At 36.1% G+C, this 144,179-nt stretch overlaps 1 protein-coding gene across 1 annotated transcript; it reads right to left on the bottom strand.

Annotated features, from left to right (window-relative positions):
* Positions 1 to 23,493: 23,493 nt before the first annotated feature.
* BRINP3 (BMP/retinoic acid inducible neural specific 3) lies at positions 23,494 to 127,192 on the bottom strand. Its single transcript, XM_073796180.1, has 3 exons — positions 127,123 to 127,192; positions 113,699 to 113,921; positions 23,494 to 24,928 (listed from the first exon to the last, which is right to left on the bottom strand). Exons 1-3 carry the CDS (start codon positions 127,190 to 127,192, stop codon positions 23,812 to 23,814), a joined length of 1,410 nt encoding a protein of 469 aa, XP_073652281.1. The 3' UTR covers positions 23,494 to 23,811.
* Between the last annotated feature and the right edge of the window lie 16,987 nt (positions 127,193 to 144,179).

The following is a 144,179-nucleotide window of genomic DNA, read 5'->3' as shown; positions in this document are numbered from 1 at the left end:
ATATTTCTTTGATTGAGACAAATTCTTTGAAAAAATGACATAAATTTAAACAAAAAATAAACAAACTTGTTGCAGACATATCAAATAGTGTCTGTTACTATAATATGTTGACTTTGGAATCCATATTTTCTTGACTCTTTATGTCTCGAGTTCTGTTAGATGCATTTAGGGGTATTTTGGGTAGCAAAACTATTTTACTAGTAGTGACTATTCTACTCAAGTGAAAACTATAACTTTCTTATCACTTATTTCTTTCAATTATAAATATACCTCCACATTAAATTATAATATGAATGAGCAAAAATTACTATCTCTACATCCTCTATAAATTATTTTAAAGAACATAATATTTTGAAATTTATTTTAAGACACCAAACCAAAAAAAAAAAAATTAAAGACATTAAAATTGTCTGTCCACAACTTGGAATTTAATTCTACTTCATTGTTTCATTATTTCAACCAGTATCAATTGCCACTTAATTTACCCTAACTCTGTTTTCCTCTTATTCCTATTAGAATTTCCTTTGAAGCATCCTGGCCATTGAAATGCAGCCCCAGGTTTTGGCCTCTATGTAGCCAGTAGTGTTTCAGATGTCAATACAACAGGCTGTGAAACAGAGTTTCATTAGCCTGAAAAAGGTGATTTATTAGCTTGCCTTCTAGCAAGTTTGAACATTCAATAGCTGCTAAAAATCTGCAAATAAAATAATACCGCTCTCTACACTGAATCTTTAAATATTTTTGTAACTCAATATGTTCAAAAAGTAGCTTCCTCATACAATGTTTCAAGCTTTTATATTAATTATTGACTATTAGAAGATGATAAATAGACAACAAGAGGAATTCTTTTATATTTGTAGTTAGAATTATGAATACATTTTGGTCTTATTGGTTTATTTAAAAATCAATTCAAAATTGTCAATAGATGTCCATTCACTTGATGGTATAACATTTTGCTAGGCTTAAGAAATAATAAGCAATATATATCAAATGAAAATGGGCAATCTACTTTCCGTGGTTCCCTTTTACAGTCGAGTTATTTAATAGGAATTTAGAAGAGTGAACTTAGGAAACACAGAAAATTCCTAAGCAAGTAACATAAAATGTTTTTCATTTCCACATCTAATTTAAATATGACATACAATCCTAGTTGAGAATTTCAGGTTTTCACTAGATTTTGTGAAGACAGAGGCACTATATCTATCTATCTATCTATATGATCTGAAAACAAATTCAAGCTTTTTGGATCAATTCTTTTGAAAATATCCTGTCATGAAAGTTTTATTCATTTAGAAATTCTTGCCCATACTGATATTGCACCAAATTATTGATGTGTACTCTATAAAATTTCGCCTAGGGAGAAATATGATTCAAACCCTTTTAAAATTCTTTTTGTTTCCTTGTAACTTTTCTCTCTTACAATGTTTGTTCATGTCAATGAGAAAGAATGGCCTGAAGCTTTTTACATTCATAGCTAAGTCAAGAATCACCTAAAATACACTTTAATAATAATATGATTCTCCCAAATCCAACCTGCCTTTTTAAAAATTAATTTTTATAGGAGTATAGTTGATTTACAATGTTGTGTTAGTTTCTGCTGTACAGCAAAGTGAATCAGTTATACATATACATATACTCACTTTTTTTAGATTCTACGCCCTATAGGTCATTACAGAGTACTGAGTAGAGCTCTCTGTGCTATACAGTAGGTTTTTATTAGTTATCTATTTTATATATAGTAGTCGATATATGTCAATCCCAATCTCCCAATGCATTGGGGCCAACCCTGCCTTTTAATAACATTGATTCTGGATCAACACTTCCATCCTCCTCAGGATCACTCATGTACCCATATGTGCCCACTTATATTGTAGTGATTCCCTTGAGACTCCTATTTTTACTATTTTTCATTTCAAAAGCTTGTTACTGTATGTAGTTAAACCAACAATGTTTGTGTTTACCGTCTCATCACCACAATTCTCTTGATTTCCTTTCCTTCATGTACCTTCATTCTTTCAACTAGTTCCTTATCTTGGTATATGCATGTGACTGTGTGCTTTCCAGTCTAAAGTACAACTTTACAATAGCAATTTTACCATGAATCCTCTTCTACATATGGGATCCATTCCACTGCTTCCTAAGGAGCTCTTAGGAGCTAAACTTTCCTCTTTGTACTCTACTCTCAGTGTTTTCCCAAAAGGCTGAGAGGCGGGGGGATGTACCAAGGAAGCCAAAAACCAGGAAAGGCATTATAACATTGGTACAAAGTGGAGGTAGCAGTAATAGGAGTTGACTTATGTTGGAAGGTGTGCAGATACTCATATATGTTTTATTCCATGTCTTGCTCCAGTTCTGCATTTCTCAGGAATGTATTTCAAAATATCTGCAGATGTTATTGAATACCTCTGACAAAATATGTAAAGATATTAGAAGGCCAATATAGACTGACCCTTAGCCCAGATAACATAACCAAACTTTTAAAAAAGATATTATGCTTTCTGACCTTTACTTTCTCATCATCCATCCTCTCCTTCAATAATGAAGAGTTTCATCAAATGATTTCGTTGACTTTCTATAGCTAAGATGATTAAGAATGACAATCTTTGTCCTAGCTGCTACCCACAGTCTGTGACTCTACTGAGCGTCCTCTCCTTTTACCTATTGGCTTGTAGGAAGAAACCAGGTTTTTCTATTTTTTTAAATTATTTGTTACCACTTCTTTGTTTCCTCTGTCGACTTATCTTCTTATATTTATTTGTTCAGAGTTCCATCTGTGATACATTTCTGATGATTCATACTTGTTCTATAATATTTTGTCCATGCCTCTGGCTCTATACTACTGATATATGTGTGACATCTAATATATATTTCCAACTCAGGTTGAGCTAAAAATGTATACATCAAGATACCCCTTAGATAATTTCACCTGAAAGTTTCCTCAAAGTTTAACTTCAATATGCCTAAAATTAAACTCCTTATCCTTTTTGCCAAATTTGCTTTTACTGCCATATTGCCCATCCTGTTGATGATGTCCACAAAGTGGATGATATCCACTTTGACCAGATATCCATGGGCATTATGCTAAGTGAGATAAGCCAGTTACAAAAGGACAAATACAGTATAATTCCACTCATATGAAGAAGGTAATGTAGTCAAATCATAGAAACAGAAAGGGCTGGTGTTAGGGGGAGGGGGGAATTAATGTTTAATTAGTATAGTTTTAGTTTTGCAAGGTGAAAAACTTCCAGAGATGTGTTGCATAACAATGTGGATATACTTAACAATATTGAACTATACACTTGAAAATAGTTGAGTGTAAATTTAATGTTATATGTATTTTACCACAATAAAAAATTAATAAATGAATAACTGGATAATTTAGAACTAAATGCTTAAAAATAGAAGACACTCATATTTACACATATATTTTATCTGTCTAGACATATAGAAGTCAGCCTAGAAGCCATAATCCTGACCTTATTTGAACACTTTAATTTGGAATAAGTGTAAGAGATGCTTAGGCACCAGGCCTATGTTCATAAATCCCCTTTTCACTTTATAAGAAAACCATGGATTAATTTTCTAACAACTTTCCCTTCGTTATTATAGTAAGCTAAGTAATAGCTTACAAAAATGTCAAGTCCTAATTCCTTTAAATGTTACCCTACTTTGAAAATGGGATTTCGAAGATGTGATTACATTAAGAATTTTGAGATGATGAGATTATCCTAGTTTAGCCTGGTGAACCTTAAATGGAATCATGAGTGTCCGTCTCAGAAAAGGTTCAGAAGGAGATCTGACAGCACGCACAGAGAAGACAATATGAAGTCAGAAAAGAGTGATGTCCCCAGGAGCTAAAAATGCCGGCAGCAACCAAAAGCTCAAAGAGACAAGGAATGGATCCTCCCCACGAGCTTCTGTAGGGAGTGTGGCCCTACTGGCATTTTGATTTTAGCCCAGTAACACTGATTTCTTACTTCTGGCCTCCAGAAATGTGAGAAAATAAATTTTAAATGTTTTAAGCTTACCCAGTCTGTGGTAATTTGTTTCAGAAGCTACAGGAAAATAATACAGCTGCTAACTTCATAGGTATATGAGTCGTGCTTTGAATGCAAACAAACAAGTAAAACCCATAAAATAAATGATACAGACTGAGTCAAAAAGAGCTAAGAAAGAAAGAAATTAAGAACTAAGAACCCAAGGGATATGGTTAGTATCTGAGAAAGTAATTTGGTTATAGTATTAAGTATGCAGTAATTTGCATTTGGCTAAAGGAAAATTAATTTCCAGGGTTTTCATATTATCATGCGTAAATGCTCAATTATCATTTTAAAAAACATAAGAGCAACAAGTGAAGTAATTGAAGTGAATGGATAATTATTAATACAGTTTAAAAAGTTGCTAAAATTATTTCTATGAATCTAACAGCATGAGTCACTTACAGTCTCCAAGGTTTTCTTAAAATAGAAACCATGAATGAAGTTGCTAAAAAGGATATACATATAAGCACATACCATATATCATATTGTAATTTTTAAAAGAGATAAAAAGTATAGTCCTTAAGAGCAGAGAGTCTGGTACTAAAATTCCTCTGTCTAAATCCCAGTTCTATTATTTACCAGCTGTGTGAACTTGGGTAAATTACTTCACCTTTCTGTGCCTTGGTTTATTCAATCTGTAAACTAGTGATAAAAATAGACTTCACTGGGTTCTCTGTGAATTAAGTAGGTTGATATTTGTATAATACTTAGAACTATGCCAGGCATTTAGTTCTGTAAAAATGCCTGTTAATAAATAAACAAGAGAGACTAAAGTACTCCATTACCACTCAGGGCACAACCTAAATTTATGATTTTTAGGACACACTGGTGATTTTAAGAAGTTTTACCAATTTTATAAAAGTCTTAGTCTGTTCTCTTATAACAAAAATATCACAGACTGCATGGCTTAAATAACAAACATTTATTTCTCACAGATCTGGAGGCTGGGAAGTCCAAGATCAAAGCACAGGCAATTTCAGTCTGATGAGAGTCTGCATACTTGTGCACAGAAGACTGCTTTCTCCCTGTTTCATCACATGGTAGAAGGTGTGAGGGAGCCCTTTGGGACCCCTTTTATCAGGGCACTAATCCCATTCATGAGGTCTCCACCCTCAAGACCTAATCACCTCCCAAAGGGCACACCTCCAAATACCATCACTTTGTGGATTGGGTTTCAACAAAAGAATTTGGTGGAACACAAGCATTCAATCAATAGCAATAAAAAGCTGCTAGTTTTGGAAAACTAAAAGAAAAATAAAATAATACTCCCATATTAATGCTATGCATTAGGAGTAACTTGTTTCAGAAATGTTAACATAGAAAACAAATATTGAAAACAGGAAATAGCCTGATCAGGGCATGCATGCCTCAGGATGGTATTGGAGAACTATAGATGAATCATGACCTTGGACTCTTCTTTCTTTAGAATCCATGTAGGCAACTTTACTTTTGTTGAGATATTCTTCCTTTGTAAATGGCAATTCGATTGAAAATGTCATAGCCATCTTTTACACTGATTTATTTTCAAAGTTTTTTTAATTAACATTTCTGAATAGACAGGTAAATCTCTTATGTGCTGATTTTAACAATTCATCTTTTGGAAAGGTAGCATGTCTCTAAATTTTAGGTATACTTTTCTGTAACCTCTTGAATCAACATGACTAACATAAATTTTCAGGAACTTAATTTACTGTAGAAAGTGAGTTAACCTAATAAATCATTCATTGTATATTCTTTCTATTCAATCTCACCCTTCAGTCATCATGGGACAATAGACATTATGATTTTAGCAACTGCTGTATTGGAAAACTTAATTGTGGCTTTGTTATAGCAAGTGCCAAATATATCTGATTGTGTATAGGAACTTTTGCCAGGGGAAAGTGGCATTAATTTTTAAATCTCTCTGAACAATGAGTATATCATTGTCTTCAGCAATGTTTAAAGTATTTTTTACTCTTCTAAAATCAAAGTGTTTGGATCAAGGGTGAAAATTAAACTTTCAAGCAATGATAAACACATATATTTCTTGTTACCAGCACATGCATTTTCATTCCTAAATTATACATCATTTGCTTTATCTGGAATGTCCTCTCAAACTCTCTTAATTTATTAAGATCCTACTCTTATTTCAAGGCTCAGCTAGAAGCCAACATCACCATCAATATTTTCCAACAGCTTTCACCCAAATAGAGCTTTATTATTTGAATCATTTTGCACATGAGGTCATAAAAATTTTAAAGTTGAAAAAGAACTTAAAGCACAAGTAGACGTAACTTTATATGGGAGAAATCCAGGTCCCAGAGGAGTTAAGTGGCTTCCCCACTGCAACAAAATGCTTAGCATACACACACACAAAATTAGAGTTCCCGGCTGCTATTTATTATTAAAATAGTAGTTTTTATATTGTATATTTGTGTTTTTAGGGGTCCATGAAAATCAGTCAGGTGCTGCTGAAGAGGTCAATGGTGTTGTTGAATGACCAAGGCTTAGTTTCCCACATGATACTTCAAACTAGAGTGCAAGGATCATTTTAATTTGTACTGTTTACATGAGCTTTAGTTAGAAGAAATGGTCTTATTGTTAAAAAATAAACTGCTACATTGAAATTTTGCTCATTTCCATGTACTTTTTCCTTTGTGTTGCTGTCTAGCTATCATTTATATATCCGTTCATCCATCCATCTATCTGTATGAGTAGATAAGAAACAATGTATATTTCCTGTCACATGATTTTAATGTTACTGTCTTCAAAGGGAATGACAATGCCTTATATCATCTCCCACCTACCCAGTTGATTCACAACTGCCTAGAATAAACTATGTATTCAGTATAATTTCTGATATTGATGATAATGAGAGTAATGAAATCAGTTGAAGTTGAAACAGTATGTAAATTTTATATGTATCAACATTTGACATAACTGACATCAACATTAATTAATGAAATTAATGATTCATTAAATGAAATCAAATATCAGAGAAACATGTCTTATAAAGCAGAGTACAATATGCATATGCTCAACTATATTAAAGGCAGTTTAAGATCACCTTAATAAATAACATTCTATCTATCTATTCAGCTTTAAATTATAACTCTAGAAATTAAACATAATGATAATGAAAAATTAACTCTGTGGGTATTGAAATGACAGAGTCAAATTTATAAGATGGCCTTTTGAAAATGTTTGCATGTAACTTTGTCATCTGTCTATAATGAAGGGACTAAAACTTATAATAGCTGATATAAAATTTCTATTTCTATCTCACATAATATTGAAGGAATACATAGTTAGCCCAGCAATAATGGGTAGCTGTTTCATTTCTCATTACGTGGTTTTTATCTTTGGATCCATGGCTCTTCCAGGTCCTGACATAATTTTTGTATCTCAGCAAGTAAGGAAGGGATAAATGTACAAAAAACTGTTCAACCATGTTTCTTTTAAGAAAATGCAGGGTCAGCTTCAGGGATGTGCCACCAAGTGAGATTCCAAGGACCCCAGACTTAGAAGAGCCTCATGCTTGAGTTAATGCTCTATTGTCATGATCTTGAAATTATTAATTTTTTAAAAGGCCCCCGCATTTTCACTTTTGCATTGAACCCTGAAAATTTGTAGCTGTCCATGTTAGATTGACCCAGACACATTACTTCTTTTCATCTCTTATTTGCCAGAATTTGGTCACATGACCACAACTAGTCCCAAGAAATGCTAAGGAACGTACTATCTTGCCTGCTAAATCTCAGGAGTTCTAATATTAAAAGAAGCAAAGAATATTGCTGCAAATGGCATTATTTCATTCTTTTTTATGATTGTGTAATATTCCATTGTATATATATTTACCACATCATCTTTATCCTTTCATCTGTTGATGGACACTTAGGTTGCTTCCATGTCTTGGCTATTGTAAATAGTGCTGCAGTGAACATCCGGGTCCACATGTCTTTTTGAATTAGAGCTTTTGTCTTTTCTGGCTAGATTATCATACTAAGTGAAGTAAGTCAGACAGAGAAAAGGCAAATATTATATGATATCACTTATATGTGGAATCTAAAAAATAGTACAAATGAACTTATTTACCAAGCAGATACAGACTCACAGACATAGAAAACAAACTATGGTTACCAAAGGGGAAGGAGGGGAGAGGTAAATTGGGAGTATGGAATTAACAGGTTCACACTACCATATATAAAATAGATAAACCACAGCATTTACTGTCTAGCACAGGGAACTATATTCAATATCTTGTAATAAACTATAGTGGAAAAGAAGCAAAAAAGAATATAAACATATGCATATATATGTATAACCGAATCACTGCTGTACACCTGAAACTAATACAATATTGTAAATCAACTATAATTTAAAAAGGAAAGGATGAATATTACTTATATCTGGTGAATTCAACCACACTGTCTGCATTTTCCTTTTTCATTCCCAGAACATAGCAATAGGACAGGCATACGGTTGGTGCTTGGCATTTTGTTGTTGTTGAATAAATGAACATGTGGATCAATAACTGAATCGACAGAACAGAAACAAACTTAAACCTTTCAATTTTAGGTAAATGCATGCATGCCATCAAGGCCATTAAGAAAATGAGACTGGTCCAATCTAATAATATTAATATATCAGGTAAACATTTCCAAAGATTAGAAAATACTTCCAAAATTTTGGCTCATGATAAGCAAAAGTAGATAAGTAGTAGTCCTGTGGAGTTCTAGTTTTATAAGTATAAATCATATTTGCTCAAACCATATGTTACAGAGGTTTAAAACTTCATGTTCTCTAATCACTCAGTATGTTCTATCACTCCTGGAAAAAGAAGTCTTAATTCAGACACATTTGGATGTCCTAACTTCCTCTTTATAACCACCTTAACTAAGAGAAATATGTTTTTTAAAAGGAGGGTTAACATGACCTAGTGGCTGCTGTTTTGGACAGTATAGCATTTCGCTGGCAAGTAGGAGATAGGAGAAAAATACCTTTATATTTTACATGTGAAGCCCCATTAGAGGATTAATAAAGCACAGACATGGTTTTATGTAAAGAAGAGAATTTTTAAAAAATTTCAAATAAACTTGCTCTTGACAAAATAAAAAGTAAATATAAATAAATAAATAAAAAGGAAGGATAGAACAATTGCTACGTGATGCTAGGTACCCAAATGTAGGGTGATGCTCATAAAAATCACTTAAACACAAAAATTATAGCAATATAAGGTCAGTATAGAGCAAAAGAATTTTATGTGCCAAAATAATCGCTATGTTTTATATGCTATTACAATAGCATAAGGTAGCTAACGGTCATTTTGATTACTTAGCGTACTTGTACGTGAAATTTAGAAAAAGTTTCCTCAAAGAATTATAGCAAAATTGCAGCAAAATTACAGTGAGGAAATAAGCGGAGTGTAAAGTTTGCGTTTCATATAAAAAAAACTAGTTCCTGCTCAGTTACTGAATAAAATGATTCTCATTTTATTGTAACTTAATTACTTCTTTAAAGTTCCTGTCTCCAAATACAGTCACTTTCTGAGGTACTGGTGGTTTGGGGGTACACAATTCAGCCCATAACAACAGTTCTTGGATATTCTGTTGTGCTATTGTTTTCATTCTTTTCCTCTTTGATTTCTAGTTAGGGAAATTTTTATTGACCTAACTTTAAGCACATAGATTCTTTGATTTTTTTTTTTCAACTGGTACAATCTACTAATAAATTTATCGATGGCATTTCTCATTTCTGTCAGGGTGTTTTTGTTTTCAACCATTTCCCCTTGATACTTTATTAGAATGTTTTTCTCTCTGCTTATATTACTAATATGTTTTTGCAGGCTGTCTACATTTTCCATTAGAAGCTTTAACGTATTAATTATCGTTATTTTAAATTCCCAGTCAGAAAATTCTAATATCTCTTTTTTTTCTCTCTTTGGCCCGCCTTGTAATTTTTTGTTGAAATGTAGACATGTTGTATTGGGTAATAGACACTGAGGTGAATATGCCTTAGTGAAAACTGGCAACGTCAACCTGCCGGTTGGGCTGTTTAATGTTTGCTGGAGCTGTAGACGCCAGAGGCTTCAAATTCCTCTATTTCCCTTGTTTTCGTCTCCCCTTTTCACTTTGTTCCCTTAGTATTTCCTCTCAGAAAGAGTCTGCAACTTGCAGCTATTTCAGCTTGACCCACTGTTATTATATTGGAGCCCTGTTGGTGTGATGGTAAGTATGGGAGAAAGAGCAGAAGTATTCTATAATTTTTTTTTTTTTGGCTGTGTTGGGTCTTCGTTGCGGTGCGCAGGCTTCTCATTGCCGTGGCTTCTCTTGTTGCAGAGCACAGGCCCTAGGCGCGCGGGCTTCAGTAGCTGGGGCAGTCGGCCTTTGTTGCTCCGCAGCATGTGGGATCTTCACAGACCAGGGCTCGAACTCATGTCCCCTGCAGTGGCAGGTGGATTCTTAACACCTCGCAACCAGGAAGTCTCCTATAATCTTTTGATTAAACGCTAGTCTTTTAGTGGATCTCTGGATCTGGTTGTGAACAAGTGTTTTTCTTTAGTGGTATAGCTTTCTTGCCACCACTTACACAAGAAAAGAAGTCTACTGGGGACTAGAATAAGCAGAATCCCCTTCCATCAGATGGGATAAGCTCTGGTAAAAGCTTTTCACCTGGAGAAAGCTCTGGGCATATTTCACGATGACTTCTCTTCCCCATTCTCTGTCAGACGTGGGTGGTTATCCTTTTTGATCTTCACTATGAGGACCAGCTGGGGTTCCCAAAGGTAAAATTTACAAAAATGGAAGGCAAGCTAAGAATGCCCCCAGGAGATTCTTAACATTGTGCTGGACTAAACTCAGCTTCCAGTAATTCATCAAAATTACTATTTAGATCTTCCCACCAGTTTGATTCCAGCAGCTTCTGTTCCAGAAAAAGAATATCTTGGTTTTTATTCTCTAGATGCACTTGTTTCTCTAGATATGAGGGTTGAGGTTTGTTCTGCAAACACAGTTCTCTAAGAGTCAATGAAAGTCACTTATTTTAAGTTAGATCCATTTTTTTCTTACTCTGTGGAGAGAAGTGATGACTTCCAAGCTCTTTATATGTTAACATTGAATCTGGAAGTCAAATTATGAGGTTTTATTTTGTATACTTAATGCATTATTATTTTACTGCATAGTATTTTCCTATGAATTTAACATATAAAATTTAATTATGATCATATTTGATTGAGAGGATATTTCATGATTTAATTTTTAAGAGTTTAGAAGACTCCATCAGCTTTCTGTATGAAATTAGATGGTTAGTACAGCCAATGTTAAATTATATAAAGTAAACAGGATGGAAGCAAAGCATAGAAAATAAAATTTATGAATTATGGTCAAATTTTATTTGTATAATTCCACTAACCCTCTCATTACAGATACAAAAGTAAGAGTAAAGGCCCCTTCTACCCAACCCTTTCTGTTCTGTTTTTTTTTACCATACTGAGACACTAAAGAGCAGTGATAAGATTAAAAATTCTTTGTATGCTCAACACCTAACACAGTCTCTGACATATATTAGCAAATATTTATATGATAAATCAATAAGTGATTTAATAAATACTGATAACATATGAAGTGAATCAAATGCAAAAAAATAGTAAGCAGTAAACTGGAAAGTGAATGATCAAGGCCTTGACACTCTATATTTACCTAAATTAATTTTAAGTAATTCAATTAAATTTTGAATAAAAAGTACATGTTAGAATTTCTAAGTTAACAGCAAGTGAGTATTTTATCATTTTAGACTAAATATAGACTATTAAAATTTGTAAAAGTCTTTCTAGGAAAATACATCACAGATGGTAATGTGGTAAGCTGGATAGTAGAAACATGTGTGTTTTTTCCCCCTTATTTCTCTTTTTCTTTAACCAGTCCAATATTGATTAATAACAACAAAAATAACAAAACAATATTTGAATTCCTTTAGTGGGGCAGCACTCTACAATTCCCTCCTTGCTATTATTTTGCCTTATATGTTTTAATTTCCTGGTGAAACTGAATGTATTTGTGATTAGTATATCTGATTTAGATTTTTGCTATTTCAAAAGAAAATAGCAGTTACATATAATGTAAATTGATGAGAATATTTTTGTTAGAAAGAGGTATTTATTAAACCGTGAATTTAGTATAGGAGATAAGAGCCTACCTGGTAAAGTTGTTTTGTGGAGACAGAGAACATAAAAATGATGTATTTTATTAATTATCTTATTACTTATTAGAATTTTTCTGGCCAAATTAAACAAGACAATCTAACACACTAGAGTGTAGCGTTCCTTAACTCAAGAAGATCATAGCGGAATTTTCATAAATATTATTGAAACAACATATTTAACACACTCAATACTTCCTTATACCTAATAAGTAAAACTCCTTTTAAGTATTTTACCTCACGCATTTTACAACTATAATCTGCATTTAAAAGATTTACTATAATATTTTTTCATTAGTTTTAATGTTTAGAAGTTTTCTTTTAAAGAAAGATATGCTTTTATATTTATTGAAGCTGTGTATAATTATTATATAAACATTATAGAGCCTGAAAAGCCAGAAAATTATTTGGCATGGCTAAATTTTATTTTAAAAAGTACATAAGTGTCATTATGTTTTTTTAAAATATTGATGCTGCCAGCCTTTTACCTTAGTAGCCTCAAAGTGGAGGAGGGCTGTCCACTACAGGAAATAGCATATAGCAACCACTTACTTTAAAAGATTTATAAAGTAGTGCTTAATAATAACACAGTGGTTCATGGGCTTCCCTGGTGGTGGTGCAGTGGTTAAGAATCTGCCTGCCAATGCAGGGAACATGGGTTCAAGCCCTGGGCTGGGAAGATCCCACAAGTTGTGAAGCTATGAAGCCTGTGCGCCACAACTACTGAGCCTGAGCTCTAAAACCCATGAGCCACAACTACTGAAGTCCACGTGCCACAGCTACTGAAGCCCATGCACCTAGAGCCTATGCTCCACAACAAGAAAAGCCACTGTAATGAGAAGCCCGTGCACCACAACGAAGAGTAGCCCCCACTCACTGCAACTAGAGAAAGCCCACATGCAGCAACGAAGACCCAATGCAGCCAAAAATAAATAAATAAATAATTTTTAAAAATAACACAACGGTTCCAGTAACTGTGGTTTTCCACCAAAAATACTTTATTTAAAAAATTAAATACATTAGCTTTCTTGTATGAAATGCAAGGGAATAAATTTCTTGGGAAAGTTATTTCATTTCCCACCTTCTTCCCTTTTAGGTTGGGTAGTATGGGTGGCTCTTTAAGAGAAGGACATATAAGTTTATATTTAAAATGAATGTTTAAATTATCAATTTTTATTAAATATTAAAAGATGAAGTGTCTCAGATGAATGATACTGAGATGTAGCAGTGGAAACAGCCATATGTTGCTGATATAATGACCAGTGAATACTATTGAAAGGATTGAATGATGATGTTCAAATTTAGAAGAAAAATGAGGGCTGTCACTCATATAGTGTTAACTTTTAGCTGTGATGATTTCAAATTTACTATAATTTAAACAATGCAGAAACCAAAACAATCTTGAGAAAGAAAAACAAAGCTGGAGGTATCACACTCCCTGATTTTAAACTATACTACAAAGCTAAAGTAATCAAAACAGTATGATATTCCCACAAAATCAGACTCATAGATCAATGAAACAGAATAGAGAGCTCAGAAATGATTAAAGACTTAAATATAAGGCCTGAAACCATAAAAATTCTAGAAGAAGACATAGGCAATACAGTCTTTGACATCAGTCTTAGCAATATTTTTTTTGGATATGTCTCTTCTGCCAAGGGAAAAAAAATGTGACTACATCAAACTAAAAAGCTTTTACAGAGTGAAGGAAACTATAAACAAGACAGAAAGGCAACCTAATGAATGGGAGAAAATATCTGCAAATGATATACCATTGACCCTTGAAAAACATGAGTTTAAACTCTATGGGTCCACATGGATTTTTTTCACTAAATTTGTACTACAGTACTACACAATCGGGCATTGGTTGAACCAGAGGATGTGGAACCAGGGATACAGAGGGCCAACTGTAAAGTTATACACAGATACTTTACTTCACAGACGGTCAGTGTCTGTAAACCTTGTGTCATTTGAGGGTTAACTATATTCTAAAAGGGTTTAATATCCAAAATATACAAATAATTTAAAAAAGAAAACAAAAAAGAAAACCAACAAACTGCCAAAAGTATACAAAGGAAACATACAACTCAACATAAAAAAAAAAAAAAAAAACAAAACTCAATTTAAGAAATGGGCACAGTGGATTTCCTAGTATTAACAGCTACCTGCATGTGCCCAGGACAGCAGACTGGGTCCTGGCACCCACTCGTGGATTTCCAAGTAGGGGGAATTCAGATAAACCCACACATCTATGGCCACCTCAACTATGACAAAGGAGGCAAGAATATACAGTGGAGAGAACAAAGTGTCTTCAATAAGTGATGCTGGGAAAACTGGACAACTAAATGTAAAAGAATGAAATTGGAACACTCCCTAATACCATACACAAAAATAAGCTCAAAATGGATTAAAGACCTAAATGTAAGGCTGAACCTAAGTGTTCATGGATAGATGAATGAATATAGAAGAGAAGATGTGATATATGTGTGTGTGTGTGCATATATATATATATATATATAAATTTATATATATAAAGAGGGTATTATGTTAAGTGAAATAATTCAGACAGAGAAAGACAAATACCATATGATCTCACTTATATGTGGAATCTAAAAAACCAACCAACAAAACAAAATTAAAAGACTCATAGATACAGAGAAAAAATGGGTAGTTGCTGGAAGGAAGGAGGGTAGGGAAGGTGTAATAGCTAAAGCAGTTTAAGAGGTACAAACGTCTAGTTATAAAATAAATAAGCCATGGGGATGTAATATACAGCATAAGAAAAATGGTCAATAATATTGCAATAACATTGTATGGGGACTTCCCTGTTGTCCACTGGTAAAGAATCTGCCTTCCAATGCATGGGAAGTGGGTTCGATCCCCAGTCAGGGAATTAAGATCCCATATGCTGCGGAGCAACTATGTCCACGTACCACAACTACTGAGCCAGTGCACCTCAACTAGAGAGCCTGCATGCTACAAACTACAGAGCCCATGCGTCCTGGAGTTCACGCCACAACTAGAGAGAAGCCCGTGTGCCGCAACGAAGAGACCATGCGCCGCAACAGAAAGATCCCACATGCCACGATGAAGGTCCCTCATGCCACAACAAAAGACCTGATGCAGCCAAACCAAACCAAACAAAACAAAACTTTGTATGGGAGGTTATGGAAGTAATCATTTCATTATATATGCAAATGTCCAATCACTATGCAGTACACCTGAAACTAACCTAATGTTATATGTCAACTATATATTCTTTCTCAGTTGATATAATTTATTGCAGGTAACACACAGTTTAAAAATACACCAACACGGGCTTCCCTGGTGGCACAGTGGTTGAGAGTCCGCCTGCTGATGCGGGGGACACGGGTTCGTGCCCCGGTCCAGGAAGATCCCACATGCCGCGGAGTGGCTGGGACCGTGAGCCATGGCCACTGGCGTCCGGAGCCTGTGCTCCGCAACGCGAGGGGCCACAGCAGTGAGAGGCCCGCGTACCGCAAAAAAAAAAAAAAAAAAAAAAAAAACACCAACACAACAACAGTACAAAATTAACAGCACTGAAAGTTATTCCCCCCTCAGGAAATACTAACCAAAAAGGACTGCATGAGGTTCAAATAATTACAAATAGGAGCTTTTTATTTTAAAGAATCTTTAAATTTAGAACCACCTTTCACATTATTCATTCACTGAACCAATCAGTTATTGGGCTTATACAATGTGTTATGTACTGGAAACTTTGATTTCAGGCTTGTCACTAACTGCACATATTAAAGGTTTATAAAAAAGAATATGAATATGTATGTATTCTGCCTTCTGGAATGTACAATCCATTAGATATATAAAAAATTAAGTTCAGTAAAATATCAAAAATGTTTTTTAGCATTTTTACCTTGTTGCAGTTGGGGTATAAAAGGTAATGGTTCCTTTTGCTAATGGGAAGATGAAGAATAAATTCAAATATGAGAATTTTTCATCTGACTCATGAATGAGAATTACTGTTATTACTTTTTAGAAGGCAATCAAGGGCTAGAGGATGGAAGAATGTCACAGGCTGAATGGAGAGTGCTGCATAAGAAAAAGTCTGTAGTCCTGAAAAAGCATGTCACCTTTGCACTGAAAGCACGCTTATACAGGTAGCTTATAGTTCCGTGTGAAATAAATGCTTTTGAAGAGGAAGACAAAGAAATAGTCAAGGACTGGATTAAGAACGGAATTACATGCCAAATAAAGGGTAATTATAACCCTATTCTGTAGAGAGATGTCTAACATTTTCATTTTAAAAAGTTTATAATTTAAGAGTTCACTCTGGTGACTGGGTGGAAGTCTGAAAAAGTATGGAGACCAATAGTGAAGAACATGTACTGTGGGCTTCCATGAATACAGCACACTCAGCAATATGAGAAAAAAAAGCTCCCTGGTAAACACTTAAAACTGACAAATTAAATAACTATTCAACTATCCTTTTAAGCAGAGCTAGCAAGAAAGCAAGAGAAATTGTCAGAGCCCCCAAGTTAAGCAGAAGTGGAAAAGCAGAGGCTGCTGTCAACCTTGGGATAACGGAGGAAGCGTGGGGAGGTTGGTGATGGCAGAGGGGGAGCAATTGGAGTCTTGCTAAGCAATTAGTTCAGATTTTAACCAGTGTACGAACATCAGGACAGACCTTGAAAACGTATAAAGAAAAACTTTCAACGTGCAGGTAACAAGGTTGAATCAAGATGGCAGGATAGTCTCTCACCTAGAAAACATCACTTTAGAGGTGAAGCTCTCAGGCAAAATAAGAAGTAGGAAAGTGTCACACCTTGGGGCTGCACTGTCAAAAGGGTATCCATTGGCAACGTGTGATTTTGACCCCTAGAAATGTGGCTGGTCCAAACTGAGATGGGTGTAAATGTAAAATATATACCCGATTTCCAAAACTTGGTACCAAAAAGTAATATAAAATATTCCTTTATTAACAATGTTTCTTACTGATTACATTTGAAATGATAATATTTTCAATACACTGGTTTAATTAAAATATGTTCAAATTTATTTCTCCTTTTTAAAAAATATGGCTATAGGAAAATTTTAAATTACATACATGCTTGCATGTGTGGCTTGAATTATCTTTCTATTGAACTGCTCTGTCCTGGGGAATAATTTTTTAACACAAGGGATCTCTCTGGCTAGTCACTGTATTATTTTTTGGTGATAGTGTTAACTCCCTAAGCGACTAGAATTTAATTTCTTCTTTGCTTTTGCTTTAAGATATAAATTTAATTATTGAATATCCTTTTCCAAATAGAAAATCAAATGATCCAGCCTGTATGAACCATCTTCCCCTTAATCATTTAAAATGAGAATTTTGTTATAAATGCCATTTTCACAACTATTACACTATGTTTCTGGATATTTTATTTTTTCCACCATTTATACATTTTAATGTCTGTTGATGAAAGTTCCCACTAACTAGTCTCATTTTCAAATTGATTGGTTTGTTCACAGCCATTTGTTTCCCCAAACATATTTTTAATTATTATGTTATGTTTATAATAATGAGATTCTGTTAAGATCTTATTTAATTGGAAGTAAACTTAAAAATTACTTTGAGATAAGAGTTTACATCTTTTACACTATTGATCTAATTTCTGAAAGCATATATGCATTTTCCAAACCGTCAGTTTAGTTTGGTATTTTTTCTTTGCAATAATTTTATTTTTTATATTTCTCTAGTTAAGCCCCTGTCTTTTACATTACAGTTTCTTCATTAAAGACTTTGTCAACTTATGGTGAGAGAAATATCCAACTACATTAGAAATAAGAGTTTAATGGCTTATTCTTTGCTATAAAAACTGAGGCATTTTTTGTTCCCGTTACAAACTCATCATTGGTGGTTTATCTAGAAGCATTTAAAACATTTATTATTGTTATTTTTATAATAGTTTTTATGTTAATTATGCTGGATCTCTTAAATACTAAGTATATAACCTACATAAGTGTAGAGTATAATCACTCTACAGAGAAATTTTTACTTATTTTTTCTCTCATTGTAATGATTGGAATGGATATATTTTAAAGGACCTGCCCACGTTACTGTAAAAGAGCAAAAAAAGCTACATTTCAAAATCAACAAGGTGGGAGATACCTCTTTAAATAGTTCTGTGTAAAATGATTAAATTGATTTCAGTTTTTTTGTAGTATATAGTTAATTTTAAAGTGTATTACTGCTGGCACTTAGAGTGTCGTAGCCTGTTTTTTTGCTACAAATCCTTTTTATGGGCTCATTTTTTCCTATTTATTTATTCTTGCACTTTTGAAAACCCTTTCAGGACTGCTTAATGCCCATAATAATGGTGACTGGAGGCACAGACAAGTTAGACACTCGTGGTTATGTCACTATGTTACCTCGAAATCCTTGAATTCACTACACCCTCTGAACAGTGCTTTACTTATTGTACATACTGCGGAGACATTTAATTAATCAAGTGTTATGCAGTATGGTTATTACGTGATAGTTGTACTGTAGAATCATAGAACAAAACAGTACTTCAGTCATTAAATGGTTAGTCTGATTGCCAGCACATGAGATTAATTTCAAGTGTGGAATTTTTGCTTTGAATTTCATTTATATGTACTAATTTACCACACTTGGCTGCATGACCTCAATATCAAATGATCTGACGTGGATAGTCTCATTCATCAGCCATTGATAGTTCATTAAAACGGCTAATGTTGCCTTCATGTAAAAGAAATGGAGATGCCTGTAAAAATGTTCAGCTAAGGCATATTTTCCAAATATTAGAATATTATGGAGGTGATTGAATTATAATTTGTCTTTCTATCTCTGGGAAAGCCTGGAGATAGAACTATAACTCTGAGGACATAGATGGAGAGGGGAGGAAAGTAGAACATCGATCGTTGTAGAAAAGTAGTCCGGTGAACGGGCATGGCAACATGTAAAGTCTCAGGTTTTAAAATTTCAGATGATTGCACTATTATTGCCAAAGAATACCACATGCTTAACATCCGTGACTCTGAGTTTTCAAATTATAAATACCTTATTTATGGCCAGAGGGAAGATGCATTTTTCCTAAAGGTTTATCACTCCAGTTAAATGATCTGGGCACCAAAGCAGAATGAGGTTGTTATGTTAGTTTCTCTAAGGTTGACTTATTTGGTATGTTCTTTTCAATTGTCACATTGATTTGGGAGACCTATATGTAGCTTCTTAAAAATCTTAGGCCCAGTTAGTTATTTAAAAGTTGTATTTTCTACTAGGGTTCCAAAACTTTCAACTTTTCTTCCAGTTGAATTCCTATATCCTGTAACTCCCACTTCACAAATATATATAGTGTTATTTTGTTCTCAAATTGTTTCAAATTATTTATTTTCTAGGTCTGTTCAACCTGAAGATATCTTAAATATCCTCCATAACAAAAGGAGGAGACTCATTTACAAAAAGGGGACATATCTGATTAGAGGGCGGGGCATGGTCCTGGTTCCTTCCAAAATAGTTCTTCATGTTAGAGGAAGAGGGTCTGGAGACACCCCCTCGCGTGGGCCTCGGTTCTTGGTAAGGACGCAAAGAAGAATCTGAGGTCTTACCCGTTGCAAGAGAGTTTGCTGAAGATAAGGAGAGAACACCTCAAGAGAGAGGTGGGCCAGGCCAAGGAAGGCAATGGCCCCGAAAGGCTGGGGTGTAGAGTTTTTAAGCAAGGTTTTTGCATAATCTAGGAGGTCGTTTATTGACAGTCTTAATTGACAGCTGCCGGTTATATAAGAGGCTCTGCTGCGCATGTACTTCCCAGAATTCAGTCTGCCTGTTATAATTAGATGTAGGTATTCATAGAATATTTATGAACATTTAATGAGCCCAGTGGCTGCCAAAGGTTATCTAAGGACATGATGGCGTGAGGTGTGCGCATGTGCCAGAGTGGGGAAAGTCCCTCAGTCGGCCAGTGGGGGATTTTTCCAGTGCCCTATTTTGGAGTACTGATGGGGGCATGTTTGGGGCGGGGTTAGCATATAACTTGGCGGGATTAGGCGGCTATTGGACGTTCAGCCCACGGGGCACCTTTCGTTGCTCATGGCTAACTTCCTGCCTAACATTCATATCGTGATAAGAGTCACAAAAAAAAGGGAGGCGGGAGGGAAATTACTTTTCTTCATTATTTAAATCAGAGAAGACCACCAGCTATTTCAGCATTTTGGTTTTTTTTTTTTTGAGCTGACAATGATCATTTGAATACTGATTTAACTTGCTAAAAATCAACTTGAGGTTCCTGGGACAGGAAGGCAAATCAAACTTATGATAATCATCAAAATAGCTAGAGGAATAAGAGATGTTCCTGGAAAATCATATACTCAATAAATTGTGAATTTTCAGAATTTCAAGTTTCATTGAATTTATTAAGTTCAATTAATCCCTAATTTAGAGACCTACATTAGAAATATCAAAAAAGAAATCAAATACCCTGTCTTTTAAAATATGATTTTACATATATATATTTCAACTTTTGCTCGAAATAACATTTTGAGTAAAGTTATTTTTATTAAAAATCTTCAAATTCCTAAAGCAATAATGAGCAAAAATGTTTGCATATAGGCAAATTCAGGAAAAATGAAATGTTCACAGACTGCATTTTTTCCCATAAGTTGGCAAACAAATGCTGAATTAAACTAGATTATATTGTCTATTGCTTGTTGGACACTACTGGTTAACATATGAGAAATAAAAATACAAAAAGATGTTGATCCCTTACCCTTTAAATCTGTACGGGACTTTAGAATTTGGTTAGTAGGTTTATTTATATTGTATTCATGTTATCTTACACCCGGCATTCAGAGAAAGACATTCTTATTACTTTCCACTTTTAGGGGAAAAGCAGACTCAGAGATACAAAGGACTCACTGACTGACACTGTTACCAAGACAGTTAGAATGAAGATAATTTGATCCTATCCAGCTGGACTTTTGTGCCAACACACGCCAGGCACAAGAAGGCTCAGGATAGACCCGTAGTCATGTACTTCCTTACCTGTGGCTGTAGGAGCTTCTCTCTCATAAGTCAGTCAGGGCAGAGCAAGCTGAGCAATAGAAGAAGTAGCATTGCTGACATTTTCCTTAAGTTCCAGGGAATGATTGCTGTTCAGAGGCCACTGGTGACCACACATGTTGCTCAGGTGGTTTCCGGGATCAGTGGTTCTGGACATCTGGGCCTCCAAGATGCTTCTGGAAAAAGTTTTAGTGGCAATTTTGACTTTTACAGCAAATGTCTTTTTAAATGTATGATCTATATTTCATAAGCTTGGTCATTTTGTGGGTGATTGATTTTGGATGATACATTCTGGTTTATTTAATTACTCCAGTGTACTGTGAACGTATGTGTTTTATAATGATTTAGACCTCAATTTCATAAGAGATTCTTGTTTCGCCATAAACCTTTGCATGTAATGAGATTAAATACAGAAACAGGATGGTTCATTTAAAACTCAGTGGCACAGTGAAAAGAAGACAGATTCGTTGCAGAAAAGTTTGTGTTGGAATCCTGGTCTTTTAACTTGCTTTGTGATCTTGGGGAATTTGACAAACCACTCTGACCTCTGTTTCTTTGTTTTTTTTCCACCAAGAACATGGGAATAATAATCTATAGCCTAGTACTGTCAGAATTAAATGAAAAGAATATTTATTATGATATCAGAAAGATGGTGTTAAATAATTGTGTATATTTTCAACTGGATTACCTATAATAGCAAAAGTAAAAAAAAAAAAAAAAAAATCAGGTGAATAAAGAAAGAAAAGCAGCTATCCAGATACTGGGTGTAAGAACTATGCTGTACATATGGTAGATTGAATAAATATTTGTTGTCTGAACTAACTTCTCTTAAAATGCTTTGGAATCCAAAACAAACAGCTTAAGGGACTTCCCTAGTGGCACAGTGGTTAAGAATCTGCCTGCCAGTGCAGGGGACGCGGGTTCGAGCCTGATCTGGGAAGCTCCCACATGCCTCGGAGCAGTTAAACCCGTGCGCCACAACTACTGAAGCCCGTGAGCCACAACTACTGAGCCTGTGCTCTAGAGCCCGTGAGCCACAACTACTGAGCTAGCACGCCTGGAGCCCATGCTCTGCAACAAGAGAAGCCACCGCAATGAGAAGCCCGCGCACCGCAACAAAGAGTAGCCCCCGCTCACTGCAGCTAGAGAAAGCCCGCACGAAGCAACGAAGACCCAAAGCAGCCAAAAATAAACAAATAAATAAATAAATTTTAAAATAAAATAAAACAAACAGCTTAAGAATACAGAATGTGGGTGTGATGTTTTCATCATCAGTCTTACTCTTTTCATTCATGTCATAGGTTCCCTACTCTGTGCCTTGAGGAATGACTTCATGACCACAACAGGAAAGCTGGGCTGGACAGTGCATTTGTTTACATTACAAGAAATGTTTATGAAATATTTAAACAAGAGCTGAGTAATAAATATCATAACCACACTTCACAGATACATCCATATATCTAAACAAAAATGCAATTTAAATTCACAGATAAAAAAGTATGAATTATATTATCTGATATTACACTGGGTAATATGGGAATTTCAAACCAAAAATTTGGACTAAAACTGGTTTGTATTGAAAGAGTTTGCTATTCAAAATATACTTTAGTAATACTAGTTTCTCTGAGAGGAAAGAAAATGTCTATTTACACTTGAATTAGTTACTTGATCATTTATTTTACACCAACACATTACAATTTGTGAATTCTAGAAATGTTATCTTATTGACATTGGTACAGTGTTGGAATAACTAGGTTTTCAGCACTTGAAATGAAAATGATTGTGCAGAGTATGCTGAGTGTTGGTTGTTAGAATGTAGAAAGAGAATGACAAAGCAAGTTGCTAAGGAAATTAAGGGTTTACTTTCTCCACGATGTGCTTATAATCACACTGACTTTTCTGTATGTTTGCCAAAATGTTCTGATATTTAGCTGCGAAATAAGTTTATCTGTTTATTTTAATAATGATGGTGTCTCTAGGAATGGTTTACAAGTATAGATAATAAAGCACTGCCATTATGCTGTTAACCATAAAAATACAACTGAACGCTAAGCATTCTACCTAGTTGAGTTTCCCCTACAGTCTGTTGAAAGGGACCTTCAAGTGTTTCAATTAAAATATCTTGGGGAATTTTCCCCAGGTTCTAACAAGCTATATCAAAATAGAACTCATTTCATGGAAAAAAGGAATCCCACAGCACTTCTTTTTAATAACTGTTCAGCTACAAAATTTTATTGGTATCTTTTTATGTTCCCTCTAGAGGATGTAATGCACAAAAGCATTGCCACGGAACATATAAAATTACAAATGAAATTTATTGTAAAAAGTAGAATGTCTTCTAGACTGGCGTCAGTATTTATTTCATTCAGAAACCAAAACTGCAGTATAATATATTCATTGTCAGCAAGTTCATGTGTGTAAATTGCCATCCAATGTTATTGACTGATATAAGACAGATATTGAAAAGACAATTTAAATTTACTCTTCCAAACATAAACCGTTCCACAAAAGCACTGTAAAAACTCCTTCAAGATTTTGGGTTGTGCTTGACATTTATGGTTAACTACATAATTTGGTCGTGTCATAATCCACTGTGTTTGGCAATTTGGCATTAAACGCCTGCAGAGCAGATTGGATCCTCACCACCTCACTAGTAGACAGCTTGAGTCTATGACGAAGCAAGCAAGAGAAGAGATCTAGACGACGCTGACCGGGTGGGGAGAGTTTATTTACACGGTCTCTTATCTCTAGAAGTTGCAAAAGTGCTGAGTCCTGGGATCCCTGAGTATAGGGGTAGTCCAGCTGCAGAATCAGGTCCCGAATTGCTTCCGGGTCAAAATGCATGCTGTAGCCAAACACTTGAATGTTATTGATTTTCATATAACCCAGGTTCCGGGAAGGGTCGATGAACTCCAGAGGTTCGTAGTAAATGCTCTCGTTGCCGTTGGGGCCATTTGACTTGATGCGACTCCTCAGGTAGATGTGCACTGTCTCAAAAAATGTCTTCCACTTGTTCCCCAGAGTCAGCGACCAGTTGTAACACTGCAGGGGGAGGTCCAGCTTAGTCCGCTCCCAGTCGGGGAAGCTGTTTTCATCCACAGGCATAAACCAGCTCTCAGAGTGGCTGCCTCCGAAGGGATTGACGTAAACGGCCAACACCGGCTCCAGGGTGCTGTTTTTAGTTAAGCAAATCTGTAAAGAAAGACCCAGGATCATGTGGACCAGGCTCGACTTGTACTTGTTGCTCTTCAAAGTGAGGAGCATCCGCTTCCGCCAGGAGGGGTCGAACCAGCTGTTGAGGCGCATGTCGTTGCTGATGAAGATGGCATGGACCTCTAGTCGCCTGTCCGTTTTCTGCAACAGGTACTTCATCTCGAGATCTTGCAGGTCGGTCTCGAAGCCGATGTAATGATCGGTGGACTCGGCGACCTCGGGCTTGCAGAGCCCCTGGCTGAGCATGTAGCCCGTGTTACAGGCGCCGCAGCGGGTGCGGTTGTCAGGGGCACAGGTGAGGCACGCGGACGCGTCGCCCACCGTGCAGGGCAGGAAGGCCGTGCAGACCACCTGGTCGTTGGGACACGTGCACGAGTGCGTCTCTTCTGAAAAGCTGCCCAGGAGCCCATTCTCATTGCAGTAGAGAAAAGACTGGATGCGAGTGAGCCAGTAGGTTGAGGTTCTAAGAATAGAAAACAAAAGGAATCTGTATAAATGCAAAGGCGTTTGTGTTTGTGTGTCCTGCCATCAAGTTACCTTAGGTTTGAAAACTTCACTATCACGTTCTTAGGTCCTTCCCAGTTATTTAACTGTGATATTAAAAAAAACCACCATAATTGAAAAGATATATACACATATAATATTCATATATTTAAGTATTATGTATATTTAAATTATGTATATATGTTTTCATTCATCATTGTACAACATTAACGATGGATACACTTGATTTGAACTGGAAAACTACATGAAATACCTTCTGAAGACATTGCATGGCATCTCACTAGTGTACTTGGAAGCTGACTGTGACTATAATTGGGTTGGTTACAGTGTTTTTTTTTTTTTTTTTTTTTTGCGGAACGTGGGCCTCTCACTGTTGTGGCCTCTCCCGTTGCGGAGCACAGGCTCCGGACGCACAGGCTCAGCGGCCATGGCTCACGGGCCCAGCCGCTCCGCGGCATGTGGGATCTTCCCGGACCGGGGCACGAACCCGTGTCCTCTGCATCGGCAGGTGAACCCTCAACCACTGCGCCACCAGGGAAGCCCTTGGTTATAGTTTTGAAATGATATCCAACAACGGGAAGTAAAAATGGTTTTATCATCAAATATCTAGAGTAGAATTAGAGTGTATGAATGACGATTGTTCATTCATTCACTCTTAGTTTCACAGAGCACTAATGCTGCAGGAAACCTAAATAGAAAGTGAAATAAAAATGAGAGAAAAACAAGAAATTTTAAATTGTCAATCAATGGATTTAAATCCTAGGGTTTCATCAACATTGAAAGAACAAGTACCCACTGAGAGGGAAAATATTATTAAAACATGTTTGATTTTTATCCTTATGGTCTGCTCAAGAAAATTGTTGAAAATATCTCATTAAAACTAACTACAAGTTCTCTTAATAAGGGTTAAGTGTGTTAGTTGAATGTGTTTGATTTGGATCATTAACATTATTTATATCCAGAAATCAGGCTAATCATGATGCAAATTTAACATCTTACTTTTCCTGTTTTCCCACATTATTCAAACTCTTTTAGTGTGTTTAAAATCTCAGTAAAATAATGAAGGAAAAGCGTGTGGCCGTGTAATCAGATAATTCTTTGTTTTTATCTTGCTGCTTTCTCATACTAGCTGTATGATCATGGAAAAGTTGAATGGCCTAAGTTAGTGATATCTTCCATATTGAGTTCTTGTGAGAAATAGGCTCAGACTGGATGCATGTCTTTAGACAATTGTATAGAGCATGTGTCACAGTAGACACTAAAAATTGCACCTCTTTTTGGTATTCTTATGCCTTTCCAGTGTTCATTATTCAGTACCTATGAGGTTTTCTACAAATTGTATATATTGTACTCAATCCTTTAGACTTATTACACTGCTGCCATTTTAAAGAATTTGTATATGCTGGTAAAATACAGGTATTAATCTGTGTAAATAATCAATAAAAACAATTTTTTATCACATTCAGAACAACATATGGGCTAGATATTCATTTTTGTACATTCATTTTTGGTCTCTGCTCCTTCCCCTTTGCAATATAACATTTTTTTTTTAAGTAAGCTCCTCCCTGTTTTTCCAAATAAATTAAATAACTCCTTAATTCCCTCTCATAACATTTACTTATTTTTATTCATAGTGCCTTTTTCCACTTAAAATGTTATATTGTGTACTTACTTGTTTATACTCCATTTATCCCATTAAATATAATATTCAGCTTGCCTTTTTCCACTTAAAATGTTATATTGTGTACTTAGTTGTTTATACTCCATTTATCCCATTAAATATAGTATTCAGCTTGCCAGAATCATATATGCTTTGCTTATAGCTTTATATCCCATGCCTAGCAGAATGCCTCTCATACTTAATGAATATTAGATCAAAGGCATAGATGAATTAAAGGAACATTTTCTCAATAAGCATATTTTTAAGTGAAATTTAAAGCCCTAAACTGCATATTTAATACACTTTTAAAGACCTAACTCCCAAGTTGTGGTTTCACAACATACACTTTGACATTTGCACACAATTAAATCTATAAAAAAATCTTAGTAAACATATATTTTAAAAAACGTTTTTTTTCCAGATTCCCTAAATGGAACTGTTTTCTGTAGACCCAGAATAAAAGGTAAAACCAAATCAAACCCAACCAAAACATGAAACATTTTCCTCTTAATTATTTCTTACACTGAAAAATACTGACTGGGAAACTACATCTACAAAATTCATTTCTAACTTTCTCAAGATACTTTAAAAATAAGTTCTCAGGAAAACTCTCCCAGGAGGATGCCCGGGGTTGTGAAATAGGAATGATTGGCACTTTGTGAGCCATACATCTCTATATGAGTATCTCTCCTCCTCTCCTCTGGTTCCTTGTTTTCTTGCTGCAGAATAAATGTGCAAAAAGTTTCCTTTTTCTGGTTGAGGAAAGAGCCTGATTCATTATTTCTGTATTCAGTCTCAGAATATAGAAATTATTGCTGACTTGTTCTTTCTGCAGTTACTGATATATTTATTTCATCAATATGCTCTCAATGAATTAATCTCTCTCCCTCTTGCCCTCTTTCTCTTTCTCTCCTTCTCTTTCTCCTTCTCCTTCCTTCCTCCCTCATTTCTTTCCATTTTTCTTTTTCTTCCTTCCTTTTCTTCCTTCCTTCCTTTCTTGCTTGCTTGCCTCCTTGCTTTTTCTTTCTTTCTTTCTCTTCTCTCTCCCTTTCTCTCCTCTTTCTCTCTTTCTGTAGTTCTATTTACATCTATCTACTATAAGGCATATAAAATATATATGCTATCGGATTGAAAATTGTATTTTCTTCCTTGGAACCAAAGCATAAATTCCCTGAGTCAATTCATCTCTCACTGTAAGCTCTCATCATGTTTCCAAATCGTAAGGACAAACAAAAAACGAAATAATAGACCTAAGACTGAAGGCAGAGCTCACAAAACTAGGGCACCACAGAAAGACTCATTTGGACACTTTAGAAAGGCAATGGCTTTTCTAGCTTTCAGTCTTTTCCAATCCTTTTCACGTCCCCACAGATGCATTACTGAAGGAATGTGTCCCAGCTTCATGGGTTTCAGTTTGTCATGTATGACTATTGATAACTTGGTGTGCTGTCAAAGCTCCTGTTCCCTGAGACAGAAGAGCTAACACGTGGATTTTCTTCCTTGCTGCTTCTTGTCCTTCCCCCATTACCTACCTTTTGACTGTTTTAGTGCATTTCACAAGTAGGGAATAGATTTTTAAAGGAACAAATTTCGATAATTAGTCTTTACTCTTTGTAAAGTCTTGGTGAAGGCAGTGGTCAAAAATAGAAAACAGAGCAAATTTCAGGACTGTACATGCATTATTCACTTACCCAAAAGATCACTTTTTTTCCCCCTGACAAAGTAAAATTTAACTGTTTTTCTTTTTAAATCTAAACATTTTTTTTTGAAATGTCTTCAACATTAAAATTAGGTGGTAGCAAGTATTTTTTTAAACTCTTTCTTTTTATACCTAAGTATTAAAACAAAGTAATGCTACAGTTTCTATTCTCGTATATAACTTTTATTCACATAAACTATTTAGGATCTACTAGGGCTAGGACAGAGGATGCAGTGTTGAAAGATGAGCTCCTGGCAGGCAGGTAGGTTTGTTTCTTTTTATCAAACATGTGGTCTTGTCCCTGACATCTACTTAATAACACTTCAATTAATATTTACTAAACAAAGGAAATAGGAAAAGAAGGAAAAAGGACGGAGAGAAGGAGTAAGGAGGGAGGGAGAGAGAAAGAAATTAAAGTGAAGGAACTACACAGATTATAGAAGAACAGAAGAAAGAAACTAGGGGAAGACAGTATTAAAGCCATTGACTTGAGAATGACAATGATATGGAACAATTCAAGGGATATAGGAACTCCTTTTCCATCAGGAAGTAAGTGTGCACGTGAAAATAATTTCTAAAAAGCTTTAAGATGATAGTGTTACAGAAAGAAAAATACCTTCCAGAGTTAAGTTAAACTTTTGGAAAAAATATAATTAGCTAAAAAGCCGATAGCCTGTTTTTATTTGAAAAATCAGGTAGCAAACTAAGTTGAGAAGATTAGACGTACATTAAGTTCAGTTGTCTCTGTTTAATCTGTAATATTCTCTATGTAGTTAAAATCTGCTCTTCTCTACAGGACACATGTTATGTGAGTGTCAAAAGAGCACTAGACTGGGAGAATGAACACTGGATTTCTAGGTCAGACTTCACCTGGTGACCTGGGACAAGTCACTTAGCCTCTTTAACTATGAGTGAAAGTTTTAGAATTCCAAGAAACATTGGTTCAGATTTTGATTCTGCATGACCCTGGGGAATGTGTACAGCTTTCTGAACCTCAATGGCTCACCCTGAGTTCACCTGTTGATCTGTTGTCAGGATGAGGTGATGTAACAAATCCCATCCCACATGGCACTTGCCATCTGGTTCTACCAGGATTAAGTCACTAGCCACTGCAGCTGCTGTCCTTCAACACCCTCCGAAAGGAGTTCAAGGTGGAGATCGGGAATGAGGCACTCTGTGCTCTGGGAAAAACTGGCAGAAAAGGCGTTCAGATAGTTAGGTACTGTCAGGAGAAGAATTTATGAGCCCAATTCTTGTATCTCCTCATATCCAGAAAAGCGCTAAAATCCTTCATGGTGATGTCTGCTCCTCGTGACTAGCAAACAGCGTCTGCCACAATGTGTGCTTGACTGTGTGTACCCCCCCTTCACTAAAATCATATAGAACACTGACCTTCCCCCCTATCTCTTCAGAGCCATTTCTCAGAGCCATCTGATATGCTGTCTCCCAGGCTATAGTCCTCATTTTGCCCCCAATAAAACTTAATTCACAGCTCTCAGATTGTGCATTTTTTTCAGTCGACAATGTTAAATGGGATTGGCAAAACAGATTCCTGGACCCCACCCCAGACATACTATAAGAACTCCTAGGAGTAGGGCTCAGGAAGCTCTTTTTAAAATATGCAGTCCTACAGAAAAAACCAGTGTTGGCAAAGCAAAGAGCATTGCACTAAGAGAACTATATTTGCAAAGGACTTGAGGTTAGGAAAGGTTTTGTTTTAAGGAACTAAGTGAGAGCCAGTACAGCTGGAGTGAAGAGAATATCAGTGCAATATTAGACTGTGCAGTAAGTAGTGGCCAGATCAGGCAGAGTATTGTTTAGGTTTTAAATTTATTCTATGTGCAGTAAAGAGTGGTAAAGAGATTTAGCCAGAAGTCGATTGTATTAAATTTAACAACCATCTTTCTCCTTGTATTATACCAATAGTATTTTAAATATCACGTAAAGCTGATGTACTTTTAATAAAATGTTTTTTTTTTCAGGGCTATAATAAAATAAAATAAGCAGTCCTGGAGAAATGTTTTGTACACAGAAGCTGTAAGTTTCCTATGTATGAAAATTAACAACCAAAACAACATTAGGGGCTCTTTAAATACCAATTAGCTCTCAAGCTGTAAGAATATGTCCAGAAGAAGGTAGGGAAAAGTTAAAATTTCTGTAGAGAAGAGGGCAGCAGCAGATGGCTTTGAATTAACATGCATTTGGGGCCTTGTGGCCACCGTGTATGCTAAATTTGCAAACCCTGCAATAGAAATTTTTGGCATGCACATACACAGAAGAATAAACCAAACACTAAAGCCTACTTTAATAAATTCTACTGTGTTACAGTAATAATAATTAGCTCTTTAGTGAATTTCTCTCATATCAGGGCCACCCACTCTATACTTGTTATTTTTAATTCTTCACAGTAACTTGTAAAACTTAAACCCATTTTAAAATTTGAAAAATACTGAGGCTCAGAGTTTCAATGACTTTCTCAGTTATGTATCTATTAAGTATTACAGTGAAGACAGACTCAGAGAAGCAAGTCTATTGTTTTTATAATGTGTGTTGAATAGTGCGGAAAAATGCTTAACAAATGACTTTAGGAAAAAAATATTTCCATGCTGGACAGCATCAAAGGTAAAATAACTTTTAATTATTAAATAAAATTAGGCACTTGAGTGACAGCCCACTATATTGGCTTCAACCCACTTTTGGGAGCTAAACTATCAACTTTGAATATTGTTTCTTAACTCATATGGAAAATGGGAATAAAATATAGGTTGTTGTAAGAATTAAAGCACAATTGCTGGAAAAGCCCTTAAAGAGTGCCTGTGCACAGAATAAATGGTAAATAAATGGAAATGCTTATTCTTATAATCACTGTTATTACTATTGTTATCTTTTAAAGAAATAGCATCATATGTACTTTCTTTATTACAAATGCTATTTTCTTCCAGGAAATGGAAATTTTCATTTTATCTTCAACCATTTGTGTACTACATGCATAATCTTACTCTTTATCTCTGCAATTCACTTTTATCAAATAGACCTAGTTATTGATAACACCACCAAGACTGTATCACATCCCAAGAAAAAGAATATCATTGTCAAAGGTCCCTTGGTTATGAGTCTCCCAAGGAAGCATATGTATATATATGTATCACATGTGTATACAGATACACATCTATAAACCTATAGATGCATATATACATACACATTTTATTTTTATAAACTTGAGTTCAAGTATCTACTAAAACTTTTGGCTTGCAGGAAGACAATGGAAAAGTGAGTGAAGCAGTTGAAGATGTAGGTCGTATTTTAAAGATAATATTAGCCAAGGTAACATTCATTAAGGTTTTCTCATGTGCACAGTCTTTCTACAGGCATTATTTCATTTAATTCTCCCAATTCTCACTCCTTGAAGTAAGGACCCTTGTTATCCCAATCGATATTTAAAGGACATGAGTTGTAAAAAGCTTAGATAATTAGAACTTATAGAAGGTCAAATAGCTGGTAAGTGGTAGAACTGAAAGTGTATCCTGGTCTTTATTACTCCCAACAATTTGGGGGGTATGACACCAAAAGCACAAAAGATAAGAGCAAAAAATTAGTAAGTGGAACTATATCAAAGCAAAAAGCTTCGGTCCAACTAATCTGTAATTCATTTGGTTGAATGGTGTACACAGAAAAATCTGCTTACTTCTTAGAGAGCTACTGAAACATTTTGTCCACATCTGTGCTGCATTTAATGCTATAGTTCAAGAAAAATCAATAGATATGTCTTCCTTCTACTTATAACATAAAATATGAAAAGAAAAAGTCAACATTCAGGGTATGAAATGTGAGGCACACGAAGAACACAATTACTTTACTGGACATAAAGGGAATATATCATCAAAAAAAAAATAGAGTCCACGTCTAATTTTCCTCCAAAGATTACCAAAAATCAAAATATTTTGCCCACTAAATCACATTAGATGTTAAGTTAAAAAGACTTGAAAAGTATTTATTATGTGCAAGTTCAGTCTATTATGTATTGTAATTGAGGAATACTGACACAAATGCAATTACTCTGCAAATATGAGTAACTCAGGTCTCTCCTATGTGCTTTTATAACATCCTGATTTTCACCCACCATAATATTCATTATACCAAGTCATTATTACCCAATCATCTGTATCCCTCATTACATTATACATGCTGTGAGGGAAAAGATATATTTGTTTACTTCATCATTTTATTATCATAACATACCTAAATCAGTTTACAGTGTTTATGCTTAAGTTTTCCTATTACAACCTTTTGAACCTATTAGTCTTAAAATATGTTATGATGAATCCAAATATGAAAATCTAAACAATATAAATAGAATACGTTAAAATAAAATTTATGAAAAGACCATTTTATTTTATCTTTCACAGATCTGTTCATCTCTGACCCTAATATTTCAAGCTAAATATAAATTTGACATGAATGAATAAATTAATGAACAAAAAAGAGAAACTAAAGAAGCAACTTCAAGGCTAAATTGTTAATTCCTTGGTTGTATTTATTATTTTTAGTATTTCATATGATTTTCTTGATATCCAGTGAGTGATAAACATTTTCAAAAACTGTCTTATTTACATAATTTCTGTTTTTCTTTAAAGTACATTTCATGACCAACTTCTCATCAATTTAGAAAAAAACAATAAAATGTTCTTGTTGGGCACTGAAAACTTGAAAACAAATTAAACTATCATTTAAGTAATTTAATCAAATTTTAATATGTTTCTAAAAGTGATCCTATTTATATCTAAAGTATATATTTCAATTAAATAAAGAAAACATAATTTGTCCAAATTCAATGTCCCTCTAGTCATATAACCATGAACACAATTATGGTATGAACTGTCTATGTTATGCCTGCATTTGTGTGATAAGCATCTCTCCAAATTGAATGTCTCTGAACTCATTTTCTTCTCTCCTAATACAACCATGATTGTTATCTACAATGATGGATATTAACTCATCCCTTCCTGTCTCAACTAAAGTAAAACTTAGTTTCTGGAGGTCCTGTACCTTCTCTTTTTGTCATTTTATTACATTTGTGTACCTCCAAGCTAATCTTTCTAAAACTGATTTATTTCTTATTGCATGGCACCCAATATCCTTCATATAAAATATATATTTTGCCCAACTTTTAAAACCCTTTACAATCAGACAACACTTAGCTTTCAGTACTCTATAAAGTATGTTTTCCATTTAGGCTCTCCCTGTTCCCCTCCCTAAATACGCCAGATCAATTTCAACCACAATGAATTTTCTTGTTACAGAGTTTAATGTCCTTTCTCTTCCGCTTCAATGCAAATTGAATCATTTCTACTGTAAATAGTTTTTCTTAATAATCCTACTTACAACAACTTAATTCTTTGAATGAGTATATTATTTATCTATATTACTGTATTTGTAATTAAGCCACGTACAGCCATATATTACTGTTTAATAGATTCTTATTTCATTATTTCAACTAAAGTATACCATTCATTATAATAACTATAATTTTTACATGTTAGTTTTCATAGTTGGAATATAGGCTCCTCAGAAAGAAGAAAATGAATGTCGTTTCATTGGAATCCCTAGAGACTAGCAAAATTTCTTCCCATGCAACCCTGCTAAACCAAATTGCTAAAGCAAAATTGAATTCTAGATTTATGTTTATGGAAAAATGTCAGAGGAAATACTTTTAAAAACTCCTCAACACAAAATGCCAAATAATTCTGGCAAAAAATTTTTAAATGCATTTATGATGCAGAAAAAAATATGGAGTAAATTTCAGCTGCTGAAACTGAACTAAAAGAATATATATGTAGGAAGATGTGGGTGTACCTGATCTAGAGGTTTTGGTGGCTGTGTTGGGTATAGGAAACAAAGTCCAGAACAACTGAAGGGCAAGAAGTTGAATTGGAGACCTGCTCTAAGAAGCTGGGAAGACTGAGACTATGCACTTAAAGAAAGAGTCAGCTTAAAAACAAAACAAACAAACAAGTAAACAAACAAAAAGGCCTAGAAAAGGAAGAGAGCAAAATGAGTGCCTGCCCTGACCTCACTGTTAGTAGAAAATACATAATCTACAAATTCAAAGTTTTTTGCAGAAAGTACATAATCTAAAAATTCAAAAACACCAGTGAAAATCATAACTTATTTTAAAGTGCTCCAAATTGTTTTATTGTGGCAAAATGAAATATATACTTTCTAAAAGAATGCACATCCTTAACATTTTATGAAGGACTTGAAGAATCAATACAGATGAAATTATTTTGACCATGAACTCACAGTAGGAAAAAAAAAAAAGAAAGAGGAATCAGGGTCCCAAGATTAAAAATGTGCAAAAGGCATAATCTTAACACCACAGACTACAGAAATTGAATTATGTGATATTAAAGTCAATTATCAGAAACATATTTAAATAATTTCAAGGTAAAGTAAAATATGAGAGAGGCACCAGGGGTTACCAAAACAAATCTGAAAAAACAAAGGAACTAACATGATGATAATGATGATGATTTTAATTTAAACCTTATTAAAATGTAAAACAGCAGATTAGCTAAACTGAGCACAAAACTGGTGAATTAAAGATAAATGAAATAATAATACTGAGAATATACACCACAGAGAGGAAGAGAGATTGAAAATCTAAAACATATCTAGAGCATTATGTTACAAAAACTGACAAATACCTAATCAGAATTCCAGCAGCAGCAAACAGAGAAAATAGGGGAGATTCTATATAAAATTATAGTAAGTGAGAATTCTTCAAAATCAATGAAATACGTAAATCTTGAGATTCATGAAGCACAAAAAATTCCAAGAAAGTTAAATAAATAGAAATACATACCTATTCATACCATACTTAACATGTAGTTCTTGTTATATGCAACAAACTTTTGTTATAAATAACAAAAATTAGAGGTAACAAAACATAAAAGTATTAAAAAAAATTTAAAAGACATTGAAGCATAAGTAAATCAATGCAGTTGCATTCACAATATTCACAAATAGAAAGCCTCGTTAGGAAAGATATCAATTCTCCACAAATGTATTTCTATATCTAGTGCAACTCCAATAAAAATTCCTTCAGCTTTTTTTTAGTTGAAAATCAGTTAATACTAGAGTAGTTTGTCTTCAATTAACCCTCCCAATAATAATTTACAAAATTTGAGCAAAATAGAAAGAACCACTAGTTAAAGGAGTTATAGAAAGTCCAAAACAGTCAAAAGCTAAATGAGTTTTTAACCTAAAGGAAGGGAGCAGCATGAATGGAGAAACTGAGAGTTGCAGTCCTCTAGTTTTGCCCTAAGGACACTCCCCAATCTGGGCAACACGGGGAGGATGAAACTCAGTCAGAAACGACATTCTTAAAGGCTTGATGTGTGCAGAATGGAAATGGGGAGTTGCCAGAGAAGATGTAACTTGAGGAAAATAATTCTGAAAGAAGCAAAGGAGAGAGAAAACCCTGAACAAATTCCCCTCAAATCCATGACTGACTCCTGAACTCTACAATTGTGAGACAAACTTTGAGGAGCCAATCAGAAAGCAAAAGCTGAAAGATCTGCAGTGCTTAATAAAGGCTGTATTTCTTGCCTATCACAGATGAGACAGTGTTCGCAGTTTGGATATCTCCAAAGTAGAGTGGTTTGGTAAACACATTCAAATGCCAGAAAAGCCATGTCTTTGTAGTTAAGAGCGTCACAAGACTAAAGATTAGCCCTAAACTAAGTGTTGAACTAGGACAGACTCACTGTAATAAAATGTTAAACCAAATATCTGCAAAGACAATGTAGTCAACAAATAATAAAACTGCCTGCCAAGTTAAAAATCAACATTATTCCAATAAAATAACATACTTCAGAGTCAATATATACTATCATCTACAATACCCAATAAAAATATGTAGTTATGAGAATTGTGAACAAGCAAGCAAATGTCATTCATAGCAAGGAGACAAAGCTATTGATGGAAACAGATCCTGAGACAGTCTACATCATTGGTATTTACAGACAAATGTTGACCTGAAACAAAGAAACTGCCAGATACTTCTCCAGCAAAGATGGGTTTATTCAAATTGCAATTTTACCTATTAAAATAAAACCTAAACCTCTAATTATTCAAGACAAAAAACCGGATAAGGCATTCTGTGCTTTGGAAAAACAGGTCCCTTAGATAATTAGAGTTCTCTCAGAAAAGTAAAAATGAACGCAGATTCCTGCATCTTTCCATTCACAGAAAAACACTAAAATTATTAATGGAGATATCTAATCTTCATGACAAGCAGTAACCTTTTATTGAGATGTGTTTGACTGCCTGTTTTCCCTAGCCCAAATCACATATATCTGGCCACTTCTTCTTATCTCTTTGGAGCAGTTCCTCGGGGCTATCTGAGAGTCAGTCTACTGGGTTATATTCCTCAGTAAGACGCTAAATAAAACTCAACTCATAGGTCTTATTGTGTGTGTGGTTTTTTTTTTTTTTTTTTCAGTCAACAGTTTTGACAACCATGAAGGACACAGAGCAGACTGCTCTCCTTCACGTGAACTCTACAAAGATCTGGATCCTTGGTACCAACAAGGGCCCCTTATGCCCATCTACCTCCTTGGTGAATCCAGATGAATTGGGTGAGTCTCTCCTGGTCTCGGATCTCCCATCTTGGCTGACAATCCTGGGCTTTATTCAGTGGTTGCTAAACTCCTTGATATAAGGCCAAGGTTTCCCTTGGACTTAAGTTCAAGAAGAGGTATCTGGATTTCCCAGTTGAAAGACACTGACAAGATTTTGCTCAGTTGAAAGACAATGAGGAGGTTTGGACTGGGTTATTAGGTAGGAGGCTGATCTGATGCCTTTGTTAGAACTGGCTATTTTAAACAGGGTTAGTTGGAATAAATTGAAGATACCATATGAGAGCTTTCAGCTCCAAAGATAAGGGCCACAGCTCTTCCCAGTCGGTACAGCTTTCTCAAGCAACTGAGAAATTTATGGGAGTGGTGGAGGCAAGTCCTCATACCATGCAGCACTCTTATAGGGAAAGCCACTCATTAATTTAAAAAAACTCTCTTGTCTAGGGATGCACACATAAGGATTTGCCATCCATTGTTCCGAGCACCCATGATGGTTTTAGACTGCCAGAGGGAGAAACCAGAAACTGAGACATAAAATTGCTGAAATAACTCAATTCGAGGGTAATACGTACAGGAGTTAAGCTCACAAACAGCACAACTGCCTACCACACAGTTTTCAATACTAATTTTATCCTGACAAACCAACTTTAAAATGAGGAATAAAGACTTCTGAACAAGACAGAGGGAAGTCAGATAGCCAATCACAAACTAACACAATACGTATGGAGCTTATTCTTGCAAGTGCTCAGTTTATTGGGAACTAAGAATATTTTGCCTTGAAATGGCCAAGATGGAGCTCTTTTAGCATTCCAAAACTGGCTTTTGTGTATGCAGTTAAAGAAAGCCAGCTTGATAAAACATCTTTTCAAAATTCTGACCCTAAGGGAACAAAAGTCCTTCTAGGAGGCTTGCATTTCCCTCACTGTGCCTTTGAGATGTAAATGTTGTACAGGTCATTGAACTCTGACCTAGACCATCTCCAATTCCTGAGATTAAGTTAAAACAAAAAAGGGAAAAGAGGTGTTTTAAACTTCAACAAGTAAATTTAACTTATTCTAATTGTTACTCATAAACTAGTGAGTTTTATATTGTAATACCTGATTCATAACTAAGTTTTAAAAATGGAAACTATGAGATCTCTCTTTGTGTCTATCTGGATGTATGTATGTCTGTGTAATCAACAGATTATAAATATATGTTTCTACCTTTGGGTGGTATTGCCAAAATTAATTGTAAATGAGTTCTATTTAATAATTTAAGAGAAAATAAGTGCTTATATAAATTCTCAGAAACTAACCCAAATGAATTTCAGGTTCATGTGATCTGGGAATTATTCAGTATTAAATTAATATTCGGTATTAAAGTTAGTTTAAGTTTGTTGGTTTAATTCATATAGACATGTCTTTAGAGTCATCAACAGTAAGTATAGTACTTTTATTGTACGTAGGTTTACTAAAACTCAAATAAGTTCACATTATCTCTATTACAAAATTTGTTAGCAAAAATTGGGGGATGGTGGCTGGCTTGGTCCAATGTCTCATGAAGTTTTCATGGGTAATCTAAGTATAATTGTTGGGAACAAGTGAATTAAATAGACATAAACGGAGTAAGAGCTTTTAGGTGAACTCTTGAAGAATAATTACGTTTTATGGTGCGTCTACTTAAAAATAGTTTCTCCAGACTTTTGGTAACCTGAAACTAGAGTTTTTCTAAATTAAGTTAAATGATGGAAGTTTATTGAATATCTAGATTCCCAAATAAAATAAGATACTGAAACATTAATTACTGAGCATAGGCTCTTACAAAGAAACTAAAGTTATTTATGACTATTAATAAATAGGTTTGGTACCACACTGAGACATTTTCTATAAGAAAGTACATGTTTTTGAAATTATGAATAGTATTTATAAGTTTGTCATTCTACAGAATGCTAATGTAAAAGACAGTTTATAATTGCTTACTTCTTAGTTTTCACTAGAGCTTAATATTTCTAATATTTCTAAAAGCTTAATATTAAGCTTTTAGAGCTTAATATTTCTAATTAAAACCACTAAAAATTAAAAAGTAAAACATCTTTGTATGCAAGGAATAAAGTAGGTATAAGGAATGGAAATGCATTTTGTAAAGTGAAAAGAAAGAAATTTTGTCCTAAAAAGAGGCTAAGATGACAAAAAGAGACAATCTGAAGGTGAAAAAGGAAGTTATAGAAGGTTTGTGGAAAGGAGACGATGGGAAAAGAGTTTAATGTGTAGTCAGGACTGGCTAATTTAGAATAAATTTGAGTAAATAAATTTTAATATTAAAGGTAAGGTGGTGCAAAAGTAGAATTTGGTTTTCTCTCTGTTAAGAGGACAAGACTTCTTTATCTGCTTTTGAAAACAGATTGTAAATTTCTTTACTGTTTAGGTAATCTGTTATAACTTCCTGTATTTGCCTTTGAAATATTTTATTGTCATTTTGATTAAGTGAATAACTAAGTATTGTTTCACAGTGATCTATTTGACCAAGTGTTTTAAAACCTTTTGATATCTTTGACTAACTTCCCAAATCAAATTCTAAATAAAGTTCTTCTGACCTCTATCTAACTCTGGGATGTTTCAGGGCCCCTGAAACATCTCAAAGAGAGAGATTAAATTAAGTAGCCTCATTTGGCATGTTAAATTCGATGGAAAGCATTGTCAAATGAGTGGTAATAAACCTTCTTAGGTTATATTATATGGATAAATGTTAATATGAATGTTCTAGAAACTATTTGAAATTTCTAAAATTTGGATATGCCCTGGTATAATGTTATCAGTCATAATTCTAGTTATTATTTTAAGAGGTTATATGTCACAGAAATAACCAAATTTCTTTGACAATTGCATTGTAATCAGATATTCAACCATGCCATGTTAAGTCTTGTCACTTACAGATAGTTATTGTTTTACCCTGATGCTTTTGCAAAAATGCTTCATCTTCTAGAAGATCCACAGAAACCACTTTTTTTTTTTTTTTTTTTGCGGTACGCGGGCCTCTCACTGTTGTGGTCTCTCCCGTTGTGGAGCACAGGCTCCGGACGCGCAGGCTCAGCGGCCATGGCTCACGGGACCAGCCGCTCCGCGGCATGTGGGATCTTCCCGGACCGGGGCACGAACCCGTGTCCCCTGCATCGGCAGGCAGACTCTCAACCACTGCGCCACCACTGCGCCACCAGAGAAGCCCCAGAAACCACTTTTTGACAAGTATAAGTTTCTGATAACTTTCAGGCCCTAAGAATGAACTGGATAATAAATCAAAGAATTCTAATGGAAAATCTGATGGTTTCATGAAACTGTTAACAGAAGATATAGGTCAACAATAATTAGTTACATATGGCTGAATAATAATTTTTATTGCTTTTTGTCTGAAATATTACTGGCTTTAATCTTTTTTTTTCCCAGATATAAGGAAACGTTTCCCTTTAAGCTAATTATGACTTACAGCAACTTGATAAATTATACCTTTGTAAACAGAATTGAAACATTTACCTTTTCTCTCTACCTGATCCCTCCAGAATTTGGAAACACTGATTATATTAGCATGAGTTTGACTACAACGTCATATTTGAGAATATGTATAGAATCAAATATGACCAGACAGCTTTAAAGAACTAAGATGGACTTTGTGGAGCCACAAAGCCCCTTGGAAAATCAACCTGGTGCTTTGCTCACAGGGTTCCCAGAAGCCTTATCAGCTAAATAAGGAAAGACACTTCCTGGCAGGTGCAGGAACCCCAACATATTTTGCAGACCTCGAGAAGAGAGGAATCCATCCAAATCTGTAGGTATTGCAGGCAGAATCCAATGGCAATTCCTTGGCATGGCTTTTCTGTCCTTGAGAAGTCTTTTAAAAGTTCAACCTGAGATTCCTTATGAAAAGTTCCAGTAAAGGCAATTTAAAATAACATATGTGATCAACTACTTATGTAAATAATCAGGCCATATTTACTGAAACAAGATTCATTTTGCAAGCAAATTAAGCTATATTTTGGTAGAAAATTTGGCTATATTTTGTAGAAATGAGGGTAACTTTAGAAATAAAAAATATGTTTAAGTGGATATTAAGTTCTAGTATCGTTAATATTATTTGGGATTCTGTATTTACTGCATAAGACTCACTTCCAAGATGGCTCCCTGTTACTATGTTGCATTATTGTAAGGTTTAATTGAATCATTAAAAGGATACTCTACGCTCGTTTCTGAAGCTTATCACAATAATCTGTCTTTGGACAAAGATCAGATACTCCATGACCTGTAACCAGGAGGTTATGCATACTGGAAATACATCATTTAAAGGACATTTTCCTACCTAGATGGAAGGATCCTTATCAGGTCCTCTTAACCAGTTCATATATAGCAAAACTGAAGGGAATTGATTTTTGGATTCATATTTCCCACTTAAAAAAGGCCCCTGCATCAGCCTGGTCTACAGAGAGGACAACCTCAAACTCACTTAAAAACAATGCTCAAACAGAGGAAAAATCACATCAGGACAAGAAGAAGATGACATCAGAAGTAGACAGCTATCCCAAGATGCTGAACCTGACCCATATGATTATAGTATTTTCTTGATTTCTTAGACCTTTTGCATATAAATCAAATGTTTTTCTATTATGTGCACAATCCTATGCAGAGTTTAAAAATCAATCAAATTCTTGGGTTTATGGTCAATTACCTATGTCTAGTACTTCTGGTTACCTTGGTGAATTTCTCCTCTCCTAGGTTCTGATTGGATGACCCTTAGGAAATTTATTCTAAAAATAAGAAGTTATACTTCTGTCTGAGCCATTACTGATACTACTAGGTGGGTCCCCTCACTTGGCCAATAATCATACTTGCTCTGATTATGGCCATAAGGGTGAATTTTCTTTAAAAGTTAGTTAAGCTCAATCAGAGCAATTGGCTAAATTTCAGTCAAAACCCATAACTGCCTCATTTATTAGGAGGGACCCTTCCTCAGTTACAGGATAGATTTATATGGGTAATAGCAGGCTTCAGTCACTTAAGTTTAAAACTCCCCTTATACTGGGAACAACTGAATCATGCTAAGAGTAATCAGCATAATGACACTAGGAAATTGGGCTGAGTGCCTTATGAAAAATGCCAATATATCATGGCCCTTAAAGGTAGCAACTGGTATGAAAGAGACTGGGTCAGATGACTGGGGATATACTGGGCTGTACCTAATGGAAGTTCTTGGCTTAATTTCTTACTTATGGCTTTACTAATGCCACTAGCTATATTACTTAAATTCTGCCTATTCTATAAGATTGTTCTTTCTTTTATTACCCAGTATATAACTGAGCCTCTGACAAAAATAATGATGACTAAGGAACTGGAAATCATTGACTAAATACACAGTTTTATACAAGATTAAAATGATTGTAATAGTGTAACTCCACATTTGGGAAGAAGCCACAGAGAGAATCATTTCCTAGAGCATAACAGACTAGGAAGACAGGTGGTCCAGAGACTTTTATGGCTAACAATAACAGGACAGACCAATAACAGCACACTGAGTGGCCTATTAATGAAAACTTTTCCTGAACTAGGAAAAAGCCTTCCTACCACTGTGGAACAAATTTGTCATGAAATGCTTCTCAAAGCTTGGTTGAATTAATGACCAAAAGTGGGGGGACTGTAAAACAAAGACTGTTGCCCACCACCTAGTTCTACAAGGATCAAGTCATTAGCCACTGCAGTCACTGACTGACAGTACACCCTGAAAGAAACTCAGGACAAAAACAGAATAAGGTACTCTGTGCTTTAGAAAAACAGGCCCCTTAGATAGTTGGAGATATTTCAGGGAAAAAAAATCAACAAACTTAGATTCTTGCATCTTCCCATACATAGAAAAGCATTAAAATCATTAACTGAGCTATCTGATCCTTGCAACTAGCAGTAGCCTTTTATTGAGATATATGCTTGACTGCATGTATTCCCTAGCCAAAATCCTCCTACCTCTTTGGAGCAGTTCCTCAAGATACATCTGCGAGACTGTCTCCCAAACTAGAGTCCTCAGTAAGACAACAAATAAAATTCAACTCATAGCTCTTACATTGTGCTTTTTTTTTTTTTTTCAGTTAACACATAGTACCCTGTATTTACTCTAAGCTCTGTATATAACATAATTTATTATGATTATCTGTTTACCTTGTGCCCTCCTTTAGGAGAATGAAGTCCTTCAAGATAAGATTTGTGCCTAGTACAGCACTTGGCACAGGTTAGATATTAACAAAAAATTATCTTGATAGTAAATGACAAGAAACTGGTAAAATCATGCTTTTATGTGCCACACAAGGAAATCTAAAAATGTGCAAATTATAATTTATAAAGCATCAGTATGATGTAGAATATTTTGTCATTCAAATTACTGAACTATGGGTAGTATAGAAATGATGTTTATTCTATAATAAGAATACCAGTGCTCTACACTAACCAGAAAATTGCAATAATTTTATTGACCTTGTGAATTATGAGTGTGATAGTACACAGGAGCACTCAGAGTGCTGATTTAATCATTAATCTTTATAGACAAGACATATGTGATGTCATTCTGAAAAAAAAACAAAACGAAGTACCTGCCAATTCAGAAACTGGAACAAAAGAATATAATGTCAGACTAGTCAACGGTATTAACAAGTATTTAAAACTATCTAAATAAAGGGAATGGTAACATGAGAACAAAGAAAAGTGGGGATTCAGTGAAGTGATATTTGGCAATGTTTATCTAGCATCATCCAGGGATGAAGTTGTACTTACTAAATGATGAGTGGGCTCAGACCTCTTGGCAAGTGATATGTGTGTCCGTGAATGTATCCAGATATCCAAACGTAATGTTATTAGGAATGTGCAGGGGAGCAAAATTTGACACACCAAAATGTCTCTTTGGAATGTCGATTATTTTCAGCTGAGAACAATCAAGGCCCAAAAGACTCAGGAAGTTTTTCTTTTTAGTTCTTAGCTGCCTAAAGAACTTAAAGTGCCTGTTCCCAGAATAGAGCTTTCACCAGAGAGATCAGGGTCAACTCTGTGTAAAATTGTTTCTGCATGGCCCAGCAAATATCTGTTTACAAAATATTTAGTTTTCTATCTCCATGAGAACTGTCTTGCTCCCCTTTGAAGCCCCAAACCACTACCCCCAACATCCTCTTTTGTCTTTAGCTGAAGATGGTATTTTAGGTGAGGTTTTTGGCCATTTTGGCCAGTTAGTTTTTCTTCGTCTCTCCCATATATATGTATATATTATTCAACTTCTGTTTGACTGTCTCCTGTTAATCTGTCTCATGTCAGTTTAATTCCTATATCAGCCGGAAGAACTTAGAAGGGCAGAGAAAAATTTCTTCTTCCCTAACAAATGAAAGCCAATTAAAATTCTCTTATTCTATGATATGTAAAGTTTATGATAATAATTTGGTTTCCCATGTAAGTTTCCTATAAGAATAAATCTGACCAAATTATATAAGTATTATAAGTCACGTGACAACTATGTCACCAAATAACAATATGAACTATATATTCTTCTTCAGGAACTTGACTGCCTGGGCTATGATCCTTAAATTGGTCATCCTTAAGGACCTAATGTGGATGGAGATCCTAGACCTTTATAGTTTCAGAAACTGGACCATTGAAAAAAACACCAGGGAAACATCATCTTCCAGGGGTCCTGCTTAGGTAACGTTCATCAAAATACCTCAAAAGTCATACCCTCAATGCAATGGCTCTATATGAACACTGCTTGTGCTGGCTACAAGGACCTGTGCTCTGAATTATAAATGTGGTTAATGGTTACACCATGGTATCACCAAAAAATGAATGGGTGTCCATGGTCTTTACACATGTCACCTTTTATGGAAATAAGCAAGTACTGTGGTTGTGTATGTGTTAAATGTTGCAAAATTTATACAAAGTTTTAAGGAATGACAATTTACATCTCTAAAAGTTGGCTTGCTTAGCGTGCTAACACCTTTGACCCTATTTCACATGATATTGTTCATCAGGATGAAAAAAAATATAGGTATTGCAATAGACGGAATGTTTGTATTCACTCAAAATTCGTATGTTAAAATCCTAATCTCCAATGTATACTATCGTACTGGGAGTTAAGGTCTTTGGGAGGTAATTAGATAATGCGGGTGAAGCTCTCATGAATGGGATTAGTGTCCTTATAAAAGTTTCTAGAGAGCTATCTCTATCTTTCTACCATGCAAAGACTTAGTGAAAAGATGGCTATCTAGGACCCAGAAAGAGATTTCTTACCAGACACAAAGACTTAGTGAAAAGATGGCTATCTACGACCCAGAAAGAGATTTCTTACCAGACACTGAGTCTTCCAGTGCCTTGATCTCAGTCTTCCAGCCTCCAGAACTGTGAGAAATAGATGTGTGTGATTTGAGCCACTCAATCTATGGTATTTATGGTATAGCATCCCATACTGACTAAGACAAGTATTATCTTCTAATTTTTTTCTTTTTTTAGCAAACGGAAGCAATCCAGCATGTCTAGTCTTTGGCCTCATTATTTTCTAGATGAGACTACAGAAAATGATGAATTAGTTTAAATGACAGTCTCACATCTATTCAGAAAACAAATAGTAGAGGAAGCACTTTAATCTGTGGGTTCTCAGGCAGACATGAAATGTAGAACATCCCTTTTTTTCAGTGCACAAGATGTTCCATTAACCATAATGTATCTGATTGAGAAAAAAAATGAGTCACTCCAGATGATATCAGCAGTGACACAAATCAAATGGGTATTCGAAATGTACTGTTCTCTTTTATTTGCAGGGTGAACCACGACAATACAAATGGGAGCCTCTTATCAAGTGGAAGAAAGACAGAAACTTGTGTCACTTTAAGAACTTAATCTGTTCTGTTGGCAGGGGAAAAATCCCTAAATTCATTCCTTAGTGTTGCCAGTTTAGCCTTAATTTAATTTTGGACAGTAAATCCACTTTCAAATCATTTGAAAGTGAGACATTATTAACTTTTTAGTTACAAATTTATTTTAAATTAACTCTGTTTTTCTATTAATTTATTACCTTTGTCATTTATCACCTTTTGATAATAAAATGATTCCTTGGGGGAATAAAAGGAAAAAGACACATTAAAAAAACAAAAAAAACTGCTGAGACCATGGTGTAAAAAGATTATATAATTTCTTTCATGTGTTTACATATGATACATAAAGTAAGTACCTATTCTAATAAAAATGGTTTGACTTAATAAAATCATATGCCATTTGCAAGTCAAGGATTAACAAAGGCCATTCCAGACATAGTTCATCAGATCCATTAGAATGTAGGTACTAGAGGTCAAAACCACATTCTCTCCAGTCCTCAGGTGTGCCATTGTGTAATAATCACAAATACATAAAGAGCACTTACTATGTGCCAGGGACTATTTAAACATTTTACATATATTAACAGTCCTTGTAACAACTCTGTGAGGTGAGTACTATCATTATTCACATTTCTAGGTGAGGAAGGAACTAAGGTACACAGGGTGCCCCTTAAGTGACAGCACAGACTCTAAAATGAGCCAAAGCCCATGCTCTTTACCACCCTTCTGTATGATCTATGGTACTACTGGCCCAAGAAATACATACAAAGTAAATAAATGTTGAGAAAGGACATTTTTCTAGATAACTATAATTTCAGTCTACCTTCTAAGGTGACAGTTGTCTAAAATGTTTTGGCAGCCCAGATTAGCTTTGGAAAAAAATGTGAAGTACTATCCTGTTTCTGGGTTAACCAACACAAAGTGAGATGAGAATGTGACTCACGCTGGCATCTTACTATCATCATGGTATTTAATAATCTTTCTACTCTTTAGCCAAGGGCACTCTAATAAAACCCATATTTGATACATCATGTTAGAGTCAGGAGACAGTGAGAATCATGCAGTATAAATGAAATTCTGAAGCGACTTGGGTCAGAGTGTCCCAGAATCATTTTATCCACATAAGCAAAGAAGGAGTGAACCCACTTCCTCTTCTGTTTGCAACTATAATGAAGACATTTTTAGGTCACGTGGATCTTCCATGTAAGAGAAACAATAACAAAAACTAAGTGGTTACAGGGCTAAAACCAACTTGCCTTTGATTCTGGAAGTTATTATTATGTAAACATGAAACTGAGCAGGACTTTGTGGAGTCCTCCACAAAAGCCTTTCTGTGCCCCTCCTTTCTTGTTTGTAGGAAAAAGGCTTTTAGCCTCCTAAACCTTACCTGAGTTCCAAAGGGCAGATTCAAACAGTTACTAATTAGAGAAAGGAGAGAATGCAGAAACAGGAAAGGCAGTCAAGAAACAATAGTGCAGTGATGGGGCAAGGTCCTGGTTCCTCATCCGGGGACATGCATAGCAATCGGATACATATCTCTGAGGTCTTCTGCAGGAACTAAGGCTCTCACCCAAGTTGAGCATGGTAACTTTAGGCTAAGCACAAGCATGTGGACCCCAGACTGGCTGGAACCAGAAGGCTGAATTTTTTTTTTTTGCCTTGCAACATGGCATGTGGGATCCCAGTTCCCACACTAGGAATCGAACCTGTGCCCCCTCCAGTGGAAGTGTGGAGTCTTAATAACTGGACCACAAGGGAAGTCCTGAGAAGGCTGAATTTTGAGATTCCTGGAACACCACTCTGTTACCTCACCGCCAACCAGTCAGAGGAAGATCACACACCCAGCAGACCTCCCCACAAATTTTGCCTATTAAAAGCTCTTCCCCCAAAACCATCAGGGAGTTTGGGTCTTTTGAGCTGAGCTGTCCATTCTCCTTGCTTGACCCTCGCAATAAACCTTTCTGTGCTCCAAACTCTAATGTTTCATTTTATTTGGCCTCACTGTGCATCAGGCACATGAACGTGGGTTGGACAAGCACTTTTAATCATGTTTCCTGATTCTTCTAGAATAGGACAAATCTGTCTGAAAATAATCATGAATTGGAATAAACTGTTTCATTAAATGTTTAACCTAGGAAAGGGAATTAGCTTGGACATTATGATAATCACATACTTCTCTAAATGCAGTAGTTTATTCAAGACTTCTTCCCATTCTCTTTTTACTTATGAGGTCATCTTAACATACATCAGAGTGTTACAGTATCTGGTTGTGTGAGGGCCAAGGGAAGCTGAGGAGGTAAATGAGAAACAACAATATGATTTGTCAGTTAAAAATGGGTGTCTCTGGTGCCCAGTGCCCTCATGATGCAGTACAGCAGAGACCTGAAGCGCCACTTGGCTTCTCTGTTTCTGAACGAAAACATCAACCTGGGTAAGAAGTATGTCTTCGATATTAAAAGAATCTCCAAGGACGAGTATGACCATGCTAGGAGGGCTCTGTACAATGCGGGTGTGGTGGATCTTGTGCTGAGTAGCGACCCCAGCCCCCCGAACTCTCCCCTGAAGTCCTCGGAGAGCAGCATGAGCTGCGGCAGCTGCCAGCAGCCCCGGGCCCTCCAGGAGAAGCTGCGCAAGCTCAAGGAGGCCATGCTGTGCGTTCTATGCTGCGAGGGTGAGATCAACTCAACCTTCCACCCCTGAGGCCACACTGTGTGCTGCAACGGCTGTGCCGCCCAGCTCCAGTCGTGTCCTGTCTGAAGGTCGCGGGTGGACCACGTCCAGCAAGCCTACCTGCCAACCCACACCAGTCTTCTCAACCTGACTGTGATCTGATCCACTGTGCACTTACTGGACATGCCACGTCTCCATGAACTGCACTAGTGTAAACTATAAACATGATAGATTGTGGACAGAATAAATCCTCCAATGCCCATCTGCCATGCAACGTTTAGGGAAGGAAAGAAAAAAACAAAAAAGGAAGAATAGAAAGACTACTACTCCTCACCGCGAAAACGTACCATGCGTAGATCAGCACCTCCCAGGTGGCGACCAGGAAGAGCTCTGAGACCCAGACACATTCCTTGGACTTTTCTACTTTTTATGATCAAGTAAAGAAATCAGGAAGATCTTTGACGTCAGTTAAGTGGCAGCATAGCCCCAAAGTGGGTACCTTTTAGAAACTGATGTTTAAGTCTCCTTTACGTATCCCAAGGTAAGTTTCCTACTTGCAGGCAATTTTGTAAGAATTCGTTTTAAGGATTTACTTGGTTCTTTTTGTACGGGTCACGGAGCACCGGACATTTTTAATAGGAAAATTTTTCTTAAAGACATAGTCGTCATTTTAATGTCATTTCTGTTTTTCTAACTTGTTCAAGAAAGATTGGGAGGCAAACATATTTAAAAATCTATTCTGGGACTTTTTTAGAGAAGACACAAAGCTGTCAGATTTAAACCAGTCTGACCAGTGGAAAACAGATCACTCCACGTGGATAGTTTCCTATTCTTTCTCCCTCCCCCTCTCCTTACCCCGTCCCAAAGCCTTTCAATTATAAAATGCTACCAGTTTGGTTAGACGATTTCTGTGGAGTAGTCGGCACTTCTTGGGCCTCTTGAGTTGGTGGAATATTTTAAGATTGAAAAGGGAGCACATGTTCCTTGGAAGGAAGAGCATTGCTCGCTGAGATGAGGCTTCGTGGTGTGCAAAGCTGGGGTAGTTCGTGAGTCCTCCGATGCTCCAGCTTCACCTGGTGGGGTTGCTTTTGCTTGAGCCATCATGCCTTTTACAGACTTATCATAGATATCCTAGATATTTAAGCTTTTTTCTTTTTTTTTTTTTTGGGTAGTAAATGCTTAAGTATTAACTTTTTGTTGCCCCTCTATATATTTTAGAGGGGTTTCGGTTTTTTTTTTTCTATATTCTTAATCATGTTTTCCACTCCTACTTGGGCATTTTGGACGCTGGTCAGCTTGTGGGTTTTCTAGGATGTCTTGGACCTAGATGACTTTACTGGGTACAATACTAGCTAAGTTAAAGCTAGAAACCTACATTGTCACTTTACTGAGATTTCTGAGTATACTTTTCATATTGCCTTAATGCAGCAGTAATGTATTTATGCATTTATTTCTTTGCACAGACATTTTCTCAGATATTAAAGCTCTACTTTTTATGGCACATATTAGCATATAATCCTTTATTCCAAGAGGTATTTATTTTTTCACTTGTAAAAAAATGTTTTACATAAAGAACTCTGTTATATCTTAAAAGGACTTCTGTCTTTTATATTCAGGATAATAAAGATGTTAAAGAAAAAAAAAATGGGTGTCTCATTTGCTGTTAATTGCCTCTCCAATATCCACAGGTCCCTTATTCCTACTAACAGAACCTTGGTTTTGTTCAACGCAAGGTGCCCAAATTAAACTACTTTCTCAGTTTCCATTGAAGTTACAGGTGGCTACATGGCACAGTTCTATTGTGGCAGAGTCTATGATAGCTTTTTTCTCCTGAAAGAAGTCAAAGGCCGTGGCTTGCTGCACCTCTTCTTGCTACTTATGTAATAGAGAAGAACAAATCTGACTCCATATTAGAGCTGTTCCTTTTACTTTACCCTTTGTGCTCTGTTGCCTGGGCTGAGGCATGCTGGCTCTGCACCTTTTGTAAAAGAATGTTGCTTATAGCCTGAAATATACAGGATAGCCTATTCTCAGGGCTCTGACCTTTAAGAGTCCCTTCGTGTAGAGACAAAAAGTTGCAGAAACATTTGTTTTGTTGGAGACTTAAAGGAACATCTGAGCTGACCTACAGGGACAGCTGCAAGAACAAAGGATTCTGTCACCGAGAAGTTTGTAACAACCAGCCTCACCCCCTCCCTCACCTTGCTTTAAAAGTGCTTTGCTGAAACCCTTCGGAGAGTTTGGGGTTTTTGGGGGCATGAGCCACCCGTCTCCTTGCTTGGCCTGCAATAAACCTTTCTCTGCTCCAAACTCCAACTTGCGGTTTGTTTGGCCTCACTGTGCTTTGGGCACAAGGACTTGCATTCAGCAACACACTGAAAATGGTTGTGGTGTCTTGAAGCTACAGGAGCCATCTTGTGATTTCAAGAGGAAAAACCCCCCAAAAAGCATGTAAGGTATGTTGAGGGAAAGGCAAAAACAAAAAAACCAAAAAATAGAGATAACAGGTCCTGAAATCATCAAGTTGCAGAACCATTGCCAAGTTACTTTCCACGGAATTTTTTTTCTTTGAAAAAGAAAAATCCTTATGTTTTTAGGCTTCAATTAATCAAGTTTTCACTTACCTGTAGTAGAATATTGATTACTAGGAACCATTTAAAGTTTCTGATAAGTGTTCGAAATTTGAAAACAGATAAATAGTCCCTTGATCTTGCTCCTGAGACATCAAGAAACCTGCTGTGCTTGGATACTGAGAGATAGATATCTCAGGTGGAGCAACTTGAAATAATCTGCATCCTAGCTGTGAAAGCTTTTCGAAGGAAATACCCCATACTTGTTTTCAGGAACTCTAAAAAGAAAGCCAAGCAGGCCAAATCCTTGGAACAATTGCAGAATTAAAATGTGTAAAGACTGACAACCTGAAACAGAAAATTGAGTCTACTGGTTCCACCTACAGGTGATTTTATGTCACTGAACAGAGCCTGAAAACACCTAACACAACAATCAACAAAGGTATTAACAACTTGGGAAAGAGTGTGGCGTCTTCAAGCATTATTGGATAGACCTGAAAGCTTTTTAATTCTTGTTTAAAATAAAAGCCTTTTTAAAAATTAAGTGTTTTTAGCCTCAGTTAGCTGTAACCCTATAATGCATTTGTTTCTAAACAAAGTCAAATTAATGTTGAAATGATATGCTGTTTTCTTGGTTCATGAGGGTTTATTCAAATTTCAAATAATAATACATCATTAACTTAGCTGATATCGAAATCACTGAGTATTTCAATGTATTAGCATATCATGAATTACTTGAATATGGCGCCACAGAATCCAAGTAGAATACTGTATCTAAATACTTCACAATGCTGTTTTGGTTTTGCACTGCAAACTTTAGAGAATCCATTCACAGTTTTAGAATGTGCAACAAAGTCAGTAGGCCAATGAATACATACTGAATTTTTTAAACCAATGTATGCTTTTCCTCCTCCAGTGAACCAAAAGTCTTTTTAGTGTCTTCCTAACAAGTATTTGGGATCTTATAAGAAATGTTTTATTTTTCACTTCAGTTTATTCCCACATATATCACTCCTGTAAAGGATCTGAAGTACAACCTCTTCCTATTCCTCTAAATTGAAAGAAACATGTCACCATATATCAACGCCTTAAATTGTTTTAGTGAGAATTGTACTGAAGCATTACATTTCCCAGGAAAGAACCTAGGAGTAAATCAAACCTACAACTTTCATTTCAGTATTCAAAGCATAGTTTTTCAATGTAAAATGAAAATAACAGAGTATGTTTTATTCATAAAAGTATTAAAAAAACTGTGTCAAATCCTTCTACTCTCCCATTCCTGCTCTTCCTTTTATTCCCCCCTCACTTCTTCTTTTTCTTAAAACATCTTTAAACACTTATGCAAATGCCTTGGATTATCTTATTTTTATCTGGAGAGGATATAGGTTGAGGTGGCACAAGCTGTGCTCATGAACATCAATTTCCAAATCAACGGATCAATTCCATTCCCAAAAAGTCAGCCCATTTAAAATATATGTGGAAAACAAAGGAAATAAATCAAATCTGTCTCACAGAATTGTGCTAATTAAGTCAACCAAATATTTTACTTTTAAGGAAACACATTTAGTAAGTTTTTATACATTAATTCATTTTCAGACATCTGGAATTCCAGAAAAATAAAGCTGGGTAAGAATCAATCAGAATCAAGTAGAACCAGTTTCTCATTTATAAAGAGTGTATATATACATACACACACACACATATATATATATATATATATATATATATATATATATATATTATTGTGTGCATTTCTCTATCATATTGCTAATATAACAGAACAACAATGGCTGGATTTGAAATCTGGAATGGGACCTGTCCAAGCCCTGGTTTGGGGACTTAAAAGCTATGTGACTTGAGGATATCATTAACCTCTCTGTGAATCTTTTTTTTTTGGTTTACAACACAAACTAGGTTGTACTAGACTATTTTTAAGTTTCGCTCCAGCTTGAACATTGTACTTTCTATCTAAAGACTCAATAATTCTGTTTTTTCACTAACAATACTTATACAGTACTCTAAAAAATGTAGTACCTATACATAAAGCTGTAGTACCTATAAAAAGTCTGTTAATAAGAGCTGAGTAGTACTATCCAAAGGAAGGCAACCATCTTCTGTTCTCTACAAGTATTTTAGAAATAAGTTTGCCACATTGTGTTTGTATGTATTTATACTCACATTGGTCTCCTCTGAACTCACTGTGATTCCATTAACAGTTAAGTAGGGTCGTATTGCTTCTCAGATCAAAACCTCCTAGTTATCTCATTTAAAATAAAGGTGGAAATCCTTAGAGGGACCTCTAAGACCCTAATCATACCCCCACTACTCTCTACCCTCCCCAGGACCTCTTTCCCACTCTCTCATTCCAGACACACTTTGCTTCCGCCTCTGGGTATTTACATTTGCTGATTCCTATTCCTAGAACTCCCTTGATAATACGTCTGTATGGTTTCCTGCTTCATCTCCTTCAGATCTGTAAACTCATTATTTTCTTCATTGAGTCTTTTCATAGATATCCTATTTAAAGTTGCTGGCCACCTCAGCCTTCCCTAGACCCTTCTCTGCTTTACTTTCTTATAGCTCTAATATTTCATATGGTTTTAAACGTTTCTCTTCACCAGAACGTTAACTTTAGTGAAAGGTAGGAATTTTTATCTCACTTCCTTATGGTTGTATTTCCCAGAAACACGATCTGGCTCATGGTATGCATTCAATAAATTATGCTGAAGAACGAATGAATTCATTTTCAACAATTTATAAAGGGAGAGGCATATTTAGTAGACACAAGTAAGTAAAGTCTGTTCAATTTGCCTATGTTAAATTTACAGAAGGTTCTCTTACGTATAGTATGCTTCTCAGCAAATTAGAAATACATTTACTTGAAAATTATTAACCATTACTTCTCCCTTTAGCTCCCAACCCTAGGGTTTGTACTTCAACCATCAAAGCTCCACTCCATTTCATTTTCTTTTATCAAGCACTGGGATATTTGGAATAAAAATTTTTAGTTAGGGGAAATTTTTAGAATACAGCAAATGTGAAGAGCAAAGAGAAGGACCAATCCTTGAAGATCTTTGTCCCTTATACATTGACAAATATTTCTAGATCCCAGCTTCTCATAACATGCTCTGGATAGCATCCAGCTGCCTTTCCCCTGAAAAGTAAATGAATGTCACTCCCATCCAATATTGAAAGACCTCTTGCTCTATCATCAGTATTGGAGTTCATTATTTTCCACAGTTTCTTAAAAACAAGACCATGGGAAAGGAACTTCTATGCTTTTACATGATTTTAACAATAGAAATCAAGGTCAAACAATTAAAACAATAAAACTTAGGAATCCCCAGCCCTCATGCTCAGTGCTTTTTGGACAGAGAGATGGGGACAATCTCTGAGACTAAGAGAGAAGCCCTGAATGGTCATAGTCAGTGACAACTGTGGAAAAGCAAAGGTGACAGATAAGTTCTTCTTGTAGCTTTAACATTTAACTTAAGACTACTTTAATGGCTCTGATTACACATAAAACATGGTGGATGAAATTGATTTTCTGAACATGCTCTACATAGCTTTCTATTTGGTTTTCCTACATATTAATAGGAAAATTAGATTTCAAGTAAATATATATATTTCTCTGAGGAATCCTCTGAGAAAGAAAGCAACTTTATGAGAAAGAAAGGTCATTATGGAGTTCTGTGGTCCATCTTAACCTTGCTAATCTATTCACTCTATTCCTCTTCTTTTCGTTCTATACCATAAAGGGTAATCATCATTCATTGTCTCCTACAGAGTATAAAATCAGAGGAAAAACTGAAGTTGTTCTCTAAAGCTACATACAGAATTGCTTTTACTGGTAATTTTTATCTACATGATGCTATGTTACAATAGATCCTGGCAGCCTTAAATTTCTCCTCAGAGTAAATGTCATGTTGCTCCTGAAAAATACTAATTGAATGTCTCTGCCTTTCACAAATATAGTTAAAAGCTACCATTAATAGCTGAATATTGATTGAAGCAGACAACAACTGCTTTTAGAATCAAAGACTTCAACAAGTAATGTGTTATTCTGGAAAGTGGGAATACACACCTTTCAGATATGCTCTGGCATATCCTCCACACAAGAAAATTAGCTTTCAAAGTGGTATGTCAACATTAATTTTCATAGTTTTGTAATATCTCTAATCATAACCAGTGGGGTTAGACAAAAGCACCTGCTGTCCTTTCTGTTATTTGTTTGACAAATTAAATTCAGAGTAGCATGACTACAATATAACTGGATACCCACCCCAGGGTAAGTGTCCTCAAGTGTTCTTGCAAGGTCACTGGTTCGTGTTAACATTCTAAAGGGACTAAACAATTTCAAATAGACACATTTCCATTCCCCTTCTGAATAGATTTTCTGATTCAAAAATTGAGTGAGATAAATATATATATTTGTTTATGGAGTAGTTACCTGAAGAGAAATTGAAGGGATGATTTGAAGCTATAACATTATTTGGTTATTTGCATATGAAACACTTTTGATTCTATCATGTTCTCCTACTGCCCAATGAATTTGAGTGTTTTGTGTTTCTTGACATTCCTATACACAGCTTCCTGTTTTTCTACATGACTGTAAAAAACAATGTTTTGGGTATAGGACACCATAATCCTCACAGTTATTCTCCAACTTGAAAAGATTATTACTTCTTTAAATCAAGTTATGGTTGATGAAAGGGAGCAATTGCCACTATTTGGTATTTAAACTGCTACTCTGCACAAAATATACTTGACCTTCTCAACATAATGCCTTTGCAGAATACGGAACTAAAAGGACTAAATTCTTTTGCAATCCAATTGTTCCATGTTAGAGGTAACTGTCTCAGTATCATTCAGGATAAATTAATCTAAGAAGAAACATCTTGTTAAAGGTTTTATAGTTGTAGTATCAATCTTTAAACAGTTTTGCTTAACAAATTTCTACAAAAGACTCCTGTTAGTATAAACTAAAATGTGCACATAACAATACATACAATTTAATACATATTTAAGTTCTTGCTCTACAAATAACTGTTTAAAACCCTAAAAGACATAAGAGCTAATACTAAGCTTCCATTCAATATCTATTAATTTTTAACAGCTTGTTTAGTATGCAATTTTCAAACACACAAAAACAGTAGCGATTTTCCCTGAGGTTTCAAGTACTCATTAGCCGGCCTCAACAACTACCAACATTTTGTTTTACACGTTTTATCTACTCCCTCTCCACTTTTTGGTGGGGTTGGAGTGGTCTGGAAGGTTTCAGAGCAAATCTTCCACCTCATGTGTGTGTGATTCTATCAATATATGCATCTCAAAAACTAAAATGTTATAAGGATATTAACTTACATAATCACAACCATTGTTAACCACAAAATTAACCATAATTCATTGACAGTGACTAATATCCAAGCCATATTCCAATTTGCCTGAAAGCCTAAAAATAATTCTTTTTAATTCTTACAAATCAAGATCCAAAAGGGTTCTACGATTTCATTAGGGAGTTATGTCCCCTAAATCTTTTTCAATATTTTCTTCTTTGTTTCTCCCCATGCCATTGGCGTTTTGGAAATAAGACTAAGTTTTATAAAATATCCCACTCTATGGATTTGAGTGATTAATTCCTCCTGGGGCTATTTGACTTGCTCCCTTATCCCTAACTAATTACCTGTAGACAAAAGTTGGCGGCCAAAATGTTATTAGATCCAAGTGCATTGTGTTTTGGGGCAGAGGGTACAAAAGAATTTCTTAAGTGTTGCTGGTATTTTACTATTTTTATATTTAAATTAATTTTCTGCCCTCCAATCATAAACACACACACACGCATACACACACACACATTCATACACAAACACACACAGTATAAACAGCTTAGCTTTCAAGCTGTGTGACTAAGAAAATTTCATAAAAAACGGCCTATATAGTGTAATTAAGCCAAAAAACAGGTCATTCCATCTAACCCTAGACTTCTATTTCCTCCTGTGCAAATAAAACTGAAACACTGCATAGTAAAAAATACAACAGAAACTAGGTTAAGAAATGTGTTTACAACTTATCTAGTATTTGTTTTTTTCTATTTTTAAAAAAGCAAAATCTAATTTTTTTTAAAACTCCACTGAGGGATTATATGGGGTATAAAATTGGCTTTATTACCATTAAAGCTGCTGAATAAACTCATTAGCCTAATGTTTTTCTCAAATCATTGGAAAGTCTAAGTTGGATAATCCTTAAAGAATCTGCTTACTAAATAAATACATTGTTTGGCATTTAAAAAACAAACAACCCCCCCCCCCCAAACAACAACAACAACAAAAGCAATGGGTTTATAACAGACCCAGCCCTTCACCAGAGGGCCTTCACAAGGTCTCTAAGTAAGAAGATAAAGGGATGGAACATTTATTAAGCAGCTGTTTCAGGCACTTTACCTAACACATTCATATAATTCTCACTACTCTAAGGTAAATGTTATTGATACTATTTTCTTACAGGGCAGATTACTGAGACTCAGGCTGAGTAACTTTTCTAAGGTCATATAGGTAATGAGTAAGCAGCAACTGAGGGATTAAGCAAAGGCCTTTCTACTCCCTAGCACAACCTCAGAAGTATACACTGATGGCTACAATTATAGGAGAAACCCCTGTCCAAAATGGACTCTTCCACAGCTTATAATCTTTTATTATAAAACAGATTCCCTTGCATCCACAAAAAAAGCTTATACTTCAAAGGAGGTAATTATGAAAATATGGCACCAAGACTACACATTATAATAGAAAGTACTTGGTTATAGACCCAGCTTAGCTACAGACTAATGCTAAGTTTTCCTTTCAATTTTAGCCTTAAAATAATTACTTTGTGCATAAACAAGGTTATTGATTATTATTATGAACTAGTGTTTATAATTTTGTAATAGTTAAGTGTTTTTGTGAGGACTTAATTTTGCCATAGTGTTAATATTGACTGCCTTCCATGTTCCAGATACTTTTCTGAACATCTTACCTTTATTAACTTATTTAAGACTCACGTGAACCTGAGATGGGTACTAATGTCTCCATTTTGCAGATGAGGAAAGTGAATTACAGTAAAGAGTGAAGTAATTTTGAACATGAACACTGAAATGGCTGAGCTGGGATTCAAACAGGCAATATGGTACTCCTATGCACTACTTAATCCTACATTTCCATAAAACTAGCTTCTTTATAAAGGCACAGTAAAAGGGAATGGCACTTTCTTCAGGTAATTAAAACATCAATCAATTCTACAATAAAAGACCTATCTATACATGAAAGAGGTAAGCAAGTGTAGAAGAAGGAATAGAGAGGAAACTTTTTTTAACATCTTTACTGGAGTATAATTGCTTTACAATGGTGTGTTAGTTTCTGCTGTATAACAAAGTGAATCAGCTATACGTATACATATATCCCCATAACCCCTCCCTCTTACGTCTCCCTCCCACCCTCCCTATCCCACCCCTCTAGGTGGTCACAAAGCACCGAGCTGATCTCCCTGTGCTATGCGGCTGCTTCCCACTACCTATTTATTTTACATTTGGTAATGTATATATGTCCATGCCACTCTCTCACTTCATCCCAGCTTACCCTTCCCCCTCCCCGTGTCCTCAAGTCCATTCTCTACATCTGCATCTTTATTCCTGTCCTGCCCCTAGGTTCTTCAGAACCATTTTTTTTTGTAGATTCCATATATATGTGTTAGCATACAGTATTTGTTTTTCTCTTTCTGACTTACTTCATTCTGTATGACAGACTCTAGGTCCATTCACCTCACTACAAATAACTCAATTTCATTTCTTTTTATGGCTGAGTAATATTCCATTGTATATATGTGCCCCATCTTCTTTATCCATTCACCTGTTGATGGACACTTAGGTTGCTTCCATGTCCTGGCTATTGTAAATAGTGCTGCAATGAACATTGTGGTACATGACTCTTTTTGAATTAGGGTTTTCTCCAGGTATATGCCCAGTAGTGGGATTGCTGGGTTGTATGGTAGTTCTATTTTTAGTTTTTTAAGGAACCTCCATACTGTTGGAGAGGAAATTTTTTAGGAAGTAGAGAAAACCTAAATTATTTACTCATTTGTTCATTCAAGAAACACTTATTGAGCTGAGATTTTTTAATTTCTGGCATATTCATCAATTCGAAGCTTCTTCTAACAGCCCATCTCATGTTCTTTCTGGTTTGCTTACCTGTGTTTCTACATTAATAATAACAGTTAAAATCTGGACTTTTAGAATCTGTTGAAATCATGTTTGACATAAGAAGAGAAACAAAGGATAATTGCTATTTATATTTCTCTGATTTTCTGGTTTGTAGCTAAACAGAAAATATAAAATTCAGTTAGACTCATTTCTGTGCTACCATTATGAAAATTAATATAAACGTTTACATCTTTTACATGTCAGTATGTCTTGATGGTTTGTAAATTTTCAGGTGTTACATTAGACTAAACATTTTTTATCTTCTCTATTTTTTTAACCATTTATTATCCAAAAAGTTCACTTACACTGAATGCAGATGTCTATATTTCAGATAACTAGCTTGTGCTTTATTAAGGCATTTTACTGTGTAAAATTATGTGAGGGACAGGGAGAGCAGCAATGAGGAGATTTAACTACTTTATTGATTGATTAACGCCTTACATACATCTTTTTGTGTAATAAAATTTTCTAGATGGAAGCCCCAGCATCTGATATTAGTAGCATTCAAGGCGGAGAACAGTTGTGCTGCTTGTGGACTACTCAAGTGGGGGCTGCCTGCAGGCCACTCCTCAGTACTGGGGTGGGCAGGACCAGTGTCATCATTCTCAGGGTCTACTGATCCTCAGAGTGTGCTGTCTGCCTTCTCATTTTGTGATAAACTAACGAGTCAATTTGTGACTCCAGTGTAGTAGAGCACAATTTGGTAACCAAAGTATTTCTTTGGCGTGCAGATTATTTTGAGCTGAAAATAATCAAGGCCCCAAAGATGCAAAAAGAAACATTGGTTTTTCAACCTAACTGCTTAAAAGAATTTACATAGTGGGCCTGTTCCCAGAATAGAGCTATTACCAGAGGTATCTGCAAAGAATATTGACTAGGTATGGTGGGGAAACTTGGACAAGACCTGAGATCCGTCCAATCTGTGTTCCATTGTCTCTTTATGGCCTAGCAAACATTTATTTACCAAACATTTGCTTTTTTATCTTTGGGTCAATTGCCCTCCTCCCCTTTGAGGTCCCAAACCACTCTCCCCAACATTCTCTTTTGTCTTTAGCTGAAGCTGGTATTTAAGGTGAGGTTCTCAGTCATTCTTGCAAGTTATCAGTTTTCCTGGGTCTCTCCTGTGTATACATGTTATTAAATTTTGTTTGCTTTTCTCCTATTAATTCTCAGACCAGCCGGAAGAACTTAGAAGGGTAGAGGAAAATTTCTTCCGTAAACATCTCATTGCTGCATTTCCTTATCACTTTCCTTCAAATTGCTAGATCAGAGATATTTTTATTTTTTAGTTTATTTTATCTTTTAGGGAAAGGAGGTTAACTGCTTTCTCTGGTCATTACAAAAGTCATGTTTAAAAAAACGCAGAGGCGAGTGATAAGAAGCTAGTGGTTCTGAATTCTAACAATACAGGATTCTGAAAAGCCCAGTTCTTCCTTTTCTCCCTTTAGGATGATCTTTTCTTTGCTGTACCTTATTGCATTGCAGTCAATACACGATGAAGTATTTGATAATACAATTTAATTTGACCACTGCATGAAAAGGGACTAGAAAATATTTTGTTATATGGGATATCTGTATTAGAAAATACAACATATAAAAAAAGAAAACACCTGGTAGATTTATCAACTAGGACACATAAATATTGTCATTATAACTAATGTTTCCTTATAATGGCAAGCATATAAATAAAATTTTACAAATCTAGGTTTTATTAAGTGCAGAATTTGCCTCAAACTGGCTGTACAACAAAAGAAAATACCCTTTTTTTTTTTTTTTTTTTTTGCGGTACGCGGGCCTGTCACTGTTGTGGCCTCTCTCGTTGCGGAGCACAGGCTCTCCGGACGCGCAGACTCAGCGGCCATGGCTCACGGGCCCAGCCGCTCCAAGGCACGTGGGATCTTCCCGGACCAGGGAACGAACCCGTGTCCCCTGCATCGGCAGGCAGACTCTCAACCACTGCGCCACCAGGGAAGCCCTGAAAATACCTTTTTAAAATAACATTTGAATTATGTACCTACACTACTCATAGATAATGCATTTCTAGGTCTGTAGACCAAAAAAAAAAACAAAAAAAAAACAAAATTAAACTATGAGATAACATATGGAATTGAAATTAAACTAGGGAAAATGCAAACAAGAGGCCATTTAGTATAACACAACATGTTGTCAACCAAGATGAAAATGCCACGAAATAAAACTACTGAATGATGAATAGATCAGACAAATTTGCAAATCTAAAAAAAAAGTCTTGAAAGACAACTTCCTACTGAATCTGGCACACAATGTCCTGGGCTGGAACTGTAGTTTGTTTTGTTAGAGGAAGACTGTGACTAGTATAATCTCCAACAATATGACAAAATGTGTTTCATTACTTGCGGATATGAAGAGAATGAAAATGGTATATTAATATTAGAGATAAAAACTGAAATAAAACAAAAGTGAACTACAGCACTGTAGAACCAAAGGCACAGAACAAGGAAAGTTGTACAATTAAAAGGGTAAAGCACACATTAAGGGAACATGAAAGCAAAGAGAATATGGAGTGTCAAAAAGCAGAGCTGGGTGAATACCCAATGCTGCTTAAAACCAATTTGTACAGATAATGCTATTGAAACGTGTCTTTGTATACATTTATTTACAAAAGGGAATAATATTTCTATAAGCCAATGCTAAAATTTTAATTACCTTATTACCCTTCTTTGAAATAGGCTAAAATGCAGATGAAAATCTGAATTAGTTTACTTATGGAAAACTTGCATAAGCATAAATGTGAAAGTATAGCCAGTAAGTACTTAAGTTCTAATTATGTGTCTAGCATCATTTTAGATTATATTATATGAGGAAAGTGGGAAGGGGAGGATTAAAAATTAAATAGATTTTCTTTGTGAATTCCAAATGCCTATTACACTAGAAATGCATAAACATATGTAATAAATATATAATGTAAACACGAAAGCAAATTATGGGTTATGCTAATAAGTGTGGTAGACGTTATAAAAATACAAACCATGGGGACAGAAAAAGACAAAAAGGAGGTATCATGTCAACCAAGGATTACAGAATGAATATAATATGGGTAAGTGGAGGGAGACGCTAGAGCGATATTATTGTGGAGAACAATACGTTACATAGCATAGTAAGCAATGGAGTGTCAACACCCAACTTTTTTCCAACTGCCTCTGGGTTTTTTTCACCTTTAGTCTCATATCAACTTAAATTCAGCATGTCTAATATTGAATTCTTCCATTTTTTAATACTATTTTTCTGCCTTTGGATCCATTGTTCATTCATATAGTCAAGACATTACATGGTCTTGAATTCATTCATTTATTTATTTGTTAATTCACATACTGATTCATTCACATAATCCCTGGCTAGATATAGATATAGAGGTTATACTGGGCTACATAATTCCCCCCCCCCCCGCAATTCATGTCTACTCAAAACCTCACAATGTGACCTTATGTGGAAATAAGGTCTTGGTAGACGTAATTAGTTAAGCTTACATGAGTTCAAGTTGGATTAGGGTAGCCTCTGTATCCAAATACTAGTGTCCTTATAAAAAGAGGAAGTGGCACAGAGACACAGACTCAAAGAGGGAAGAAGGGCATGTGATCATGGAGGGATGCAGCTACAAGCCAAGGAACACCAAGAATTGCTGGCAATCACCAGAAGCTAGTGAGGTGCAAGGAAGGATTCTTCCCCAGAGTTTTCAGACGGAGGTCAGCTCTGTCAGTACCTTCATTTTGCATTTCTAGCCTCCTGAATGTTATAAGAATAAATGCCTGTTTGTTTGTTTTTAAGCCACCCAGTGGTCATTTGTTACAGCAGCTCTAGGGAACTAATACTGATATAGGTAGAGATATTGGTAAATAGGGCTTCACTGTGCCAGCCACTGAGATTTTGAAGATGAGTTAAATTTGATCCCATGCTCTTCAGAAGCTAAGAGTCTAGTGCAGAAAATATGGGAATCAATTCTGAATTCTCCTTTTGCTGGAACAGAGTCACCATGAGCCCTGAGCTTCGCAGCACATTCTTGCCGAGTGTGCCAGATGGCAAGCCTTATCTGTCCCGATACTGGGCAGTTTCTGTAGCTCATCACACAGGTAGCTAAGTAGGTCAAGGCAACCTCAGCCTGATGGTGAGTTCGGTGTAACTATGCACCTCCCAGGGGTGGGGGACTAGCTTGTTTACTGATTACTATAATACTAGTTTTTTGCTCAAAAGGTGTTGGGCCCTTGGTGCTGGGTTTCTCAGCTGTGATGAAATCCCACCATATATAAAGCATCTACCTGGCCCCATCACTTCATCCCCGTGTGCACTGGAGGTAAAGGGAACTGATACAAAATATGCAGTTTTGTTCACTGCTTTGCTATGTGGTGACCAATAAGGTCCTTTGTCTCTGAATCAGGAGTCTTGTGTCTTTTGTCAACATCCATGAAAGGTAACACGCTCACAGATTAGCTTGCAAGTAGGGTAAATTCTCAGAATCATGAACATTTCTTGACACTTCCTTACTATCCAGTTATTTATTAAATTTTATTGTTTCATCATTTTCAGTGTCTCTTAGCCCTACTCATAATGTCACCAAATCTATTAGATTATTAAAAACATTTTTTAAACAATTTTCTAAATGAACATGCATATCACTCAGCAGGAGAGAAAAACAATTGAGTCCCCATTGCAAAGCTCCCAATGCAGCATTGTGGGCTCTTGCATCTGTTCACATGCAGTGCCTGAAATTTGTATTTTACTATCCATCGCTGAGCCTTTCCTTCAAATTATTAGCTAAATAGGCTTACTTCCACACCTTTGTTTAAATTATTTCCGTTGTTTAGATGACTGCATCAAACTTGGCTTAAGCCCTGCTCTTATATTAATGGACAAACCCAGTAGATATTCTCTAAACTGTCTTCAGTTCCTGTCCCCTTGGTGATTCTGAAGTCATTTAAAGAATTTCTATACTTACATACCATCTGTGCCCTAACTGAGCCCCTAAATGGTGCTCAGCTTTTGGGGCTAATCACAATATCTTATGTTTTTGTTCTTGGAGTCCAGCAAAATGTACAACCTATAGAAGCTTCTCAGGAAATAATTATTTATAATGAAAATAACAACATGGTACATGAAAAGGATACATGGTGGGATTTAAAGAAACCATTCTAAATTAAACAGTTTAAAACTTAGTTTAGAAGTCTCATTTGTTTATGCTATCTATGTATTTAAGAAATAGTTTTGAACATGAAGAACTGCATGCAACACTGTTGGTATAAAAATGAACTTGACCCCATGTCATAGCTTATCAGAGGAGACAGAGATGTGCAAAATTAATGTAAGAAGAAGAACAAAGAGGGGAGAGAAGAGTTGTCCCATGCAATTAGTGTGCATTACCATAAATTCAACTCTGTGCCTTTCAGGAAAGCCAAAATTAGTGTTTATATTTAACTGAAATCTTTACGGATATACAAATCAACCTCTTGAACATCATGAGCAAATATATTTCACTGAATGTCGTGAAGGTGACTAAGAAAATGAATTAGATCAGCATTCACAGTGTACCATGAGTCAGAGAATCATGGAAATTAGAGCAGAATAGCACCTTGGAGATCACCTTGTCCAACACCTTCATTTGGCAGATGAGGAAATTGAAACTATATTGGTAAGGATAATTTCCCAAGGTTGCACAGATAATTAGTAGCAGAACAAGACCTTGAACATAAGTATTCAAACTCCTAACTAGGGTCCCTTCAACTGAATAAAGGTCATGCTGTTCCAAAGCATTTAAAAATAGAATAAAGAGCTCCACAATCAAGCACATTCTAAAAGATTAAAAGTGAATATATATACATAATATAAAATGTTATAGAAAGATATGTAGATATGCACATATGTCTCTGTCCCCTTTTTTTTTTTTTTTTTTTTTTTTTTTTTGCGGTACGTGGGCCTCTCACTGTTGTGGCCTCTCCCGTTGCAGAGCACAGCCTCCAGACGTGCAGGCTCAGCAGCCATGGCTCACAGGCCCAGCCGCTCTGTGGCATGTGGGATCTTCCCAGACCGGGGCACAAACCCGTGTCCCCTGCATTGGCAGGCGGACTCTCAACCACTGCGCCACCAGGGAAGACCCTCTGTCCTCTTTTCAAAAAACTTAAGTATATACTTGTTCTTCTTAAAGTATATGTTGCACATTTCATCTTAATTATTCACATGAGGTCTTTGTTGATAATGATGAAGGCGTAAGCAGTGTGAACGAGATAGCTATGCTAGAAACGTAATTGCTTTTCTGCACAGTTCATTTGATTATATCTTAAGAATCTGCTACATTTCCAGAAATGAATCTAACACTTGAAAATTAAAATCACAATGGGATGGTATGGCAGAGACTACAACTTGTTTCTTAATATTCATCCTTCCTTTCTTTGCATAACAATCAACTTTTTAGCTGAGCTGAGCCAAAGGCCACCTTTCCTAACCTTTCTTGAAGCTTAAGTGATCTAAGAATAAGTTCTGGTCTCTGGGTTGCAATTAAGATGATACATTCAACTTTTGGGTCATGCCTTCAAAGGAAAGAAGTGTGGTCTCTTTTCCATTTCTCCCTCACAGTCACTGGAATGGAGTCACTATGGTGACAGATGAAGCAGTCATCTGTACCCTAAGATCAGAGCTGAGTGTCGAAGATGGCAAAGCAACAGTTGGAAGGAACCCAGGTCAATAACACTGTGACGCCGTGATACCAGCCCTAAAAGTCCTATGCAGTTGCTTACATAAGAGGGAAAGACACTTCAAGCCCATGTAAACTATCATTCGAGTCTTCCTTTCACAGCAGCTTATCCTACATCTGACCTCATACAAACAGGATTGATTTGGCTGGGGAATTTAAAAGTTTACATTAACAATTTTATGTGCAGAATATTAGACAAAATTAGATTTTAAAAATGGGCCTTTGCCTGATATCACACTGACAGCATTCTTTCATCCTAAGAAGAATTTGAAAATATAATCAACCATTTAATGATTCATTGAACAGAAACACTGATTTAAAAAAAAAAAAGAATAATTTTATTAAATTGCATTTCTGCACATTCCATAAGCTCGCCCTGAATTTAGAGGAATAGCTGCTGTAATAAAAGGAAGTCAATTCCACATTCCCCCTTCTACCACAGTCTGCTTTGACTGCCTCTCCTCTGTGCTTTTCTGGATAACCCAGAGGTAGATCCCATAAACATACCTCTACCGTAGGACTTACCACCTGGTATTATAATTGTTTATTTATTTATCTTTATTCTCCATTGAAGGCAGGATACCTCATTATAGATCTTTCAACTCCCAGTTTACAGATTCAGTGTCTTTGCATTTGTTATTTCCTTTTCCCAGATTTATCTGGCCAAACTCTTTCTCATCCTCATACCTTCGCTCAAATCTTACTTCTTCAGAGGCTCTTCTATGCAAAATGGCTCTCTCCTTCACAGTCAACCATATCAATCCATCTGTTTATTTCCTCCATAGATTTTAATCTTATCTGAAATTATCTTATGTATTTATTTGCCAGTTATTTATTACCTGTCTGCCACCTTGCAGTCTTCTAGATGCACCTTACTTAAGAGGAATGCTGGGATTCAGCAAACGCGAACATAGACACATTTCCTACCTTCACTGGATTTACAGGACAGTCAAGAAAACAAACACTGAACAAATAATGACTACGGTGATCATGAAGAAGGTGATGTGGCTCATATGAAAACAAAGTATTGAATTTAATCAGAAACAGAACCCATTTAACTCTTAAAAGTACGAATCAAAACTCACTGAATCTCAGCATTGTACACAATATTGAACAAAACTGCAAATGTGCATAAATCAGTAAACTGCAGTATGATGAGTCTTTTCAAATAAACTGGAATCTAAATTGATACATTTTTTACCTTTTACATGAGTTTATTTTTCTTTTCTCACCTAAAGGGGTAACAATATATCTGAATAGCTATTCCAAATTTTGTTTTTGAAACTGGATAACATTAATTCATTTTATGTTTATCTGCCTAAATAATACCCAGTAAAAATACATGTGGTCAATAATTTAATCTGAAGTATTAAAATATTTTAAAATATCTTTAGTTTTTCATTCATATAAAATGCAAAAGATTGGGTTATATAAAACATTTTGTAAAATATAAGATCAGTTTTTTTCTAAGTTATGTAATCAAATGTTCTACTAACACACATTTGGTTTTCATCCTGTCTTCTTTCTTTTTTTTATAAAACTCTGAAAAGAGTCTCTCAAAACTATACAATCTTGTTTTTGTTTCTCCCAAAATTGTTTGATTGAATAACTAGGTACTACAGCATAGCCAAGCTGACACATAAAAGTAACCATCACAGTGGCCTAGATCAGATGACATATGTAAAAGATAATCACATGGTAGTCCCCAGAAAGTAGCTACTTGCTTTCCTAGACTTTAAAATGGCTTTTAACTGTATTATTTTGTAATTTAGTAACAATTTGTTTATTCTGCAAATAGTTATCAAGGGACTAGTATGTGTTACATAACTGACAATTCAATTCTATCTGCCACAGACTATTTTTTGAAGCTTCTAACTGATAAATCAATTTACCTACATCAAATGGACAAGGCTTCGTTAATGGATAAAGGTTATCATTATCTACTCATTTCATAGAACTTAAATACCAACTTGGTCCAGAATTAAATTGTTTTTTTTCTCTTGGCCCTGCCACACAGCTTGTGGTAGGACCTTAGTTCCCCGATCAGGGATCGAACCTGGGGCCCGGTAGTGAAAGTGCTGAATCCTAACCACTGGACCACCTGGGAATTCCCCAAAATTAAATTTCTTAAAAGAGAATTCTGCCTGAGATCTGCCAAAGCAGGATACAATGCCACACTTAACACACATTATTTGTTAATAAGATAGGTTCTCAGGGGCTTCCTTGGTGGTGCAGTGGTTGAGAGTCTGCCTGCCGATGCAGGGGACACAGGTTCGTGCCCCGGTCCGGGAAGATCCCACATGCCGCGGAGCGGCTGGGCCCGTGAGCCATGGCCGCTGGGCCTGCGCGTCCGGAGGCTGTGCTCCGAAATGGAAGAGGCCACAACAGTGAGAGGCCCGCGTACTGCAAAAAAAAAAAAAAAAAGATAGGTTCCCAGCATTAACTCTCATTTGCCATTTGCCATGGCTTACCAGTTTAACAAATGAATATTGGAATGGCTTTACCTATGCCCCAAGTAGTGGATAATCAGGACAAAGAATAAACTATGCAAACCAATTTTCTGATATACTTGGGGCAGACGGATAGTGAATAAAACATTTACATACAGCCTGTGTTTAGCAAGTCCTTGCTGAATTCATTTATTTATCAAGGCTTGACTTGCACTAGATCAAAGAAGGCCTTTATGTCAATACCAATTAGACAATAAAAAGTATAAGAAAGCAAAATACTTTTAAAATCTTTTAAATGTGTCTGATTACTATTTCATAAGAACAAACACTTCAAAGTTCTGATTTGATTGGGTAAGTCTACCATGTTTATACAGGACTGTCAAATATAATTTTTACTAGGCTTTCATTTATACATATTTCAATTTCTGTCAAAACAAAAATAAATCAGATTCAATTTTATTTGATACTCTCCTCTGCACAAAACCACTCTATTACTGTCTGTTAGGTAAGGATCAAGATAAGGGACAGAATTGTGAGAAGGTTAATAACAAACAAACGCTACTCCTTCATTCTTTTTATTCTTACTGATCGTCTCCTCTATAGAAACCAATTCTAAAATTTATCCAGCTCAGCCAATAATTAAAAACAGAAGTATCTTTTGGAAGTGAAATGATAGTAATTTTTTTTTTTTGGTCTCCTAGATGTAGTGTGCTCAGCGACATATTTTTGGTCATCTACATGCAAATAAGCATTGAACTGTAATTATAGTTTGTCGTGCTATATTATTTATCAGTTCTGGGGATACTTGTAATTTGTGCAGTAGATAATTAGGGCATTATGTTCTTTTAAATACCATTAAAAAAGAACAGGTGCAGTTTCTGAACAGTAAGGACAATAAGCCAATCTGTGTTTAGAGCAGCATGCCTAATGTGAAGAATGAGAATGCAATTGACATGATGAAGACTTTTAAACTGTACATAATGTTAGCAAATAAAAGGTTGTTTTTAGCTGCCTAGTTAGCAGTCTCATTCTTCTAGCATTTTGTCCCAAAAGTCACAGAAGATTTATAGCGAAGTGGTTACATTAACTCCATATGCTGTAATGAATAGCATAGAGAACACTACTTGCACATTACACTTCTCAAATCAGTAAGGAATAAGAGGTAAATGATGATAGTAAGAATGTGAATCAGTCAGTCCTCTTAGCTTTTTTTTTTTTTTCCGGTACGTGGGCCTCTCACTGTTGTGGCCTCTCCCGTTTCGGAGCACAGCCTCCGGACGCGCAGGCTCAGCGGCCATAGCTCACGCGCCCAGCCGCTCCGCGGCACGCGGGATCCTCCCAGACGGGGGCACGAACCCGTGTCCCCTGCATCGGCAGACGGACTCTCAACCACTGCACCACCAGGGAAGCCCCTCTTAGCTTTTTAATTGTTTCTTTCTAGTGGTCTTTGTAAGAGTATAGAAGCATTCCTTCTTTGATAATGTTAAATTTGTAATTATTGGGTGACATATTAAACCTTTTTCAAGATTTTTCTCTCAAAGTGTTGAAAAGCTATTAGCCAGGATCATAGTGGAAACATAACCATATTCCTTTAAGAAACTGAAGTGCGTGTATAGAGTTAAGATGCTGTTGTACATTTATGATCTAATAAAAGTCTTCTAAAAGAAAAAAATAAAATGGTGCACAAAATTCCTTTTAGAGAAAAATCCTTTACAAATAATTACATATCTATTTTGGAGACATGGATTTATCTTCTGAATTTCTGAGTAAAAATCTCAATGTGATTGTGCTCACCAATAGGAGTTGTCAAGCAAGGGAAATAGTGCAGTAGCAAAGCATATCTTCAGCAAAGAATTCTGAAAGCTTGTCCAGATATCAATTCGACTGCTGCCATCAAGCTTTCTATCTGATTTTAGACACAATACTTTATCTTCCTAGTTTATAGGTTTGTCTGAGCAAATGAAAGAGTTGACTAAGATCTTTGAGCTGTTTGACCGTATGTGTGACTTTTTCTTTAAAAACAAACAAAAGTCCTTCTGCAATCTTTCCCAGCCTTGTTACCCCATCTTCACACTACCATTTGAGCAATCAGGAGTCTAAACCAGCCAGACTCTTTGCTCTCTTTTTGGTTTGTTAGTTTGTTTTACTTAATCTACATCTTTCATCAAAACACTTTTGACTCCTTCTTGTAAAGTAATTAATTAATTAACTAGTGGTCTCAAACCTTGTTAGCTGCTTTCATTTATCCTAAGCATTACTGTAATCATCTCAAGAGAGGAAAAAGGTGCTGTGAAGGTTCTGAGCAAAGCAGGAAGAGGAGAATTGCTGCCCACAAACTTCCCCTCAACCTCGTATTTGTTGAGCACCTACTACATTTGAGATCCTGTTTGAAGAGAGCCACATGTATTACCTTAATTTCCTCAACAACTCTAAAGTTAGCCTGGCATTTTTCAGGTGTCACCAGGAAGGGGCTGCGCAGCCTGGGATTATATTTCCCAGTCAGGTTTGCATCCAGCTATGCTGTGACCATGTGACAGGTTCTTGATATGAAGTAGGAATGGAAGATTTAAGTACTGATCTAGGACCTTAAGAAGCAAATGGTGCTTCTCCACACACTGCAGTCCCTTTTACCGGCTGGATGTTGATGTCCCAGGTAAACTTGGAAGCCACTCATAGAAAATGCAAAGCCTCCATAAATCAGGATCCCTGAAGAACTTTGTGGAGTGAAGTCACACTTTCCGACACCAGTATAACCCTGCATTCCATCCCCTACCAACCCAGAACCATCTTGGGTTCTTTCAACGAGGGACAACAAATCTCTATTGTGTTTGATTATACATTTGTGTCTATTTGGTCTATTAGTCAGCTTGCCCTAACTAATAAAGATGGATATTACTAGTCCCACTTTATAGGTGATAAAAATGAGACCAAAAGATATTAGATTACTTGCCAAAGTTTACAAAGTAAACAGGTGGGAGGTGTCTAAATCCAAAATTTTGCTACCAAAAGCTGTGCAAAATGCCTTCACTCACAGTGAAATGGATATGAATTGTGTTGACTGTAACCTATACTGGGGATTTATGAGATCAGATTTTGAGATTAGCTAGAAATAATCTAATGATTGAAAATGAGTATAATCTTCTCACTGAAAACCCCTGAAATAATAATAATAAAACAGAAGACACCATCCATTTCAACTACTGTAACTATTCTAAGTCAGTAAATCATGTATCTTTAACCCAGATACCAAGCTAGAAGCTCACATCTTCCTAATTGCTTCCAATTCCCACATCCCCACAACAACTGTTCTATCACCAAGGTCTGTCTATTCTATTACTTAAATGTGTCTCCTATTTATTCCCTTATTCTGTGAAAATCTTTGTCGCTTTTGGTCTGGATATCCCCTGACTCTAATGTCAATCTCTTTTATCTATCTTTCATACTACTACCAAAGTGAACTATTTAATAAGTAAATCTGCTAGCCCCATCGCCCTGCTCAAATAATCAATGGCTCCACATTGTGGGCTTAAAAAGCTGTCTATGATCTTGCCCCATCTACAAGTTCATTTTCATTTACCCTCTTTCTTCCCTTTGAATTGTATGAGTTGGCAACTCTAAACTACAGTATATCTCGGCATTATTGGATTGAGTATTCTGTATTGGTCATTTACAATTGCCTTTGGAGATGTTAGTTATTTTTAATAGATGTAATGGTACCTACACATAGAGTTGTTGAGACGACTAAAAAAGTATGCAAAATGCTCAACAAAGGTTTGAACTGCTCATAACAACTAATGTGTTAAAGCAAATTACCTGCCTAAAAAGAATGCCTGTCAACTGTCCATGTTAATTGGCAGCATTCTCTAATGTGAACTTCAAGAAGTACTCAGGATCTACATATTAAATATGCCAATGGCTAATACTCACAGATTTCTGAACACACTTGCAGTGTCCACACTTCTGTACATTGCATATGATGCTCTTTCTGACTAGAACCACCTAAAGATGGGTGATTTATCTGGCAGCTGCCTAATCAATCACTCTTTACATCTTAACTCAAATTATAACTTCACTGTGAAAATTTTATTAGGTTAATTTCACCTATGTTAACAGTACCCTTCTGTTACACAAAGAATTGTATCATATGGTGTCATATAGCACTGTGTGGCCTCAGATATTTGAATTATATCATATTGGGTTGTAGTGGAATGTGTTTCGATGCAATCCACCTGCATTGGATTGTATTTTAAGTCATTTGTATCATATTTTCTTTTATCCAATTGTAGCACAAACCCTGACTTAATAAATCTTACCCTTCCCATTTCTTAACAAATGTTTAGCACCAACTAGATATTTACAGAATCAAAGCCAGAACATAATAAAAATATATTTACTCAGAGTTTACAAGATATAGGGCTCCATTATGACCTACTGGTGTTGTGGTGTTTTTGAGATATATCTACAAGTTCTTTGACACTCCTTTTTTCAGCAAGTGGTGCTGAATTCTTTTCTCCTTGACTGTGGGCTAGATTTGAATATAACAGATAGAAAATGAAGAAAGTGATTTTAGCTTCTGAGAATAAGTTATAAAAAGCTTTGTGTTTCCTTCTTGCTCTCTTGGATCATGAACTCTGGGGGAAGCAAGCCAGCATATCGGGAGGACATACAGTGATATGTTACTTTGACAGCACCACCTGTCAGGGAACTAGGAACTCCTTCCAACAGGCATGTCTGTGAGCCATCTTGAATGTACCTCCACTGGCTGCAGTCAAGTCTTCGGATGACTACAGCTTCCCCTTCAATTTCAAGAGAGACTGAGAAAAAAACATCCAACTAAGATACTCCCAAAATTATGACTCACTGAAACTATGATATAAGCATCTACTATTTAACCTGCTAAATCTTAGAGTGATTTGTTATGCAGTCATAGATAATTAATATTTTCTAGTTTATAGTAAGACAATAAACGTATTCTGCAAGAACTTGTGATAGTTTATTTATGTGGGGGGCTTATATATATTCACATGACAAAAATATAACGTATTGATAAGACATTTTACTACACAGGGCTAAAATAAGTAAGTCTACAAGGGTTTACTAAAAAAAAAAATTACCGTGTCTTATTGAAAAAAAGAATATACGGCTCAGCAATCCCACTCCTGGGTATATATCACAGAGGAATTCTCCACAGATCAGAGGCAGAACATGAAGCTGCATGTTCCCTGTGGCATAGTATATGGTGGCAGGGGTTAGGAATTGCTTGGGTGCAAGTCACTCAGGAATGTATGGAAAGTATGGTGGATGCCAATTATGAAATACTGTGCAACAATTTGAAGTCACAAAATATAGGTAAAGGAAGATGCATGGATCTTAAAAATGTTTTATGAAAAAAAGTAAGGAACAAAATGCATAATGCAATTCATGAAAATTAAATATGCATACTTGAATATATCTCTACATATTTTACAATGACATTCCACATTTAAAGACATATATCAAGCCCAATGGAAGGGGCAACCATCAGGATGGAAGTGGAGATTAAAGAATAAACATACAATCCATGTATAAGTAAAGTGAGACAAGGTCCTAGCAGAGAACAAAAATTATAACTATGACCTGCAGGTATGATTAACTCAAATCTCTGTACCTAAGTTCCATAAAAAACAAACTAAACCGATAAAACAAAAACCACCTACACCATTTCTTGTATTTTGGGCTTAAGAATACAATAGTGAAAAAGAGACATTATCTCATTGTGGATTTAATTCTCAATAAATAAGTGAAACAATAAACAAAAGCAGGAAATATTAAATAAGCATAAGCTCTATGAAAAGGTTAACCATCTGTTAAAGGCACAAGGGCTACTGCGGGAAGAGAGCCCTGCAAAAGCCTCTCTGTGGAGGTGATATTTGAACGGAGAGCTGAAGAGCTGAATGTTTAGAATTTGCTATCTTTGCAAAGCTGAGCAAAGGATATGTATTCCAGGCAGAGTGCAGATGCTTTGGCTTGGCATGAAAGGGATAACAAAGATCATTGTGGCTGCCACCTAATGAGTTAGCAGAGAGTGATAAAACAGGGCCCAGAACAAGTAGGATTACGTTAATCTTAGGAGGCAGATTTGGATTACAGCCTTAGGGTGGAATAGAAAGGAAGCAAGGGAAAAAAAATGTTTTACAATGAAAAGCAACCTGACTGCTATGTGGAGAGTGAATTTAAAGAAAGATGAAAGCAGAAGTGTGATGAGGCAGACCGGTTATGATACCACAGCTGTCGCTGTAATTCAGGAAGATGTGATGGTCGCTTAGGCATTGGTGAGAGAAGTAAGGCTAGAAAGACCTAGATAAATGGATTATAAATGTTTAGAAGAAAGCTAACAAGACTTATTGCTGGATGGTGTCTGTAGTATGAAAGAGAGAAAGCAAGGATGACTCCTATGTTGTTGTTGTTGTTTTTCTCCCCCGGTACGCGGGCCTCTCACTGTTGTGACCTCTCCCGTTGCAGAGCACAGGCTCCAGACGCGCAGGCTCAGCGGCCATGGCTCACGGGCCCAGCCGCTCCGCAGCATGTGGGATCTTCCTGGAGCGCGGCACGAACCCGCGTCCCCTGCATTGGCAGGCGGACTCTCAACCACTGCGCCACCAGGGAAGCCCGACTCCTATGTTTTTTATTTGAGCGACTAAGTGGATGGGGACACTGCAGTACAGATTGGTAATATGTCTTATGTAAATAATGGGTTTAAACTAACCTTTTGACTATTGAGTCACTTATCTTAAATCAGACACTGAAGCATGAACATAATTGAGAATTAACTGTAAAAAGAAAAGGTATAAAATGAACATGGCTTAAAGTTTCCTCTGTTTACCTGAATAGAGTTCTCAATACATTTATAATAGTTAGACATCCCTCCAACTCCCTCCCAGAGTTACAATATGTAGGATTTGAGATTATAAACTTGAATATTACAAATCCTGGGTTATCATCATCTCTGCCTCTTATTAGATCTTGTATGTGAGATAAGACAATTACCTCTCTTTGACTCTATTTCCTCACCTGTCAATGGGGATAATAATAGTACACTACCCGTGAGGATTACACAAGCTGAGGCATGAAAAGAACTTTACACAGTGCTTGGTACACAGAAATCCCTCAATAATGTGCCTCTCAGAAAGAACGCATAAAAACTAAATAGGTTATTTTCCCTTTCCTGAAATATCTATTTTCCTAGGTGAAATTGGGATAATGTTCATTTTCTCTGTTCCAGAAAGCATGCTAAACTTTGAGGACAAATATTGAGTCAAATAATGAACGGTTCTCACCATTTGGACACTATTATCTAACAAGAAAGAAAGATGTTAATCAAATAATCACATAACTCAATATGACACGGCCTTTGCGAAAGGTGCAAAAAGTACAGGTAGATTGTGTTATGTGGGCAGAGGAGGGGAAGGGGCATGAATGGGCCTAAGGAACAGCGTGTGCAAAGGCTCAGGGTAGGGCAGGAGCCTCCCAGGAAGGCGGGGCTGCTGTGGGGCTGGAGCAGTGTGGTGAGGAGGAGGCTCCAGACACAGGCAGGGATTATACAAACCAAGCTGGCCAGATTGGAGACCTCCCTGTCATCCCAGAGCAAATGGGTGGGAATGGAATCACATGATCTGATTTATACAATTATAACATATATCTTAGCCCCTGCTTTTTGGGAGGGTTATTTAATTTGCATAATGCTCACAAATTACATAAATGAGAAACGATGAAGTGCCAGCCTTTAGGATAACTGGTCCTGGAGAGCTGGAGCATGAGCCTTTAGGGCAGGACAACAATCCTCTGGAGGAAGCTATGAAAAAGCCAGACGTGGGCTATGTCCCAGGTCCTCTTTACTACAGGTTTAGTGACATGGATCACCTGCTTTAATCCACGTGGAATTCAGGGAAGATGTGACATCTGAATATACTTTAATTAGCATGAAAAGTGGTTGCCAAGGCCTAGTCTGGCCTTGTTTAAATTTAAATCTTTCTAAGAGACTGACATGGCCTTTCTGGAATTGATCTCCATAAGGCATTATAGCATTTGTCATTAGAAATGCATCTGGGAATTAATCCTTAAGAACTGCTATGAAAAATTCTCAATCTAAATTGAGAATCAGTAATGTTGCCATTATAAAATATTTAAATAAAATGTCTTTAATGGTATATATTTTGTTTAAGGCTCTCCATAAAATACATTTATGGAAATGCTTCTGGGAATGTTCCCTGTTTCAATCATGCTTTGATGCTTTTTTCATTTGTTGGTAGAATTTGGAGTTCTTTAGTTTTAATACAGTGGGGATGACACTTTCAAAGTTTTTGGAAATATGTTATTTTCAATGTGGTGCTTGTACTTTATTGTGGTGTACACGTATTGATACATGCATGGGCAACAGAACCCACTTTGGGGAATTAAGGTAATATTGTAGGAGTAACCAGAAATCGTAAGTATATATGCTTCATATTCCGTGGAGGTAGCAATTGCCATGCCAATTACAAATATGTTTGCATTTAATATAATGACCGGTGACATTTGCATCTAACACTTTGATTTTAGATTATGGCCCCAGGATAAACAAGAGCATCAATGCATTCACCTCAAATCATGATTTTAGAAAGGAACAGGTTATAAAGTATGAATAAATGAATAACTGTTTCTGCCTTAGTTTATATTCTTTATTTCATTTGAATATCGTAGAATCTTTACAATATATTGTAAGTGGAAAAGGTAAGATAAAAAGCAGTATATGCCATTGCAGCCTATTTTGTTAAAATGTCTGTATATTTCTCTAATTCTTTTATCTCTATACCAATTTATAAATGTATAAAATAATACCTACACTACTATAATAGCTAACTTCTTGCAGAACAAAATTACCATGGAATGTACTAAAAATTAAGTCTGGAAATAATAAGACAAGACACACATGCACACACATGCATGTGTGCCTGTGTGAACATCTTCTATTCACTCAATTACAATAAGAGGCATGTGCCTTAGGTTCCTGTCTTTTTAATGGTAAAAAAATATATATATATATTCTAAGACAGAGACCCTAGTATAGTGTAATCTTATTAAAATCATATTATTATCTGAAATCTCCAGAATATTATATTATGATCTTTTTCATTTCCTCTAGCTTTTGTTTAAATTAAAAAATGCAATTCAATTTATCTGACTCAAGAGGAGTTTTGAAAAAGTTGACTTAGTTAGCAATGTACTCAAAGGTCTAACATACATAGTTTAACAAAAATCACCATTTTTGAAAATATATTCAGCCACCATAACTTGTCAGCTCAGTTCATGTCAGATGGAGTCCTTTTTTTCTCTTTCCCATTGGCAATGCGCTAGGTACAGTCTTTATCTAACATGTTATTGGGATACGCTTCTAATACTTCTTCCTGCCTTCCCTCTTTGAACAATCTCATTCATCAAAATGTTTAACTCCATGAAATAATGCTTCAATCATTACTGTCATCACTGAAACTTTAATCAACATGAGCTTACAATTTCAGTATATTTACTAATTTTGCTCTGTTCCATCATCCAATTCATTTTTATATACAAATTCATTTTTCATATAATCTACATGAGTCCTGTAATTTGAGAGGAATAATTATTCCTATCTCAACTTTTACTGATAAATAAATTTTAAAAGACTAGTCCAAAACACTAGTAGGAAGCAAATTTAAGACTAGAAGAACAGTGAAAGAAGTGTGTATGGGATAATCATGGTCATCGATTACTGAGCACTTACTATACATCAGGCATTTATTAAACACTTTCATTTAAAAATCATTGACTCCAAATAAATTAAATATATATTTATATAAAAATGCTTACAAGTGACTGAGATAAAATACATACTCAATAAAATTGAGCTATTCTAAACCCTCACAATATCTAGATGAGCAGGTATTACTCTTCTCCAATTAGCATTTTGAGATCCCTCTCCCAATGAAGGCAGCTAACCATACTAATAAGGCAAAGAAGAAGTTACTGCAGAAATTAAGAAGCAAAACATCAAATTCTTGAATTTTCAGTTCAAACGTTGAACATGAATTATCAGGGTGTATGTGTGAGTCAGAAAATGATTTGGTAGCCCATCCCAGAGAAGAAAATTGGAGGGAAACCCAGAGGTTAGATATTGGTCACTTTCTGTGCTCTGTCCGCTGTGTTGAGCCTGAGAAGGGGCGGCATTGGTGGGGGGCCTGTAATGGGACCCTTGTTAAGCTTAGGGATCAGTGCAAAGGGAGCCAGCAGTCCACCTGCATATTTGCACAACTCCAGCTATGTGCAGCCTTGCAGAAACAGCAGCAACAGAGAGAAAGATGGGCGGAACACCCAATTCCTTCCTCGGGTCCAGAGGTGTAGAGGGAGGAAAAAATATCTGAATGGCCTGAACATAAAGATGCAGAGGGGAAGATGCAGAGGGGAATGTGTACATTTGTCAACCACAGCCTAAGTCCGAATCATATACGCCTCCAAAAGAGCAACAGCGATAGACAAAGCTGGAGTTCCACAAAGAGGACATTCATATCAGAGTGGGACTTAGCAAACCCTTGTTAGGTTTAGACTAACCCAAGGGTGAAAGAGGGGAAAAAAATTCTAAAGAGATGATCTTATAATTGAATGCAATGAAAATATAGACCAGATTTGGCCATTAGATTTAGGAAGAAAATACATGCTTAGATGAAATTTCTGCATTGAATAAAAGAGATGGATCAATGTCAAAAGACTGCATCAGAGGAAAAAATGATACCCTTTTTTTCCACAACTGAGGGTGTGGCTATCAAAGTCATGCTGTGTCTTATTTATATTTTAAATATGAAGCAAATCATACCAAATCTTCTCATAGGAAAGAGCATTAGAAGGAAAGGTGGGTAGATGACTAGAGGAAACAGTAAACATTTTCAAATCACTGTAAAATATGAGAGAAAATGCTAATTAATTGCTAAGTGATACCTAGAGTTCAGCTAAGCCAGGTCTGCAACCACGTAGTACGTGAAATAAATACATGCAGTTAAGGTTTTCTCCAGGCAATGAACACATAACGTTATCTATCTCTCTTTTATACCCAGTATTATATCTATTGTAACTGCATATTCAGTGTTCATTATGTTAAACAAGGGCTACACAATAAATAAAACACAATCCTTGTCTCTGAGGGGCTTACTGTCTACTGGAAAGACAGGCACAGAAGCAAATATATACAATAAAAATGCCATAAGTTTTAACTGAGGAATGGAGAACACAGAAAGGCAATTCTTAACGTTTTGGCGAGAAAGGTGGTTAAGAAAAGTTTTCAGGAAAGGAGTAATATTTCAACTGAGTCTTGAAAGATATGAAGAAATTTACCAAGCAAATAAGGAGAAGAAATAGAGTAAACATATTAAGAAAAGAACATCCAAGGTGGGCTAACTTGAGTTTTTTGTAGTTTGTTCTACATGGCCATAAGCGTTTCTCCACTTAAACTTTATTTCTCTCAAATGTTGTTTGTATTGATGTAACCCTATATACACATTTTCACTAATGTTCAAAACCATACTGATCTGTACTTTAAAACATGCTTATATCAGTCTAAAATAAAAACTCATACAGATTAAAAGTTACAAAATCTACTCCTATATATTATACTGTCATCAATATTGTATGTTTATTGTTGGCCATGGGGTCATCTGCCATGAAAAATTAATTTCTGTGGGATGCCTGTTTACTTAACCACATTGTATAAGAATGTGCCAGAACAGGAATATATTTAGGCATATAATCCTATTATTAACTATTGACCTTATCACATACATAAAAGTTAACTTTAGATTAAAAAAGGAGTTGTTTATTTACTAAAACCACAAACTTTAGGGCCAGACCTAATTTAATTTTGATATTTTCTCAACATCACAACGAACCTTTTACAAAATGAAATGCTGATATTAAAGCCTAAGGGTATGTTTTCAAACTTTGTGAGGTGAAGTGAACTGTATTTCAAAACAACACTCAACGTTGAGTTAGTCACACAATTCAGGGATCACAAAATTAGCATTCCATGGATTCATTCATCAGAAAGTCCTGGTTGCCTCTTTCCCCACATACTGTAAAGCTATTCATACCAGCAGCTTAGAACCCTTAAGTCTGCCAAGTTTCACAGGTGCCTGCTGTGGAGAATGCCCCTGTAGTCTGCCACTCCCCCCTTGCAAAAGACAAATCTCTATTCACAAGAGGGGAAAATTTACTAACAGAGAGGCTATTCTTCAAAATCTTTGAAGCCAATTCAATCTGGAACTTGAGCACTTGTACCTCCTCTTAACAACAGGTGCAGAATGATACACTGGCTCTCTTATAAATATTCTTGAAAGGATCCCTTCGCTTTAGCATTTTAATGCCATGTCGCTTTAAATGAGGCCAGCTTTTCCCAGGTCTCTTAATTTAAATGCATCAACTCTTCCATACTGTATCTAACTTATTTTACTAATGAAAATATCAAACGTCAATTGGTTTGTGTTTCCTGTGCAAATTTTGCTATCAAGAGATTAATATATTTTATAGGTTTAATGTTTCTTACATAAAAATCCCATTTCTTTATCTATACTAAATGGCTATACCTCTTGGTTATTTTCCAGTAATATAGATAATTTTATGCCTGGAATTTAAATACACACCTTTTTGGTTGAGACTGGAATTTGCAGATGATTGTCTGAAATGTGGAGGAAATTGCACTAGACTAAGGCTATTCTAGACTTATCACCACAATTTTCTAACTGTACAATCTTTTGAATATTATTTAATATTTTAATCTTCATTTTCACTATTTGTAAGACAGAATAATAAATCCAGCCTGTACATTTCAAAGAGCTAATGGGAGGACTGAATATAATATCAGTCTTGAAAAATGTACATAAAGTTTAAAAAATGTAAGAAATAAATATAAAAAGCAAATATAAAAAGGGAAAATCAAATATAAAATATAAAAGACCCTTTTCCCAGAAGAAAACTTTGGAGAAAATTTTTTCAACCTTTTGTTTAACAAAGCTTTCTTACGACTTGAAAGTGCTAACCATAGAAGAAAATAATTGATAAATTAGATTTCAACAAAATTTTAAAAATCTACTCTTCAAAGGACAGCATTAAGAAAATGAAATGGCAAGACACATACTGGGTGACTATATTTGTGATTCCTATATATGAGAAAAAACTTATATCAGAATATACAAAGAACTATTATAATTCAATAACAGAAAATAAAATGCTTGATAAAAATGAACAAAATATTTGAACATACATTTCACAGAACATGATATGACTAGTCAATAAGCATCTGAAATTATACTTAACGTAATTTGTTATGGGGAAAGAAAATATTTGGTAGCATTCCAGTCAGAAGCAAGAAAACTGATAATTTAAACATGGCTGTAGCTAAGAACAGAGCTAAGAATATTTTAATTTTTATATAGTTGGCTTTGGGAAAGAAATGATAGACTTCATCTTACTGTTTTTTGTTTTCATGGAAGATGCCATCTGAAAAACTACAATGACCTTGAATGCAAATTTCAGTGGGTTTTGGTTTTTGTTTTAACAGTGTTTAACAGCCTCTCAAAAATATTTTTGTACTTAGGAAAATGCAACTTACAAATGGAAATTTTATAATATGGCATTGAAGTATTCTTGAGATGATTTATTAAAAAGCTCACTTTTATTTCAGGAATAAATTTTATTAGAAAAAAAAAGAATGACCATGGTGTACTGAAGAGACCTGAGATAAAAGGAAAGACTGGAAATATACCTGAATAACTATTATCAAAAAAGATTTCCTCAAAGTCTGGAAGTAATTTTATTTTTCCTTTTGGAGATTTAGAGTTTTTGCTTGAGAGATCTATGGTTTCTGAGCAAAGAACAGAGGGGGAAAGAGGCTAGAGATCCATTCTATTGTTTAAAATAAAGGTGATTTGCAAATAATTTTTAATAAAAAATTGAAAATATTTTCAAATCTGAAAATCTCACAGAATTATAATCAGCATGGAGTGGAAGAAGATGAAAGACTGTGAATCTATAGGTTCATCTGGTTATCTTTATAGAGATGGTTGGCTCTTGGAGCACAGCAAGACTCTCAGCTCCATGTCAGACTACATCTAGCACGCTGGGATTGCTGTCCCTCTAGACCCTACATCCACTCAGTTCAATTTAATTAAGCCACGACAGGTAATAAAACAAAGGAAGCCAGATGAAGAAAATGTGACGCTCCCCAACATCTAAAAAAAGGGAAACTGGCTCACCAATGGCCTACTCAGAAGTCAAATCTTTCAGCCGCTAACTGAGGGATGGGCTCCCAAATCACCTAGCTCTGAAAAGCAACAGGGCTTGCTTTATGAGTTCCACAGGACCATAGCAAAGAAAGAAGCAGTTGCTAATGGGTGTGCAAGCACTCACTGCAGCTATGTCCCCAGGGCTCAGTGCAGAGGGAACAGGTAGAAACACCCATCTCCCAGGCTTTCCTAGAAGGGGTTTGATTGTATATTTTACAGCCACTGCCTGAGGGTCTGGCTTCTAATTTACATGTATCTGGATGCTGACTGCTACCCTCCCCTTTGGGAGGGTATATATTTTCATATATAAAAATCATGTGATTATTCCAATGGATAAAAAAATTGACAAAATTCAACATCCTTTCATGGTAGAACTAAACAAATTCAGTATAAAAGGAGTGTAGTTCAACATAATAAAGACCATATATGACAAGTCCAAACATAGCATCACACTCAATGGTGAAAAGCTGAAATCTTTTCCTCTAAGATAAGGAACAAAACAATAATCTCACCTCTTGCCCCTTTTATTCAGCACAGTACCAGAAGTCCTAGTCAGAACAATTAGGTAAGAAAAAGAAATGGAAGGCTACTAAATTGGAAAGGAAGAAGCAAAATATTCTCTATTTGCAGATACCATTACATTATATACAGGAAAAAAACCCTGTTGGAACTAACAAATTAATTCAATATGTTTCACTTCTGTACACTAACAACATACTATGGGAGAGAGATATGGAGAGAACAATCCTATTTACAAAAGCATCAAAAAGAATAAAATACTTAGGAATAAATTTCACCAAGGAGGTGAAAGATATGTACACTGAAAACTATAAAACATTGATAAAATAAATTAGACACAAATAAATGTAAAGATATTCCATGTTCACAGATCAGAAAAATTAATATTGTTAAAATGTCTATACCACCCAAAGTGATCTACAGATGCAATGCAGTCCTTATTAAAATTCCAATGGCATTTTTTACAGAAAAAGAAAAAAAAATCCTAAAATGTTTATGGAACAATAAAAGACCTGAATAGTCAAAAAACAATCTTGGGAATGATGAACAATGCTGGAGGCATCACATTTCCTGATCTCAAACTATAGTTGATCCTTGAACAACACAGGTTGGGACAGCATGAGTCCACTTACACGCTGATCTTTTTCACTAAAAGCGCACTACGTGATCCATGGTTGCTTTAATCCATGGATGGGGAACCATGGAACAGAGAACTGACTGTAAAGTATTCGATTGTGTGGATGGTTGGCCCTCCTAACTGCTGCGTTGTCCAAGGGTTAATGTATACAAAGCTATGTAATCAAAATAGTATGGTATTGGCACAAAACAAACAGACACATAGATCAATGCAACAGAAGAGAAACTCCAGAAATAAATCTACTCATCTACATTCAACTGAGCATTGATAAGAGCACCAGGAACACCCAGTTGGGAAAGAAAAAAGCCTTTTCAATTAATGGCAATGGGAAAACTGGATATCCACATGCAAAATGACGACTGAAGCTGGAGCCCTAACTTACACTACTCACAAAAATTAACTCAAGATAGATTAAGGACTTGATTGGAAGACCTGAAACCCTAAAACTCCTAGAAGATAACATAGGGATTAGGCTCCTTGACATTGGTCTTGGCAATGATTTTTGGATTTGACACCAAAAATAAAGGCAAAAAAAGTAAAACAAGTGTGACTCTATTGACTAAAAAGCTTCTGTACAGCAAAGGAAACCATCAACAAAATGAAAGGTAACATATGGAATGGGAGGAAATATTTGCAAATAGTATGTGTAATAAGGAGTTAATTTTCAAAATACACAAGAAACACTTCAACCTCAATAGCCAAAAAATAAATAACTCAATTGGAAAATGGGCAAAGAACCTGAATAGACATTTAACCAAAGAAAATATTCAAATGACTAACAAGTACATGAAAAGGTACTCTACATAACTAATCATCTGGAAAATGCATATCAAAACCACAAAGAGCTACATCTCACACTTGTCAGGATATCTATTACCAAAAACACCAGAGACAACAAATAGTGGCAAGGATATGGCAAAAGGGAACCCTTGTACACTGTTGGTGGGAATGTAAACTGGTACAGCCACTATGGTAAACAGTATGGCAGTTCCTCAAGAAATTAAAAAGAGAACTACCATTTGATCCAGCAATTCCATTTCTGAGTATATTGCCAAAAGAAATGAAATCATTCTACAAAGATATCTGTACTCCAGTGTTCACTGCTACATTACTCACAATAGCCAAGTTATGGAAACAACTCATGTGTCTGTTGACAAATGAATATATAAAGAAAAATTTATGTATATATGTAGTAGAGTATTATTCAGCCTTAAAAAGGAAGGAAATACTGTCATTTGCAACATGGATGCACCTGGAGAGTATTATACTAAGTGAAATAAGCCAGACAGAGAAAGACAAATACTGTATGGTATCACTTTTATGTGAAATCTACTGTGTGTGTGTGTGTGTGTGTGTGTAAATAAAATATATAAAAAACTCATAGTATCAGAGAGTAGAATGGTGGTTGCCATGGACTAGGGCAAGGGGGAAATAAAAAGAGGTTAGAAAAAGGGTACAAACTTTCAGTTATAAGATGAAAAAGGTCTAAAGATCTAATGTGTAACATGGCAACCATAGTTGGTAATACAGTGTTGTATAATTGAAATTTGCTGAGAGAGTAGAATTTAAGTGTTCTCACCAAAAAAGGGAAAAAATGGCAAATGTATGAGGTGAAGTATATGTTAAAGATCATGGGAATCTTTTCCCAATGTATATCAAATGATCACACTGTATACTTCCAATATATTACAATTTTATTTGTCAATTATACCTTAATAAAAAAGAAGAAAGGCAGGAAGAGAGGGAGGGAGAAAGATACGAAGGAATGAAGGAAGAAGGCTAGTCAAGCCTTGCAGCTGAAAATAAGGAAACAGATAACTCTTTTCCCAAGGTAGCTTGAGGGAGCATTCTTGACTGTTCACCTCTGTAGGACCAGCAGCCCTTTGTGGTTATGGAAATGACAGTAGAATATCCTGAGTGGTGCTTCAACAAGGAACCTCCCTAACACTGAGAAAGTTCTCTACCTGATCAATGCATACTTTTATAGATGTACTAGGGCTGAATTTGAAATATTTAATGAAGAGCATTGCATGGATACTAACCGTTCAGAATAAACCCCAACAGCTAATAATGGAAATCAGTTCCTATGCCATAGTGTTCTGGCTGTATCTGAGTATCAGTACTGAGGTATACTTGTGACTATTTTAAGTCCTTTTAGTCAAAAGTCAAGGTGGTAGCTAAGGAATATCCCTGTAACAAGTGGTAACTGGGCTACAAAAATTTAGAATTAACAGTCTCTATACAGATAGCTTATTGGAAACAGTTAATTTCTTGAGAATCATATAGGTGTAACCATTTATAACTTTACCAAAGGATATTAGGAGTGAATCAAAAGGCCTTAGAGCCTCATAAGTTCATGCAAGAAAAATGACGTCTGGTTGGTCTGTTTGGGTATCAACTGTCCATGAAAATGAATAGGAGGGTTTTAGAATCCCATTCATTGTATGGGATTCTATAAACGTCAATTAATTTACAGTCATAGAAGCCATGAAGATGCATCAAGTATATTCCAGGAAATTTCAGTATGAATCAACACCTTTTTGAAACACAAGATCTTTTTTTTTCTCCCTCTGTCACTGAAGTGGCTCATGCTAGTATCTGTTCCCTGTGCTCACATAAAAGAATACATGGCATCTGTAGCACCCATATTTCATCTTTGATGTCAAACAAAAGCAAAGGTCCTAAAACAAAGCAAAGGTCCTTGGAGAGTAGCTAATTTCAAGTTTGGGGCATGAAAATACAGGCTGGGCCTGGAATACTGTGAAAGGATAATGTGATCAACTGTGATACCATCAGAGAAATTGGTAACCTCAGGAAATTGCAATGCAATATTATGTAGCCTTTCCTGTAGGTGGTCATTTTATTTCCAGTAGGATATTTTATCTAATTAAATTATACATTTAAGCATATTCATCTATAGTTTCCACTTTTGTGTTACTTTTTTTTTCACATTAAAGTTGTGTATCATACTAAGTGAAATCAAAGACAATATCGTATGACTTATATAGGGAATCTAAAATATGACACAAATGAACCTATTTACGAAACAGAAACAGAATCAGGGACTTAGAGAAGAGACTGGTGTTTGCCAAGGGGGAGGGGACTGGGAGAGGGTAGAAGTGGGAGTTTGGGATCAGCAGATGCAAACTGGTATATATAGAATGGATAACCAACAAGGTCCTACTGTATAGCACAGGGAACTATATCCAATATCCTGTGATGAACCATAATGGAAAAGAACGTGAAAAAGAATGTGTATATATGTGTGACTGAGTCACTTTGCTGTACAGCAGTAATTAACATAACATTGTAATTCAACTATACTTCAATAAAAAATAAAGAAAAAGAAGTTGTGTTGTCTTTATAAAACAAATTGCCTTCCAGAGCTTCCTGTAGCCTGGAAAAAGCAAATAATATTCTTAACCTTTAAAGGCTGGAGAAATCTTGTCTGTGAACATAACTCATCTTGATACTTTTCAAACTGGCTATTTTATCACCTTTCCCTAATATCTGCCACCTCACCCCACCCCATTACCTCTGACCACATTTCCTATTACTATCTCTGGCTCACTCTATTCTGGCCACTGGGGCTTCAAAAAATTCCTTAGGCAACCTGGGCTCCACTGCCGCTCAGGGCGCTGTATTTGCCTGAGTACGTGTTCACTCTGCCTATAATTTTCTCCCCCAGATATACATATGGCTTACTGTTCTCTCACCTCCTTTTAAGTCTTTGCTGTCAATTCAATTTAAAATTGTACACACTCACACACACACACACACACACACACACACACACACAAAGGCAAGCATGTACCATCCTTGAGACTCTCTATCTTCCTCTCTGGTTTATTTTTCTCCATAGCCTTCATCACCTTCTAAATCAATATATAATTTGCCTGTTCATTTTCTTCCTCACCCACTAAAACATTAACTCCAAGTTTCCTGGAAATAAGTAAATACATTTTATTTTGTAGGCTGATACACCTTCTGTGCCTATAAATGACATTAAAGATTTGTTGAATGGACAAATAAATGGTTACAAGATCTAAGTAATATTAATTAAAAATTTTTTTCTTTAATATTTAAGGCATTTAAAATAATGAAGGGCTTTCCTGGTGGTGCAGTGGTTGAGCGTCTGCCTGCCGATGCGGGGGACACGGGTTCCTGCCCCGGACCAGGAAGATCCCACATGCCGCGGAGCTGCTGGGCCCGTGAGCCATGGCCGCTGAGCCTGCGTGTCCGGAGCCTGTGCTCCGCAACGGGAGAGGCCACAACAGTGAGAGGCCCGTGTACCGCAAAAAAAAAACAACCAACCAAACAAACAAACAAAAAAAACAATGAATTTTACTCTGAGTCCAGAATCTGTTATGTTCTAATAGGTATTGCTATGAAAGTCTTCATTTTAATGCTTTCTCTAGAATTTGAAATTCTCCTTTGGATTTTATTTGATCCAAAGGTTATCTAGGGATGGATTTCTTAATTTCCAGCCAGGTCAGAATTGCATTTAAAACATTGCACTTCAGAAACTTCAGTTAAAATATTTAACCCTATTAGACTATGGTTTAAAAATGGCCTAATAAGTCTCTACCTTTTAAACTTTTTAAGATCAAGATATTAATTTAACAATAAGTGGGTTTGTATGCTCTCTCCTGGACACATCCTCTGGACTGCTGCAATCATAAACCAAATTGTTACATATACTTGAGTATATTTCTAGACTTTACAGTATTTTCTTTGCTATTTAATTACTGTAGCATCATCTACATCATCATCATCACCATCAGTGCCATTATCAAAGAGAGATTTTTTTGAGTATTTAATAAATGCTGAGACTTTACATATATAAGCCAGTTTAGTTTTCATAATACTTCTACAAGGTAGGTACTCTTATTACCCACACATTATAGTTAGGAAACTGAGACAAAGAGAGGTAAAGTAATTTTTCAAGGCTATTCAGCAGTATAGTCAGGACACTTCTAAAACTCTATTTCTTTTTTTTTTTTTTTTTAAAAACAAACAAAAAAATCCCATTGGAGAGGGTATTTCCCACTGATAAGAAGCCTCCAGTGGGGAGATATGTGAATGACCCACAAAAGTGATCTCTAAGAGAAAGATAAATGTGTGTTCCTGACACACAGAGAGCCCTCATGCCATGACACAAACACATGAGCAAAGGAAGACTGCGGCCTTTTCTCTGATCACTATTCGCCTGAGTCCAGCCCGAGAAGGGGGCAGAAATAGGATTCAGAGAGTTGGAAAGAGGCAGAGAAGAAAAATAAAAGTAGAAGAGGACAAAGAGTGAAGAAAGCAATCTCAGCCTGCTTCTTCCCAAGCTTCTGTATCTTAGTGAGTCTCCAGCCGATATATGGGCCCAGCAGTGGGGTACTTCAATTGGGTGAGAAACTGGAGCGTCAATATCCGACTGCCTGTACTTTCTAAATACTTTATAAGCCAGGTTTTTCATTAATGCCTTAGAATGACGGAAAAAATAAGGATATGCCCAGGAGTCATCCAGTGGTTGGGAAGAATAATTCCACAAGGTGTAAAATGGGGCAGTGGTGAGAGAGAATAAAGTCGCTTTTTGCCTTCCCCTTTCTCATTACAGCTTGTTCAGTAAACTGATAATAGTTTATATTTGTTTCTATCTTAAAACTCTGTGATGTTTACACTCTTGAGTTCAAATAAAACCTGGGTATGACGATTTATAAGCACTGCCATATTTCCTGTTCTATCATGTTTTAGACCAGGTTTGCACATTGAAAAGCATCCCAATCCTACAAGGCAGCAAAAATGAATGAGGCAGGCCAAGAGCAACACAGCGCAGAAGAATGAAGACTGGAGAATGCATGGCTTCTAAATGTTTTAGAAACCCTCTGTCAGTCAAACGACCTAAACGTGGAGACCACTCATTGAGGACTTTTATGTTAGGTATTAGATACAATTCTTCCCCTACCCTGGACATTGCAAGCCTACATTGAAATGAATGTGGCCATGGGATGGGCACAGGGAACAAGGCAATGTCACATGAACCCACCTCACATTCAGATGTACTAAGCTAATGTCATTTTCTAGGTAAGTGTAGAAATATTTTGGGATTTCCCAAATCTATAATTTATAATTTCTTGTCTACATTCTTAGTACAAATAAGAAAGCATCAAAATGTCATCTTCACATTAATAAGAGGACAGATGAGGAAAGAAACAGAAAGTGTGCTTCACAAAACTCCTTTTCCCATCCTCTGCTAGGTCCTGGTAATGAACACCAACACCAGCCATTTTCTTTAGTAAGGAAGCCACTTTTTAAAAGGTTTCTGTTCAACTTGTTAAATATTTACTGAATGCCTACTATGTGCAAGCAAATAGTAGGAGGTCAGTTTTGACCAGAAGGATCTGAAATCGCTAGTGTGTAATTTTGTCATTTGGAATTATGCCTAAGTAACAATATGACAGCCTAAAGCAAAATACCCTGCCAGCAAAGTAAGAGCTTCCTCAACCCAGAACAAAACATATGAGAAAGATAGAAAAACAAGATTTCAGAATGAGAACAGTCCTGTGCTAGGGGAAAAGCAATGTAATTTTATTTCATTAAATGCTTTCAAAATGATTCTCTAAAAAATGAACCCAGGATTTGTTATTTTACATGGCATCTGAAAATACCACAGAATCTTGGGTGTTGGAAGGGTCCTCAAAGGCCAACCCTATCACACTCCCACGTGGGGCAAGCGTTCTCCTAAGAGCAGGGCCCTTTCCATGTTCTTCATCCCACCTAAGCTTGGCCACTCATGATGATTATAACCAGGTTCTGGTGTTCTCAGTTGTCCCAGACCATATGCAACTCAGTGGTGGGATCTAGAAAGATCTGTGGTGCTGGGCAAAGGTTAAGATTCTGGTTTTACAAGACACATGGAAGTGAGTTTGAGAGTTGGTCTATAACAGGAAGTTACCACAGTTATAATTACCATGGTTATAACTTCCCACATGGGTGGAAGGACTTGAGAACTGAGACCATCATAGAGGTGGTGCTGGTGGTGAGGTCTGACAGCAAGAATTAGAATCTACCTGGATGGTAGAGCCCTGAAATAGACAAGAAAAATATTCCTGAGACCTGAGAACAAGGCAGGGACCCAGCATTAGGGAAGAGTCTCCAAGGGCACAGTAATGTATCTAACAAGACTGCCCATAGGCCACGCCTTGAACGACCAATAAATGTCTCTCTGTCCCTTCTTCAGCATCAGTCCTGGCATGGGTGATCTTTGCCTGCTGGTAAAGTTAAGTTGTTTTCATCATCCAGAGGGGGAGAGAGATGGAACAGTAAGGTCTCAACAGGGGACTGTGAGATTCCTTCCATGGTAGGGAAATATCTGATTTTCATGGAATTTTCCTTAAATGGAATGACTTTTTCTTCACATACTTTCTTCTGTTGATTTTCATTATTCTACCCTCTCCAGGTTTGTCTCTTATCTCATTAGCCACCCTTTTTACTGACTCTGCCTTCTCTAACTGAGCTCTAAATATTGAAAGCCCCCAAAGCTCAGTTTGGGGGCCTCTTTTATTTCCTTCTATCCCTAGTCCCACGGCTCAAGTCCCATCTATGTGATGATGACTTCCAATCTTTGTTTCTCCAGCCATGACCTCTCTTGTGAGCTCCAGACTCATGTATCTAACTTTCTATATGATATATCCACTTCAGCGTCAAATTGGGATTTTAACAGAATATATCCAAACCATAACTCTTAACCCTGTTTATTGTCCACAATTTGCTCCTCTCAGTATTTCCCCATCTTAATAAAGGGCAGTACCATCCAACTGAGTATTTTAGCAAAAAACCCAAGAGTCATCCTTAATTATCCCTTTTCTTCAATGACACCTCCCCCCAACATTTAATTCATCAGCAGCTCCTGCCATTTCTACTTTTAAATGAAATAGAAATTTTAAATTTCTGGAATCCACCCATTTTTCTCTTTCTACAGTATTAACACCTTGCTTCAAGCTACTGTCTTTTGTCCCCTGGAATTCTGCTATAGCATCAACTCTCCCACACTCCATTCTATGCCTAATGGCCAGAGTGATCATTTAAAATATAATTTCGATCATTTTACTTCCTGAACAAATCCTGTCCCAAACTTACACAATACATAGTCTCCCATCACACTTGGAAAAAAAAAAAAAAAAAACCCAAAGAGACTCTGTATGGGTTTTCTCTGTCTACCTATCTGAATTCATCTGATACCCCATTCTCCATTCACCTTCCTTCAGCCACACTGGCCTACCTTCTTGTCCTCAAGAGCCCAGGCTCAACCCTGAGTTTTAGCCTTTCACTTGATGTTCACCCTGCCCAGAAAGCTCTTCCTAAGACTGGCTTCTTGTCATTCTGATCTCAGTATGTCACTTCCTTGGAAGGTCTTCCCCAGCAGCCAATCTAAGGAGTGTGTCCCCCACCATGTGCTCCCCCACTTGGCCACACTCTCTCTTCGTATGTACTCCTTTCCTCATAGTTCTTACCTGTATCTAAAGCCATTTATCTTGTTGATTATCTGTCTCCTTATCACTAGAATATGGACTTCAGGAGAAAAGGGACTTTATCTACCATGTTTCTCATTAGATCCCTGTACCTGTACCTAGAAACACTGCCTACTAAACGTAGGTCCTTAATAATTATTTACCGAGTAAATGCTAACCCTACCTGGGTGTAGCTTCCATTCATTGATCTGCTGGAGATATGTTCAATAAATCAATTGTTTCTTCTATGTGATGGCCCTTTAAATATTTGGAGGATGCCTTTTATTATGTATGCACATATCTGTGTGTGTGTGTGTCTGTGCCTGTGTGTGTTTCTCCTGGATGAATATCTGCAAGTATTTAAATCAATTCTCATATGAAACGATTTCTAGATAGTTCACTATCCAGGTCACCTTCCCCTGGGTAAACCTCAAGAGAAGATTCTCCAAAGTTAATTCCAGTGGTGTCTAAAAATAAACTGAAGGACACCAAAAATAGGTAGTGGAAAAAAAAAGTGCTTTCAGGCTGGGATTAACAGCCAACTCCTGTCCTGGTCTAAAGTGTTTTTTTCTGTACTGCAGAATCTAAGGCACAGACAATCTTAAAAGATTTTCTTTACTCTTCTTTCCTGTAGCAAATAGCTCTACCCTATGGCCCCCCAGCTGTCAGCCTTAAACTCGTAATTTTTACTTCCTTACTACTTCCCAAGCTCTGATCTAAGACAGGAGAATTAGAAGACAAGTTTTCTGCTTGTATTTCCAGCCCTAGTCTCTCCTCTGAACTTTAGACTTGTACGTCTAATATCCTGTTTGGCATCTCCCTCAGTCATCTGATAGGTGCCTCAAATTCAACACGTATCCCCATGTGGACTTCTCTTCCCCTGCCCTAATCTTCTCTTCTCTTCTCTTTCCAGTGCCTGTAAATGATACCACCATCCACCCTGTCATCCAAGCACCAAATTTCAGTCATTAGACTCCCTCTTCTTCCCCAATAGTCACACCTAATCAATTTCCAACTCTGAAATTTTACCATTTCCTTCGCCTTTAGTGTCACATCCTAGCTCACACCATCAAAATCATCAGCTGTAGCCTCCTGAACTGGGCTCCCCATTTTCCCAGCCCCTGCCTTGCTCCATTTAACCCTGTTCCCTAAGTTGCAATCCCAGTGACTTTCAGTGCAGCTCCCTTATGAGGGGACGTAAACTTCTTACCATGGTACCCAAACCTTTTTAAGCCTGACCTGTCTTACCTTTCCAGCGGCATCCACTATGTCCTGACTTGCACTTAATTCTAAAAAACTAAACTAGGTTCCCCCCAAACACCGCATACTTCAATCCTCCATGGCTTGTCTTCTCCCTGTACCTGGGCTTCCCTTCAAACCTTTCTTCACCTGAACAAACTTCAAGGCTTAGAAGAGCAGCTGCTTCTTTAGGGAGCCTTTCAAACCCTCTGCCTGGGCTATGCACTGCCCTTTCCTGCTAGGATAGTATACTGTGTACTTCTCTGCCTAACTTCCCAACATTAGTTATTGAAATTGTACATTTGTGCACCCTTCACAAGGTTGAAAACTCCTTCAAGGCAGGAAATGTCTATTAATTATCTTAGTACCTACTCCCTGGACCCAGCTAAACAGGTAGCACATAGTAGGTGTTCCACAAATGTTTGCTGATCTGAAAGATCCTTTAAGAGGGGGAAACTTTAAGAGTTCTAGATACTGCACCCTTAGACCTAAGATAACATCAGGATACCCCTACCTTACAAAATGAAAGTGTTTGTAGCTTTCCATCATTCATAGTTCCTGATATTTCAAACCTTGTATTCTAAAACACTAATATGATTTCTCATGCCACCACAGCAGGATTCAGAGGACTTAGCATATAGTTATAGCACAAACCACTCTATCTTTCACGTTTTTAATCTGTGGCTACACCCATATAAAATAAGAGGATGGTAAGATATGTGTCTAAGGTCAAAGTGATGAAACTTCACATGATCTAACTGTGGATAGTGATTAGACAGTAGAGACTCCAGTGTTCTCTTTTTATGCAACATGTCTTAGTGTCTGCTCCCATGTTTCCATCTGGAAGACAAGGCTTAGTACTCATTTATCTTTGAGATTCTGAGAGTCTCTATCACAGTGTTCCACACAGAGAATGACCTCCATAAATGCATACTGAATTGAACTGAGGCTGCAAAGCGGGATGAAGTTACTTTGAGGTACCATTTTTTTTTTTTTTTTTTTTTGCAGTACGCGGGTCTCTCACTGTTGTGGCCTCTCCCGTTGCGGAGCACAGGCTCCGGACGCGCAGGCTCAGCGGCCATGGCTCACGGCCTAGCCGCTCCGCGGCATGTGGAATCTTCCCGGACCGGGGCACGAACCCGTGTCCCCTGCATCGGCAGGTGGACTCTCAACCACTGCGCCACCAGGGAAGCCCTGAGGTACCATTTTTATTGACATCAGTCATGGGAAAAAAATGGAGAGACCCTTTCCTTCTCTTTACAGTGAATTTCCTTCTCAAATGCCTCTTTAAAAGCCAGGTGAAGATAATTGCAAGTCAGCTGGAAGTGCTGGAAGACAACTGGTATCGTGCTGGGCGGCTAACACGCTATGTCTAACTGGTGCAAAGTAAAGAATCAATTTGAAATCAAGATGAGGAATGGCATCAAGCACTTACAGACATAGTGAAGGGCTTTGCCGCCAGGCCCTGGGAGAGATAAGAACACCTCTCTTCCCTTCTCAGCTTCCCCTTGTGCTATCAGACTCCAGCTGGTCAGACCCTCAGATGCTCTAAAATATTCCCTAAGTAAGGCACAGCATCTTTGCCACCTTTTGAATTCAACAATATCAATCTTCCCCAACACTGATTCATTTGGTCAAAAGTCATCCATCAGGCGGAGTCAAGATGGCGGACTAGGAGGACGTGGAATTCGCGTCTCCTCACAACTAGGGCACCTACCAGGCACCGGTGGGGGATGACGGACACCTAAGGGGATGGCAGGAACCCCAGGTAGGGCGTGGGGGGAGTGAAGGGGGAGGAGAACAGGGCTTGTGCCCCTGAGGGGCGGCTGCGGGAGGGGAACGGATCCCACACCCGAAGGGGCAAATGGGGGAACCACTGGGAGGGAAGAGGATCAAAAGGGAGCATGGCCAGGTTTCCCCTGCCCACTTGGGCCCCAAGGAACCTGCTGAGATCCCAGGCTTGATCCTCTGCCCACCTAGGCCCTCTCCAGCCGCGCGGGTCCTAAGGGAGTGGGAGGGAGGGAAGGGCGAGCAAAAGTAAAGGCCGGACCTCCGGGACCCGGACCCCTGAGGGGTGGCTGCGGGAGGGGAGGAGTTCCTGCACCCAGCGGGATCCACCCACGGCTAGGGGTCAAGCGGCGACAGGGGAGACCCTGGGGGAGACGGTGGGGGAGGGGCGCGGAGCAACGGAAGGAAACGCGGCCAGCGCTTTCCCTGTCCACATAGGCACCGGGGAGACTGTTGGGCTCCCAGGCCTAATCCTCGGAGCCTCCCTCCTGCGGCGCAGAACCCAAGCCCCGCACCTACACCCCCATCCAGGGTCCTACCTCCAAACTCCGGAACTCCACACTCCAGAGGCCCTCCTTTCGACCTGCCGCCTCTCACTTCCTTGCAGGTACTAAGCAAAGACTCCGCCCCACGCTTGAACGTTGCCCCATGTAGGCCCCGCCCCATGCTCAAACCTATCTTATTTCTTTATAATAGATCTTAATATCTAGCGATGCTTGTCTACTATCATTATCCCCCTTTAAAATATAATTTACCACTTTCCCTTACTTGTTTTTTTCAGATAAATTTTGATTAATATGCATTAAATTGCATATATTAATTTGAAGAAAAAATAATATCTTTATAAGATTTTTTCCTATTCAAAAACATGACTAAGCTCTCCATTTGTTCATAATTTTCCTTAATATCCTAAATAGTTTTGTTTTAGCTTATTTCCTTAGTTATATTATATACTTTGACATTCTTGTGAATGTAGTCTTCTTTTCTATTTTGTCACTGGTTTTGCTCATTTCGTAGGCTACTGATTTTTTTATTTTCTTATTTTGTAACTAATTTGTTTAAGGTTGTTTAGGTTTTGTTTTGTTTTCTGATCTAATTGATTCTCTGGAGGCTTTCCAGATAAATAATTATGCCACCTACAACTAATAATCGTACCTTCTTAAATACTAATATCTCTATTTTTGTTAATTACATATTTAAGTTTTATTTTACTAACATAAGTTCCTAAACAAGAGTAAGTAATAAAAGCAATAGCAGACATTCTTTTCTTGGTAGTATATCTAATAAGGATAATTTTTATATAATTATATCTAATAAGGATATTTTTTTTAGGAACAATTTTATGTACTTTTAAAAATTAATTATTCTATTAATATCGTGACTTAAAAAGTAATATTTTCAGAAGAAATATTTAGAGATTATAATATCTGAGGCACTGCATAATGCAATGTCTTTTTGTTTTCCTCTTATATAGGAAATCACTTGACAAAGCCTAAAATTCTTCAGTCAGTATTTTTCCTCGCAAAACACCATTGATTGATCTTCCATACTTTAGTATTTAGCACTGTATATTAAATTATTTTTTCATGCACACTTAGTTACATTTTCAGTGAAGAAAAATAAAAACTCTTTTGCTGTCACAGTCTTGGAAAAAGAAGACAAGCTAGGAGTCAGCTTCCCTCTCGTGGTTACAGATTGGCTTGCTGCATTCGGCTTTATATGCATAAACTACATGGGATCCTGTCAAGATGCTCTGTTCCTCTGGTTCTCTCTAGGGCAAGAATGATAGGAATTCAAGAAGCCAAACTGATCCAGGAAGAGTCACTAGCTGTGTCTGCCTTCAGGTATCCCATCCAGAGATGAAGAAGCCTTGATCTGTGACAGACAGATGCCGTGGTGGTCATCCTTGAAGACAGCATGTGACATGAAGATGACTGAGTGCACACCTCTGTCTTTTCTTTTGAGTCCATGCACACGATAGGCTGGCTTTTAAAATGTGTCACATCTTTAAATGCTTTGATGAACTAAGAAGAACTGAAATGGACTAGCTAAAAATGACTGACGTTAACTCAGAAATCACAACACAGCGCCATCCTTCTTTATAAATTTTGCTTGGTGCTCTGTCCTTTTCTCATCCAGATTCAGGTCTTACAAGAAAAGCTCTCTCTCTCTCTTTTTCTTCTCAAATAGCTATTAGTTTTCTCCTTATGGAAATTCTATTATGCATTCTCCATGCTCTTCATGTACTTTTCTCTTTTCCTCCATAAATTACATCTCTCCATTCTTTATTTGCTGTTATGGATTAGTTTCTTAAGATTTTCTTCTAATAAAGCAATTCAGTTTTCTCTAACAGTTCGCTGCCTTTGTTTTAGTCTTCAATTTAATGATCATATTTTTTTAATCCTTCAAAACCTTTCTTATTTTCTGAGGATTCCATTTCATGACTTTATGCTTCTGCACGTTTTTAATATCCTCTCAAATTCCTTAGCAATGAGGGATGAGCAGGAACTGGGAACCTTCTTTTAACAAACATGGCAAATTTGGGAAGCACCAAATACCATGGCGGTGGTATTAAGAACCCAAGCTCTGTAGCCAAAGTGCCTGAGTTTGGATCCTAACTCTGCCATCACTAGTTGAGTAATCTTTTTGATACCAGTTGAGCAATCTTAGGCAAATTGTTTAGATTATCTAAACTTCAGTTTTACTCAATTGTAATTTTAGGGTAATAACATTAACTACCTTGTAACATTGTATTAAATGAGCAAAAACAGGTAAAGCACTTAAAAGAGTTTGACGAGGAATCTGTGTTTAATACATGTTAGCTAATTATGACAGCTCTCAATAGCAAGTCAACCCTGGAACCATCACCCTTTATCACGCTATTTCTGTGGCCCTGCAATAAAGGCTATGTCTCCTTTGTTTGCTACTTAGGTCACTCTTTCACTTGGATGTGGTATATTGTGAATTGATCAGCTTTAACCTCATTCCTATTTGTTTCTTGCAGTATATCTTTCAAAAATCTCTCCATATTAATTGAATGATTCCATAACTTCAAGTAGTGATATTCTGTTCATTTCAATAGGAATTTTGATGAGGTTATGAAACAAAAGTCATGTATTTAGCTCATAGTCATGTATTTTCCTCCTTATGCTTTTAATACACTGTCAACTTGTATGTGTGTGTGTGTTTAGCATAATATGAGGATATATATATATACATGTGTGTATGTATATATTAAAATTGGTAAGCTTTCTTTTATATTCTTACTATTTTGCTTTTAGATTTGTTTACAGCTTATATGAACTAATTTTACTTCAGCTCAATAAAAGATAATACCTCGGACTTGATCTTTTTTGTTTCCTTTTAGAAACCTACATGAAGTCTTCCTGCTGGGTTTAACAGAACAACCACAACAAACTGATCTTCATTTTCTCCTGTGTTCTTTTGTCACATCAGCGTTCTTTTGTGTTGTTCTATTTGTCGCTGTCTGAAGTGCATCTGAATTGTGAGATAGGGGATTTTGATTTTAACTAGCATTGATTTTTGAGGTTGCTCAAATGAAGTGATTCAAAGTTTTTGTTTATTTATTTTTTGTTTTCTTTTCCAGTGTAAGGGATTTAAGCTGGTAATATAGCTTTGTAATATTTAGTTTTCCCATCCTTGATTCATAAAGCCATTTGTTTTTAGAAAATAGTATCTTACTTTAATGCTCAAGGAAAGGAACTCCGGGTTTTGGTTATATACCATTACAATTACTTGCTATATATATGCATACCTGTGTGTGTATACATAAACACAGATACATACATATACATGTGAGGAATACATGGAACAAAATAATGATGAAAGGAAAGCTATTTGATTTTTGTTTTGTTTTGGTTTGGTTTTTTGTCCTCAGCATGAAGTTTATAAGTTTAAAGATTGCACACTGCCTCTACAAGGTGTTACCAAATTAATGGGAAAGAATTTAGGACAAATACTATCTTATTGATACATTTACGAGTGACAGTTTTGACATAACCTATTTTATCTACACACATTGAAGCCTCCAATATTATTTGTATAAAAACCAACTTTCATATAATATGAGAAAACTGAGTGTTATTCCTCTCTTATGCATATACTATTATATTTTTTACAGAATAAGACGTTCGGAAATTCTATTCTACTCTAAGTTAGTCAGATCACACCTACATCATTATGTTTACTTCTGGCTACAACATTTTAATGGGGGAATATTCAGGAGGAGAGTTTCATGGATAACATAATAATTCTGATTTAAAAGATGGGCTTCGTATTTGAGATAATAAAGCCACCACAGCATCTCAGTAGTGGATGATGTTCAGATTCCTATTTATTTTGGCAAGTAAACATATACCCATTTCTTCCATAAAATAAGTAAAATTGTTTAGAAGTGATTCAAGTAGAAATGAGACTGATCCTCAACACTGATTTAAATATTTTAAAAAATTGAATGTGTATCTCTTCTAAGAATTTTATTGTCAATAACAGTGTAAGATTTAGAGAGACATTAGTGTCCTTAAATCTGTATTGATTCTCACTTTGTGGTCCATATATGGTTAATAATTGATAGTTAATATGCTGTCAACAAATATTCAGTTTATTTCCTTGTTCTCCATAACATTTTTTTTTCCTCTGAGATGTAACTTCATGTACCAATTAATCATCACAGGAAGGTTTTTATTTAATGTAACCTTCCATCTCATGCAAAATATTGGGATGAAAATCACAGAGTTCAAGGTTATAAAAAAGAAATGTGACAAATGTGTGTTTTAGTAAATAAATTAGCATTTAATTTGTAGTACCAGATCAAGTAATTCCGTTACAGAAATAAGGTAGTGTAACCTCCAAGTCTTTCTGAGAAAGTAATTAAAATAATTATTTGCCAAGCATTGGTACCTAGCACTCAGAAATCATCTAAGAAGCTGAGAAGGGCTTCCCTGGTGGCGCAGTGGTTGAGAGTCCGCCTGCCGATGCAGGGGACACGGGTTCGTGCCCCGGTCTGGGAAGATCCCACATGCCGCGGAGCGGCTGGGCCCGTGAGCCGTGGCCGCTGAGCCTGCGCGTCCGGAGCCTGTGCTCCGCAACGGGAGAGGCCACAACAGTGAGACGCCCGCGTACCACAAAAAAAAAAAAAAAAAAAAAAAAAAAAAAGAAGCTAAGAAAACAAAACTCTTCTAAAATCATCTTCAGCAAATATTTTATGGCTATCAAGGTGATTGCATTATAACTGCGGACAATTCTAGAAGCTGTAAATATTGGATTAAAAATGGTGGCACAGTGTTTTCCAAGTGTATACTTCGAGAAGGTAACAGGTATTCTAGGAAGCAAAAAGTTTGTTCTGGAAAAATCGATGTTTAAACAAATCTACTTTTTTTTTCTAATTGTAAGACATTGTAGAGCACTTGTATGCATATATACATTGTAGATTTCCAACAAAATTTATAGTAATTACAGTCTCCGAATTTGCTTGACCATGGCTCTTTAAAAAAAAGTATGTGTTATGTATTTATTTTAGAAAACAAACATTAATATCTCACAAAATGCAAGTTTTTAGTGGAACACAATGAAGGATTATCGTCAGCTGCTTAGTGAGGAGAAAATGAAGGCTTCCAAGAGCAGAGGCTTCCAAGTACCCTCTGTGGCATGAACCTGTGGGCAATGTCAAATAAGGAACTGATTCTGATTGTTTAAACGAAGTGGTACTCACTCTAAATAGCCCTGGGAAATGGGCATCCTAATCTTGCACACTATGGACTTTATTTCCAAGATTCTATGAATAGGACTTTCCTTTCAAGAAAGTTAACTGAAGTGTCATGGTAGTTCTCTGGAGCCGTCCAAATTGTTACTGTTCTCAAATCTGACTATTTAAGCCAGCAACCCCACTGAGTTACAGGGGGAAAAGTACTTGGGAGTGACATGCAATCTTTCTTGGAAGACTGTTTTAATGCCATGAAGATGGAGTAGGAGGTATTGAAATGACATCTGCACAGTAAACCACATGAAAACAAAAAGGAACAAATCTCTCTTATTTGGAATATCTGTATACTCAAGACTATTTCCCTTGTCTTTTGGCTTTCTTTTCCTCAGGTCAGAGAATAAACAAATTTAAAAGAAGGATAAGACAACATTATAAGACTTTTACTTAAAACGTATAATGAACTGATGACCTGTCATTTTGCACTATTCTCACACACATACAAATAAACACATACACGTAAGTCCACAGAATTTCCAAAAGGAGCAGAGCCTTTTGATTCTGTTAATATTATTGAAAGCAACTGTCTAAAAAGAATTTGGATCACTTTCCTGTATAGACTGTGGGTTGTAGACAGCATTCTCTAGGCAAAATTTCAAGGTGACAAGCCCTCTGATTGCTCCACATAATCTTTTATCCAAGAGGAAAAAAAAAAAAAAAAGAAGGGCAAGCACAACACAATAATCCCACAGGTTTTTATTTTGTTTTAATATTATTTTTTTACTCTGCCTAAGGCTGAAGACTTCTATGACTAGTATATAATTGATTTAAAAAATCACAAATAGCTTTTTATACCTAAGTATGAATTTGCTTTAGAAGAATTATTTTCAACTAACATCTAGCAAGATCTAATAAACCAAAAAATCATGAAATGAGCTCTGGGCTGAAGGTCAAATAGAAACATTACAGTTACAAGATAAGGACATTTTAGAGCCATGAGAACTGAAACACAGGTCACTCCAAGAGTTAGGTGAAAGGAAATAGCATGATAGAAAGAACAAATCTGCCTATTGTGAAATTTGTTTGGAAGTGGCCCAGTACCCAGGAGATTGGAGCATACCAACTATTTTTTTTTTCTTTTTTTTCTTTCCTTGAATTCATCTCTCTGGCTCCCTTGAATAAGAATCCAGTCACATATGAGTTATCCTGTACAAAGAACAATGTGTTTCTTACAGCATTTATGCCATTATCCTTATGACAAATTTTATTTTGACTATGAAACACATGAAAACACATTTTGCAGAAAATTCACTACATTAGAATTGACCTGTAGATTAAAAATATGATGTTTTTTACTTTGTAAATATTAAATAATAATTATTTAAGCACCTTCCATGTGCTGGGTACTTTATAGTTCCTCTATTTTTTACATTTCTCAATAACACATTGAAGATATCTGAATATTATATTAAACTTTTTAAATTTACTGATTCATTATTACCTAGCATATGCCTGTGAGTCATTGGAGTGATTGAAACACAAAAAATAATAAAAAATTACTATGTAATATAGAAATATAAGGAAAATTAATATGCTGACTTTTCCATACAGTTTCATATAAAATTGCTCTCAGCATATTCACTTGTATTAATATATAAGTGCTATTTTTAATTAAATCACAAATTCTGCAATATTAAAGGATTTTGGAGGCCATACAGTAAGGTACTTTCATTAGTTGGGATGCAAGTTTGGCTAGTAACATAAGCCAAATAATACTGGCTCAGAAAAACTGCAATTTCATCCTCTCTCAAATAAGAGTGCAAACATAAACAATCAAGGACTGATATGCTAATTTCAAAGAGATCAGGCTTTACATATCTTAATATGTTTTTTCACGTCATAATTTTTAGTTCTAGCCATCACATTTGCATTTTAGCCAGGGAGAAGATGAGAGTGTAGATGGCATGCATTCTTCTTTTTTTAAGGATCCAATTCAGAAGTTTCATGCATTCCTTCCACTTACATCCATTCGGTATCCATCCTGGGTTCAAGGGAAACTGAGAGGGGTGGTACAGCATGTGCTTTGCTAAAACCAGGGGTTGCATTATGAAAGAAAGAGAATTAAAGGAAGAAGGGATGTAACCTCTATGATAGCCCCACAATTTGTCTTCTAGGTCTATTAGGTCCTTATGAAACCATATACAAGCTCCTGTGTCCCTACCCTTTGAAGTGAAAGGCTTTTGCTTTAGTCTCCCAGGCCTCCCCTGAGTCTCTAAAGGCTGGCTCAAATGTTAATGATTGGGAAATGTGAAGATGTAGAAACAAGGAATAGCTGTTGAGCCAGGAAACTTGTAACAATCTAGACTATAAATCCACCACAGAGCAGAATCACTGAACTCCCAGTTCCCTGAAAGATACAGATAAAGGCCTGACACACATTCCTAAGTTGTTTTTATAGGAAGCAGAACCCCACGAGATGAAAACTGCTGACTGCGAAACATAGACTCTAGGCTGGTTGAAACCAGAAGGTTGATGATGCTAGAAACTTCACTTTGATGCCAACCAAGCATAGAATTGTGCACGAGCTGATCACGCACCCTGCAGCCCCCTCCCTCCCTCACACTGCCTTTAAAACCTCTTCTCTGAAAGCCATTGGGAAGTTCAGGTCTTTTGAGCACGAGCGCCTGTTCTCCTTGATTGGCCCTGCAATAAACGCTGCCCTTTCCTTCACCACTACCCTGTGTCAGTAGATTGGCTCTACTGCATATTGGAGAGCAGATCCAAGTTTGGTTCAGTAACATTATAAGGAGTTGAAATTGACCTAGAGTGGCTTTCTCAAAGAGTGGTCCACTAGCCCTTTGGTGTGGGTGAGTGGGAAGTGGGAAAGCAAAGTAAGATCCTGTAAGGTGTGTACAAAGTGAAAAGAAGTATTTGCGCAGAAATACCAAGATGTTATTTTTTTTTTGCATTCTGTTGACTTTTGCATTGATGGTGTCAAAAACAATGGTGGGTAAGCTACTGCAAGAAACTTAGCACAAATCATGAATGTACTAGTAGATATATATTCTTTTTGGCTACATGCTTGTAGGACAAAAAGAAAGTATATTTGGTTTTAAAATGTTCCTGGTGAGGCAGTAAAAACAAGTTTATTATATCTCAATTTTCAGTACAAGTCATGTCAAAACCAAATGGGCACATGAATAGTGCACTTGTGCTGCACACTGAACTACAGTGGTTGCCTTGAGCAACAGCACTCGTGCAGTTGTCTCAGTTGCAACCTGAGGTAACCAATGTTTTTCTGGCAACTATTTTTACTTGAGAGTATGATGACAGACCAACTCTGGTTATTCAGACTTGGATATTTGGCAGATCTGTTATCAAAACTGAAAACAAATAAATCTCTCACTTCATGACAAACTGATATATTTAAGGGCAATGTTAAAATTCTAGCTTTCAAGTGAAAATTAGAAATTTGGAAAACTTGTATCTGCCACTAAGAGACTAACAGCTTCCCAATATCTAAAGACTTTTCTTATGAATCCAATGATGATATTAAGGAATGAGGTGTTTTTTTTGTTATTATATAATGATATGCATCAACATTTAGGAGATCTTCATAGTTGAGTGAACCAGTATTTTTCAAATGACTAACACATGATTTTCTATGCATGGGTAGAAGATCCATCTGAGGTACAAATCAGACTAAATAATTTAATGTAATAGACTTTAATATGTTCATTGCAGGGTTTTAGATTCTGTATTACAACTGACTTATAAGAATCTCCCACTTGTTGAATTTTGGTGTAGTATCTAAGAATAATATCCACAATTATTCAAAAAGGGCACTGCAATTCTCATTTCTCCAGTAAAACTGTGTGAAGCTACAAAACTACAGTTTGCAACAGATTACATGCAGAAACAGCAATGCAAATTCAATTAGCTTAAGCCAAATATTAAGGAAATGTGCAAAAATCATTAAAGTTTAAATGTCCTATATGTTAATATGTAATGAGCTTGCTTATTGTTCTTTAAATTGTATTAATAAGTACATATTTTAAAAGCTCTTAGTTTTAATTTTTACTATGGTAAATACAGACTTCCATGTACATACATACATATATAGATTTACAACTTCCATACACAAAAGCTCTTTGGGTTTCTTAATAATTTTTATGTGTTTGAAAAGGTCCTGAGACCAAACAGTTGATAACTTCTGGTCAAGGTCATCATAGAGAATTTCAGCTAGAAGATTTGCCGCTAAAATAACAGGAAAAAACTACACTGAACTCACTTTGTAGAGTGACTCTTAAAGAATGAAATTTAAGGTCATTAAAATGGGAGAGTTGAAATACACCTCCACCCCAAACTTTCCTTTTTTTTTGTTAAGGGAATAGTATCTATAACCCTATCATTATTCTTGCTCAAGCTAGCAGTAGCCTACAAAATGCTTCTTATGTATAAATGCCTCTTTAAAGCATGTTTAGTCCATTCTTTCTAGGAATAAATACTGTAATATCGCATATAATATAACCAAAGTTTATTTCTGTTCATTATTAAAGAAACAAAAAAATTAATATTTTTTGTTTGCTGAGATTATATATTTTATAAATACAAGATAAGAATTATAAACCCTGGTCACTTTTTTGAATACTCAAAACTACTTAAAAATATCCTGATAATGACTTAAAATTCTTCTCATTTCTGTATTTCTATTGTTTATAAATTAGGAAGTTATAATTTATCTTCACAGATTTCGATTTTGTTCATGTACCAAATAAAATGTGATTTTTTCCAATGTTTAACAGCTACATTTACCTTATATTGTTGCTTTTAATGTTATGTGTTTTTTTTTTTTTTTCGGTACGCGGGCCTCTCACTGTTGTGGCTTCTCCCGTTGCGGAGCACAGGCTCCGGACGCGCAGGCTCAGCGGCCATGGCTCTGCGGCACGTGGGATCTTCCCGGACCGGGGCATGAACCCATGTCCCCTGCATCGGCAGGCAGACTCTCAACCACTGCGCCACCAGGGAAGCCCTAATGTTATGTATTTATAGTTCTTTATTAGTTTATATAATGTACATTAAGACTTGGCAACAACTTATGCTTTTTCATTGTTCGCATCCCCAGGCCAATAGTCTCCCAAATTGCCTCTCTCAACATTGTGTAATAATGGTGAATTTGATGATTATATTTACACTAATAATACACAGACTTCGATAAAATTAACTATCAAAACAAAGAAAAAAGCAAACATATTTACTGTACTAGACTTTGAGAGTCCTCCTCTGTCTCAAGTAAGTTTTATGCCATGTTGAGGATATTTATTACCACAGGAAAATCACATGTTCATACTTCATTATTACTGCTTCCAGGACATATTCAAAATGGAAACAGATTTTTATTAGCTCTTTCATATCATCTAGATTGATATCTATTTATATGTTAGATTTTACAAGTGAAGGAAACCAACTCCAATTAACTAATTTATTGGAAAGATAATCAGATGCAGTATCTCATGTGTTTGAATGTATTAAAAAGGAAAGTTTAAGGTGAAGAGGCACTATTTTGCAGAAGATTAGTGAGAAATTGTAAATTGGGATTCCAGGAGCACTAAATCATCTGAAATAAAAAAGTTTATAGAAAGATTTCAGTAAAGAGGGGACATATTGAAGAGAATGAGGGTCAATAAAGAGGGAAAATGTTTGGATATTCAGCAAAGGAGGACAGGAAGAAAGAAAATAGGCTGAAAAGGGATGAAAAAGAACGAAGGGAAAAATATGATTTAAAAGGATTTTTATACATCATTCCTGTATGTCAGATATTGGGAAACATCATTCACAAGGATTTCTCCCCATGAAAATGTTAAAATATCTATTTTTCTTGTATGCATAATAGAGTGGTAACTGCTTGATGACGCATATGGGACAAAAAGGGTCATGTCTGAGTTAGAGAAGGAAAAGTTGAATAACAAAACCTCAGAACAAGAAGTACACTGGATCTAGAAGTCAAATGAAAGCAGAGGTTTGAATGATACCTGAATTCTCTGTCTCATATTGGGTCTACCTGCCAGCTTCATTGTCATCCACCATGGACAGGATGCCTGCACAAAAGAAATGGCTGGCTAGTCTTCTCACCCTCACATCTCAAGGTCTTACTAATAGAGACCAACCCTGTCTGCTACAATATGAATACTGTGTCCCCCCAAAATTTATGTATTGGAATCCTAACCCCCAAAGATGATGCTATTAGGAGGTGGGGTCTTTGGGAGGTGCTTAGGTCATGAGGATGGAGCCCTCTTGAATGAGATTAGTGTTCTTCACCAGAACCCCACCACGATGGCACCTAGATCTTGGACTTGAATCTTCAGAATTGTGAACTGTTGTTTGTGAGCCACCCAGTCTGTGGCATTTTTTGTGAAGAGCAGCCTGAAGAGACAAAGACACTGTCTCAGGTCCATTTGAAGGAATGGGGGACGGCATTCACCTGTTTAATGGAGAAACAAAATAGAACATGGGGCTTCCCTGGTGGCGCAGTGGTTAAGAGTCCGCCTGCCGATGCAGGGGACGCGGGTTCGTGCCCCGGTCTGGGAAGATCCCACATGCCGCGGAGCGGCTGAGCCCGTGAGCCATGGCCGCTGAGCCTGCGCGTCCGGAGCCTGTGCTCCGCAACGGGAGAGGCCACAACAGTGAGAGACCCGCGTACCGCAAAAAAAAAAAAAAAAAAAATAGAACATGATATGCATATTGTAACAGATGATCCAATTTATGTAGAGTGGAAAACATTTTACATAAAGTAATAATTCATTGCTGTGTGTGTTCAGAGGTTGAACTAAAGTATTAAGAAAAATATCACAGAGCACTTATCAAATATGTATTGAGCACTTGCTGTCTGTGAATGTGAGAGTTGACTCTAGGAGCTCTAGCAGATAACTAAGCATTCAGATGTCTTAAAATTCTGCCTGCGTCTCATGTTTTCAGAGTTCCAGTGGGCAGGGCAATCCTTCCCAAACATGTTAAATATTCCCATAGTTTATTTCAGCATTCCCAGACTTTATCCTCCCCTACCCACAGATACTGTTCAGTCTTTCAACCTCCTTCTCCTCAAGTGTTCATTTTCTTTGTTCTTCCTCTTAGTTCATGATCATAGTATCATTTTGAATTGGACTAGAATTGGAGGAGATCATGAGGAGAGAGATGGGAAATTTGTCTGACTCCATGAAATAATGCAAATCTGCATTTGGAGATCAGCTTGAAATGGCACTTCAACTAAAATCATTTTGATATATAGGGTTTTAGACTATTCCTATGGTTGTTATGTTAAAGTACATATACATGTGCATATATATGTATTGATATATATATTATATATTAAAGTTTATATATAATGTATAGATCTATATATAATGTATGCATATAATATATAATATAATGTATGCACATGTGTATGTATTTATATATATATATAATTATATATGTTATTATTAGTAAGATAGTATTACTCCACAAATACTCGGGACTCAGGATTCAGTCTGGTTGTATAAGGTTTCCATATGATGGAGACTAAAGTAATAATATTCTTTCTTTAACATAAAGTGTATTTATAATATAAAACATTTCAACGATATACAAGTTAAATACCTTTAAAACACTTGATAACATTTTTAAAGACAGAGAATATATATTATATTAGAGCACAGGTTGACAAAATTTTTCTGTTGGAGCCAGGTAACAAATATTGTAGCGTTTCAGGACCGTGCTGTCTGTGGCAACTAACTGCCATTAGGGTGTGAAAGTGGCCACAGACAATATGTAAATATATAAGCATGGCTATTTCATTTATGCACATTTTAATATGAATTCCATACATCTTCATCAATCAAAAATATTATTCTCCTTTTGATTTTTTTCAACAATTTAAAATATAAAAAAACATCCTTGCCTCACAGGCTGATACAAAAACTGGTGAGGGCTGGATTTGGCCTATATGCCAATTTCTAACTCCTGTCATAGAGCATATATAAGAAGTACATGACATAGCTCTCAGATAAAGAATGAAATAGACCTAAACTCATTCTTCTTTGTGACGTTAGAGAAGTGATTTCATCCTATCTCACTTTCCATTGTTAAGGAAGAAGAGATAACTTTGTAAAAATGTTTTAATAAATTTTTAGTGGTTTACTGCAGCCACATGCACTGCCTCAGGAGAACCAACTGTGCAGACCTGCCCAACTCCACGTGCCGTGACAGCACATTGCTAGCTTGAAATTGACCATGGTGGAAATATTTATACTACAAGAACTAGTAAATTCTATAAGTCAGGTGTTTTTCTCCCCTAAAGAGTTTGTTGTTAAGCCTTTACCAACAGACCTTTAAATGTAATATTTCTATGGACCCTTGGCTGCTCTGTGAATAAGACATGACAGTACAAAATAGTATAGTTGAGGCACTTTATAGGAACACTACCTAATTACTTCTCAATAATTGTTACAAATATTTTTCTCTAATGAAATGAATATGTCATTTTTACTTATCTCAAAAATTTTAGAATAGCAACAAAAGTTGACTACCTCAAAGAAACAAGATTATCACAGGCTTTGGAATTTACTTCGGTAAGAAAAAGGATTTTGATGTCACGCGAATTCATGAGAGGGATAGTGGTAGCAGTGCAGACTTGCTATTTGGATAGAGGGCCACACGCTTTACCAGAAAGAAAGAATTACACTGTACATTATAAAGAAAAACTTCAACTGACCCGCATTATATAGGAAGTGTTAAGAAACAATGTTAATGGAGGCGTACTTTGCAGGTTTCATTTTAGTTTGTTTTTGTTTATTTTTCCAGACTTTAAAATATCAGATATTGAAAACCAGTTCTTAGGGTTAGATGAATTCAAGAGAATAGCTGAAAAAATTCTATAAAGACAGGGTAAAAAACCAGAATTTCTGCTAGAAGTGAGTCACTGATATTGCTTACCCACTTTCTCTTTCAAAACTTTCTGAAAACACACCCTACAAATTTCCAGCCTCTTTTCCACTGTATTCTACTAACAAACTCTAATACATATCTTTTTGTTGTCCTAATGTAATTTTATATTATTCTATTAAAATGGGAAAAATAAAAAGCAAAACAGGAACAAAAATCTCACATTCCTGTAAACGTTCTGGGGAAAAAAATCCAAATTCAATAAAAATCTTTCATCTAGCAAGAAGTCTGTATTTTTTTTTACTGTGTGTGATGAGTAATAACCAACATAGTAATTAAGCTAAATTTAAAAAAGAAAGTCAAGAAAAGCCTTTGGCGATCTTTTTTTTTTTTTGTGATACGCGGGCCTCTCACCGCTGCGGCCTCCCCCGTTGCGGAGCACAGGCTCCGGACGCGCAGGCCCAGCGGCCACGGCCCACAGGTCCAGCCGCCCCGCGGCACGCGGGATCCTCCCGGACCGGGGCACGAACCCGCGTCCCCTGCATCGGCAAGCGGACCCTCAACCACTGCGCCACCAGGGAAGTCCCTTTGGCGATCTTTGATTTATTTAGTTCAAAAGTTTTGGAAAACAAATATTTATTTCTATCATTTAGTGAATTTTGTTCCAAATAATGCATCTTTATTTTATGCTGCCTATTTATTTATTCTGTAATATCCAACTTGAATTATTTCATATTTTTCTTAAAAATCTTGCACTCTAATGACATATTTGAATATTTAATTTTTATTTTAATAGAAATTAATGTCTCTTTTGATATATTTTACCCCACTATTTGTTTCAGTTTCAGTTTCCATTTCTCCACTCATTCCTTAAACATATCCTCAGATTCTGTCTACATATTTCCCACGGTATTACATTCAGATCTTATGGTTTCACGTGCACTGATGTTTGCCATCTTACTCTCTCAAATCTCCCCTGAGCTTCAGACATACATATCCAGCTCCAGTTGAATGTGATTGAAAGAACACTTAAAGTCAACAAGTTTATAAGCAAACTCATCAATTTGCTTCCATCCCATTCTATTGTATTTCGTTTGAGGGTAGAACCATCTATTTCAGTGGTTTGAGGGTAGAACCATCTATTTTGAGGGTAGAACCATTACGTTTGAGGGTAGAACCATCTATTTCAGTGGTTTACAAACTCTATTTAACCCACACAGAGCATAAAGTAACAGTGTCTTTCTCCAGCCATAATTCTCTGTTAAGGAATATTTCCTTGAAGTATGCAGGCAGATATATAAAAAATATCCTATGCATGGAAGGAATAAGAAAACTTACAGGATGCATAAAATAACAAATCTTAATACCAGTGCTTGCAGAGAAATTTATAGCAGTGAAAGCCTATATTAAAAAAAAAATGAAAGCTCTCAAGTCCATAACCCACCTTTTCTCTCTATGAAACTAGAAAAAGAAAATTACAGTACACACAAAGCAAATAGAAGAAAAGAAATAATAATAATCACAGTGGAAAAGTCAAATAAAAAGGAGAAAAATAATAGAGAATATAAAGAAAACTAAAAGTTAATGTTTTGAAAAGAAACAAAATTGACAAACTTTTGGGCTAGACTGACCAGACAGACAGACAGGTGGGGAGAAGAGATGGATAAGAAAGTGAAAAGACTGGAAGGAGATATTTATATATCATACTACTGATAAGGAACTGGCATCAAAATACATAACTTACAACTTAATGCAAATAAAAAACAAACAAAAAATGAGTGAAGAAAATTCAAATAGATATCTCTCCAAAGAATATACACAATGGGCAATAAACACATGAAAAGATGTTTAACATCTTTAGTCGCTGGAGAGATATAAATTAAAATCACAGGAAGATGCCACTTCACATCCACTTGGATGACTATAATCAAAAGGTCAGATAATAAAAACTGTTGGTGGGTTTCCCTGGTGGCACAGTGGTTGAGAGTTCGCCTGCCATGCAGGGGACACGGGTTCGTGCCCCAGTCCGGGAACATCCCACATGCCGCGGAGCGGCTGGGCCCGTAAGCCATGGCCACTGAGCCTGCGTGTCCGGAGCCTGTGCTCCGCAGCGGGAGAGGCCACAGCAGTGAGAGGCCCGCGTACCGCAAAAAAAAAGAAAAAAGTGTTGGTGAGAATATGGAGTCATGGGAGCTGTCACTCATGGTTGGTGGAAATATAAAATAGTACGGCCATTTTGGAAAACAGTTTGGCAGGTCCTCAAAATGTTAAATATAGAATTATCTTCTGAATAGTCAATTCTGCTCATAGATACATATCCAAGAAAATTGAAAACGTATGTCCACATTTAAAAAAAAGCACATGAATGTTGACAGCACATTATTTATATTAGCCAAAAAGTGGAAACAACCTGTGTCCATCAAACGATTAACTGATAAGTAAAATGTGATATACACATACTACTGATACATGCTACAACATAGGTGAACCAGAAAGCACTATGCTAAGTGAAAGAAGCCAGTAACAAAAGACCACATATGGTATGAAATGTCCAAAACAGGCAAATCTATGAGGACAGTTAGTAGATTAGACAAATCTATAGAGACAAATAGCAGGGATGGGTGTGGAGTATGGGGACAGACTGAGGTTTTTTGGGGACAGTGGCAATGTTCTCAGCTTAGATTGTGGTGATGGTTGCATAAATTTGAATATGCTAAAATGCAATGACTTGTAAAAAAATTCCAATAATTTATTTTGAAATCGAATTTTAAAAATGTGTAGACTCAGTTGTTTGGGTTTTTTTTGTGAAAGAAATCTGTAATTACAGATTTCTTAATGATTTAAGCATCAGGTCAAACTTCAAGTATTTTATAATAGAGATACTGGTACAAATGCATACTTTCTTATGATTTTGTCCTAAATTTGTCCTTAGCTTTTCATTTTATGTATTTTCAACCTGACTTCTACTAAATACATGCAAATTTTTATTGTACTGACTGGTCAACACATCTTAAACTAGCAAATCTAAAACTCGTGCTTCCCTAGATCAGTTCAGGCACAAATATTTTAATAGTCTGTCAACATTCATAAAAATTGTTTGAAACTTTCCCATCAATTTTCACAGAGTCATGTAGAATGAGTTTTATGGTTTTCTGAACACAAAGAAAACACAAAGAAAAAATTAAAATTCTTTTAAAGAATTTAAAAATTAAAATTCTTTTATTTGAAAATCTTAAGAAATTTCACTTTTTATTCCTGCTTAGTTCCTAGGCTTACAATGTAACTGTAAGTCTTTGTGTTTTTATGTTCACTGTGATACAATTATCAGTTGACTACCATGCGCAACAAGTTAGAAAAATTTATTGATTCTGATAGTAAAAGAAAAGTTAAAAAAAAGAAAATATTGTATGTGCTCTCATTGTACTATTACTTTGGAAAATAACTACAATTAATTATTATGAGACTTAAGACTACATGTTGTTTTCTGATTATCTCTAATAATATAAATAACATTGCGTTATATATATTACCACATCTACATTCAGAAAATCAATAGAGCTGTCCTCAGTTGTCTACATTGTTACATGTCTTACCTTTGTCTTGGCAAGCTGATGAGGGGTTGTTTATGACATCTCTTGCTAAGGCTAAAGAGCTTGTGTACAATTTTCTGTGCCTTTAGGAAAAGTTGCTTCATGCTGTTCTCCAGTTGTTCATAGCGGCGCTGAAAATTAGAGTCCATTGTCCACAAATGCATTATGGTAGATGTGTTGAGGAAATAATTCATGGGTAGCCTTTTCATAAAGAACTTGAATTCATCTGAAAAAATGTCAAAATTCAACACTTTAATAATAAAATAATTATTTTCCCTTTTCCCCAAAACACATTTAGTATGTTAATGTTAAAAAAGAATACAATCTATTATTTTCTGTGTAGCAAATTAATGGCAAGAAGGAAATTTTTTTATGCTTTAGGATTGTTTTCTTTTTTTGTTCCCCTCAAGAAAGAACATTCACAGAAAAAGATAATTAAAAGAATCGTGCTACAGCAAATAATGGGGGCAGAAAGTTTAAGGTGAACTTAATTTTTCCACATTCTCCTTTCGATGGTATTTGAATTTGATGATACTGAAGTTTTTCCCATAGGTAGTGGTCATTAATCTAGCTTTCATTTTTGGCAACAGTATTAATAATTTGTTCCAAGTATTGTTCATTAAATAAATATTCTCAGAAAATTTCATTAAATCAGTATATATATATATATTATCATTACTAAATTATTATATTGTTTAAGGAAAAAGAGGAAACTTTTATAGTGTAAAATATAATATTCAATGATGTACTCTGGTTGTTCCCTTAGTAACTGACCACATTTCAATTTGTTAAAACAACAGTTTAAAACCTAACTGTATAATTAAGAGAAAAAAATAAAAAAGAATTTAAAGCTCCAGTATTGGCTTTTTGTGTGTGTCAATAATTATTATGTCTAAATTATTTTCTTTTCAAATGTCTAAGTAACTAACAGTAGGAACAAAAGTTGACACTACAATAAAATAATCATCTGAAAGGTCTATTAATTATCTCAACACAGAAGAGCCAAAAGAGAGAAACAACCCAACTATTCATCAATAGATGAATGGCTCTACCAAGTGTGGTATATACCTAAAATAGAATATTACTGAGCCATAAAAATGAAGTTCTGATGCATGCTACAACATGGATGAACCTTCAAAATATCATGCTAAAAGTGAAATAAGCCTGAGAACAAAGGACAAGTATTGTATGATTCCACTTATATAAAATATTTAGAATGTTCAAGTTCATTGAGACAGAAAATAGATTAGAATTTACCAGGGGATGGGGGAAGAGCAGATGGGAAGTTTTTGCATAATAGCTATAGAATTTCTGTTTGGGGTGATAAGAACTTTTTGGAAAAGAGACAGTGGTGATGGTTGCACAGCATTGTGAGTGTAATTAATGTCACTAAATTGTCCATTTAAAATGGCAAATTTTATGCTATATACATTTTACCACAAAAATATTTAAAAAAACAGAAACAAAGAGAGTAGAGCCTTCTCCCCATCTCTCCTTTTCTTCTTAAATATTATGATCATGGACTCAAAACATAAACTTTTTATTTATTTTAGTATTTCTTTAAAGGATTTATTGTGTTTAGCATACCACATTGCCCCCAGTTCCATGTTGGAGTGGCTGGGTTTCCTCAGCATCTATACTCCAGCACAGGACAAGATTTGGAAAATGTTTTCAGTGGCTGAAGATGTTTTATTTAGTAAGTGATACAAACCACATTTTAATTACTATTCTACCCATAAAAGTGTTATATTGCATGCATTAAACCTCAGTCTTTCTGTGCCTTAATTTCCTCCTTTGTAAATGAGATAGAAAGTTTTGGATAATAATAATCTCATTTTATTTTTAAATTCTATGGTGTTACTGTTGTTTTAAATGACTGTTACTTTTAAATATCCAATTCAAAAACAGTTGTTTTCAAATAGCCAGTTACAGGCATTAGTGTTTAACTGAACTTGGACAAGGTATGTTAATACCGATTCCTTATTAGTAGAGAATGGCTCAATTGCAGTGTTTCAAAACCTCCAAATTATCATCCACATTTTAAAAAATATGCCGTTAACATGGGAAAAGATAAACTACACTGATACATATACATATTTAAAGCAACTAATTTATAGTTTTATAAATCAGGACTATTTCAATAATCAAATCCAAACTATTTCATCAGTGATGGAAAATGCAACTTTTAAACAATTAACAGAAAATTATATTCATGAATTTTGGGGTTGATATTTTTTCTAGAGGAAATAAATACAAAGTTCTGGCATCTTTTGGACATTAAAGGTATAGACTTTACCAGAAGAACAAGGAAAAAAAAAAACAAAAGGAAAAAATAGGACATTTTATTGCAAAATCTATGGGGAAAGATTTTTGAGAATATATCCATTTGATGTGCTTCAAATCATTTTTTTAAGTAAGCAGGGTATAAATAAGAGATACATTTTAAAATTCCAATTTCACAGTACCCTACATTTTGTTTGGTCCCATATGTCTCTTTTGAGAAACTCTCTCCTTTGAATAAAGGAGTTCGTGCATGGAAACTGGAAAGCATTCCTTGGATTATTCACAGAGCAGATGCCACTACTGTGAAAACTAATCATTCATTTCATTGTCATCTTTTACTTGAACACTTTTGATAAGCCTTTATTGTTTCATGGGTATGCATATTTTAGTTATTTTCATTGTTTGTTATAGTAGCATTATGAAAGTTTCTAAATCAGTAAATTTCATTCACGTTAAAGAATATGTTAATTTATTTAATTTTACCAAAGTGTATGTAATAGTGTATGTCCGCTGAAAACTGGCACTATGTAATTTCTAAGAAACAGTTTTAACATGACATTTGAATAATTACTTCATTATGAAGTCATTAAGAGTCATCACTGACAGTCACCCAAAACATTTATTGGACACCTGTTGTGTACAAAACATACAGATGTTTCAGTCTATGAGTGAGAATATGAATAAACCTTTCATCTTATTTTTTAATGAAAAATAATATTAAATATTTTTAAATGTTATAATAACATCTTATCTAAAATTCATTCTACTTAGAAGTCAATAGAACCTCCAGAAATATTCCTGTGGATATCTTTTCTTTTATTTTTGGCAATTAGTAAAGTTCTTATTTATAGAATATGAAAATAAAATTTGAATGATACGTTAGAATTATTATATAAATCTAGAGATTTACGTAACTACAAAGAGAAAAGATAATGATTAGGGGACACCAGATAACACTTTACCTTACAATAATTTCCAAACCCATGTAGGAGATAAAGTGCTGTTGCTTTTCACATGGCAAGTAAACAATGACTAGCCATACTTTTGGGGGGGATAAATTTATAAAAGGAAACAAATTAATGTCATATAAAAATAGCCCCGGAGAAATACATTCAATATCTGAATTACTAGAGAGAGATTAATCTGGAAATCCCTGTTTGCTAAGTATGTATGAACTGAGTACTTCTGCTCAGCATAGTTTTGAGGACTATAGAGAAACAAAACAACAACAACAATAATACTAGTGGTAATAAACATCCTGTATGCTGGAAGGAATTTACAGTCAGTCGTCTTCGCAAAACTAATTCACGTGAAGCAAAAAATAATACGAAGGTAGTTGTATGATATTAATGAATTCTGTGGAGGTGAAGAGAATTAGGGTAGGTGACATCTTTCCAATAAATTATAGAAGACTAGCCAGGCACCGTGTTAATTCTCTAGATTACAACTATTCCTCCATTAAAAATGAGGTTTTTTCTAAAATAGCTGAGCAAGGTTTGTTGGTGTTTTTCCCCTCTCTAATGCAAACTCTAGTTAACATTTGATATCTAATTAGCTAATTTTGAAACTAATTCGCTCTCTCTCTCTGTTAACATGAGTTCTTACTTTGGTAGGAACTCAATTTTAAGTGCTTTAAATATTAACTCAATCCCCCCAATAATCCTTCATGTAAATTTTACTGGAGCTGTTATGTATGTAGAATGCTGACGATTTCTAGTTTCATGACTTCAATGTCAGCAAAAATATTTTATTAATGCTACTGCATTTGTATATTGATTTTATGTATTTATATATTTATGCACTTTATTCTCATGCTTCACAGTTGAATTAAATAGGTGAGAGTGGAGAATGGAACATTTTCAGGGTGTAAAAGAACCAGCCATAATACATAGAGCCTGATTTGTGTTTCTGCCTTTATTGATGAGCATGAAAAGCATTGACCAATGTATTGATAATGCATTTTCACATATTCAGAACCTCTGATCAGAACTGCTTTGGAATATATTTTCAAAGGTGTTCTAAAGCATTCTAAATTTTCTAGAGCTTTGGGAGCACATAAATTACTTCCTCAAAAGTGTATAAAAGTAATCAGATACTTTTGTATTATTTAGAGACAATTTCTTGAGTTATAAATCCACCAAAATATCCAAAACAGAAGCTGTTTCCATTAGAAAGTAGGACTATGGGTAGGGAGGACTCAGGGAGGAAACTTGTGCTTTTATGGTATTTATTATTTCATATGAATGTGTTATTTTACTAAAATTTAAATAAATACTGTGAATCAGTAAAAAACAGAGCCAAAAAATACTATTAAATTGTCAGTACACTATGTTTATATCTTATGTTTCATACATTTACATAAAATGTTATTATTTAGTGACTTGCTAATATAAAAGTAAAAGTGTACTGGCTCACATTCCATGTTTTTTTTCCTGTATCAATTAACATAGTGGTACGCTCAAAGTATCTTTTCAGTAGAAATGACAATGCAATATGGATAATAATTTCAAGTATTATGAAAGCATAGCAATACTCTTACTACAATAACAAAATATTGTACAGTATATAGCAAAGTATGTAAAGAACATGGACACAGAGCAATCTTTAAATGAAAGGATGTAATAGGCAAAAAAAAAAATGTGTGTCAAATATATAAGAAGAATCCATGCAAACATTTGTTTTTAAGCAGGAAGGATAATCGTTTCTCATTTTGTGATACTACTGGTCTAGTGTCTTCAAACTCCTCTCTCCTGCTTATGTTTGTAAACACAGGATTTTTTGAAATAATACACGTTAATATCATATTCTAGTAACATAAATTTTCTGTAATCTGTAAGTTAAAAAAGCAAACATTATCTCCTTATACTGAATGCAGTACCGAGGCCTTATCTATACATGAACACATGGCAAATATAGTCTGTTTCTATGGATGGATTTTTGTTTATCAGTTTGTTTAGCTTTCAGTAGGTTTATACCTATACGGAGTACTATCTCCAATGCTGACAAATAAATATCAAACTACCTACCACCGGACCTCAAAGTTATTGCTCAACCAGAATCCCTTCAAATAAAGCTGTTTCTTGTTTCTTGAGAATCACAGTTTCCTAGAAGATAGTATGGATTCTTCTATCTTCCTCTGATTTTCAAGGACAAAGATTTGCCTAGCAAATAAGTTGTGAACCTTGATGTTCCAGAAATGCAAGCCTTAAGTAGGTTAAGACACAAAACTGAGAAACAAATGCAAAAGTGCGTAGGAAGAAGGGCTGATGGGGAAAAAAAGTCAAGACAGAGAAAATTTAGGTAATGGGTGTCCTGAATGGCAGAAGTTACCAATGGCTGAAATGACAATCTAACCCTTGACGGAGTACAATGAACAGGCAAATTTTGACCCATTCCATAATCCTGACTAGAACTGGTTGATTTTTAACTTTTACAAAGTATTTTATTTCCTCCAAACATTTCTCAGGGACTATTTGAATCACTTGTACCAGTTTAGAATTTTGTCAACTTCTACAGTAAATCACTGAGACGACTTTGAGTGGTCACGTATCAATGCAAGTCTATTCAAACTGTTCTATAAGCCACGGGTATAGAGTTTACGTTGAAACTGACAAAATACCATAATGCTGCATAAAGTAAACGGCAAGTCTGTTTAATAGCTTGTGAACTGGCCAATTTTCTGAGGCTACAAAGGGGTTCAAGCGGGCATAAATCAGAAGTTGAACCTAATTCCTTAGTAGCTGCCTAGAAATAAGTTGTGCTTTCCCTGACCATTTTCTTTTTCTCTGAAAGATACATCATATTTTTGTATTAAAATACTTCAATACAGCAAGACAATGAATCTGTCCTTCATTGGATTGCCCTGTTTATGAACCCCTCTTCAAATGTTTGAGAACTTACCCAAACAGAGCTTTATCTCTATAATTATAACTAACTATGTTATTTCTATAGTTATAGCTTATCTCTCTAACTATAACTAACTAACCCTAACTACAGAACAGGCAAGACCCAGGTCTTGACTTTTCCAGTGGCCTTGCAGCTACAGAGTGGATGCATCATCTAAGATATAGAAATCAGGTGTACCCACGCAGAGTTTGGATCTTAAGCTGTTGATGCAATAACAAAGAGGATGCCTACAGCAATTCTCTAAGGAGATAGTGGTTACAGCAGTAATGGTAGTGCTATTGTATGGTCAGGCCACTCAAGATGGCTGTTCTCTTGCTCTCTGTCCATCCCCTGCTTGACCAGTGCCTGCTTCACCTACATCCCACTCACATAACTGACCTTCCTAAGTACTTGCCCCAGGCTTCAGCTAGTGATTGTTCTAGCTTTAGATCAGAACTCTCCACTATGCTTATCAAAGGGGGATGACCCTCTGCTGGTTTCCTTGGCAACCAATAAGCCAACCTGATGTCAATTCTCCTATAACTGGTAACCTCCCCCTGTCTATGGGAGCAAAGATGGCCACTCTATCCTGTCCTGGTGCCTGCAGCACACGATGGAGTATCACTCCAGGACCTTGCTTCAGACGTGTAAGCTCCCCCATCCATTAAACCCTTGAGGTCTCTGTCACTGACTCTGGGCTCTTTCTTCAGTCTGGAAGCTAGGCAAGTACAAGCCTTTCAGGCCTGCGGGGTGCAGCCCGACAGCGATCCACTGTTCATTGCATTTAGCAATGGTGACCTCACTAAATAAGTCTTCTGCAAGATTTTTCACTTGGTCCCAACTATGTAGCACAAGAGTATGCTTCTCTAGCTTTCTTGATGATTCTATATGCTACCCAACATCCTTTAATAGATTCCTTATCAGGTTGGGTCAGCTAGAGCCTGTTTTTCTTACTTGCAGCAAAAAATCTGGGTGATAGAGGTACTGGTATGAGAAGTGGTTTGGAAGAGTCTCCATGGACAATAAGGAGAGTATGTGCTTGGTTTTCTGGATTAGTTGGAAAAAAAATGCTTTTTAAATCCATGCAGTATTAAAGGTGGAAGTCTGACAACAGAAGTACCACCTGTGCTCACCTAGAATGAAGAGTTTGTTGTAGAAATGGCATTTGGGATTATGTGCCTACATAGAACTGAATGAGGAACATAAAAAATTCAAAGACTGAGCGTGACTTGGTTACTACAAATAGAGATAGCTTGCTTAAAGAGCTCAAAATCCTATACTTTTTTTTTTTTCCCTCAAAGCACAGAATGAGTACTGGTGAGTACTGGAGACTTTCAAGGACTGTGCTAAAGGGATCTTTTATCTCTTGCAGCTGTAGGGCTTCAAAACAAACTTTTATCCCAAGACTGAATTTAAATTCCTGCCAGATCTGTTAAAGTTAGAAAGAACACTGGGAAGAGGTGGGAACCTGGGAACTGGAAGGTAGATGTGGGGGATGACTGGGATGAACTCAGAATAATCCAAAGCATTGATGCTTACTTTATTTGTCCCCACGAAATAGCCCCTTCTGTCCTGCCTGATGGACTAACTCTGTCCTGCTTTCAGTCACTGTAATGATCTTAATCGAAGGAATGACCTTCGTTAGGAAGCCAATGTTCATCACGTCCCACTTTCATCACCAATCATGCCCCAGGGGAGTTTACTGAAAATATTCCAATTTTCCAATGGTTCTCAAGAACTTGCTGATTTTTATTGGAGAAAGGACATTAAACGCATTGGTAAAAAGAATACCTGCCAGCATCTCTGATGAACATTGTATTCTGTAGGATGGGAACACCAGTTACTGTGTGAAATCAGATGGGATCTCTGGTTTTAATTAGGATACAATTACCCCTCTGTGACTGAAGCCTAGAAGCAGCTATTAACAATCAGAGGCACAGTGGACATGGGTACTGTAATAGGTCCCGTGTATTACTCAGAAAAGGTCTAACCTGTAGGAATTTTAGAGTTTGCTAATCAGGTCATGGTCCCTCGGGATTTAAATGTGGAACCAGTGCTGTGAGGTCCTATTTAATTTGTATAATAGAAAAAAAAGTTAAGTCTGCAACAAAGGCCTGACTTGAGTTTTCATGAGCGAGAAGAATGCTGTCCCTGGTCCTGAATAATTTCAAGGACTCAGAACTCCTGCACCACAGCTTAAGTAGAGCAAGTAATTCCTTTGCATTGTGAACTAATTCCTTGGGCTCCTAAATGCCACAATATTCCATGAATCGGAGAGTGGCCTTATAGAAATAAGATAGCAAATTGGGTTTTCCTTGAATCCTCAAATCAGGTCCAGTGGGACCCTAACCCATGCCGTGTTTATTTTCCCAGTCTCTGAATAAAGAATTAGAATACAGCATCGGCTCCCTAGCCTATTAAGTAAAATCTATAAAGGAAAGATAAAATGAAGCTTCCCTCTCCTATGAAAAGACTAAATTCAAAGTGATGTTGCTTGTTTTTTACGCTTGACACCGTTGCAGGAATTAGAGATCGGCTCAACACTGAAAATTTTGAGAATCATCATCATATTCCATCCCTAATTAACTCACATGTTGGTGATGGCTCAATCATAGAGTAACTCTAATTAAAACTGCCATTCCAGATGTGGTAGCTTACTGGTGGCAGGACTCCTCACACTAGGGATAAAGTTTCTTCTCTGGTACAAACTCTTTTCTCTATCATTGTAAACAGAGAATACTAGAAGCAATTTTCTTTCCTATGCCAGCTGCGAGAGTGAAACATACCTATTGTATTCAAGGATCAAATCATTTCGCAGCCTATGTGCGACAACTTACTTCACAGGAACGCACACCATCTCATCTTATCACGGGACATATATTGTTAATGACATCATACTGAAAAGATGTGAAACACACAAGTGGCGGGTATCCTGGCTGCTGGCCCATACTTTAGCTGTGTGCAAGGTCTGCAAATACATTTTGTGAAAACTCAAGCATCTGATGCCTGAGTGAACTTTCTGAGAGTCCAGTGGATATCTTGTCCAAAGCAAAGAACAAGTAACTATTCCTCCAGCTCCCCTCAATAACAAAGATGTACAGATCTTGGAAGTAGCGGCAGAGGAATCATCTGGTAGCATTACTTACAACAATGACTTCAGTGATCTGTCTCGGGATGTCAGAGATGCCAGCTGCAGATTCTGTTGCTCCTTATATCCTCAAGCAATCACTCTTGCTATGTGATTTAGGAATCGTTCCTGGCACAGCCTCGGGGCCAGGCTCTCCAGTTCCCCTGCTGATTCTGTGAGTAATCCAATCCGATGTCTGAACATAAATTCCTTTTCTGCTGCAGTCAGATTCTATTCTCACAAGAATGCTGACTGATACAGCTAATGGGGGCCTCAAATGTAATTAGAATCTGGAGTTCAACAAGAGTATAACAAATATTTATTGAGTGTCTAATGTGTGCCAATCACTATACTAGTTAAGTGCTAAAACTACATTAATAATCATTTTTGTAGCTATGATAATAGTACTTTCTTCATAGGTTTAGCAGATTAAATTAGGTAATTATGAAAATGTAATAGAATACCTTTTACACAATTAGTGATAAATAAATGCTAGCTATTATTTTTCTTTTTATAATTTATTCCGTGATTCTATGTGTGCTGGGCTGAGCACTTTAAGCGAATTATCTCATTTAATCCTTCCAGCAGTCCTAGGAGATGGGTACTATTATTTCGGCATTTCACCGAGGAGGACGTGTGCCTTAGCAAGGTTCAGCCAATTGTTCAAAGTGACACAGTTATTAATTAGAGCCCAGAACAAAAGAAGTCTGAAAAAAGTATGGCTCCTGCCTTAATAAACATAAACTCTTCTGGGAGTTGACAGAAAAATAAAATTATTATTCCCTATATTTAAAGACTGCTTTTCTTTGGTAGACTTTTCACAAATATTATCACATCCAATCTCATAATAACCCTGCAGGGATCGGCAGGTTTTATTGAGACTTGATGTGAAACAATTTTGAATTAAGAGATCATTACACAGAGTCAACTGTGAGAGAAAAATGAGAAAAACAATGGACTCAAAGAAATATAAAAGGAGAGACCAGTTTCTATTTTTTCTGAGGGGCAGGACAATGTTTTAGTTTTCTTTGTATTCTCCCTTTACAAAAGCCTAAGACAGCACATTACAGAGAGTATGAATTAAGAATGTTTCTTAAGTGGCTTAACCAATTGACAAGATCCAGAAAGAAACAGTTGCAGTTAACTATAAACATGTATAGAATAATTCATTTGGAAAAGCAGAGTTTGAGTTTAGTCATATAAAATATGAAGCCATGAGTGGGAAAATAAAGTTGAAATAAGATGTGTAGTACAGTTCTAAGCCTTAATATTGCTATGGAAAAAGGATTTCAGGTTGAAGGAAACATTATGAGATAAAGGCATAGATAAATGTCTTAGTTTTATGGATAAGAAACTGACAAATGGGGTTCAGATGGTAAAGTTACAGTGTATGTGAATTTCAGAGTATTGATAAATAATCAAAATATCCTGCAATGACATGTGATCATTAGTTATAAACAAAACTGTAAGTATGTACTCATGATTACATAAGGATTTTTACATCTGGTATCTTTTAAGTATCAAGCACTCTTCTAGGCACTTAATTCTCTTAATTCTACATAGTACTTATTGCTGTTAGATCCACTGTATTAAAACCATACCTATGACTTAGAGATGCTGAGTAAATTTTGTCAGGTGGGAAGCCTTGTAAGTAATGCCTAGAGAAAAACTGCTGAACACAGAAGCAGTATCTGCCATGAGATCAAATCCATCTGAAACCTTGTACCCACCATCAGAGAATCCAGAGCCACGGTGATGCTGGTGAGAATAGAATTTACCTCATACTCTCTAAATAGGAAGTAATATTAAAGGATATATCCTTTCTCTTGAAACAGAAAAAGCATGCCAGTCACCACCCCCTGCCCCTTATACACAAATCGTCAATTTTTGCAGCAGTTTTTATTTTTCATCAATAATGAAAAATGGAGGCCAAAGAAGTTTAGTGATATCCATATGAACACAGGTCTACAGAAAAGTTGAATTAATACTTAAACTAAGACCTTTAGCCCATAATCTGTCTTTTATACTATGTGACCATCTTAGATGTCATAAACATACACGAAAATATATAATCAGTATTAAAATAATACTAATTCACATGTTATTTAACTATTAGAAACTATTTCCAAACAGGACAATTTTTAAAACTATGTAAATAAAATCATGATTTTTTATAATGTTCAAATTGGCAAATTTATAATTAAATACAAGCATTAAGGTTTTTTTTTTTTTTTTTTAATAAATTTATTTATTCATTTATTTATTTTTGGCTGTGTTGGGTCTTCGTTTCTGTGCGAGGGCTTTCTCTAGTTGTGGCAAGCGGGGGCTACTCTTCATCGCGGTGCGCGGGCCTCTCACTGTCGCGGCCTCTCTTGCTGCGGAGCACAGGCTCCAGATGCACAGAGCTCAGTATTTGTGGCTCACGGGCCCAGTTGCTCCGTGGCACGTGGGATCTTCCCAGATCAGGGCTCGAACGTGTGTCCCCTGCATTGGCAGGCAGACTCTCAACCACTGCGCCACCAGGGAAGCCCAAGCATTAAGGTTTTTATCTTAAGTTATTCTTATATCGTTTATTCCGGGTATAGTTCCAAGTATAGTTAGGACTCTCAATACACTATAGAAAAATTATCTTAGTCACTTCTCACTTGATGGAATCTTAATAAATTATCTTAGAACTTTGGAAAACCGAACTTTAACAAAGAGTAGACACACCTTTCAAATAGTGAAACCTCTGAGAAAAAAGCACCCCAGATCCTGCACAGAAAGGACAGGGAGAGTGTATCAAGAGAAAAAAGGCCTCTCCACCAGCCACAGGGCGTGTCTCTACACACAGCTAGGCAGGATTGGCTCCATGATATTCAACTGAAATCTGTTTTTTTTCCTTCCTTTTTCACAAGTCCTACATACAATTGAAGTATATACTAGAAGAAAAAAATATGATAAAATATTCAGTAAAACAGCATCAGTACCTGTGGTAGCAAATAAAGGCCTAACCTATATAAACCTATATATGTGTGTATATAGATAAATATCCTTAATTCCATCCTCAAATATTTACATATTAGCTTTAATGTAGAATTAAGAGATGTTATAATCTCTATTTTTATCATGCCATGATTGAAACTGGTTCCTCGTATTTCTTGTTGAAAGCCTTTTTCTCTGAATTCAATTAACCAAATACACTGTGTGTTGTGTTCCTCCAATAGATTTTTCATATTACTCAAATTTGTCAGGAACTTGGCTTTTTGAATAAAGACAATATGTGATGCTTCCAATTGTTCATGCTTAGTCTATTTATTCCAAATGAAAACATCTCAGACTGTGGCGTTTACACTTTCACACTGCTGGCAGTCGTGCTCAGTTGTTTATCATGAACTTGGCACCATCATCACCAATCCAAGGCTGAGAACTCTTTCCCTAAAGCCCCGTACTTGGACAATTCTGTGTTAGAGTCTGTCAATGAGAGAAACTTGTGAGGTGTGGAAGGTGGACATGAAATGGAAGCCATTATTCTCAGAAGTTTATGATGATGAACATGAGACAGTCACATACAGTTCTTTCCAAAATTCAGTGACATGGTGGCTTCTACAGCTAGACCAGGTTCCACAGAAGTGGCAACTTGCCCAGAAGTAGCAACTTCCAAATACCTCTCCCTGGGCTCCCACTTCACAGTGGGCAGATGCTCGCAGCCTCTTGGACGTGTCCACAGACTCTGCCTTTTCCATCCATTCCATGGCTTTGAGATTAAGTGGATTATAGATGTTTCTCTAATTCCCTGTCTACCCCTTTCATTCCTTCACTTTCCAAGTTCCTCCCTCATGTAAAACACTATTTCCCATTTCAAGCCCCTTTATTCCCATAATACTTTCTGTGGCTTTATTTTCCTAAGCTCAGAGGAAGAAAGCAGGTGAGGCAGCTGTGGCTGATTTCCTACTACATCCATTGTCCTCTTACAGAACATTGATTTTAGTGCTGACCGCGATGGGTCCAAATGTAAAACTCCTTGCAGCCTCTGGTGGATATATGACAACGTCTGGCCAAAGTGACAAAAGCAACAATCTGCATCTGTGTGTTTTGCGGGGCAAGGGGGAACTTCTGTGTGGATAAAGTTTTGCTTTTCAGATTTAGGTACTGCCCTCTTTTTTCTCAGCCTTTGCTGCATCCTTCTGAGTGAACTGCTGACCGGAAGCTGGAGCAGCCATATTGTAACCATGGGGGGAAAAGCCAACGGCAAGGGAGACATTTTGGTCTTCATCTTCTTAAGCCCTTGAAGCAGTCCTGGTCTTACTACCTCACTTCTGTAATATGCAGATTGTTTTAACTGAGGATGAAAAAGAAAGAGCGGGAAATGCAAATCTTTAAAGCAATAGTTCCTTGATGTCTTATCTTGAGAGCCCCTTATGTTCTTAGAAATTACTGAAGACTCCAAAGAGCTTTTGTTTCTGTGGTGTATTTTATAGGTATTTACCATGTTAAATTAAATATCTAGGGAATTCCCTGGCAGTCCAGTGGTTAGGACTCCATGCTTTCACTGTCAAGGGCCTGGGTTTGATCCCTGGTCAGGGAACAAAGATCCCACAAGTTGTGGAGTGTGACACTCCAAAATATATTTACTTTTTCTTGTAAAATAACAATAATTAACCCTTTACATATAAACAACGTATTTTAATAAAACTAACTATATTTTCTAAAACAAAAAATAATAATTTGGGAGAGATTGGCATTGTTTTACATTTTTGCAAACCTCTTTAATGTCTAGCTTAAGAGAAAACACCTGATTCTTATACCTGCTTCGGCACTAGACTTACTGCCATATCACACACCCTGTGATTTCTAGACACCTTCACTGTACACTCAAGAGACAATGAAATTGGAAAAAAAGCAATGAAATCTCAAAATATTATAACAAGGGGCATGATCTCATGGACCTTCTAAAAGTATCTCAGGGACCACCAGGCTTCCCCTGAGGATACATTGAGAACCTCTGTTCTAAAGAAAATTATAATATAAACTGCAGTATTCAGAGTTTATGTATTAGGTAGCAAATATATATATCATGTAGTTAAGATATAAGATAGCTATATAGTTTTATAGGTAATAACAAACATTAATACTTATAATAGGGCTTAATACTATAATAGAAATAATAATAAACAGGATAAATTTCACAGTAAGAGGCAATATCACCTTTTATGTGCTTATCAACAGAAGATGGTATGTTTCTTATTTGAAGAAAAGGGAATCTGTGATATTTATTTCCCAAGAATTTAACATACAGTGTTTCATTTTTCAAATCATCTAAACATAATAATCAAAGATAAAAATCATGTTAGTTTAAAGTTAACAGCTGCTGTATGCTTTCAAGAATCTTGCCCTTTTTCATCATAGATTATCTTGGAATTTCATGGGGCAGAGAAACCGAATGAAAACAGTTATCATCTGATTTTTTCCTGAAATGTGCTGCCAGATTTCAAAATCGAAGCATCATATTTATTTGGTCTGCTGCAGTGGTGAGCTGCTATGACCAGAGCTCTGAAAACCACCATTACTATTCTTAGTGGAGAACTCTGAGTGACAGCCATAAAAGATATAAATGATACCAAACGGCCTGAGAACCTGATGCTTTTGTAGGCGCTTGGCATTATGTACAAGTGGTCTAATAATAAAATCATGGCAATATTACTTCTTTCTCACAACAATATTTTCAATAGTAATCTAAGCAATAAAAATAATAGCAGGTCTAACACCACTGGCAATATTAAATTGAAAAAGCAAACTGCAAAGCTAATGAACTTGTTATCAGAGGAATTGATCTATAATAGAACCAATATTTCAAGCTCCCAAATAAATGTTCAGTAAAATGATGCTTCACTATTGTGCAAGCATTATGGTAGTGATTTACCAAAGATATATGACTTCAAAATATCTTGCAGTCTTTCAAATGCTGGGGCAAAACATAAAGAACTAAAATGAAAGTACATTTATTTTAATGTTGCATTGGATTTTAGTTGTTCACAACACATTACTTAACTCATCCTAAAAAAAACTAGACTCCCAATTTCAAGAAATAATTCTTTGTATTGGAAATAATGGAAACCTTAGACCTTAGCCAGAAATGTTGTTGCTTCTCTGTATGAACAAATGCACTCAGTGCATTTGTTGTGCATAGGAACAATTCTTTATATATTACAAAAAAATTACAGGTTTCTTTTCTCTACTGGATATTAAGGAAACATAAAAAAAGATTACTATAAATTTTTACCTTTACAGGTCACTAAACATATAAACAGAAACTTATCTCTGTATTTATTTATCATCAATATCTATCTATCATCTATCTATCTATCTATCTATCTATCTGTCTATCAATCATCTATCTATCGTCTCTTACGTGTCTTGTAATTCTCAGGAAAGGCCACATTTTGCTGCTATAACAAACTGCTCCCAAATCCCAGATGCTTAAAACAACAACAATGTATTTCTTGCTAACATCACATGCACCATGGAGCAGTGGTGGGCTCTGCTGGGTCCCAGGCTCACAGAGGCTCTACCTGGAACTGCACACCCTGGAACATAAAGCCTTCCTGATCTTCACAGTAAGGAGAGAGAAAGTGACATGTGTTTTTGTTTTTGTGTTTTACTGCCTTAGCCCATAAAGGACACCTTTTACTTGCACTTATTCTTTGTCAGAATTTGTCATATGGCACTATGTAACTGCAAGAGGACTAGAAAAAAAAAGGGGAGTAAGTAGAATATCTGGTAAGTACTCCTCTCTCTGCAGTCTGCCCTCCTAATCATCAAACATCCTTCTCTGTTCTTCCCATGTGTAGAACATACTCCACTCTCCTCCAGGGAAGATAACACAAATATTCCATCACTGTATCAAGGGCAAAGCCCAGGTTATCTGAGAGGTGTGGACTAGTCTGTAAATCAAGTTCAGATATGGCTCCCATTTGTTTACAGGACAACAAATTAAAGAGATGAGTTATGTGCCTCCCATACCTAATATAAATGGTGGGAAAAAGAACTACACTAAACACTACTATTTGTAAAAGATGTGAACAGGAGACACAAAGAGGTTGCTGTGAGCAGCCATCCTGGAACCCACCAAGGCACACACTGTAAGGGCTCTTTACCCCAGGGGAGGAGAGGGTTTCTTGATTAGGCCTGGCTTTACTGTCTGGGAGGTTCTTCCTTTCACAATTCCCCTTTACCAGTAACTGCATCCACAGTTCTTTTCCAGAGATAGTTCTTAGATCTGCTACATTTCATTACATTTTTGCCTTTCTCTCTCTCTTAGATCTAAAGGGGACTGACGACCTGGAAGCTGTAAAGATTCTAAAGGGAGGCCACATCCTTATTCTGATCTTTTACTGAACATGCATCCCTTAGGCTTTCTCTTTCTTAACTTCTTAGTGCTTGGAGTCAAGAAGCAGTTAGTTCTTTTAAGTCTGAATGCCTGAAATGTTTGGACTTTTTCCCTTTCATGTCCCAAAGAGAGCTCATTTGCTTCTTTATCATGCAGCCAAACACAGCTATTAGCTATCAACACATACTATGAAGGCTTTGCTCTTTAACCTCTTTCACTAGAGCTATAATTGAATGAGGCAAGTGGCTTCCCTTGCAAGTAACTGCAGACAACATTACCAAAGCACAACATGGGTAGACATCATTTCTTGCTACCTATTGATTGGCCAGTTGGCCAATATCTGCTTTGTTTTTGTTTGTTTCTCATGGAAGTATCTCACTACTAACATGCAACTACCATGGTAGTCAGGGAAGACAAGGTTATACAGTGACAACAAATCCAGAGATGACATAATCTGTGTGTCTTTGTCATTATTTTGGGACTCAATGTGAAACTATTTTTTTTGAAAAAAATCCTATACCTCTTTAATGCATAATGCTTATGCAAAAATTAAAAGTTACTTACCTAATAATTGCAAAATCAGAAAAATAATGTTTTGCTAATAAATTCCATATGCCTGTGTTTACAATATTAAAATCCAAGAAGCTCTAAAATCCAAAGAAGAATTTATAATTAATTTGACAACCAAGCCCGATCTTATCTACCTTCTCTTGGAAACAAATCTTTCCTGAAGCGATATGAGGCTACTACATACTCCCAGACAATTTGGAGTGTTGTGTAATATGCAGTATTTGTATCATGTTATCATTCTAAAAGGTGAAATATTATAAATTCTGTAGCACATATTCCCCAAATATGTTTTGCATATGGTACTATGGACCTGTAATTCCTAAATCATGTAGAATAATGGGGTATCATGTGTGACTGCTTGTACATAGTACTTTGACACACATTATGTCTCCCCATTTTTAGTATATTTAAATTTGTGACCTTTCCCCCATTCACTATGTATTTTCTTTCTGATATGTATGTTGTTATTATTGTTAGTGTTATAACCCTCTGGGTTATAAAGATATTTATTCAGCGTAATTGCCTTTTGTATGTTAATATCCCACTTTGCAAGTACTCATTTTTGTCAATCAAAAATCCAATACTTTGTGATAATTTATGGCATGTAGGAAAGAGTAGAGAAAATATCTAAGGAACTAGGTAAAAATATTGATGCCAAAAATCTGAACACTGGTTCTGTATCTTCCTTGCTTACCGATGAAGATTAATCACATCTCAGAACATCCATGATTGCTTTGCCAGCACTGTGATAGAGATTGAATTTCATCTTTCTCTCAGCTCCCACCCATTACTTACATAAGTATCTATAAATGTATTGGCAACTGCTGTAGAGATGAAAGAAAACAGATTTGCTATAAAAGGAATATTAAACAAATTGGATGAGTTAACCTATAAAACAATATCTGAGTAATAAAAAAGTCAAGAGAAATTTAAGAACTATAATTGGAAGTAATATATTTAAATTCAGTAGGTTTTATTTTGTACAAAATTATGTGAAGTATTTCTATGAATAGAATGTGGTTACCAGCTTTGTGGGCATAACAGTACCTACTACATAGAGCAGACATCAGTAGAATAAGATCATACCTACCTTTCTCCTTTCTTTTATTACAATGTCAGCATAATATTTAAAATGTCCCAGCAAAGTCTTCCCTTCGCCACTTTAATAAGCAGATTTGACAGGTGCAGCACTAGCAGGGGGCTCATAATGTATTTAAGTTTGAAAATGAGGCAATTATATTACAAAGTTCTGATTGGCTACATTTTAATTTCAGAACTATGAGAGGCACTGATTTAGCTGGTGGCTTTCTGAAGTAACCTTATACATTTGCACCTGTTCATTTTATTAAAACAGAAACACCTTGCCAGAGGTGAGAAGAGGATACTGGTCACAGAAACCATGACAGCCTGGCCCCTCTGCTTTTACTATTGATTACATTTCTTGACAGTCACATGGGAAGTTAATTACTAGTAGGCAATTAACAGTCTCGCAAAATAATAAGGAAAACATAATTATATTGAGAACTCCCCGAGACTTTTTGTAATCTTAAATGTGATATTCCCAGGTCTCTGAATAGCTCTGGCAACCCAGATTTTGGCATTTCTTTTCGTCTACATTCTTCAACTCGGGTCCTGTCCTTGACAAAATGTAATTATTAATACTATATTTCCTTTCAAATTACTGAAAAGAATACTAAATTTTCATCCATCTAATTAAAAACTCCCCAAGGAATTTTTCAGTGAAAGCAAGATAAAATTTACTTTGCATATAAAGTGAATCATCTTTCTAGAAAAATAGATCTGCTTGAAAAAGACTCAGGATACCTTATCTAATATTAGTTTGTAATCTCGTTAAATTAAATTTCTGCCTTCTCTATTACAAGTTGGGAGCTCAATGAATAGATTCTAAATCCAGGCTATCTAGGCTTTGGTTCCCACACTGTCTTCCAGAAATCCTATGACCTTGGGGAAGGTTATTTACCTTCTCTGTGATACATCTGTTCTATAAAGTGGAGTAATGGGTTTGCAATATTTATTGTCATTAATTTTATCCTGGACACTAGGTGTTCCCGTTCAGAGAGAGGCACCTTATGAAGTACTTCACAACACATAATAACGTGTCCGCTCCTCTTGCCCCAGTCTTTACTTCGGGGCGACATGATGAAAGGTAATGCAGTTTCTTTTCCCCATAAGTAGTCCAATACCCTCATAGATGAGGGGCCAAGAAAAATGAACTGGTTCCACCTACAAAGAGAAAGGAGACAGCTGTCCCCTTCCCTACCTAAAGGTCTCCTTGGAAACAAATGAGCTTGAATCTGAACTTCAGCTCTTTGGTATGTGAATGAAATAGCTTCAGGAACCAGCTAACCTCTTGTGTTTCAAATTTTACGTAATTGTCTCACAGCCCAGAGTGTCTCCAAATTCTGGATCTTCACCCCTCCTTGAAAAGTACAGACCCAGGGAGACAGTCGCTGCTGTCTTCCTAGCCCTTTGGGGCTTAAGCAAGGAAATTAGTATGGGTTGTGACTATTTGGCTCTCTTGAAATGATAAAAGAAGTTTTATTATCCTTTGAAATCAGAGCAATCAGCTTCTGCATTAGGGAAACAGATCTAACCGTCATGGTAGGTGAACATGTCTTTAGGAGTCTAAGAATTGTTGCAGGACAGGTAAGAAATCCAGCGAAGGTATATATTCTCACAAGAAATAAGTAGCCACCTGAGAAGATCTGTGAGGTTTAAGTGAGTTAGTGATGAAATTACTTAATAAATCACTTATAATTAGCTACTCAAAAATAGCAAAAAAGAGTCTAGCTCTAACTGATTTTTCGATGACTTTAGAAGTCAATATATTACTTATTTAAATATGAGAAAAACTTTAACACACTGTCATTTAATACTAAACCCCCTTTCTTTAAGTTTTTATTTTAAAATAATAAAAATCCATAGGGAGCTACAAATTTGTACAGAGAGACACCTTTTATTCAGTGTCTCCTACTGATTACATTTTACATCAAGATGGCACAGTATCAAAACCAGGACACTGACATGGAATAATGCAGGTGTAGAGTTCTATGCTATTTTCTCATAAGAGTAGCTATATTAATTACCACCACAATCAGGATACAGAACAATTCTCTTAATGCAAAGATATCCGTGCTTCTGCCCCTTTATAGTCAACTAATTTCTCTTCCTCTGACCATCCCTAACCCTGACAGACACTAACCAATTTTTTATTCGAAATTTGTCATTTTGAAAATGTTATGCAAATGGAATTAGAAGATATATGATCTATTGAAACTTTTTTTTTCATTCAGCATAATGCCCTCGAGACCTAGCCAAGTTATCATGTGTACCAATACGATCGCTCATTCCCTGTTAATGGTGAGTAGAATTCCATGGTGTGAATGCACTGCAGTTTATTTAACCAGTCCCCTAATGAGGGACGTTATACTTATTTACAGTTCGTCTAATACAAATGAATTGAACAATTTATATTTCAGGAAATTATTGATGAGATGTGAAGGCTTGACCCTGCCATTATATTTTTTATTTTCTTTTTTGTTCCCTGTTTTTACTTTTTTTTTTTTTCTGTCTTACTGTGCATTGCTTGGACATTTCTTAGAATTTTATTTTGATTTAGCTATAGTAATTGGAAGTATCTCTTTGTATAGGCCGATTTTTAAATACTTGCATTAGGTATTACATTTTACACATATAACTTATTACAGTGTATTAGCATGGAGATCTCGCCAGTTTGAATGGAGTGTAGAAACATTACCTCCCCTTTAAGTCCCTTTACTCTTCTCCTTTTACAATATAATTCTCTTATGTATTTTCTCTACATACATGGAGAACCACATCAGACAGTATTATAATTTTTTTGGCTATCAAACATACTTTAGAAAACTCAAGAGGAAAAGGAAAGTCTATTGTATTTACTTATATATATATAATTATTATTTTTTTTTGCAGTACGCGGGCCTCTCACTGCTGTGGCCTCTCCCGTTGCGGAGCACAGGCTCCAGATGCACGGGCTCAGCGGCCATGGCTCACGGCCCCAGCCGCTCCGCGGCCTGTGGGATCTTCCCAGACCAGGGCACGAACCCGTGTCCCCTGCATCGGCAGGTGGACTCTCAACCACTGCGCCATCAGGGAAGCCCTATTTACTTATATTTTTAATGTTATTCTGTTGTTCTTTCTTTTTCCTAGATGATCCAATTGCTTCTTTTATTATTTCCTTTTTGTTTAGATAAATTTCCTTAGCTATCATTTTGGGTAGCTACGTTGGTGACAAATTATCTTAATTTTCCTTCATCTGAGAATGTCTTGAAACTCCTTAGTTTCTGAAGGATATTTTTCCCGGATATTGAATCCTGGTTAACATTTCTTTTCTATCAACACTTGAAAAATGTGTCACTTCCTCTGTTCTCCATGGTTTTCAATGGAAGTCATTCAACTTGTTCCCCCTTAGGTAAGGTGTTATTTCTCTCCTACTGTTTTCAAGATATTTTATTTGCCTTTAGTTTTCAGAAGTTGACTCTGATGTCCTCGGTGTGGATTTCTTTATGTCCATTCTGTTTGGGGAATTTTTTCAACTTCTTGATCTTGTAGCTTTATATCTTTGACAAACTAGGGAAATTTTCAGCTATAACGTCTTTGAATAATTTTCACCCTCTCCTTCTCTCTTTCCTGGCAGGACCCCAATGACACGAAAGTTAGATCTTTTTTTAGAGTACCACAGTTCCCTAGATCTCTGTTTATTTTTTTTAATTTAATTTTTTTAGTCTATTTTGTCTATCTTGTTTAGATTCAGTAATTTATATTGTTTTATCTTGCAGTTCATTGGCTCTTTTCTCTGACTTCTACATTCAGTTATTGAACCTATCTATTGTTTTGTTTCAGTTATAATGGTTTTCATTTCTAGAATTCCCAGGCGGTCTTCTCTTAATAACTTTTATTTCTTTTCAGAGTGTACGACAACAACAACAACAGAAAAAAAATTTATCCTTGCCATAAAAGAGGTCTGGTCTCTGCTCTCTGCTCTTGTGAGGTAATCTCTGTCATGCCTGTTAGGAGTGTCTTTCTTGCCTGGGGGGACTTGGGTTGTGTCACATAGTCTACCAGTTATTTAGGGAGGGGGCTGACACACCAGAAAGATAAACAATGTAATGTACTGTGGGGCTTTGGGTCACACAATATCAGTTGACCTGGAGACTGAGATTAACTACACAGGCAATCAATTAATCAACTGTGTCTATGTGATGCAGAGCCAAGTAAACACTCTGAACACAGAGGCTCAGATGAGCTTCCCTGGCTGGCAATATACCATACATATTATCAAAAACCAACACCCTGACTCTGCCGGAAGAGAGCAAAAGAAGATCCAAGTCTGGTAATTCCTTGGACTCTGTCCTATGCACTTATTTCTTGGTTGACTAAAATGTATCCTTTTCTTGTAATGAAGCATAATGAAGAGTATAGTAGCTTTTAGTGAATCTGTGAGTCCTTCTTTATCAAAAGTGAGGGTGATTTGGGGAAACTTTCAGACTTGTAATTGGTGTCAAAAATTAAAGCAGTCTTGTGAGAAATGTGTTGCCTCTACCTCAGCAGTTGGCTTAAGTTCATGCTGAGACTTTGTATTTTTTTCATTTGTTTGAAGCATGTTCATATCTGCTCATTGAAGCATTTTGTGATGGCTCCTTTAAAAGCCTTGTCAGATAAATCTGTATCATCCTGCTGTTGGTATTTATTAATGGTCTTTTCTCATTCAAGTTAAGATTTTCTGGTACTTCCTATAAGTAGTTTCAATTGAACACGAACCTTTTGGGTATTATGTTAGGGACCACCAGCTCTTATTTAAATGTGTTTTAGAAGGTCACTTCTGACACTGCTCAAGCAGGGAAGAAGGGTGTCACTTTATTAACGCCAGGTCAAGATGAAAGTCCAAGTTTCAATCTTGTCATACACTGAACCCCCTGGAAATAAGGGCTTTCCATTACTGTTAGAAGGGGGTGCATCTCGGGTTTCCCATGATGCCTCTGCTGATAAAGTCTTAATATGAGGGAATGGGGGCCTCATTACTGCTCTACACTTAATCTCCCCTGACACTGCAGGGCTTTGGTCTTCTTGCTCCTTTGATGGTAAAGTCCTGACTCTTCCCTAGGCATCCTCTGACACCATGGGGGTGAGGGTAAACACTATCACTCAGCAGGACTGAAAGTCCAGGCTCCCCACTTGGTCTTTTATGACACCAGCTCATGAGGGGGCATGGGTAACTTCATCACAGAAATCAAGGTTCACAACTTGGCCTCTGCTGGCAGGGATAGGTTAGGGCTGCAGGTTTTTCTGGGGCATTTGGCAGGAGTAGGGTATTTATTGTCTAAAAGTTTTCTATCTTTCCAGGTTGCCCCTTTTCTGGTCCTTTTACCTAAGAGAACATCCTTTCCTTGGGGTTTCTTTTTCCCCCCACCCATTGATGTTTTCATGTTTCTGGAGATTACATCACCAAGGTTTTTGACATATAAGGTCATAGAAAAGGAAAAAGAAAAGGAAAGTAGAAAACAACAACAAAAATAACAAAAACATAGGACTTATGGCTGTGTTTTGCTCATGCCCTGTGTTCCCCAGCCTGTCTGCTATCTTTTACACATCTTTTACAGGCTCATGTTTGTTTCATATATAATGTCCAGCGTTTTAGCTGAATTCTGAGTTTTAGCAGGAGGAAGAGAGAAAAGTATGGCTAAACCCTTTTATATTTTTCTTTATTAATTGTCTCACAACCACACTTACAGAAAAAAAAAAACTGAATCTCTGAGATATTACTTTATTTGAAAATTACACACTGGTAGAAAACTGACTGAGCTGGTGCAGCAATTTATCAACTTGATTCTATGGGGTTTTAATTGAAGAGATTACAAAAGTACAAAATGAATATAAATAGTGTACATATCACTGTCTCCTACACTTGTCTTACTATTTTGAATTTATATTATGCCATCTATTAGATTATAATACTCAGATTTGGACTCAAAAATGTAGCTGTAAAAAACATTCAAGGAATGGGGTTAATTAGGGCTACCCAATGAGTATAACATAAATATCTAGTCTATAAGTGAAAGAAATATTCTTTTAAAACATATTTAAAAGTAAAATTATTTCAAATACATTTGTGGAGCACCTATTCTTTTCACAAACCCAGGCCAAAAAAATGTGTGTATAAAGTACTATAATGAAGGCCACATCTTCCTCAATAGTAGATGGTGAAATCTCTGGGGCTGTGGACCAAAAGTTCAGTAACCATAAATGGCTCTCTTTGGTACTGCCACAGCATTCATTCACTCTGTTATCTTTACAAGCACTATCCTGAGCGCCTTTCAAAAACACGAACTATGTTTATTTCATATTTTAATCTTTAGGGCCTCACATTCCCATAAATAAAATACACAATTACAACTTGTTTACTTTATAAAAAAATGCCTGGGGAGAATTTCACATTATATTAGCAGTGTAATTTCTCTAAATTCAGAAATGGTGCTTGGTGAAGTGGTATGGTAATAGAAAAAGATATGTTTTTTTTTTTTTTTAAAAACATCTTTATTGGGGTGTAATTGCTTTACAATGGTGTGTTAGTTTCTGCTTTATAACAAAGTGAATCAGTTATACATATACATATGTTCCCATATCTCTTCCCTCTTGCGTCTCCCTCCCTCCCACCCTCCCTATCCCACCCCTCCAGGCTGTCACAAAGCACCGAGCCAATATCTCTGTGCCATGCGGCTGCTTCCCACTAGCTATCTACCTTACTACGTTTGTTAGTGTGTATATGTCCATGACTCTCTCTCGCCCTGCCACAGCTCACCCTTCCCCCTCCCCATAAAAGATATGTTTTAAATGTGTCTAGGGAACTAGAATTCTGTATTTTTGAAGGACTCCTCAGATTAGTGTAGGGTCTGATCCATTTTGGCTTTTAGGTAAGTTTCTTCATTTTACAGATAATCCATTAGTGTTAAATTGTGTACTCAACAACTCAGACAGTTGATAAAAGCACAGATGGTGTTAAGACTCAGATTCCAGTGTTCTTCAACCACAGGCTTTTCAAACTCCTGGGTGAAGCCTTGATAGGAAAAAAATCTACCCCTCCCCCAACCCAAATGATTACATATTTCTTCTATTGGAGAGCATACAAATACTCGTCTTTCAAAACTCAGAATACCATTTTAATCATGAAAGAAAGTGAAGTATATGGAGAATTAGGAAACATGGGGAAAAACAGAGTGGTTTTTCACTAATAAAATAATTCTTACATTGAGCTCACTGGGATTTAAAAAAATCACTCTACACAATCAACTTTGTGTTCAATATGACATGATTTCTGTATTTATAAAATAACTTGGTCACCATCTAATTACAGTAAAATATATTTTGCTCTCCACAAAGCTGTTCTTTTCACTAAAAAGAAACAGGATGGAAATTTTCAAGTATTATCTTTAGTGGAAAATAATTTTTAAATGCAAATAGGAAAAATGTTAGGCATTATGAGCTAGTGATCTGTTAGGCATTATGAACAAGTGATGGTGGAGATATTTTTAAGTTCTACTGGATTGGAAATCAGAGCTAAAAATATTTAACTGCATGTATAACACAGGCATGCTAATTTCTAGGATGCAACCTCCCTGAACTTATCAATCATCAATCATTTAATTTCAAAAAGAAAACTTATTTCCCTACAGCAGTGGTTCTCTTCTCAAGCTTTGGTACACATTAGCATCGCGTGGGGTCTTTTAAAAGCCCAATCCAGGTTGCATCCTATATCGCTAGATATAAAGCAATATATCTAAGGATGGAATGCAGGTATCCATATTTTTAGTAATCCCCATGACTTGTAAATGAAGCAAAGTTTGGGAACCAGTGTTTCTTTACATTGGTGTTAAATACACTATTTAAGAGTAAAAGAAAATTTTAAAAAATTTTTCTTTTCTCTAATTTTTTGGCCACGCTATGCAGCATGCGGGATCTTAGTTCCCCAACCATGGGAACCCATGCCTCTGTGTTGGAAATGCAGAGTCTAAACCACTGGACTGCCAGGGAAGTTCCCAAAATAGATTTAAAGATATAAATATATGTAACATTTTTGTTAAATAAAGTGTTCCAGTCAATGTTTATCAAATTTCAAGATTTTTAAAAAACTAAGTTTTTGTTGTTCAAATTGACTTAATTTTTCACTAATTAAGTTACAACCAATTGTTACAGAGCTGTGCTGAACCTGAGTTTTAGAAATGTGGTCTCTGAATGCTCTTATTAGCTGACCTACTATTCAAAACTTCACAGGAAATATTTATAAAGCATGGTTTTAGATAACAAAGAAGCATTTTTTCTTTATGCTTAAAAAAGGCTTCAGCATATTAGAAGACATTTTAAAGTAAATTTTAAATGGAAATAATCCTTACGCTACTGAGCTTCATGTTTGATTTCAAATAATAGTTTAAGAACAAATCAATCTTGCTCTTTAAAAAAAATCTATATAGTGTTGATTAGTGTATTGACTCATGAAAGAACATTAAAAATGCTGTTACTTAAAGGAGAAACATTAAAGTGATATTCCTAAACAAGATTTAGTTGAAAAGTGAACAGTTATTTCATTTGGTATGTGTTCTTTGCATCAGCATCTACCAAAGTGTTCCATTTGGTATCAGTCTGCAGGACGGTTTCCCTTGTCAGGAAGGGATGTTAAAGCCTGCTCTAGAAGATTCCAATTAGCAGATTCCAGTTAGCATTAGCATAATCTTCCAAAAGGAAGGAAAGACTTTCAAGAGGGAGAACTATTAAGTTTGCAGGAGGTTTTGTAAGACACTCAAAAATATGCACCTATAGACAAGAAGGATAAATGGAATCAGTAGTGGATTTTCTACAAGATAAAATGTTTAAAAAAATGAAGTAGTTTAAGAAAAATAAATAAATGTCCATTTCTAGAAGCCACTCTGACTAAAACAGGCTGGGTTTTGGCTTGTGTGAGGAAGAACTGAAACAAGATGATTATAACAGCTGAAAACCAAGATTTTCAATGTTCTGCTATAATTATGGAGTTTGTTGCTTCATGTTTTGCTTACATTTAAAAAATTTTATTTTCATTGGGTGATGATAAAGCAACCTTTGTGACCCTCAAAACATATCTGCTTTACTCTGAAGTCAGTTTTACAACATTTGTACAGAAGGTAAAGATGAATGAGTCCATGACAGCTCCGAAGCTCTCATCGTTAATGTGCTTTGTGTTCAAATTGTTTGAATTTGTGAATCTCTCTACTCTTCCTGGAAACGCTGAGTGGACTGATTTATGACTGACAAGAGATGACTGAATGGGCTTCCTTTAAAGAAAACTTATCAGGCTTCCCTGGTGGCGCAGTGGTTGAGAATCTGCCTGCTACTGCAGGGGACACGGGTTCGAGCCCTGGTCTGGGAGGATCCCGCATGCCGCGGAGCAACTAGGCCCGTGAGCCACAACTACTGAGCCTGCGTGTCTGGAGCCGGTGCTCTGCAACAAGAGAGGCCACGATAGTGAGAGGCCCGTGCACCGCGATGAAGAGTGGCCCCCGCTCGCCACAACTAGAGAAAGCCCTCGCACAGAAACGAAGACCCAACACAGCAAAAATAAATAAAATAAATTAATAAACTCCTACCCCCAACATCTTCTTTAAAAAAAAAGAAAAGAAAACTATCAATATGGGGGAAAGGGGAGGGGTTATAACATAAAATAAACTTGGGAATATACAAAAGTATCTTGAAAAAGAGTGAAAGAATATTTGAAAAGAGATAAGAGGTAATGCATTGAGGCCCAAGAAGAAATTTCTGCAATTTAGTCTTGTAAGATATAAGGAAGTGTGTTAGGCAAGTTTACCCAATGCTTTTACACTTTCAAGGATCTTTTAATATTACCAAGAGGTTTTAAGAACCTTGACTATAAAAAGAGTTAGCAATCTTATTTACTATTTTGGTGATTATATTTGGTGATTACTATTTGGTGATTATTTTAGTAGATGGAAAAATGAGCAAGCAGGCTCTCACCAAACACTGAATCTCAGCCTCCAGAACTGTGAGAAATAAACTTCTTTTGTTCATAAGCCACCAGCTTATGATATTTTTGTTATAGCAGCCCCAATGGACTAAGGCAGCCCTGACCTCATGTGGCTTAGAACATTTACTTTAGAAAAACTGCAATTGTAAATTCTGTCTCCGACCCTTTGAGATGTAAATCTTATCCCAGCCTCTGGACAGTTTTACAACTCAGGAATGTCTTTCTCAAGGACCTGGGAGCCGTCCCTTTAAAATATAGCCATTAAGAAAGATACCGCCCTTCTCTCTCATTCTCTGTGGGAAGGTAGAAGCCTAACTATAACCAATTAGAAAACACAGATGGCCTCTTGACATTGCTAACCTCTCCCCTGACTTGTCCTCCAGTACTTTTCCACCAGCTCACCCCAGTGTTTATAAATGCTCCTGCCTTTTGTCAAAGCAGAATTAAGGGGGCTTCCCTGGTGACGCAGTGGTTGAGAGTCCGCCTGCCGATGCAGGGGACACGGGTTCGTGCCCTGGTCCGGGAAGATCCCACATGCTGCGGAGCGGCTGGACCCGTGAGCCATGGCCGCTGAGCCTGTGCGTCCGGAGCCTGTGCTCCGCAACGGGAGAGGCAACAGCAGTGAGAGGCCCGCGTACCACACACACACAAAAAAGCAGAATTAAGGTCCATCTTTCTCTCCTATTGTAATAGTTTTGAAGAAAACTGTCCTTGCCTTTTTAATTTGTCTGTTGCGATTTTTTTCTTTGATAACATGGGCTGATTAACCTGGACTACTGGTGTGTGTTCTAAACGCCATCGTAAGTGTTATTTTGGTGGAGAGGCAGAAGGAGATTATACACAAAGTAGAGCAGGAGAAGGAATGGGACCACAGGTGCAGAGATTGGAGTGACACAGGCATAGTCAAGAAGGGCTGGCAGCAAACTGAATCTGGGGGAAGCAAGGAGGTATTCTCCCCCAGAGCATTCAGAGGTAGGGTGGTCCTACTGACACCTTGATTTTGTCCCTCTGGCCTCCAGAACTGTGAGAGAATTAATTTCTGTAGTTTTAAGCCACCAAGTATGGTAATTTGTTATAGCAACCCTAGGACATTAATAGAGTTGATCAGAAATCATCTGTGTTTAAATCTATCTTCTTAAAATTATAATAATTAAACTATTGTAAAAATGTTAATTCCATTCGAAACATTTTAGATGGAGACCACTCTTTAATTAAAGCAATGCCATAAGAGTACCATATGTTGGCAACTGTGCACTGTTTTCATAAGAAAAAGCAGTAGTAAATGAAAGCAATCATATTATTTTGTTTTAGTAGAAAATGTGAAGTATTTTTTTTCTAAGTACTATTGTTAAAATGATAGAACTAGGATAAGCCACTTAAGCACCTGTTTTTAAGGAAGATGCTGTTTAAATAGATTAATTCAGCCAGAGCCCTGGAGATACTAATGAAATTCACCAATTTAGGATAAACAGCTTCCGTATGGATTTTTGATAAGAAAACAGCTGCTTCTAGATAGAAGTAGTAGTAGCAAAGTCTGAAGGCCATGAAATTTGTCTGTTCTGGAAGATATAATATGCAAGGAACAGATGGTTAGCATAAATAATTCAAAATCACTCTACAGTCACTTCTTTGGGTAAAAACAATGTGTTGAACTATGTTTACAAGGTTACTTGAAACTTTAAGCATACAAACAATTTCTATTTCCATTCCAAGCTTGCTTTCAACATGCAGTTTCAAAACAAAACACAAGTTTTAATCATTTAAGTGTTAGTCCTCTAAAATCAATACAGGCAGAGATATGACATGCATTATACAAGAGCATTATACGTGCAATCATATGTGCAATCACGATTAAATATATCTAGGTCTCCAATGTAAATTTTGTTGAGGTTAAAATGATGTTCACTTACACCTCACATGTAGGTAAGTGAACATGTAAAACTAATAACAATGTTGATAACAATCAACAATGAATAAATGAAACTAACTTTTGCATAGCATTTTAGAGTTTATAAATATTTTTTCTAATCCTTCATCTAATTTTATTTAATTTTATATATAAAAATCTGAAATCATTCCATCAATTAAGAAAATAAAATACTAGCCCTATAATTTTATAATACTTTTTAAAGTTTTACATATCCCTTGTTAATTACTCTAATTTTTCTGTCTCTTCTTGAAA

The sequence above is a fragment of the Tursiops truncatus genome, chromosome 1, assembly GCF_011762595.2.
Source record: "Tursiops truncatus isolate mTurTru1 chromosome 1, mTurTru1.mat.Y, whole genome shotgun sequence".
In the NCBI taxonomy this organism is placed as follows: Eukaryota; Metazoa; Chordata; class Mammalia; order Artiodactyla; family Delphinidae; genus Tursiops; species Tursiops truncatus.
Note: the sequence above shows the minus strand (reverse complement) of the source record. Positions and strands in the feature narration are given on the sequence as shown.

What these genes read in the sequence shown, in the direction of transcription:
- BRINP3 (XM_073796180.1), bottom strand. Translation starts at nt 127,192, where the DNA reads ATGGCTGCTCCAGCTTCCGGTCAGCAGTTCACTCAGAAGGATGCAGCA. An exon ending in GGCTGAGAAAAAAGAGGGCA is followed by an intron (nt 113,922 to 127,122) that starts GTACCTAAATCT and finishes ACATTTTTTCAG; the next exon opens with ATGAATTCAAGTTCTTTATG. An exon ending in ATCAGCTTGCCAAGACAAAG is followed by an intron (nt 24,929 to 113,698) that starts GTAAGACATGTA and finishes TTCTATTCTTAG; the next exon opens with AACCTCAACCTACTGGCTCA.